At 42.2% G+C, this 138,200-nt stretch overlaps 2 protein-coding genes across 8 annotated transcripts; one reads left to right on the forward strand and one right to left on the reverse strand.

Annotated features, from left to right (window-relative positions):
* Positions 1-26,663: 26,663 nt before the first annotated feature.
* IDI1 (isopentenyl-diphosphate delta isomerase 1) lies at positions 26,664-31,138 on the reverse strand. Its single transcript, XM_058532336.1, has 5 exons — positions 31,083-31,138; positions 30,595-30,767; positions 29,919-30,011; positions 29,332-29,462; positions 26,664-28,311 (listed from the first exon to the last, which is right to left on the reverse strand). Exons 2-5 carry the CDS (start codon positions 30,734-30,736, stop codon positions 27,994-27,996), a joined length of 684 nt encoding a protein of 227 aa, XP_058388319.1. The 5' UTR covers positions 30,737-30,767; positions 31,083-31,138; the 3' UTR covers positions 26,664-27,993.
* A 6,842-nt stretch (positions 31,139-37,980) lies between these two features.
* Positions 37,981-109,491, forward strand: WDR37 (WD repeat domain 37). 7 transcript variants are annotated; one of them, XR_009216972.1, is made up of 15 exons: positions 38,615-38,680; positions 57,273-57,450; positions 61,456-61,552; positions 64,647-64,742; positions 65,096-65,160; positions 68,927-69,062; positions 70,666-70,737; positions 75,433-75,477; positions 77,355-77,431; positions 84,568-84,808; positions 86,135-86,276; positions 102,462-102,596; positions 103,075-103,189; positions 106,547-107,801; positions 108,869-109,491. XR_009216972.1 is itself a non-coding variant. In XM_058532341.1 (15 exons), exons 3-15 carry the CDS (start codon positions 57,313-57,315, stop codon positions 106,676-106,678), a joined length of 1,491 nt encoding a protein of 496 aa, XP_058388324.1. In that variant the 5' UTR covers positions 38,651-38,680; positions 39,722-39,810; positions 57,273-57,312; the 3' UTR covers positions 106,679-109,491. The 7 variants fall into 7 exon arrangements, 6 of the variants coding, with proteins under 6 accessions (XP_058388323.1, XP_058388321.1, XP_058388325.1 ...); XM_058532341.1 differs by adding an exon at positions 39,722-39,810 and having other exon boundaries at positions 38,651-38,680; positions 106,547-109,491; XM_058532340.1 differs by lacking the exon at positions 38,615-38,680 and adding an exon at positions 37,981-38,060 and having other exon boundaries at positions 106,547-109,491.
* The last annotated feature ends 28,709 nt before the right edge of the window (positions 109,492-138,200 follow it).

The raw sequence follows: 138,200 nt of genomic DNA on the forward strand, positions 1-138,200 counted from the left end.
AATCTGCTTTGCTGGAACTTTTTATAAAGAATCTCAGATTGAACTTTATAGGCCTCTCAAGGCCAGGCCAAGCCAAGGACTTGTCATCAGACTCTTCCTGCAATATCTACAGATTTGGATGAATTCCTCTCTTCTCGAGGTCCCCAAAATATCCTGAGGTTCTTGCACCTGCCAGGGAAATGACCTTCTTTACTCCCTGGTAAGGTTTCTGGGAACCCTGTAAGCAAGGCATCAGGCCAATATTTCCAAGTGGCTTTATGCCATAAAGTCCAATCTTTGCTTCCTAAATCTGTATGGCCATATCTGAGTTTATGTATGTTTCTTTCAAATATGACATTTCAGTCAAAGCCTTAGTAATATAACCAGTGTTTCCAATTGTGTCCTGCTGTAAGGAGAATGGATTCTTATTGAACTTATGCAAATAACTATATTGCCATCAATATAAGAATACTCACTCATCAAGAGTTTTCAAATCCTAGAGGGATCAGATAGGGAGAAAAAGATAAATGCTTCAATTTTGCTTACAAATTGCCATAAATCATAGTTCTTTAAGAGAAAAGAGAAAAAGATTTCCCCAAATCTTGGAAAACAAAACATTAAAAAATCAGCAATACTTCAAACAAAAAGTTATAAAAATCATAATTATCTTCATTAATTTATTTAGTCCCATGATATCAACTCTTGATCTGTTAGCAATTTCATGAGGCAATCAATCAGTTTCTCCATTACAGTTCTGTAATTTTTTTACCCAACTCAATTTCATAATCTGAAAGTTTATCAGAAACCTGCATTCTAGAGCAAGTGTCAGTCTTTTCCATGAATCTCTCTGAAGATGAAACATATTTGCAAAAATATCAGAATAAAACAACAGTTGTCTGCAAATGACAAAACACTCAAAAATGGCAATTTACAAAGACATTTGGCTATTTCTGTGACATACAACACTTTGATATAATAACCAGAATTATGACTGACAACCAGGACAGATCAGAACTTTTGGAATGTGATATATTTTTTTAAATACTTATATTAATAACATTTACCAGCACAATATAACCTAGCAAGGCTTATTATCATTTATTTGATAATGCTTCCCATGTAATTTAACATACCCAATAAGTCCAATTAGTTTATCATCTTTTTTATAGAAAGAGAGAACAAATTCTTTAAGAAGTCTCAGGGCTGATTGGAAATTCTCAAAGTTTTCTTTTTAAGTCATAAGAAAATTTTAATTTGGGGAGAAGTTTGTCAAAAATATCAAAAAGTTTTAAAACACTTGTTTAAATAGGAAATAATGTTTAGTTGTCCATTTAATCGAGGTGACAACAGAAGATGTCCAAGGCAAATAGACAATTAAAACAGTCAAAAAAAACCTTAATAGAGAGAGCTCAGTCTTTTTGAATATGGGAAATTATTTTAACAAAACATAGATTTTCTGTCTTTTAGGCAGACTTGTTCAAAGGAAAACCTTTTAAAACCTTTTTATAGAGTAGACCAAAAGTTCCAGAGAATTATCTTTTAAAGAGGGAAAGCCAAATTCTAATTTTGCACCAGGTTACTTTTGATATTGAAATTTATTTACTTAATTAAATTCATTTCAATCTTAGTCAACTTGACCATATGGAAAACTCCTCAGGGTTTTACTTCCACAAAGCTTCTGTCACTTACTTTTTATATTCAGAATTTGTTCCATGCCTTCTTTTCTTTGTTTCTTTCCTAGTACTTTAGGACAAATTTATCTTTCTTAACAAAGCAAACAAAAATATCTCTATTATTTATACCTTTTTTACTGAAAACATACATTTTACTTTTCTTGTATAAAGACTTTCTAGAAATATGTGTTTTCTCATAGAAAATTTTTCAGCATGCACAAAACATGTTTATCAATAAACCTAAACATCTTTTTTTTTTTTTTGCTTGAGGAAGATTAGTCCTAAACTAACATCTGTGCCAATCTTCCTCTACTTTATATGTGGGTCATGGCCACAGCATGGCTGATGAGTAGTGTAGGTCTGTGCCCAGGATCCGAACCTGTGAACACAGGCCACTGAAAAGGAGCATGCCAAACTTAACTACTAGGATATGGGGCTGGCCCCATCAGTTTGTTTTTTTTGAGATAAGAAATCAAAGGCAGACAAATCTATGTTTAGGAATCAGTGCTTCTAATGCTGTATCTTGTTTTGAAAATGACCTAGATACTCAATGAATTTTTATTATTTAACTTAATTTAGCAAAACTCTAAAGTTTCAAGTTACCAAAAAGGTTTTGGAAGCGGTTTTTAAGCATACATTCCATAAAACATAATTATTGTACCCAAAAACTCTTACCTATTTTTATTTATCTAAATTATTTATTCCCAAAAATTATGTTTAGATTACTCACAAAAACTTCATGTGACGTTAAAAGCAGTTAGCCATCATCTTAAGTTGTTTTAAGTACCTACACCATAATACATAATTATTGTTAAAAAGTTCCCCCAAAAAACTTTTATCCTTTTGACATCTATTTAGTTTACTTGTTCCCAGTAATTGTATTTAGATTGCCTACAAACACCTCATGAGACATCAGACAAAATCAGCTATTATTCTAAGTTATTATTTGTTGCTGACAAATTTTGTAACAGAGATAACATGTTTGCACCATATCCAATGTTGATAACTCTGAAAATATATTTATTTTAATCAAAACAACAAACTTAAAAAAAGCTTTTATTTACAAAAGATCATTTTGTATCTGTTAACTTGAAAGACATCTGGGCTAGCTTCTAGTACATTTAGAAATAATTTATATAAGCACTTACTTCAAGACAGCTAGAGCTCCTTTAGAAATTATATCATCTGGAGGCAGACAAATATATATAAAGAGAATTACATACAGATAGACACAAACAGAGATATTTAAAATTTTAGCCATGTCTCAGGCCCAAAACCTAAAAGAACAGTTAGATCCAAATTGCTCGCTGGCAGATGAACCTGCTCAGATGGCCAAAGATTTTCACTGAAGATTCTTTTTTGCTGTAAGTATCCTTTTTAAAGCTGTTTTTTAAATTATTTTGTCTTTTAGAAGTTTCTGCATATTAATCAAAGATTGCGTTTCATTGTTTCTGAGAGGTTTTGAATCCTCTCTTTTAAGGGTGACCCTTAAGGTGGACTTGAATCAGAGGTTTCCCAGAATGGCCATTACAATTCCAAATTATCTCAAAAATTTACTTATTTCCACTTGCTTAATTTTAGATCAGTAATTTCAGGAGAGTCGAAGTGGGGACGCTCAGCAAGAGAAGAGACAGGAGCAGCAGATTTGGCTTCTGCTGCTGGTATGTTTAATTATTTATTTTCTTTTAAAGAGGCAGTACAGTATTTATGATTTCATTTAGAAGCCTCAAAAGATTGAAATAGGCTTCCCATTGGTTGTTTAACTTTGTAGCTGGCTTTTTCCAATTGTATATGCAAATACATCAGTTTGGGTAAACTGAAATTGCCCCATTTGGGCCATTTTAAAGTGAAATCTCCTGTAGCATGTTTAATTAACATTGTCTGAAGGGTGGATTTACATGTTCTTACAATATTAGGCAGGTGAAACGTTCCCCAGTGAGACATAATGTTTATTCCCATAACATAATCTATAATACATAACATAATCTATAATACAATCAGGCAGAAAAGAGGCAATCATTTTACATAAAGCGCATTTAAATATAACAATTTTTTATAAAATTTTGTCCTAATTTTATTAATTCTTATACCTCTAATCATAGCTTTCATTAGGCTTCCATCAATAAGTCTTGGTCTTATAATATTGTGCAAGCATTCCCAGCCAGACATAACATCCATTCCCCCCAAGAAAAACCTTCAGGCAAAGTTGATATGACTTCTTCATATAACCTTGGCTCAAACATCTTAATCTTTATATTCTTATCAACATTAGCAGCCTAACTATTGCCCCAAACAATTGGTGGTCAGGTTTCTCATTGTGATTTTTTGCCTTCTGGCTTTTAAAACATTTTTCCAAACTGGGGTGAAAAGAACAAGCTTGTTTGAGGTGCTTTAATGTTGTGGAGCTAGTAGGCGGTTCTTTTAGCCCATCCAACCTTAGGCAGTGTTTTATTAAAACCTTTGTTTTAAGCTTCATTCATGTCCATTTTATTTATCCCATTTTTCTTTTTAATAACTAGCTAAAGGTTTACATCCTGCTGAGATGAGTCCTGTGACTCCTCCCTTTCTCATTCCTCTTTATTCCCCCCTCCTTTTTTTTTTTTTTCGAGGAAGATTAGCCCTGAGCTAACATCCATTGCCAATCCTCCTCTTTTTGCTGAGGAAGACCGGCCCTGAGCTAACATCTGTGCCCATCTTCCTCCACTTTATATGGGACACTTCCACAGCATGGCTTGAGAAGCAGTGAATACGTCTGCGCCTGGGATCTGAACCCGTGAACCCTGGGCCGCTGAAGTGGAGCACGCGAACTTAACCACTATGCCACTGGGCCAGCCCCTTTTAATATTTGTCTTATTTACCCCCACTGTCTTATTTGCCTTATTTAAAAAAAAAAAACCTTTAAAAATTTGCACCTTGTTGAAAAGAGTCCCTTTATTTTTTTCCTCAGCTTCTTTTCATTCTTTTGTTAACTTGTTTTCATTAGCATCTGTAAGACCATAAAAGGAAGCTGACACCCCAAATTTGATTGTTTCATCTTTTTCTTTTTCATAGGTTTATAACTGAAAACATTCCAATTTTGCAATGCATAACCCAGAGGACTGCCATTGGGAATCAAATCCGAGTTTCCCATTATGGCACCACTCACACACACACACACATTATACACACTCACACATATCCACAAAAGTATCAAAACAGATGGAGCCAAGAGTTAGTCCTTTCAACAAACTGGGGCTCCCCCTGAACAAACTCCAGTTACCTGGAACAAAACCCCTGAAAAAGAGGCAAACAAACTACACATTCACATACACACACACACACGTATCAAAAGAAATGGAGCTCAGAGTTAGTTCTCTCTGAGTGCGGTCTGTAGTCCTTTCAACAAAGTCAGAGCCCCCTGACCAAACTCCAGAAACCTGGAACAAAACTCCTGAAGCAGAGGCAAACAAACAAAAGGAAAAGTAACACTGAGTCAGTTTTAATGAGGTAACTCAACCAAAACAAATGGGGCCTAGAGTTTTCTCTCTGAGTGAGATCCCTAGGCCTTTCAACAAAATTGGAACCCCTGGAACAAACTCCAGTAACCTGGAACAAAACTCCTGAAACAGAAGCAAACAATGAAAGGAAAAGTAGGACTCGGTCAGTTTTAACAAGGAAATTCACTAAAAGGATGTCCGTTCCAAACCAGAAGCAAAACAAACAAACAAACAAACAAAAAATTTCCTTGCCACAAGAAAAATGTGCCTAGGGTCCACGGTGCTGGGTCAGACAGAAAATACCAGGGACAGTCCCTAGGGCAAATCACCTAGGCAGCTGCTAGACTGCTTCCCAGGACATCCCAGTCAGCCCGGCGCCACAGAACCATAGGCTAAGAGCTTCCTTGCTGACTTGCCAAATTGATACCAAACCCTAGCACAGGTTCCTTTATCCACCACACAGGAAGGCCAATAAAGAAAAAAACTGAAACACCAGGATTGTGGCAAGGAAAGAGGTTTACTATTATCGAAAGGCAGCCAGATGAGGAGACAGGAGTTAGAACTCAGATCCACCTCCTCGAAGGGAAAAACATAGGGGTTTTTATCTGGGGTTTTAGGGAGGGGAGAGGGAGCGTGTGGCCTTGCTGGTTAGCACCATTGCATCAGCCTTCTTTTGGGCTTGAAAACTGAATTTCTTTTCCCTTGACTGTCTGGACTTTTCTAGTTAGTTTTCACCTTCAGCCTGCATTTGGCCTTGTGAGGATGAATCTTGACGTCTGGACCTTGACCTCCTGGGAAAGATAGCTCACTCATATACTAAGAAGGAGCAGAAAGCCCTGATTAGTTTTAAACAACAATTGATTATGCTGGGTATGCACAGCTGCAGTTAGTCAAGCTTATCTCAAAGTATTTTTTCTCTTCTTCTAGCCCAGGGAAGATTTTTTAACCCCTTCATCTTCGGTTTCATTACTATTACTCTCTTATTATTTTCAGCAATATGCTCACCCTATTAGCAAAGAAGCTGCTTGTCCCGAGGAAAAACACTAGATGTGTGGACACGGGATAGTACAGAAGAACAGAGAAAATAATTGCTGAATATGTACAAAATTGGATCAGTATAAGAAACAATTTCCACAAGAAAAGGGATATGCACTAACCTCTCGTGGAAATCGTAGACTCCTGGGTCTCAGTTGTGTAACTGAAGACCCAAGTTGTGCTAGTCCTTTTATACCTTGGGGATGTGGAAGGGTACCAACAGGGATATTCTGACATCTCCGTGTTCTTAAGAACAAGAAACGACACCATGACGTTTCTCTCTGTCTTCTCTTTTCCTTCACCCTCTCTTTTTCTCTCTCTCTTAATTCAAAAACAAAAAAAATGTACATTTGATCTGTGGGTTGGCAGATTATTACTGAGATAAATAAGAGAAAATTTACATTTTAAACCTAGATCATTTTTGGTTTTGTTATAAACCAGGTCTTGAAGATGAGCTATGCTGATCATATTTAAATTCACAGCATCAGTGAGTAGGAAGATGTTTTGACCTGACTGCAGACCCCCACAAGAGTAGAAGAGGCACAGGGGCTGCATGGCTCTCCTGGCCCTCATCACCAGCACTAATTGTGTGGAGGGGGAAGGGGGTGAGGGACGCACTGTTACATGCTTATTTATGGAGAATACAATGTGTCGGCTGAACTCAAGGGATAAGTCTTGTGGAGATATCAATTCCTTCCAAGTGAGTTGCATGTTTGGTAAGCTTTTATTCATCATTGTAATATTTTACAAAAATACTAAATATATATTAATAATAATATTTACTGAAACAGAGAAAAGATTCCATTCATAACTGAAGCAAATGATATATTGTGCTTTGGAAATACATTTAAGCATAAACGTGCATGTACTACTAAAAGAAAATGTCATAATAAAACATGAAAAATGGGGCAAAATAAAATGTCTACAGGGGACAGGAATCAGTGTTCAAAGGTGGCAAGTATTCCAAAATTATTCTATAAATTTGATTCAATTACATTCTCAATCACGGCATTTTGAAAAATAAAATTTTATTTTCTCTTGAGGAGAATATCACACACACACACACACACACACACACACAAATGTGCAAAAATAGTCTAAACGTTTTGAAAGTAAGAGTAATAGACGTTGCTCAACCCAACATTGCAATGTGAAAACTATAATGATCAACTCAATGTGCTGCTGGAATCTGAGTGTTTGGAAATAATAATAGAACATAAAACACAGGCACAAAGTAGATCCAAAAACAGCCTTTACAATGTTACTTAATTCTTGCAGTAAAAATAAGAATTTGCAAAACATACCCATTCATTTAATGTTGGCCAAAAGGTTCTCGCAATAATTAAAAAGTACGTGGTGAGCCTTTACTGACCTGTGCGTGGGAGTATGGCCATGGGCTCTAAAATGATTTATGGTAACAGGTTCTGCAGAAAGTGTTGAAGAGAGTGATGCAACAGCCCTTTGGAGGAGAGGTCCCTTCGGACATCTGCTTGATCTTACTCCACACTTTCTTCTCAGAGGTTTTATTCACCCCTGAGCCTCCCGGGGCATCCCGCAATTTCACAGCTGGAAGATCTCACATTTCACAGCGCCACAATGTTGACAAACCATCTTCAGTTATTCAATGTCTCATTTCACAAATTGGGTGATCATAGAATATTATTTTGACACAACTACACTCATTTTAGTCTTTCAGTTTTTAAACCTGTGGTGAATTACGTTCTACTGTGTAACATTTTAATATATGCTTAAGGTGACATTTCAAAGACATATGGAAAAGAGAATTATTCAAGCATTGATGGACTAAATGGCTAGTTTTTTGGAAAGGAATAAAGTCATATCCTTACTTCTGATGTCATACTCAAAACATCCATGTGAAATTATGATTTCATTGAAAAAAATGAAACGATAAAAGTATTAGAAAAAATAGGTGAAGAGTTACACAATATTCCATGAGGAAAAGGCTTTCTAGGTGTCACACCAAGAGCAAAAAACTGGACACAAAAAACGGTAGATTGAAATACACTCAAATAATCCTTCTGTATGTCAGGAAAGTGGTGACCAAGAAAAAGAGAAATCATAAATGTTTTATCTTGATACCATATTACAGATAAAACTTACTATCTTTAAGCTGCCAAGAGTTCTTAACAACACAATTTAAAAGATGTGACTGCCATAGAAAATGATGTGGAAGCGTCAATAAATACTTCAAAAATGAAGAAACCTGTGGCGTGAAGAAAATAGCATTTGATTATCAAACCTACCCTTGAGGGATATTTGAGCTGTTTCTCTTTATTTGTCATTATGAAGGATGTTGATGAACGTGAACCAGAGTTTCTTCAGTTCTAATTTTAATTTGTAAGTAACACCTACCTTCATTTGATATTTCCCAACCTTGCACAGGCTCCCTTGGCCCCATCTAAGCTGAGGCCTATCGAATATCAGTTCTGGGAAAGAACAGTTCCTTCTGGGTAAAGAGACCAGGACATCTTGGCCTTACTCAGTCTAATTTGAGGAGCTTCAAGCCTTCCCTTAAGCATATTTTCATTTAGGAATGTTCCCATCTGAGTATCTCTTCTGCATCATAGCTCCTATTTCAACAGATATTTATCCTGTCTCTCAATCACCCTTTCAGCTTGGACAGGATGTTCACTTGGAGGGATGAGGGACACTTCAAAATGAGGACTATTCCTTTTTTGCCCCTTTTCTGAGGCTCCAGGGGCAAAATCATACCTAGTTGAAAAATCTTTGACAATATAAATTTTTGCTCTATTGAATTGTCTATTCAATATTTTGCCAATTTTCCTTGCTCTGAAGTTTCCTGTGATTGGAACTAATATAACTAGACCAGCCTTCTTTTGATTCGTGTCAGCATGGTATGTCTTTCTCCATCTCCTTATTTTGAATCTGTGTGCATCCTTATATTTAAAGTGGGTTTCCTGTAGACAACATAGAGTTGGCTCTTGTTTTTTCATGCCTCTGGCAATCTCTGTCTTTTAATTGGTTCATTCATACCACTGACAAAGAGATTGTTGATAAAATCGTATTGATTGTCCACCATATTCCTTACTGTTTTCTTTTCATTGCCTCTGTTCTTTGTTTTTGTTTTTGTCTTCCACTCTTTCTCTACCTTTTTGTGCTTATAATTGAGCGTTTCATATGATTCCATTTTCTCTCCTTTCTTAGCATATCAGTTATACTACTTTTTCAACTTTCTTCAGTGGTTGCCCTAGAGTTGGCAACATACATTTTCAACTAATCCAAGTCCACCTTCTAATAACACTGAGCGCTTCACAGGTAGTGCAAACACCTTATAAAAACAATGTATTCCTAAATCTTCCCTCTCATCCTTTATATCATTGCTGTCATTCATTTCATTTCCTCATAGGCCGTAATCATCAAATACATTGTTGCTATTATTATTTTGAACAAATTGTTCTATAGATCAATTAAGAATAAGAATTTTATTTTACCTTCAATTATTCCTTCTCCTATGATCTTCCTTCCTTCATGTAGACCGGAGTTTATGACCTCAAATTTTGTCCGAGGAAGTCTTCATTTCTCGTTCATTTTTGAAGGATACTTTCACAGAATAACAAATTTTAGATTGGTAGGGTTTTTCCCAGCTGTGTAAATATTTCACGCTACTCTCTTCTTGCTTGCATGGTTTGTGAAGAGAGGTCAGATGGATTCTTTTCTTTGTTCTTCTATAGTGAGGTATTTTTTTCCCTCTGGCTTCTTTCAGTGTTTTTTCTTTATCTTTGATTTTCTGGAGTTTGAAAAGGATATGCCCAACGTAGGGTTCTTTTTTTTGGATGGGTGGGTTGGTTGGGTTGGGGCATTTATCCTTCCTGGTATTCTCTGAGCTTCCTGGATCTGTGGTTTGGTGTCTGACATTAATGTGGGGAAATTCTCAAATATTTCTTCCATTCCTTTCTCTCTTTCTTCTCCTTCTGGTATTCCCATTACATGTATGTTACATCTCTTGTTCTTATTCCACAATTCTTGGATATTCTGGTTTTCTTTTTTAGTCTTTTTTCTCCTTGCTTTTCAGTTTTGGAGTTCTCTATTGTCATATGCTCAAGCTCAGAGTCTCTCCTCAGGTGTGTCCAGTGTACTAATGAGCCCATCAAAGGCATTCTTCATTTCCTTTACAGTGTTTTTGATCTCAGGCATTTCTTTTTGGTTCTGTCTTAGAACTTCCATCTGTCTGCTCACATGCCCATCTGTGGTTTCATGCTGTCTACTTTACCCGTTAGAGCCCTTAGCATATTAATCATTGTGTTCTTAAATCCCCAGTCTCATAATTCCAACATCTCTGCCATGTGTGGCTCTGAAGATTGCTCTGTCTCTTCTAACTGTGTTTTTTGCCTTTTAGTATGGCTTGTGATGTTTTGTTGACAGCCAGACACGATGTACCGGGTAAAAGGAACTCCAGTAAATAGGCCTTTAGTGACGTGGTGGTGAGGCGGACGGGAAGTGCTCTGTCATCCTCTGATTAGGTCTCAGGCTGTTACTGAGCCTGTGCCTCTGAACCGTGAAATGCACAAGTGCTTCTCCGTTTTCTTCACCTCTTGGCTGGCGCAGGATGGCTAGAGTGTGCTGGAGCTGGGTATTTCCCTTCTGCCACATGGAAGGCTAGAGAGAGCTAGAATTAGGTATTTCCCTTTCCCCAGGTCGGTTAGGCTCTGGTAAAACCCCAATAGGTTAGCCTCTGTTCTCTTGAGGTCAGGCCTTGTTAAGAAGAACAGAATGCTCTGGAATATTTCCAAATGGTTCCCTTCCCCTCTTCCTGCTGGAAGGGTGATTGGTTTTTCTCTCTGATATTTACTGTGGGATCCTGGTCGTGCTCCTGGAGTTAAAACTCACAATATTGTGGGCCCCCCTAATACTGGGTCCCCTGGAGTGTTTAACTCTCAGACTTGCCGACACAGAGCCTCCAGCAATTTCTCAATCACAGTTCAGGTTTTCCTACCCAGCACAGGTTTCCACGGAGATTTCTGGTCCAGCAAGTTGTGGCTCTCTCTGTCCATCTCTCTGCATCTCCAATTTTGAGGGCAACTGTCGGCTCTCTGCCCTCAATTCTGATGGATCTAAGAAGAGTTGTTGATTTCCAGTTTGTTCAGCTTTCCCCTTATTCTTAGGATGAAGTGACACTTTACAAGTCCCATATTGCCAGACTGGCCACCAGAACTTGAATGTCTTTTTCACATGTCTGCATTATTTTTGTGTTGTTGCTGTAATACATTTAGTGTCTTAAAACAACACAAATTTATTATCTTATGTTTATGGAGTTCAGAAGCCAAAATGGGTCCTAATGGGCTCAAATCAAGGTGCTGGCAGGGCTGCATTCCTTCTGGAGGCTCCAGGGAGAATCTGTTTCCTTGCCTTTTCCAGCTTCGGAGGCTGCCTGCATCCACTGGCTTGTGGCCCCTTCCTGCATCTTCAGAGCCGGCAGTATATCACCTTCAAGTCTGACCCTGACCCCTCTTCCACATCTTCTTCCTCTTTAAAGGCCCTTGTGATTACACTGGGATACCATCGGGGTAAACCAGGGTATTCTCCTTATTGTAAGGTCAGCTGACTCGGAACCTTGATTCCATCTGCAGGGTGACGGCCCCCTTGCCGTGTAATGTAACATCATCACAGGTTCTGAGGATGAGGGCATGGACATCTTTGGGGGCCATCACTCTGCCAACCACAGTGCCTGTGCAGGCCTTTTGCCCAGTTTTTAATTGGCTTGTCTTTTTCTTATTGAAAGGAAAGCGTTATTATATATTTTGGTTGTGAGGCCTTAGTTACATATATAAGTAATTTAAATATGTTCTCCAAGTCTGAAGTTTGACTTTTCCATTTCCTTTGATTTTTTGCTGAGGAAGATTGGCTCTGAGCTAACATCCATTGCCAATCTTCCTCTTTTTGCTGAAGAAGATTTGCCTTGACCTCACATCTGTTCCCAATCTTCCTCTATTTTGTATAGGACCCACCATCACACTATGGACAGTGATAGATGAGTGGTGTAGGTCCAAGTCTGTGAACTGAACCTGGGCCGCCAAAGCAGAGCACGCCAAACTTAACCACTAGGCCAGCAGGGCTGGCCCTGACTTTTCCATTTCTTACTGGTATCTTTTTATGAATAAATGTTCTCAAGTTCATGAAGTCCAATTTATCAACTTTGTGCTATATCTGCTTTATCTCTCCTCCTCACTTTACACACACACACACACGGACATGTGCACAAATACACACACATTTTACTGAACCATTTGAAGCTCAATGTCAGATATCATGACGCTTCTTCCCTAAACATGTCAGCATTTACCTCCTAAGAACAAGGACATCATACCACAGTTATTTCACTCAACAAATTTACTATTGACACAAATAGAGTAACTGATACACTGTTCATATACAACTTTCCTCAAACATCCCCCAAATGTCATGTACTGCTTTGCTTTTCCAATCCAGGATGTGATCAAGACAACACTCTGCATTTGGTCAACAGGTCTCTTTAGTCTCCTTTACTCTAGAACTGTGACTCTGCTTTTGTCTGTCTCCTGTATGACTCTGAAACTTCTGAAATTTCCAGGCCAATTGTCCTGTCGAAAGTGTCTCAGTCTGGAAATCTGTAATTGTTTCCTCCAGAGTAGATTCAGGTAAGATCAAGAGCCCACATGATGTGGGCTTGTCTTAGGGTTGGTGATGCCAATATTGATCACTTGAGTAAGGAGGTATCTACCAGATTTTTCCATTGCAAAGTAGCTTTTACCTTTGTTAATTAATAAGTTATCCGTAGAGTGATATTTTGAGAGTGTGGATGTATCCTTTTACCCAATAATGTTTTACTGAGTGGCTTTAGTTTCCATCGTGACCCTTGCATGAATGAATTATTACATTGGTATTAAAAAATGGTGTCTTTGAGGTCACTTATCCTGTCTTCTGCTGTGTCCAATTTGCTGTTAAACTCACTCAATGGGTTTTTAAGTTATCGTACTTTTTAGTTCAAGAATGTCCATTTGATTTTTTTAATATATTCTAATTCCTTTTGGAATTCTCTCTGTTCGTTTTGTCCATCATGTATTTTTTTTTCAGCTTTTAATCATAGTTGTTTTGAAGTCATTCTCTACATCTGCTTTAGTTTTAAAAAAATTTCTGGCTACTTTTTCCTGCTTTTTTGCATTTGCAGCAATTTTTTATTTTGTGCTGGACATTGTGGAGGCTCTGATTACGTTATCTATCTCTAAATTGCTTTGAATGTTATTTGAGGGAATTAAATTACCAGTGGGTCAGCTCCCTTCCGGCAAGGCTGGGCTTTACCATTCCAGTCTATTTCAGTTTTGCCCCTGCTCCTAGAGGACAGCATTTACTCCTGGGGCATGGCCCTTTGTCCTAAGTCCTGCCTGAGCTCCCTGCAGTCTCGCTGGGCAGCTGGATGCAATGGTCTTCAAGGTGGGGCGTGACCTTGCAAATCTCTGTGCAGCTTTCAGACTCCAGGAGCTGTTCTCTCCCAGACCAGCTATGTCTCACCGGGAGCCGGCACAGCTGGGAGCTGGCCAGGGCCCCAAGGGGAATTTCTCAGCAGATTTTTAGCTCTCCCCTGTGGCTCATTCCTCTCCAGCACTCTGTCCCTAAATCCTCATAGCTTTGGCAACTACGAGCTCTGTCCTCTGACTAGTGACATTATGTCTCTGCTGTGCTCTTTCCCCACCTGGGTCTGGAAATGTCCTCAGGGAGAAAGTGAGTGTGGGTGTGGACTCAGCGCTTTCTCCCATGATCGTAGTCCAGTTGGCTGCTTCCAATACTTGCAAGCAGTTTGTTTTATCTATTTTGTCCAGGTTATATACTTGTTTGCGGAAGAAAGGTAAGTCTTATGTGTACTTCAACATGGCCAGAATGAGACATGATTCTATAAGTTTTAAGGTCGTATTTTCATTTTCATTCAGTTTAAATGTTTTTTAACTTCTGTGATTTCTTCCTTAACCCATAATTATTTAACATATTGCTCTAGTTTTCAGACATTTGAGTATTTTCTAATTATCTTTTCTTTTATTAAGAGATTTTATTTTACAGAGCAGTTTTCAGTTCACAACAACATTGAAAGGAAGGTGCAGAGATTTCCATATACCCTTTCCCCCTCCGCCACTCACACAGCCTCTCCCACTACTAATACCCCCCACCAGATGGCACATTTGTTACAGTTGATGAACCTACATGGACACATCAACAGACCCTCACCTCTACGGTTTACATTAGGCTTCGTTCTTGGTGTTGTACAGTCTATGGTTTTAAGAAATGTTAATGTCTAGTTATCTTCTAGCTTATTGATTTCTAGCTTAGTTTCATTGTGGTTAGAAAATAAAATCTCAATGATTTCAATCTTTTGAACTCTGATTAAACTTTTTTATGGTCAAGCATGTCAATTTTCACTAATGTAACATGTACACTTGAAAAGGATGTGTTTTCTACAGTTGTTGGGTGCAGATGCAGTGTTCCATACATGTCAATGTAGTTAATTTTGTTCAATCTTTTAAACTCTTACTTTTCCTTCTGCTTGTTCTATCTGTTAAAGAAAGAGGTATGTTAAAGTCTCTATTCTTATTGTGGAATTTGTTTTTTAGTTCTGTAATTTTTCTGCTGTATTTCTTTTGAAGCCATATTATTAGCTGCTTTCAAATATAGAATTTTTATGTGATTCTGGTACATTGGCCCTTTTTGCATTTTGAAATCCATTATAGGGTTTTTATTGTTATTGTTGTTTGGCCTTAAAGTCTACTTAGTGTAGCAACACCAGCTATGCACAATGCTTTATAATACAATATAAATTTCAGGTGTACGTGATTATATATTTTGACTTCTTTATAGACTGCATCTTATTCACCACAAAAAGTCTAATTGCCATTCAGCACTATACACCTGTACCCGTTTACCTGTTTTGCCCTCCCTTCACCCCTCTTCCCCTCTGATAATCACCAATCTGTTCTCTGTGTCTATGTGTTTGTTTGTTGCTGTTGTTTTATCTTCCACGTATGCGTGAAATCATATGGTATTTGTTTTTCTCCATCTGACTTTTCCATCAGGTCCATCCATGCTGTTGCAAATAGCAGGATTTGTGGTTTTATGGCTGAGTAGTATTCCATTGTATATAGATACCAGATCTTCTTTATCCGTTCATCCATTGACGGGCACTCGGGTGGCTTCCAAGTCTTGGTTATTGTGAGTAATGCTGCAATGAACATATGGGTGCATATATCTTTTCGAATTAGTGTTCTCGTGTTCTTTGAATAAATACTCAGACGTGGAATAGCTGGATCATATGTTAGTTCTATTTTTAATTTTTTGAGGAACCTCCATGCTGTTTTCCATAGTGGCTGCACCAATTTACTTTCCCACCAGCAGTTATAAGGGTTCCTTTTTCTCCATATCCTTGCCAATACTTGTTATCTCTTGTCTTTTTAATGATAGCCATTCTGACAGGTGTGAGTACACGAGCTTTCTTTCGGTTAGTACTTACATAGCCAATCTTTTTCCATTGTATGTTCTTACACTTCAGGTCTATCTATTATAAATAGATAAATGAGTCATTCTTTCTTAAAAAAGAATAATCTGTGTTTAATTACAGTATTTAGTCCATTTTTTTGTAATGATATTTCGTTTATTTGTCCCACCTGGTTTATAATCCCTTTTCTCTCTTTTCATACCTTCTTTATATTAATCAATAATTTGCATTAAGCTAGTTCCATCTCTATTGGTATACATACTATCAATATTCTTTTAGTTATAGTGTAGTATAGTTTGTATAGTACAGTATAGTTAGATATAGTATAGTTTAGTATAGTGACTTTAGAAATTATGAATCAGTTCTTTTACCATGTCAAAGACAATGCCAAGAAGCTAAGATTTTAAGTCTGTTTACCTCCAACTTACCTTCTGTAATTGTTGCCAGGCATTTTGTTTCTACATATATTTTAAATCCCACAAATCATTATTATTACTATTTTGTATTTATTTACAATTGCTCACATGCTTACGTATTTTCATTATTATTTCTTGCCTTTGTTGAAGTTTCCCTCTGGGATTATTTTCTTTTTGAGTAAAGAAATACTGTAGTACTTCTGTCAGCACAGGTCTGCTGGTGACAAATTCTCCAGTTTTGATGCCCAGAAGTGTGTTTATTATACATTAATACTTGAAGTATGTTTTGGGTGGACACAATATCCTCAGTTGCAAATTATTTTTTTACCACTTCAAAGATGTTATTTCATTTTCCTTTTGGCTCTGTCACTTCTTTTAGACAGTAGCTGTCAGTCTTATTATTATCAGATCATTGATATACTTGAATTTAAAATCACTAATTAAATTAAAATTTGAATTTTTTATACTTTTAATTTGTCCTTGTATATATTTATCTCTCTCTTCTCTTGCCTTATTTCAAAATAGTTGTTTTTATCATACACTAGTCCCTCCACTAATTTGAAAGGAATACAATCTGTTTCTATACTTGTTACTCTAGAAATCATGATACATGTCCTTATGAAACTTGCATATAAGATTAGCCTCTTCCCAGATTTCACTTTTCTACATCCTAAATTATATATAACTACACTCCTTCAGGATTAGGAGGCCTTTAAGGGAAGTCATTTCTTAGATTAAATGAAATTACTCCTAGATTTAAAAACAATTTTTAAAAAATCAGCCCATATACATTAATATTGTCCCTCAATTTAAAAACAAATTAAAGTTGGAATCCAAGCTGGTGTTCTGGGTGTGGAATATGCCATCATCACTAAATTACAACTTACTGAAGGAGTTAGAGGAATTGTCCTTAACTTTGAAAAAAAAAAAAAGCATACATATTCTATTGGCTTGATAAAAATCCTGAATTTTATATACGTCTCTCACCGATGTCTTTGATGCTGTTCATAACTACAAAGTTAATCTCAAATAAAATTTAAGAAATGAAATATGGGAATGAGGATCTTGAGGTAAAATCCTGAACCTCTGAGGCCCTCCTTTTCTGATGACTAAAGTTTGCAATGACTGTACCTCAAATCAATGTGATAGTGGCTCAAGACAAGGATGACATGAAGGAAGCCACATTATAGAAAAGAAAGCCTATTGTAACATTGAACGACCTCTGACAAACTAACCCAGCTGGATATGAACCCTCCAGGAGATCTAACTGCTCTGTAGATTTTACAACCCCTGCTTGTGCATGTACCTCCCAGCTGCGATAAGATGATAACTTTGTTCTTTTGAGTTCCTTAGGAATGTGATGACCCCCAAACAGAGATTCTATATTGATAGCCATCGACAGTGAAAACTGAAAGATCTGGTGTGGCACTCTCAGTCTGTAACACCAGAAGGTCAACATTCCTAACCACCTCCCCTGTAACCCACCAGCCTATGTAACTGCTATAAGATCTTCTGCCCCCTTGAGATGTTTTTTTTTTCAGACATTAGTCAGCCATCTTCCCTCTTGCTAGCAAGCTGTAATAAAAAAGTCCTCTCTCTCCTACTACCTTGACTCTTGACTATTGGCATGTCTTGCAGAGGGCAAATGAACCCCCTTTTTGGGCAGTAACAATTTGGTGTCCCAGGTGGAACGTTATGTCCTGCTTGTGGCCAGCTGACCTTGGACGGGTGACCTGTTGGGTAAGTCCTTAGCAGCTGCGGAGGCTCTCTTGTCTCAGGGAACTGCCCTTCCTGCTTTCCCAGACTGATGCCAGCTGCCTCCTAATGCTGATTGTGCTAGGAAGAGAAACGGCTACCTCTGGTGGGTCAACAGGCTCAATCTGGAATAGGGTAAGTCACCTCGAGGACTCATGAACTCTCTTCCCCTCCATCTGGGGTCCTTCCATTTGCAGCAGGGCCGTCTGGGGTCCTTCCATTTATGGCAGGGCCATCTGGGGTCCAATAGGACCATCTGGGTGTGCACTCGGAGTGGGAACAGTTGTAGGACTTAATACCCTAAATCTGGGAACTAGTTCGCCGGTGTCTGGTTTTTCTGTGTCTGTCTCTGTGTCTGTGTTGGTAAATAGCTTAAAATTGGCTGCTTGGGGACTGAATTTCTTGGTTATCATAACAAACTCTCTTTAGAAATTACTTTGTTTGTTATGGCCACCCTGGGAAAAGCCCCTAAAATGGAGATAACTGTAAACAGCTGGCAAGAAAACTCTGGATAATTTAAAGTTACAGTAGCCATTTTGGGCTCCTTTTGAGCTTTTGAAGCAAGAAACAAAGAAATCTTTAAAGAGTCAAAGGCTCCACCCCTGGGAGCTCCCCTCTAGTTTCCAGGCCTGATCACCCTGGCAACCCCAAGCGAGTTGTCTCTTGGTGGTTCTGGTTTCTGGTTTAAACTGTCCTGCTGGGATCGTGTACCCCAGCACGAGAACTGTTGTTTCAGTGACCCTTGTCTTGATAACCCTTGGGAATAAGCCATGAGGGTGAGGCCTGATCACCTCTTTCCCTTCTGTGTCTGTTTCGTTCATCACCTCCTCTCTTGTCACCAAGTTGAAGTTAAGTTCAGGCTGGACCTGAGCAGAACCTGCACCTTCTGTAAAAATCGAGAACTTGAAAAACATTCTGACAGGAATTTAACTCTCAATCGTGGTGTTGGGACTCCTGGCCCCAAGCCTGCTCCAGGCCTTTGCCTCTTGCCTCCCTGGCTTGCTTTGTGCCAGCTCAGGGACTAAGTGCCCAGGCTGAATGGGACTTGACTAAATCTTATAGCTATACTGACACCTGCAGTTGGGCTCTGCACCCTTCTCTAGGCTCGCTGTCAGTGGGACATCGGCTTTCGGCCATGGGGAATGCCCCAAGCATCCCCAGAGACTCACCCCTCTTGTGCATTTTAACTAATTGGAAACACTTTCTATTGGATGAGTTATGCCCCAGAAACTCCATCTTGGAGAAAACTTGAGTGGTTTCTCTGTGCCTTTGTGATGTAGTTGGACAGGTAGATCAACCTATAATGTCATTTGAGTTACAACTCAATTTCTGAGAAATAAGAGCATTTGTCCTTAAAAAAAAATCCTTGTAAAACTAGAAAAGCAGCTGTAGAGGCAGTTCAAATTCCATCCAGTTCCTTTATCTCAGAAAGGGTTATCACCTCACCTCTCTGGGAAATGTTATCTAGCTCATTAGCAATTCCTAAGACTGAAGCAGAAAAAACAGAAAAACGCCAAAAAATGGCCATAAGAGCACCCTCACCAGAAATCTAGCATCTTGACTGTCTTGTCCACAAATATCAGTAAAAAAGTCTTAAAACAAAACATGGATTCATATCTAGGGAGCTTTGTATTACTGTACCTGATTCATAACAGTGATTTTTAAAACAATAGCTGTGGAGACTCTGTGTATGTGTGTCTATATGTATGTTACATACATGTGATATTTTACCTTTGGATGGTATGGCCAAAATTGAGAGCCCTGTTTAATTGGCTTAAAGTAAGCACTTACATAAATTCTAAATGTAATAGAAATTAACCCAAATGTCTTTAAGTTAACACGATATAAATTAATCTTTGGTAAATGAGAGCTGGTTTAAGTTTGTTGGTTTGATTGAAATAGGCATGTCCTCAGACTTGCTAGTATTTGGATATGATGCCAATATGCAGCCTGGGTTTACTAGTCAAATAAGCTCATGTTATCTGTTACAAATTCGTCAGCAAAAAAATAGCTTTAAATGGTAGCTAATTTTGTCTAATATCTCATAAAGTTTTTGTGGGTAATTGAAACACAATTGTTGGAAACAAATGATTTATATAGATGAAAATGGGTTAGCATTTTTGGGCACAATAATTATGTTTTGTGGTCTGTATACTTGAAAATACAGCTTCCAAATTTTTTTTGGTAACTTAAAACTTTAGAGTTTTACTAAATTAAGTTAAATGATAAAAATTTGTTGAGTATCTGGGTCATTTTCAAATAAGATAAAATACTGAAACATTATTGCTAAATATATCTAAGTTTTTCTACTTTTGCCTTCTAATTACAGAAAAACTAAAAGATGTTTTAGTCTATTGGTAAATGTCTTGTGTTTTGTTAAAAGATTGTACCATAAAGTAACATATTTTCAGAAATTATAAAAAGTGTTTATAAATTTGTCAAGCCAGAATACTAATGTAAAAGAAAGTTTATAATTGCTAACTTAGTTTTTACTTAAAAATTAAGATTTCTAAGGGTTAAAAACTCTAATATGTGATTAAGGCTACTAAAAATTAATAAGGAAAACATCTTTGTATTCAAGGAAAGTAAGATGTATGTTTTCAGTAAATAAGGTATAAATAATGGAAATATTTTTATTTGTTTTGTTAAGAAAGATAAGTTTGTCCTAAAGTACTAGCTGGGAAGGAAGGAAGGCAAGGGACAAATTCTGAATGTAAAAAGAAAATTATAGAAGGTTTGTGGAAGAGGAACCTTAAAAAAATAAAGAGTTTTATGCATGGTCAAGTTGGCTGTGATTAAAGTAAATCCAATTAAGTAAATGACTTTTAATGTCAAAAGTAAGCTGGTGCAAAATTAGAATTTGGTTCTTTCTCTCTTAAAGAGATAATTTTCCTAAATTTTAGTCTGCTTTTGGTAGAGAAATTATGAAAGCTTTTTGTGTTTTATCAAAAGAAATTTTCTGTATTGTTTTTATCAGGTCTTTAATCACAGGTGCTAAGGTTTTTCTTACAGCTATTTAATTTTCTGCATTTGCCTGAAAATCTTTAACTGTCACCATGGTTAAATGGATGCCTAAGCATTGTTTCATAGGGACCTATGATATTGTGTGGGTAAATGTTACTAATGTAAATGCTTTAAAAAATATATAACATTCCTAGAATTCTGATCTGTCCTGGTTATCAGTCATAATTCAAGTTATTATCTTGAAGTGTTGTATGTCATGGGAATTAACCAAATTTCTTTGTCAATTGCCACTTTGGGGTCTTGTTTATAGACAGTTATTGTTTTACTCTGATGCTTTTGCAAATGTTTTCGTCTTTAGAAAAATTCATGGAAAGGACTCTGACACTTACTCTAGAACATAGATTTCTGATAAACTCTCTGATTATAAAACTAAACTGGGTGAGAAATTACAGAACTCTAACAGAGAGACTGATGACCTCATGAAACTGCTAACAGATTAAGATCAAGAATTGGTTACACTGGACTGAATGAACTGATGAGAATGATTACAAATTTTATGACTTTTTTGAAATATTGCTGATTTTTTGATGTTTTGTTTTTTTCCAGATTTAAGAAACATTTTCCCTTTCCTCTCAAGCTAACTATGACTTATAGCAATTTGGTAAGTTATACCATTGTAAGCAGAATTGAAACATTTGTTTTTTTTCTCCCTACCTGATCCCTCCAGAATTTGTAAAAATCTTAGTGAGTGAGTATTGTTTTCATGGCATTATAGTTATTTGTGTAAGTTCAATAAGAATCTGTTCTCCTTATAACAGGACACAATTGGAAACATTGATTATATTACAAAAACTTTGAGTGGAATATCATATTTACGGAAAACATACAGACTCAGATATGACAAGACAGCTTTTGAGGAATAAAGGTTGACTTTCTGGAATAAAGCCACTTGGAAATATTTTCCTGATACCTTGTTTACAGAAGTTCCAAGCAATTTTACCAGGATGAGTAAGAAAGGTCACTTATCTGGCAGGTGCCTGGAACCTCAATATTTTGGGGAACCTCAAAAGAAGAGAGGAATCACCCAAATCTATATGTATTACAGGCAAGTCTGATGACAAAGTCCTTCGCTTGGCTTTCATGGCCTCGAGAGGCCTTCAAAGTTCAATCTGAGATTCCTTATAAAGAGTTCCTCCAAAGCAGATTTAAAAGAGCCTGTATGATCAGTTGCTAGTCTTGCTGCACTTACGTAAATAACCGAATCAACTTTTATTGAAACTAGACTTATTTTGCAAACCAGTTAATCTTAATGTGGCTATCTTTGGTAAAAATGAAGGTGATTTTAGAAAGAAAAATTATGTTTCAATAGAAACTGTAATACCTTTTTGTAGATACTGAATTCTGATTCTGTTAATTGTCTTTGAGGTTTTTGTTATATTTGTTAACTGGACTGGATCCTGAATTCTTCTAGTCTCCTGAAATGTCTGGCTACAAATCTCCAAACTAACGTTTTCAATTTTTTTTCCATCATTCTCATTTGGAATTACTGAGAACTAATCTGCCCTTTTTCCTGAAGCCTTACAAACTGAAGCTGGTGGATGTGATATAAACTTAAGAGAGATTCATATCTGTTGCTAGGTAAGCCACTCAGAAAGGATGCCTAAACACTCGATGACATCATCAGACACATTTTAAGCTGCAAAAGATGCTTTGGCACTGACATCTAGAAATCTTCTTGACTGACTGTTCCCTGGACCCAGAAACTGGTTTATAATTTGCACCCACTATTAACTTTGTTTTTCTTTTTGTCTTATTAAATACCTGGTTATTTGCTTACACAATATATGCCTAACTTGGGGAACCCACCTGCATCACTGTCTTACTAAGAGACTGGTTCAATGAGATGGAACATCCTATGCCCCTCATCAACAGGATGTCCCTCAAGATTGAGGGATTGAACAACAAAAAGGGGGAACTGATACCGGCTCAACACAAGGCTGACATGAGCGAAGCCATATTGTAGGAAAGAAACCCTATTGTAATTTTGAATGACCTCTGACTAAGTAACCCAGCTGGATATGCCCCCTCCAGGAGATCTAACTGCTCTGTAGATTTTACGAGCCCTGCTTGTGCATATACCTCCTAGCTGTGACAGAATGATAACTTTGTTCTTTTGAATTCCTTAGGAATGTGATGACCCCCGAACAGAGAGTCTATGCTGATAGCCATCATCAATGAAAACTGAAAGATCTGGTGTGGCAACTCCCAGCCTGTAACACCAGAGGGTCAACATTCCTAACCCCCTCCCCTGTAACCCACCAGCCTATATAACTGCTGTCATATCTTTTGCCCCCTTAAGATGTTTTTTTTCCTCAGACATTAGTCAGCCATCTACCCTCTTGCTTGCAAGCTGTAATAAAAAAAAATCTTTTCTCTCCTACTACCTTGCCTCTTGACTGTTGGCATGTCTTGTGGTGGGCAGATGAACCCCCTTTTTGGGTAATAACAAATGTGTGTGTGTGTGCGCACACATGTTTATGTGCATGTTTGTGTGCATGTGTGTGTGATTTAAATCTCTGCTCTCCACTTTATAAAAACAGCTGATTCCAGGACTGGAGCATGGAAAGTATAAGTGAGCCTGAAACATCTAACTGTGCCTGAAATCAAGGATGTGACCTAAAACTGAAGGAGAAAGAACAAAGGACATGGGGGTGGCTTGAATAGGCACCCTCTGGCCAATTTGGAACAGTTTGAGCATCAAAAGGAATAATGATGGGAATGAATTGTAACAATTTTTAAAAGTGTGCCTGAATTCATACTGATATTTAAATGAATAAATCAAAGTAGGGAAAAAGCTTTTCTTTAAAGAAGAATGTAAACTAATCAATGTAGAAAAAAGATAGGAAAATTTTTTAAATTACCATTTACAGTCACCATCATAATTACTGATTTAGTAAGAATCATCAATGAATGTTAAAATTCTTAGATAAAATATCATTAGGAAACAGGATTTTCACACAATTTCAAAATGTCACTCCACCGTTCCTTATTAATCACAAAGAAGAAAAAACATCTTTATCATAGAGAAACCTGGCGAATATATCCTAACCAAGGGATCTGACTTAAATCACCAATTTTGTCATTATATACCCCCAGATGTGATGGCATGAGGACACAATGTTACTTATGTAATGTTCTTGCCAAAAATGTTTTATCTGAATCTAATCATGGGAAACAATATGATAAATCAAAATTGGGAGCATTTTGTAAAATAACTGGTGTGGAATCTTAAAAAAGTCAGAGACATGAAAGACAAAAAGAGGCTGGGAACTATTGTAGATTAAGAAACTGGAGTTATGACCAATGCAGGTGTGATCCTTGACTGACTCCTGGATTAGAGGGGGTTGGGGGACGGGGGGCAGTAAGAGAAAATTTGTAAAAGTCATTATTGAGAAAATTGGGGAAATTTAAATATGAACTGTATTTTAGATGAAAGCATTGTTATGTGTTAAATTTCCTTTTTGTGATAATTATATTGTGGCAATGTAGAACGCCCTCTTAGGAAATATAAGCTAAAGTATAGAGGATGAACTGTCATTAAGTCTGCAATAGATTGTAAATATTTCAGCACATATGTGTGTGGAAAACTGTTCACAATCCATCAATCTATGTCAAAGGTATATGGGTGCTCAGTGTACTGTCCTTGCAATTTTTCTGTAGGTTTGAAAGTTTTCAAAATAAAAAGTTGGAAGAAATAACAAAATCCTGCCCTTATGGAACTCACATCCTGGTGGTACTCACGGTAAATAAATTACATGCTATATTAGGTGTTAAGAAATAGAAAAAGAAACCAGGAAAGGAGGGTGAAGTAGGGGAGAAATGGCTCACAGACTAGTCAAATTAGGCTTCAATGAAGTGGTTAATATTGAGGAGTCTTGAAAAAAGTGAGAGTGAGTCATGGATGTATCTAGAAAAAGAATTTTCTAGGAAGAAGGAACAGTTTAAGGACTTGGTGGGAGCATGCCTGGTGGGCTCAAGGAACAGCAAGGGAGACTCGGAGGCTGCAGAGAGCAAGCAATTGGGTAAATGAGATCAGAGGTGCTGAGCACATCTTTGGGGCCTGGTAGGCTACTGGAGGGTGTTTCTTCTGGTGCATTCGGAGCAGAGGAGTGAAATGATACAATCACTCCAGCTGCTGCGTTGAGAAGAGATATTGAGAGGAAAATGTGGAAGCAGGCCACCAGTCAGGAGGCAACCCAGGGATCATCTGGATTCCAAGTAGTAGGAAACGTGGAGAAGGACAGTGAAATTCTGGGCTTATTCAAAGGATTTACTGACTAATGGACATAAGGTGTGAGAGGGAAGGGAATAAGAGTGACTCCAAAGTGTTTAGCCTGAGCAACATGAAGAATGGAGTTGCCGTGAGCTGTGATGAGGAAGATATGGACAGGCCGGTAGGGGAACACGTCAGGACTTGGTTTTGAACCCAAGTATGGGTTCACCTATTTAAATATATGAGTAGAGTTGTCATATGGACAGCTGGCTATATGAATACAAAACAGAATTCTGTGGAGATTTAAATTTGGGAGTCTAAAGCATGTAGATGATAGATAAGTATGTAAATTGTAAAGCAGAAAGTTATTTGTCAGGATATTTAAATGTGCACAAATACACACTCAAGTTCACTCTGTAAAATGTGTGAGAGGGACAAGTACAGGTTTAGGGCTGAAAAAACACCAGGTTGAGTGAGGATGAGGTATGTCGAAATACTAAAATACACCCCCTCTGTCAAGAGAAGGGATCCAGGGTAACAGAAGATGAGTGTGATCATCCACAAACTTACACAGGAAGAGGGATCTTCAACCCTGGGAAGGATCTAACATACAGGGCCCACCCATCTGAAGGAATGGAACCATCAAGCAAGTGTCCACCAGGGAGCAGAGGGAAAGACAACTTCCACCTGAGAATTATCTGAGGCACACTCCAGTGACCTGCTAACATGCCTCTGAGCTTCAGAGAGCTACTTCACTTGTCCTTTCATCTATACCTCTCCTCATCGGCTAGGGCCAAGTAAGAAAATAATATGCTCTCCTTCCTCCCACAATCTCTTCCTTTGCTCTTGTTCTCTGCATCATCTAGATTTTAATAGAAGGCAACCCCTGGGCCTTAAGAGATGCCAATGGTTTGCCCGGCATCAAACAGTTATATACTTTGGAGACTATGAATTTTTTTTTTTTGGTGATGAAGACTAGCTCTGAGCTAACATCTGTTGCCAATCCTCTTTTTGCTGAGTAAGGTTGGCCCTGGGCTAACATCCACGCCCATCTTCCTCTACTTTATATGTGGGATGCCTGCAACAGCAAGGCCTGACAAGCAGTACACAGGGCCGCGCCCAGGATCCGAACCTGCAAAACCAGGGCCGCCAAAGCGAAGCCACCAGGCAGGCCCCCAAGAGATTATGAATTTTAAATAGTTTAAGATAAAAATTTTTTCAAGTCTCAATTGGCTTTAAAAAGATGGAGTCCTAAAGAGTTCATCATGTCAAACAACATTCATACTTACATGTTTTGGAGGGGCATTCTAGTAATATAAGAGTAATATCTAACACTTGCTGAGTACTTGCAAAGTGCCAGGTAGTGGTCTAAGGCTTCACTGTCCCATATGGCAACCACGAGCCACTGTAGCTACTGAGTAACTAGTTATGTGTGGCTTTCAGCCTAAGACTTTCTAGAAAAGAAAACTAATGAACTAGAAATAACATTATAAATGCATTTTGAAGTTATATGGGATTCATAATGTTTAAGCTACCATAGCCAGGTTAACTTATTATCGTATTAAAATTTTAACAAACTGGACAACACTATTAAAATGTGGTAATTTTTTTTTAATTTTTACTTTTCAATAAAATTAATACTTGCTACAGTCTTGCCAGAAATTATAAATTAATTGCTCAGGGTTAACAAGAAAGGGACTTTTCTATTGAATTTATAAAATATTTAGTTTGGAAGAAACAATTTTTATCTTTTTCTTCATTATTTATTATCATACAGCATTCAAGGCTAACATCGCTGTCTTAAGACATCAAATCTGAGAAATCTATCTATGGCAAGTTTTAAAAAGTGCATTAGTCAAGGTACAATTTAAATATTAATATACACATATTCCATAACTCAAATCTATTTAACATGAATTAGCCTTTCTGTTAATTTTTTCCCCCTACAATAGGGCCTGACTTTATAGAACAGAGGTTCTCAAATGGGGGTGACCGTGCCCTCCAGGAGACATTTGGCATCTGGTGTCATTGTAGCTGTCATGGGGGAGCTCTCTGGATGCTAATGGCATTCAGGCAGTAGAACCCAGGGATGCTGCTAAACATCCTGCAATGCACAGGATGAACCCCAACAACAAAGAATTATCCAGCCCAAATGGCAACAGTACCAAGGTTAAGAAACCCTGTTGTAGAGTATGACCCAGTCAACTCAATTTTCATTTTACAACTAGTCTGCCTGTCCACTGTAATTCTGAAAACAGACTTTGCTAATTCACAGACTGTTTAAAAGATTGAATCTACCAATATCATTACCAAAAGCAATGTCTGACTTTAAGTATCAAAATGATACTTCCAGAATGACTAAACCACAAAACCAACTTAGAATGATAGAAATCAGGATATATACCACTTAAGATCCCTTGAACCTGCTCTACTAGTTTAATCTGTCAATATGGAAAGGTAATATAGATTGTTTCAAAGTAGCTAAGCAGATAGTTTCCATTGCACATTTTTCTAGACTATGATAAAAATTTAATGATATATAAAGCAAAGCGCAAAGAGCCTGGAAAGAGCAGAGTGCTCCACAAGTGTTCTGAAAATGTTTATCACAACATATCAAAAACGAAGAGCTTCACTTATTTGTTCAAATTTGTCAGGCCCATAAATTTAGACAGGTTAAATTAAGTTTTTTTGCTCTCTCTTTTACATTAACCTCTCCTAAATGTCTTTTACAAATAGCAGTGCACACATACAGGTTATGTGATATAAAATTAAGAAGTTGGTTGTATTTTCCACACAAATACTAGTTGTAAAGTATCCATGTTTCAAACGAGAGTTCTCCTAATGGGGAACCAAAGTAAAAAAAATCTTTCTAAGTTTACTAAGTACAGAAATTTTTCAGTACTTCACTAATCATTTATCTCCACATTCACATTCTATGTATTTTATCATGGTCAACAAACTGATTCAAATGATTTAAGTTATCCCACCATTTAAAGAGAAAAGTCTCTGCAATAATTTTAAACCATGGAGTTATCCTAATTTCACCACTGGCTGCCTTTTCCAGAAGTTCTTCAAGTTCTTCCTTTGACACGTAACAATAACTTTTAATCTCATTGGGATCTGGATTCAAAGTTACATTCTTCCTCACAAACAAAATATAGTCAATTTCATGTTCTCCCCAGATACCATCAGATTGAGCCTTGTAGTGAATTCGTGTTAGATAATTAATCTCTTCTGGAGGAACCTAGGAGGAAAATAAAACAAAAACATCAACAACAAAATAAGTAATCTAAATTAACCCACCACATTTCAGTAACATCTTGAACAACAGAACTATAGTTTTAGAATTAGAACTTTTAAAATATTAATCTCCTATTGATGATACAGAGAAATCATTATTACATAGTTTCAAGTGTCTGAACTTTTTTTCCATAGGACCAAAAATAATTTGACTTTATTCATTTATATTTTTTAAAAAAGCAGTCACTCAAACTAGAAGTGTGACTTCATATCTTAATATTACATTTTGAGTAACATTAAGTAATTTGATTTAATATTACTATCTCCTTCATATTTTAATATTACTTTTTGGGAGAAAAAAATTTTACCACTTTAACAAGATGAGAGATACTTTATTCATTCGGGTCTTATTTAAAGGGGACAATACCAGGGGAGAAAAAAAAAAAGATTATTTCAATTTACCCAATCAGATTTGTAGTTAATATTCGTAAGGTATTCCACAAGAAAATATTCATCTTTGATCTGATCAATTATAAAAATAGTCTACTTTATATACTGGTTAACAGATCAATCTACTTTAGCACTGACCAAATTCTGACATGTAATATTAAGAAATAAAAGTTCAAATAATCTTTATTCAAGGTGCTGTCTGGGGCTAATAACTCGAGGTTACAAAGCAGAGACCTATAGCTGAATTTAAAACTTTATTAAAAACGTTTTAACGGGGCCAGCCTGTGGCGCAGAGGTTAAGTGCACTCGCTCTGCTGCTGGCAGCCCCGGATTCGGATCCCAGGCGCGCACCAGCCGCACCGCTTGTCAGGCCATGCTGTGGCGGGGTCCCATGTAAAGTGGAGGAAGATGGGCATGGATGTTAGCCCAGGGCCAGTCTACCTCAGCAAAAGAGAAGGATTGGTAGATGTTAGCACAGGGCTGATCTTCCTCACAAAAACAAACAAACAAAAAAGTTTTAATGTATGTTTAGATATCTAAACAAGATTTCAGTTTGTATGGTTGTGCAGGTTACCTCTTCCATGGGAATTCCTAACTCAGCCTTTAAACGCCTCTGTGCTGCTCGTCTTACTCCAATTGCATCATTTTCTTCACACTCTCTTGGATTACTTAATGGATGACTACAACAAGTATTGGTAAAACAACCTGGAACGTGTTAATATACACAGAGATTAATTTTTCTTCAAAGGAGGTCTAAAGATCAGGTTTTTTTTTTAAAGTTTTAAAAGTAACAGAAAAATAAACAAAATGATACTTGAGGATTTCTAAATCAATTACAATGGCCATCTGTAATTATCTTGTGAAAGACATGTGTAGATAAGTTCTTTATTAATGTCTTTCTAACCAAAGAGATCAAAATGTGTATGATACAGATTTTTAAAAAATTATAAATATATGTGCATATATACACACCTAGCAGTTCTTATCCTTTATTGCTGTTTTATTAGGTTGCACTCATTGTATAAGCTTCTTTTATGTAGAATATGAAATTATGGTATTCACAGGATTTCCCTTTTTGATCCTGGCTACCAGGAAGTTCCACGTGGCAGAGTCAAATTAACTACAGGTCCCAAGAAAATACTGTATATTAAGCACACTAACCTGGAAAGGTAATTTTAGCATCTGACCTCTGTTGTAGCAGGAGCTTATTTTCAGTGTTGAATAAGAAGACACTAAAAGCTCGATGCAATAATCCTGAAAGCAAAACATATACGATTAGTTTAGTTTTGACCGTTATTTGCCCGATTCTCTACTTGGGGTCCAGAATATTAGTAACTGGCTGCCATTTTTGTTTCTCTCCGTCATCGTCTACTGAGCGAGTCTGTGCATGGCTGTGATGGAGACGAGCTCGGGCACCCCAGCCAGAAGGTCCGCCACCAAGTGCAAGGAACGCTGCTGTCGGCCGGCTCTGCTACGCCGACCACCCCCTCGGGGATACCCCCTTGGGCCCGGTGAGCCTGCTCCTGAGGGGGCGGGGACCGCAGGTGTCTCCGTCCCTCAGGGAGTGACCGGCGCCACCCCCCAGATGAGTCCACCCCCTCTTGCACAAAGCCAGAACCCCCCGCCCCCCGGAGACGCCGAGCGAGACACGAAGCGGAGAGGAACAGCCCCCAAGCGGAGGCAGCAGCAGGGTGGACGGACTCGGACACCACTCCACCGACGGGAAGCCAGGAGACGGCAGGACTTGGGGAGAAGCCGCCTCTCCTCTGCTCTCCAGGGCGCTCTCCTCAGCCGCCGGAAGCGCCTCACTTGATAGCACGATCCTTGCAAACAATACCTGTCTTGATGTTTTCGTTCAGGTGACAGTTCTTTTTGGTCTCTGCCCCAATTTGGTGGTCATTTTCGTCAATGAGAATACACATCTCCGCCAGGAGCTGCACCTGCTGCCTGTCGAGCTGGTCGGTGTCTATCTCGGGCATCGCTGCGGCGCGTCCCGTCCGTCCTAGGACGCTGCGGGGGGCGGGGGGGCGTGAGGGACAGCGCCCGCGTCCCGGGGACGCACGGAGAGGAAGCCCGCCGGCCCCGCGCCGCCTCCCCTCGGGCTCAGGGCCGCTGCCCCTCAGCGCCCCCGCTGATTCTGCGGGCCAGACCCTGCGCTCGGACACTCACCCTGCTCCCGCAGCTGCCTCAGAGCCCGTCCTGCTCCGTCTCCCCACCTAACTGCTCGCCCACTCCCCAACCACCGTCTCTCCGTTCCCCATGACGCGGCCCGGCACCCATGCCCTCCGCCGTGGCGGCCCCACAGCACCACGCCAGGCTCCGTACCTCAGACGACGGCTATCCGCGCGCTCCCGCGCCGCCGCAGACTCGCTTACTTGAGCGCCGGCCGCCGCGCGCCTCCGCCCCTCACGCTGGCCCCGCCCCCAGGCCCCGCCCCCCGGCGCCGAGCGCCCAACCGCCCACGCCCGCGCCAGAGCGCGCCACATGCTCGTCGGCCAATCGCGCGCCTGCCCGCGCCTGACGTCACGGTCACGCGGTGGCGCCACACCCTGCGTTCGCAGGGCCGCCAACCCGGGCCCCAGGCCGCGGGGCCCCCAGAGGCCAAGACGCAGGTGCTCCTTGTGCGGCTGAGGGGAGGCTCGTCCACTGAGGCGACCTGAAGGAGGGCGCCTGAAGACGCGGGGGGTGGTGGGACGAGCGGCCGCCCGCCAGTCGCGCCCTCGCTCCTAGCCGCGTCAGCCAGTCGGCGCGTCCGAAGGGCTACGCAGAGGACGTGCGAGCGTCAGATGTCACTCGCTCTCTGAGGCGCTGGGGCGCGTCTGCGCCGCGGGGCCTGCGCGCTAAGCTAAGGTTGGGTGCTGAGCGTTAGAAATCCTCTCCCGTTAGGCCGCTGAGCGTTAGGATTTCGCTCCGGTTAAGATTTTCTGCTCGCTGACGACGGGCGTAGAAGGTGGAGTCGAACTCACGCGCACGGTACATCATTTGGGATCTTTGAAGAGTTTGTCTCCAGTGAGAAAGTTCTATACATTGTCAAGCAGTGACTTTGCCAAGAACAACGGTTTTGCAAAGCTGATTGAGTTAGGGGAGGTTTAAGGAACCATCTGTACTTGGATAGCATTTTTTAATTTTAAAAAATGTTATATTTTTGAAGTTATTAAAATAATTAAATTTGCCATCAGGTGGTATTTACTTTGTCAGATAAATTGAATAAGCAACGGTATATATTAGGAATATCTTAATTCAAAATATATGTGAAATTATTTTTGTGTTTAAATAACTATAAAATGTATATGTAGCTCAGATAAGGTTGGGGTATTTCCTCCTCTTCTGCCTGTTAATTAGCTAAGCAGAGCGTAGTGTAGCAGTTCTCAAACTTTTTGTCTTAGGGCACTTTTACAATCTTAAAATTCAGTGAGGACCTTAAAGAGCTTTTGCTTATTGTTGTTTGTATCTACCCCTATTTACTAATAAAAATTGAGAAGTATTTTATTAGGCTTTTCAGCTGATCATGGTTATTCTTTTTTGATACTACACCAAAACACCACAAGTGGTGGGTTTTTAAAGGTTATATGCTGTTTGGAATCTGAAACCACATCAATGAACATTTCATATTCTGTTATGTTAAAATTCATTGGTTTTGATTGCAACTTAAATGCATATTTTCCTGTATATGATTTTGTAATATCAGGCATTGATCTCTTGAAAAATACTGCTTCACTAAATTAAACAAATCTTCCATATGTTCACACATTTCATTATTAAGCATCAATCACATTTGTTAATATCACCCCTGATGTCATCAGAAAAGTTAAGTATTGATAAGCTGTCAAGCTCTTGGTGGCAGATACAAGTTTTTTAAAATTCAGATTTTTGCATGATTATTCAAATTCTATTATTGGCAACAAATACGGTCAGTTACTTTCTTTGTAGTGTCAGGCTCACTTAGTTTATTTTTGAGAAAATGTCTGCCAAATACCCGGGTTTGAATAACCTTAATTTGTCAGTCATTCGTTCCAGTGAATATAGTGTTCTATGAAAAAAGTTAGTTCAGCATGCAACTGAAACATTCTCACAAGTGCTTTTCCTCTACACAACCATCGTAATTCAGTATGTAGCAGAAGTGCTTAATGTGTACTTCCCGTGTTGTACACAGTATTAAAAAGATAAATACTGAAGAGTTAAGATTATTAAAATTAATATTTTTACTGCTTCATCAAGGACACTAAGTGAAACTGATGTTTTACTTTTTAATGCAAGTGCATGGTGGTGAAGAATACAGTGACTACTAGTACAATTTGGTGGCACTGCCTTGGTTAGTGACAAAGTACCAGCAGTTTTATCCTCCCATCCATCCTTCCTGCCCCCCAAGCTTGCTTTTGCACCATCAGTGCAAATATCAACACAGTGAAGGCAAATAACATTCTAGTATTATTATGAAAATGATTTTGATGTGACAGACTTCTTAAAAGATTCTCAGTGCGGGCCAGCCCCCTGGCTTATCCGTTAAGTGTGCGCCCTCTGCTACTGGTGGCCCCGGGTTTGGAACCCTGGGGGCACACCGATGCACCGCTTGCCCGGCCATGCTGAGGCGGTGTCCCACATACAGCAACTAGTAGGATGTGCAACTACGACATACAACTATCTACTGGAGCTTTGGGGAGAAAAAGGGGGAAAAAAAAGGAGAAGGATTGGCAATAGATGTTAGCTCAGGGCCGGTCCTCAGCAAAAAGAGGAGGATTGGCATGGATCTTAGCTCAGGGCTGATCTTCACAAAAACAAAAAAACAAAAAAAAAAAACATTCTCAGAAACCCCCAGGGATCTGAGGACCACACTTTGAGAACCACAGCCTTGGATCTACTACCTTAAAAAATTCTAGAAGACATAATAATACACAAGCACATTCCATTAGCGTTCAGAGATTGATATCATTGTACATCATGTAGTCTCTGGGAAAATTCCATTGTACACTCATGAGAGAATGAGAGTGAAAAAGACAACTAACATCGTAGTAGTACTATTAATTTTGACCTCATGGAGTCCCTGAAAGGGACTCAGGAACCCCAGGGGTCTCTGGCCAGTCTTTGAGAACTGCTGGTGTAGTGGAAAGCCCATTGAACTTAGAAGAGCTTAGTTCCTATCTGGACTTGGCTACTTGTTGCTGAGTAATGTTGAACTAGGATTAGTGCCCTCATTACTTTCATCTGTAATAGGAGAAAGGTTAGATGCTATTTAAGTTCCCTTCCAGTTTAAATTTGCCTGCGTTAGATACTGTGCTAGGAGCTTTTTACATATATTATTTCATTTTATCCTTACACTAATTCTACATAGTAAATGTTATCCTCATTTATATGAAGAAACTGAAGTTTAGAGATGACTTACTACATTTTTTTAATGTTATCATTTATAACATAATTAATTATGTGACCAATCCTCCTGGACTTACTAACATACCACAGTATTTGCGTTCCAACACTCTACTTTGAAGATTCCAAGTTATGCAAAATGTTGACATCAGATTGGGGACAATGATGTCCCTATCAGGAAATCTTTGTATAAAATCCTTATAGATATGGAGAAATGCAGAATTCAGAATGCACAACAGAAGGAGTCCGTCATGTATACTCAGGCGTATTTATGTGATTCAGATTCCCATAGTTGTTTGGTTTTAAGATGGTCTGCTTTTTAGCAAAGTTCACTCCAGAGCTATTTGAGTATTTGCTTTCCATACGGTTAATATTAACAAAAAGAGAAGAGTTGGGAGTTAGATCCAGCTCAGCCTCCTACTCTGTGACCTTGGGCTATTTACTAAATATATTGGAGCTCCTCTTCCCTAAAATATGCATAAAAATACTTCATTCGATGGCTGGGCACTATTATTTTGAATAATGTAAATGCCTGTGGGTTACAAGTTATGTGGTATTGATAAAGAAATAGTGGGGGCCAAAGGCCTGGGCATAGTGGTTAAGTTTGGCACACTCCACTTCGGTGGCCCGGGTTCCTCGGTTCATATCCTGGGTGAGGACCTACACCACTGAACTTGGTGGTGCTATGGTGGTGACCCAACTACAAAATAGAGGAATATTAGCACAGATGTTAGCTCAGGGCTAATCTCCCTCAGTCAAAAAAAAAAAAAAAGAGGAAGATCAGCAACAGATGTTAGCTCAGGGCGACACTTCCTCAGCAAAAAATAAACAAACAAAATGAAATAAAAGGATATCAATGACGTGTCATAGAGACCACTATCAAGCTATGCACAGTATTTTATTTTTCATTTCTATGTACTTTTAATCAACAGAGATACAGTTATCTAACATCATCTGGAACAGGCTTACAGTATATGTTTGGTTGATCATTAACTAGAGTTTCCCAACATTTTTTTCCCCAGATAATTACCTCACTTTGTAAGAGTCTAGGTGTCATGATAATGAGAACCATGCAGATTGGTTTCTTTATTCAAAATCATGAAAACTCCTTTTCAAGACCAGAACGAAATATATTTCTAAAAACAGTTGGAAGACTAAACAAACACTCATTGTGAGATGAGGATAGCTGTCCTTTTTCTTTTAGCACGTGGGCAGTACACAAAGCAACAAGCTCTACTCAGAGAGAGAAGGCCATCCTGGTGGTATAGTGGTTAAGTCTGCATGCTCCAATTCGGCGGCCCAGGGTTTGCGGGTTCAGATCCGGGTGCGGACCTACACACCGCCGATCAAGCCAGGCTGTGGCAGAGTCCCATATACGAAATAGAGGAAAATTGGCACAGATGTTAGTTTAGGGAAAATCTTCCTCAAGCAAGAAGAGGAAGACTGGCAACAGATGTTAGCTCAGGGACAATCTTCCTCACCAAAAAATTAGAGAGAGAAAAGATGGCAAGTAGGGACTGGGTGGGACCTAATACAGACTGTGATGTTTTTTGAGGTGAGAAAATCAGTACCTGTTCCAGTGACACGGATGAGGAAGAGGTGACTTGGGTCAGCAAGTCAGTGCTGGTGAAGCTTCAGTGTGTAGACCGGACCCTTTGGTCCATGAAACTATGAATTCACTTTCCTCCTCTCCTAGTGAGGGTGGGTATGAGGAGGAGGAAGAGATGGAGTAGTTGTTCAGGTGATTATATTCACATTCCAGCTGATCGTGTCTTTCTTAGTTCTCTTCTTGTACAAAGCTAGAGAAATTTGGTAGGTAAAATGAATTACAAAATGTGACCTCTGCCATTCTGGAGTTTATAGACTCACGAGGACAAGTAAATATTTATTACCCTTAGGAAACATTGTTTGAGTGCATACTATGTGCCAGGCACTTTTCTAGGTCATGAGAATGTAGCAGTGAAAATAGAAAAAGTTGCTGCTTTTTATAGAGTTTACGTTAGTAGGGGAAACAGTAAAGCAATAAACACACAAAGAATGTCAAGACGTGATAAGTATATGAAGAAAAATAAAGTACGGTTAAGGGATAGTGATAGACTATGCCATTTAAAAATAAGTGATAAGGAAGACATCTCTAAGGTGGTGATATCTGAGCAGAGAACTGAATGAAGTGCTAAATATGGAGTTTCTCAAGACAAAAGGATTATAATATATATACATCATATATAACACACTCATATATAAAACAAGTTGAGAATGATTATGAAGCAACATGTCAACCAGCTCATAACCCTGTAGGATAAATATCTAGGTGTTTTGAAGCACAGAAAAGATAATCAGTGATGGAGTACATAGTTGAATACCCAGCAAAGCTTATGTACCTACCAATCCATGGTCACAATTGAATCTTACTAAATTTGGCTTCATTTCCTTCCTGTTGGGGGTAAATCATGTGCATTTTGCATGGATGGACGTGCGACAATATAGGAACTTGTTTTACAGTAAGGAGACTCCCTACAGCTTCTGCAAGAGAGGGTGATTGGATACCAGGATTGCAATCACAACCTCTTACAATTTAGGCTAGATGTGTATGTGTGTTTTAATTAAGTGGAGAGTTATTTCAGGGTACAGTGTTATGGGTTGAATTGTGTCCCCCAAAATTCATGTGTTGAAGTTCTCATAGAACCTCAGGATGTGACCTTATTTGGAAATAGGGTTGTTGCAGAGGTAGTTAAGATGAAGTCATAGTGGAGTAGGATGGGCCCTTATTCCAATATGATCTTATAAAAAGAATGCCAGGTGATGAGGGACCCACACACAGGGAGAATGCCACGTGAAGACTGAAGTTATGGTTGCCACAAACCAAGGAATGCCAGATGGCTGGCAAACGACCAGAAGAGAGGCATGGAATAGCTTCTCCCTCACAGCTCTCAGAAGGAACCAACCCTGATGACACCTTGATAGTGGACTTCTAGCTTCCAGACCTGTGAGACGATAAATTTCTACTGTTTAAGCCACCGAGTTTATTACAGCAGCCCTGTCAAAGGAATACGCATGTAAAGAATGTGAGCTTTGATGTGCACCTGTGTTTTAATCTAATCTTTGCTCCACTGCATACTAGCTTTTTGACTTAGCATGTTGGTTGAAGATATTGTGGTTCATAAAGCTTTCTATCTGCCACATGCCCAGAATGCCCTGTGCATGGGAGGCGCTAAATAAACTTGCTACTGGAATGTCTGCCTCCAAAAATTTGAAATTCTTAGCTCATATTGCACAATTGTTTCTAGTGATAAGCTTCTATTATTATACTTAATGCAGAAATAACTTCATGTTTTATTCTACATACTTTTTGGTTATTTAAATCCCCAAATACGTTCGTTTCTCGGGAAACAATCAGCGCTTCTTGAATTCGAAAGCTGAGCTTTATTTTTCAAAGGAAGGAGCAAGAATGTTGACCCATATAGAAGAAAAATGCTTCCCTGCTTTTGATTTACTCTAGGAGAGCTTTAAACGCCCAGTGGAGTTGTCTGTAAAGCCGAGAATGGTCGTTCACAGGAGGACTCCAGCCTCGACGTCCTCTTTCCAACCTAGATCCAAGACAAGAAGGCCGCTGGAGTCCCACCTTTTGCAGTGAGCAGCTGATTTTGTTTTTTCTTTTTAGCCAATAGTGAGCAAATACTTCAGAAAGGAAAGTGGATGAGTCATCTTCTGCAGATAAGCTGAAATATTAATAGTTCTAGCTCCAGCGCTCCGGCGCAGAAGCCTCACTCCCAGACCCGCGGGAAGGCGGCTCGCGGCCCACACCGCTCGCAGGCGGCCAGGCCTGCAGGTCCTGACGGGCCCGCGGTCGGGCCGTGCGCGGGCTCGAGTCCAGGCGTCTCCCGCTTCCGGACCTGAGCCGGCGCGTCCTGGGACCGATGGAGGCCCGCGGGACCCGCCGTGAGTACCCTGCGGCCGCGCCTGCGGGTCCTGGGGGTCGCGGCGGCTTCCTCAGCACCGGGGGCCGGGGCTCCCTCCGAGCGCCCCACCCTCGGCGCCTCCCTGAACCACAGCTCGGCCCCCGCGGGTCCTCAGACAAGCGCCGAGCCCGCGGGGCGGGGCCGGGCAGTCACAGGGACTGAGGAGCGCTGTGGCGATTCCGCCGCGCCACGACCGACAAGGGCTCGCCGTGTGTCCCGGGCCCCGCCGGCGCGGACGAAGTGCAGCAGAGGCCGAGGCGGGGCTTCCGGCGGCCCGGGCGTTGCGCGGAGGCCGGGCAGGACTTCCGTTTATCACAGGAGCGGAGCGGGGGCCGCGGGCAGAACTTCCGGTGGCGCCGTCGTGGGCCGGAGGCCGGGACGGAATTCCCGGCAGCCTGCGGGCGAGGCGAGGCCGGGACTTCCGCCGGCGCCGGAAGTGCGGGGCGTCGGGCTGCCGGGTGGCGGGGCCGCATCAGGGCGGAGACTCGGTGATCTGCGTCTCTGCGTCCGTCCCGGGCGCCGTGTGGCTGGGGTCCGGCGGGCGGCAGCGCACGGCCCGGCTGGCGGTGTGCGGCGGCGGGCTCGGCGGCGGCGTGACAGGTGAGTGCGGGCAGCCATCTTCCGCCCGGGACGAGCAGCCCCGGTGGAGGCGGCAGCGGCCTCGCCCGGGGTCGGGGCGTGCTTGTGGGGGTGGCCGCCCCGCCCGCCCGGCCCCGATTCCCCTCCGACCCCTCGCCCTCTGACCCCGACCCCGCGACCCTGCGGTCTGCCGTCGGTGGAGGCCCGGGTCCGGGCGGCGAGGCGTGCAGCGTGCGCCGTTAGCCGTCCCGGGAGACCGCGGACCTGGCGGCCCGAGGCCGGGGCCCGCGCGAGGGGCCCGGTGACGAGCCTCTCCACGGCGCTCCTGCGCCCGCCCGGCCCGGGAGAGCGCCGGCCGTCGGGGAGTGTGGTTGACAGGGTCAGGCGGCGCCCCTCAGGCCCGGCATGCCGGCCTCGGGGTTGTGACCTCGCGCGCGTGCCCGCGGCTGATCCGCCGCCGGTAGACGGGCTGCCTTCGCCTCCTCTCGAGAGCTCTCCGCACGCGCCCTCGCTGTCTCGGTAGCGCCCGCTCCGCTGCCGGTCTCTCCAGGGCCCCGTGAAGGGTGGACGCGGTGTCTGAGGCAGCGGCTGCCGCCCCTGGCTTTGGGCCCCGCCTATCTGTTCTCACTGCCCAAGGACACGGTAGGGTCGTGGGCGCTGGCCGCTTTGGAGAACAGCGGTGCGACCTCGGGCGGGGAACTTTCCGCGTCTCCATTTCCCAGCCTCGTTTTGTTGTTGAGGAGGTTGTGATATGTGCCGCCCATTCTTGCCGAGTGCTGGGCGCTGGAGAGCTTTAGGAAGTGTGCTTCCTTCCTTTTGTCTCAGCCCCTTTAGTGCCTCTTTTTGGCTAGCTTGGTTAGACGGGTCACTTGATTTGCACTTGCCTGAGCTGACACCCTTAAGCACCCTTCCCCCGAGGTGCTACTGAGAGCTCCGTGAATTCTCCTGTCTTGGTCTTGCTGAGGACAGAATTTCGCGTTTATTAAATTTCTTCCTTGATTTGAGCTCATGCTTTTAACTCTTGAGATCTTTAGAAACTCTTGGTTGTTATTTTCCTACTAGTGACGCCCCCAGTTCAGTGTCCTTCACGGAATCGCTAAGCATGCATTCGATGCCCTCATCTGGATCTGTGACAGAACAGATTAAGCAGGGTAAGACTGATGACAGACTTTTGAGGTTGCCTCTCCGTTGAGAGGCAGCAGTTGAGTTTGGTGTTTAGCCCGCCAGGAATTCAGGTAACAGAGCTTTCCCAGTAGAATGTTGTGAAAAACTTGATTGAACTTCTTGTGGAAGTGTGTTTAAATGCTATATGCAAATTGTATCTTTTTACCAGTCGTTTACATGTGATTAACATTCATGAAATTAACTACTACTTAAGCAAGTATTTGTCTGTTGCTAAAAGCAAAATGTTTACCAGTTCCCCTGGACCTGAAACTGTGAGTGATGTTTTGTATGTAGGGTGATATGCCCGTGGCAGCATGTAAGTAGAGCACGTGAGTTGGACGGAAGTAGAATTGATATTAAATCCATTTCTTTGAATGATAGGATAGGAAAGTTGGATTTGTGGAGGGGACTATTTGTACTTTCTTGAAAATAAAATGTTTTTAAAAAAGCAGGACGTTTTATTCATATGAATCTTCTGTTTCATGTAGTGATCTGCCCTAGCATATTGGATTAGTATGACTTTTTTGAAGGAAAATAATCATCTTTTGGAATTTCAGCCTTCTGTTTTTAGTTTATATTTAAGTGAAAAGTGCATAGTGGTTAAAGCAGCTTATTTTTAGAGTGCAGAAGTTTTCTTTCTCTTTACAGTTCTAGGACCAATTTACTAAAGTGTTTAGCCTGTTAAATATTTGGGAACTATACCTTACAGGGGTGTTGTGAGTATTAGTGGCTCTATTTCACTGATCCGTTTCAGGGTCACAGCAACCCTTTGTAGTAGTTCTTCCACCTCAGGTAGACCTGCCCATCCATTAGGATCTCTCCGTTAGTTCTTTCTGTTTGCACTTCCTTCCTTGTCTAGGTTAGATTCCATGCTACATCGTTTCAGTATTCCTTTGACAGACACCTGCAACTTCCTTGCCCCTCTTTCCATGATATCAACCTGAAAAAACCCTAAACTTGTTATCAAACATTCACATAAGATTTTTACTAACCCTGACCCATGGCCTGAGGTGAAGGTGTAAAAGGAAGGAAATGTTGGTGGGACCAGTGAAGACTGCTGAGGAAAAGGTGGAAGATGTGAATGAAGAGACAAGAGTAAAATTTTAAAAAAGTTTCAGGAGAAAAAGTCGTGATAGATTAACACAAAACAAAGAAGAAATTTAGAAGAAGTTAGAACTAGGGGAACCTAAAGATTTAATTTTGAAAGATTGGTGGACTATAGCGGGAGAAATTAGAGAAAGAGGCAAAACTTGAATTAGCCAGATAATCTTTTAGTGTCGATAACATGGTGTATGGCAGAGGTATTATGAACCCATCTTTGAGGTATGACTTCATAGGGTTTAGAAAGTTACTAAAAGGTAAAATCACTGAGTGTGGAAAATCTCCATTTGATGCCAGGTTTGGAGGAACCAAAACCTCTTCCAGATTTATACAGTCGTGGGTCACTTAACGACGGGAATACGTTCTGAGAAGTGGCGTCCTCAGGCGTTTTCGTTGTGTGAACATCATAGAGTGTACTTACCCAAACCTAGATGGTATAGCCAACTACACATCTAGTCTATGTGGTGCTAATCTTACGAGACCACCATCATATATGTGGTCTGTCGTTGACAGACACGCCGATACGCAGCACGTGACTGTAATTCATAAGTGAAATGTGTATATTTGGTTGGAAATTGGGCAATGGGAAAAGGTTACGAGTGTATCGACGGTTTTGTGAAGTGTCAAACAAAAGCAGGCAAAGCCCAGACCAACACCATTTGGTTCATGGGGATGAGGGAGGTGTTAAAGGCTCAGTGAAAGGGAGCAGGTGAGGATTTTAAATTACTTGTGAAGAAAACTGTTTATTTCCTACTGAAGATATGGAGTCTGAAGTATACCCAGTGGTGTGATACTTAAGAGAGAAAATCAGTGATTCCAAAACCTACAACTTTGAGGTGATAGGAAGGTTGATATTGCAATTTTTGCACTTTATATAACCAACTTGTAGAATCTTTAGAATATATTAGCTTTCTGGTTTATACTTAGCAGAATGTTTCTACTGACAAAGTTTTTAAGAGAAGAAAGAGAAGCTCTTTACTGTTTTATTTGCTTGATTTAAATGTCTAAAGGTGAAGTCTCCTTATTTCTCTGAGGCGCTGTCAGGACAGCTGTCACAGAGTTTTGATGTTTTCTTTCCTTTACAAAACATACTTCATAACCTGCAAGGTAACTATGGTAAGTCGCTATGTTAACGACTTGGACAACTGAGATACTTTCTGAAGTTATTTAATATGTGTAAATCACTGAAAAAGAATTGTGTCTGCCTTTCTATATTTTTATGAAGACTATAATTACTTGGTAAGATTCCATTGCAGTTTGATTTCTTGGCCAATTTTTGTATATGGTACAGTTGAGTAGTGTCTAAATGTTTCCATTAAAAAAATTAGTGAAATGCTCTTCAGTGGGATCATATGAATTTTTTAACAATATAGATTTGTTATAGTCAGATTTGTCAAGTTTAATATCAGTATAATCTTTTTTTGTTTGTATAAAATTTTACCAATTACAGATTCTGCCATTGCAAGTTTTTCTTTATGCTTTTATTTCAGTCATCTCTAATTTCTATAGCTCAAAATTTTCAGATCTAAATTTCAACAAAAAGATTTGTTTTGTCATTTTTTCAGTCAGAAATAAATTTTCCATGTGTTATTTAAGGGACTGTCAGTTTTATTTTATGTTGCCTGTTTCTGCCAGTAACATTCATTATGAACTTTTCTTTTCCTTCTTGCAAAGAAGAATACTATGGTAAGGCATTGGATCTGGAGCCCCAGATTTATAAATACAGCCCAATTCTCTTTTCATCTCTGGACCTGTTTACCCCCTGCCTCCTTGTATTTTAGAAATTGAAAGGCATTGCAAACGTAATATGTTCAATATTTAGTTCTTGATTTCTTCTCCAAATCTGCTACCTCATCTCAATAATCTGACCTCTGTTTCACCTACCTCTTACCTCAGAAATGAGGGCTGTCCTTGAGACCTCTCTCTTCTTCCCCGCCTACCCCCGCAATCCATTCATCTACCCTCTGATCTTAACTATCATCATTTATTGCCTAGACTACTTCAATGATTTCCTAACTGGCTTCCCAATCCCCAGTCATTTGCTCTTTCCTTGTATTTTTCACATAGCAGCGAGTGATTTTTTTTTTAATTGATGTTTTAATAGTTTTTAACATTGTGAAATTTTGGGTTGTACATTTTTGCTTGTCTATCACCATATATATGTCTCCCTTCACCCCTTGTGCCCACCCCCCACCCCCATTGCCCCTGGTAACCACAATACAGTTTTCTCTGTCCATGTGTTGGTTTATATTCCACATATGAGTGAGATCGTACAGTGTTTGTCTTTCTCTACCTGGCTTACTTCACTTAACATAATACCCTCCAGGCCCATCCATGTTGTTGCAAATGGGATAATTTTGTCTTTTTTTATGGCTGAGTAGTATTCCATTGTATATATACACCACATTTTCTTGATCCATTCGTCAGTCGAGGGACACTTAGGTTGCTTCCACTTCTTGGCTATAGTGAATAATGCTGCAGTGAACATAGGGGTGCATAAACCTCTTTGGATTGTTGATTTCAGGTTCGTTGGATAGATTCCCAGTAGTGGGATGGCTGGATCATATCTCTAGGTATCTCTATTTTTAATTCTTTGAGGAATCTCTATACCATTTTCCATAGAGGCTGCACCAGTTTGCATTCCCACCAGCTATGTATGAGGGTTCCTGTTTGTCCACATCCTCTCCAACATTTGTTGTTTTTGTCTTGGTGATTATAGCCATTCTAACGGGCATGAGGTAATATCTTAGTGTTGTTTTGATTTACATTTCCCTGATGATTAATGATGTTGAATATCTTTTCATGTGCCTATTGGCCATCTGTATATCTTCTTTGGAAAAGTGTCTGTTCATTTCCTCTGCCCATTTTTTGATCGGGTTGTTTGTTTTGTTGTTGTTCAGTTGTGTGAGTTCTTTATATATTGTGGAGATCAACCCCTTGTCAGATGTATGTCTGCAAATATTCTCTCCCAGCTGGTGGGTTGTCTGTTCATCTTGATTCTGGTTTCCTTTGTCTTGTAGAAGCTCTTTAATCTGATAAAGTCCCACTTGTTTATTTTTTCTTTAGTTTCCCTAGTCTGGGTAGGCATGTCATCTGAAAAGATTCCTTTATGACCAATGTCAAATAGTGTGTTGCCTATATTTTCTTCTATGAGTTTTATAGTTTCAGGTCTCACCTTCAGGTCTTTGATCCATTTTGAGTTAATTTTTGTGAATGGCGATAGCAGATGGTCCACTTTCATTCTTTTGCATGTGGCTGTCCAGTTTTCCCAACACCATTTATTGAAGAGACTTTCCTTTCTCCATTGTATGTTCTTAGCTCCTTTGTCGAAAATTAGCTGTCCGTATACGTGTGGTTTTATTTCTGGGCTTTCAGTTCTGTTCCATTGATCTGTGTGTCTGTTTTTGTACCAGTACCATGCTGTTTTGATTACTATTGCTTTGTAGTATGTTTTGAAGTCAGGGATTGTGATGCTTCCTGCTTTGTTCTTTTTTCTTAGGATTGCTTTAGCTGTTCAGGGTCTTTTGTTGCCCCATGTGAATTTTAGTATTCTTTTTTCTATTTCCGTGAAGAATGTCATTGGGATTCTGATTGGGATTGCATTGAATCTGTAGATTGCTTTAGGTAATATAGACATCTTAACTATGTTTATTCTTCCAGTCCACGTGCATGGGATATCTTTCCATTTCTGTATGTCATCATTGATTTCTTTCAATGATGTCTTGTAGTTCTCATTGTATAGGTCTTTCGCCTCCTTGGTAAGATTTATTCCTAGGTATTTTATTCTTTTTTTTTTTTTTTTTTTTTTTTTTTGTGAGGAGATCAGCCCTGTGCTAACATCCGCCAATCCTCCTCTTTTTTTTGCTGAGGAAGACAGCCCTGGGCTAACATCTGTGCCCATCTTCCTCTACTTTATATGGGATGCCGCCACAGCATGGCTTGCCAAGCAGTGCGTCGGTGCGCGCCCGGAATCCGAACCAGCGAACCCCGGGCCGCCCCAGCGGAGCGCGCGCACTTAACCGCTTGCGCCACCAGGCCGGCCCCTATTTTATTCTTTTTGATGCAATTGTAAATGGTATTATCTTTTTGAGCTCTCTTTCTGTTAGTTCATTATTAGTATACAGAAATGCAACTAATTTTTGTAGATTGATTTTGTACCCTGCGACTTTGCTGTAGTTGTTGATTATTTCTAATAGTTTTCCAACTGATTCTTTAGGGTTTTCTGTATATAAAATCATGTCATCTGCAAATAGTGAGAGTTTCACTTCTTCATTACCTATTTGGATTCCTTTTTCTTGCCTAATTGCTCTGGCCAAAACCTCCAGTACTGTGTTGAACAGGAGTGGTGAGAGTGGGCAGCTCTGCCTCCTTCCTGTTCTCAGAGGAACGGCATTCAGTCTTTCCCCATTGAGTATGATGTTGGCTGTGGGTCTGTCATAAATAGCCTTTATTATGTTGAGGTACTTTCCTTCTATTCCCATTTTGTTGAGAATTTTTATCATAAATGGATGTTGTATCTTGTCAGATGCCTTCTCTGCGTCTATTGAGATGACCATGAGGTTTTTATTCTTTGTTTTGTTGATGTGATGTATCACGTTGATTGATTTGCGGATGTTGAACCATCCCTGCGTGCCTGGTATAAATCCTACTTGATCATGGTGTATGATCTTTTTAGTGTATTGCTGTATTCGGTTAGCCAATATTTTGTTGAGGATTTTTGCATCTATGTTCATCAGCGATATTGGCCTGTAATTTTCCTTCTTTGTATTGTCTTTATCTGGCTTTGGTATCAGGGTGATGTTTGCCTCGTAGAATGATTTAGGAAGTGTTCCGTCTTCTTCTATTTTTTGGAATAGTTTGAGAAGGATGGGTATTAAATCTTTGAATGTTTGGTAAAATTCACCAGAGAAGCTATCTGGTCCTGGACTTTTATTTTTTGGGAGGTTTTTGATTACTATTTCAGTCTCTTTACTTGTGATTGGTCTATTCAGATTCTCCATTTCTTCTTGGTTCAGTTTTGGGAGGTTGTATGAGTCTAAGAATTTATCCATTTCTTCTAGATTGTCCAATTTGTTGGCATATAATTTCTGATAGTATTCTCTTATGATCCTTTGTATTTCCGTGGTATCCATTGTAATTTCTCCTCTTTCATTTCTAATTTTATTTACTTGAGACTTTTCTCTTTTTTTCTTAGTAAGCCTGGGGCTTGTCGATTTTGTTTATCTTCTTTGAGAAGATAAACAGCTCTTTGTTTCATTAATCCTTTCTACTGTTTTTTTGGTCTCAATTTCATTTATTTCTGCTCTGATTTTTATTATTTCTCTCCTTCTGCTGACTTTGGGCTTTGTTTGTTCTTCTTTTTCTAGTTCTGTTAGGTGTAATTTAAGGTTGCTTATTTGGGCTTTTTCTTGTTTGTTAAGGTGGACTTGTATCCCTATGAGTTTCCCTCTCAGGACTGCTTTTGCTGCATCCTATGGTTTCGTATGGCATATTTTCATTTTCGTTTGTTTCCAGATAGTTTTTGATTTCTCCTTTAATTTCATCAGTGATCCGTTGGTTGTTCAGTAGCATGTTGCTTAATCTCCACATTTTTGTCACTTTCCCAGTTTTTTTTTTCATAGTTGATTTCCAATTTCATAGCATTATGGTCTGAAAAGATGCTTGTTCTGATTTCAATCTTCTTAAATTTATTGAGGCTTGCTTTGTTTCTCAACATATGGTCTGTCCTTGAGAATGTTCCATGCGTGCTTGAGAAGAATGTGTAGTCAGCTGTTTTTGGATGGAGTGCTCTGTATATGTCTACTAGGTCCATCTTGTCCAGTCTTTCATTAAAGTTTACTATTTCTTTATTGACTTTTTGTCTGGATGATCTATCCATTGATGTAAGTGGGGTATTAAGATCCCCTACTATTATTGTGTTGTTGTTAATGTCTCCTTTTAGGTTTGTTAATAGTTGTTTTATGTACATTGGTGCTCCTATGTTGGGTGCATATATATATTTATAAGTGATATACTTTCTTGGTGGAGTGTCCCTTTTATCATTATATATTTCTCTTCTTTGTCTCTCTTAACCTGTTTTGTCTTGAAGTCTACTTTGTCTGATATGAGTATGGCAACACCTGCTTTCGTTTGTTTGCGATTAGCTTGGAGTATTGTCTTCCATGTTTTCACTCTGAGCCTGTGCTTGTCTTTAGAGCTGAGATGTGTTTCCTGGAGGCAGCATATTGTTGGGTCTTGCTTTTTAATCCATCCTGCCACTCTGTATCTTTTGATTGGAGAGTTCAATCCATTTACATTTAGGGTAATTATTGATACATGAGGGCTTAATGTTGCTGTTTTGTCACTTATTTTCTGGTTCTTTTGCATTTCCTTTGTTTCTTGTCCCATTTGTTTCAGACTGCCAATTCAGTTTGGTTGTTCTGTCTTATGACTCTTCTAGTTTTCTCTTTGTTTATCATGTGATTTTGTTTTGATTATTTGTTTAGTGGTTACTTTGAAGTTTGTGTCAAAAATCTTGTGTATGAGATAGTCCATTATCTGATGGCCTCCTATTTCCTTGTCAATTTAATCACTTTCCTCTTCCCCTTCTAAGTCATTCTTGTTATACCTTATTCTATCTTGTGTTGTGGGTGTGCGTTTACAGTGATGAGGTTAGATTTGTTTTTGGTGAATTTCTTCCTTTGGTCTTTGATTTTGGTATTTAAGTGGTTGCTAACCTATTCCGGTAAAGATCTGTTCTTTTTCTGAGTTTGTCTACCTATTTTTCTCCTTGGTCCAAGCTTTGTATTCCCTTTTTCTTCTTTTTTTCAGGCCTGAGGGCCTTCTTGAGTATTTCTTGTAGTGGGGGTCTCGTGGCCATGAATTCCCTTAGCTTTTGTTAATCTGGGAGAGTTACTATTTCTCCATCATATTTGGAGGATATTTTTGCTGGATAGAGTCTTCTTGGCTGAAAGTTTTTGTCATTCAGTATTTGGAATGTATCATTCCAGTCTCTCCTAGCCTGTAAAGTTTCTGTTGAGAAATCCACTGAGAGCCTGATGGGAGTTCCTTTGTATGTTATTTTTTGTTTTTGTCTAGCTGCCCTTAATATTGTTTCTTTGTCATTGACTTTGGCCAGCCTTACCACTACATGTTCTGGAGTGGGCCTTTGCCTGTTGAGGTATTTAGGTAATCTCTTGGCTTCGCTTGCTGGTATTTCCTGCTCCTTCCCCAGATTTGGGAAATTCTCAGCTATTATTTCCTTGAATAGGCTCTCTGTTCTTCTTTCCCTCTCTTCTCCCTCAGGAATACCTATAATTCTTATGTTACATTTGCTAATAGAGTCAGATATTTCTCGGAGACTTTCTTCATTTCTTTTTAGTCTTAGTTCTTCCTCCTCTTCCATCTGGAGCATATCTGTATTCCTATCCTCTATAATGCTAATTCTTTCCTCCATATTGTCAGCTCTGTTCTTTAAAGATTCTAGATTCTCCTTTATCTCCTCCATTGTGTTCTTCATCTCCATCAGCACTGATTGGTTTTTCTTTATGATTTCAATCTCTTTTGTGAAGAAACTCCTAATCTCATTGAATTGTTTGTCTTTGTTGTCTCATATTTCGTTGAGTGTTTTTATGATAGCTATTTTGAAATCTCTGTCGTTTAGGTTATGGATTTCTGTGTCTTCAGGGTTGGTTTCTGGGTGCTTGTCATTTTCCTTCTGGCCTGGTGATTTCATGTATCTTTCCATTGTAGTTCCTGTATTGGCTTTGTTTTTCCTCATCCTGGAAATATCTGGTTGCAGTTTCCACCTGCTGCCACTCTGTGGGGGTAAAGGGCTGTGTAATCTGAGACCCCTGCGCTCTGCCGCAGCTATTGGCTGCGATCCACCGGTCGCTGGGTCTGGTCTGGTCGGCTGAGCTGCAGGGTCCGGTTTGTGGGGGGGGTGGGGGTGCTCTCTCTTTTGCCTGCTGGGTCCCTGGCGTGAGGGGCTTCTCGCTCGCCCCTCCTTATCCACACTCCTGGGGTGGTCAGATGTTGATGGTACCCCGTAGCAGTTCTCAGTCCTCTGTGTGGGAGGTTCCCACTGGCTGAGAAAGCCCAAAGAGCTACGGTTTCCCCGCAGAGGGCTGCCCCTGTCCCCTCTCTGGGAGCTGTGCAGACCGGGATCGCTGATCTGATGGGGAGGGAGAGGATTTCTCCTTAACTCTCCTTACTTCCTCTGGGGGCCCAGCACGTTCCACTCTCAGATGTGCCGCAGTGTGGATCTTTCCGATCTTGCTTTTCACTGTCTAGGATTCCGTTGTTGGTCTGTGACTGTTCCTTTTGTTGTATCTTATCAGGGGAAGAGTTTACGGAAAAGCTCACTCCGCCATGACACTGACGTCCCAGAGTGATTTTTAATGCAAGTGCCACTTATTTGCTTAAAAACATTTAACTGGCTTCCTATTTTATTTTAGGATAAAATCTAACCATAAAAGAACAGAATCTAAGCCTCTGTCTCCTGCTTATTGCACATCATTCTATTGTTCTATGTTGTAGCCACATTACCTATTTTTTTTTTTTGAAAGGTAAGTTGATTCCATTTTTTATTTTACTTATTTATTTATTTATTTTTTTGTGTGTGATGAAGACCAGTCCTGAGCTAACATCCGATGCCAATCCTCCTCTTTTTTGCTGAGGAAGACTGGCACTGGCTAACATTCGTGCCCATCTTGCTCTACTTTACATGGGACGCCGCCACAGCATGGCTTGACAAGTGGTGTGTCGGTGCGCGCTCGGGATCCAAACCGGCGAACCCCGGGCCACTGCAGTGGATCGTGCGCACTTAACCACTTGCGCCACTGGGCCAGCCCCCTACATTACCTATTTTTTAATGCCTTTGATAAACCAGTCTCATTTGGAGCTCAGGGCATTGGCACATCCTGTTTTTAGAATACCTACTCCCCCTCTCCATTTTCCGCATGGTTAGCTCTTACTAATTCTTCAGTCTCAGTTTAAATGCCAGTTTCTCAGAGTGCCTTCCCTAACTCTTTAGCTAATATCTGGTCTTCTCATAATATTTATGTATCTCTTTCATAGCACTCATCATAATTTATAATTTTTGTAATAAGTTATGAGATTGTGTGTTTGATGTCTGTTTTACAACTCAACTCTACCCTGAAGCTGGGGACCAAGTCTGTTTTCTCACTACTATGTTCCCAGTACCTAGCACATCTACGAACTTGGATACATTTGATGAATGACTTAATAAAATACATGCTGTTAATTATCCCTGGTTTAAAAAGGCCAAAATTAAGCCTTATGAAGGTGATTAACTTGACCAAGGTTACATAGCTAGTCAGTCGTAAATGGAGCATTCATTCTTATACATTCATCAAATATTTGAGGATGTATTTATGTCAGGCAATGTGGTAGGCCCTATAAAGACAGTAGTGAACCCAACTAGCTATGTCCCAGGCCTCATGGTGTGATGGTGTAGTGGGGGAAACATTGATTAAGTGAGTAAATCGCAAATAAGATCTAAGTACAAATGGGGTAAATATCATGAAGTGATCTAGTGGTGGTAAGGGAAGCCGTTTTGAGGAGGTAACATTTAAGCTGAGGCTTCAGGATGAAGAAGAGCCAAACTTTTGAAGAGTTGGGGGGACTCAGGTTTGTATGACACTAAAACTCATGTTCTTAACCATTATGCTTTTCTGTGGATTTTACTCTGAGTGGGTGTTTAATTTAATTGGATTATTTATATTTATTTTATTCCACTAAATATTTGAAGTGACCAAACTATTTAGTTCCATTCACTGATATGTTTAGGGAATCAGAAGGTTATTCAGGGTATAACCAAAATTTGTAAGTGAAATAAGGTGTGATGGATTAAAGATGGCCACAACTTCTTTCTCATTCTCCTCCCATCAAGAGTGAAGTCTTTTTGCCCTCAACTTGAATCTGGGTTGGCTTTGTGACTTGCTTTGACAAATTGAATATCCAAAAAAGTGAGGGAAGGGGAAACAAATGAGAATTTTAGAGATAGAAAGAATTATCTTGGGGCCAGCCCTTGGGCATATTGGTTAAGTTTGTGCACTCTGCTTTGTCAGCCCGGGGTTCGTGGGTTCAGATCCTGGGCACGGATTAACACACCGCTCATCAAGCCATCTTGTGGTGGTGATTCACATACAAAATAGAGGAAGATTGGCACAGATGTTGGTTTAGTGACAATCTTCCTCAGGAAAAAAAAAGAGAATGATCTTATTCCTATTTTTAATTGTCCTTTTCTTAGATTCGAGAATTTTGTCTATTTGCAGAACTTACAGAAAATAAATAATTTTAATAACTTAAATTAATGGATTTCAAAATTTTAAGCCTAAACACAGAAAACTAATTGATTAATTTGAATGTTTTTAGTGTGTTGTAAAGCAAGACCTACTTTCTTGTTGCCATTTTAAAATAAGGCCTGCACATACATAATTTGAGACATAAAAGATGATCTCTGGCTTTATACTTATGGAAAGATGGAGTGGATGTACTTTTCCTATTACTCTCACTAAGTACCCCTAAAACCAGTGGACATTATATGTAAAGGAAATAGAAGACTGAAAGATGGAGAGAAGAAAGTAGACTGATTGGGTGTATTGGGACCTGAGAAATGACAAAGAGCTGAGTTCCCTGGGTTTTCTTTTTGCTTCATATATCCCAGACTTGCACCTGGAGAAGCCAGCAACCCAGCAACACCAAAGAGCTCAGACAAAAAGCCCCAAGAAAATCCTGCTCTCTAGTCAAGAGACCAAGAAAAGGACAGCTCACCAGACCGAACACTTAGAAAACACTGCAGCTCCAACGCCCACCCTCACTGTCAAAGGCTGGATGAGGACTCGAGACTTTCACCTTTGACAAGCTGTATTGAGGCAACACTCTGCTGGGGTGGTACCAGAGAAGGGTGGATGAGGAGCTGGGATTTGTGTCTCTACTGAGTGCCAACAAAGAACACTGTCCCTCTTCTTGCTTCCTTTCAGAGGACACCTAGTAGAGATACAGGGATTTCACCACCACCGGTGGTAGTGAGGCCATGTAGGATGCAGTAAGAGGCACCCCTGGCCAGAGTGGTAGGAGTGGATGCCAAGGGAGAGGCTGACCTCACCCCACTCGGTTGTAGCGAGGAGTACCTCTGCCTAGGGTCAGCGAAGGCTGAGTGGGGAACCGTAACGTCCATCTCCACTTTCTATATCCACCTGGCAGAAACAAGGTAGCACCCTTCTTTGCCTGCTGTGGCAGTGTCAGCAGAGGCCTGCTGTAATAGAAGATTTAAATCAGATCTCAAGTCCGATAACATACTATCCCAAATATTGAGGCTTCAATTGAAAATCCCCTGTCACGTGAAGAACCGGGAAAATCTCAGCTTGAACGAGAAAAGACACATGACAGCAACACAGAGATGACACCGATGTTAGAATGATTTGACAGGGGTTTTAAAGCAGCCATTGTAAAACTGTTCCAATGAGCAATTACTAAGACTTGAAACAAATGAAATTTAGAAAATCTCAGGAAGAAAATACAGAATGTAAAAAAGAAACAAATGGAAATTTTAGAACTGAAAAATACAATAAGTGAAATAAACAACCCAGTGGTTGGGTCAACAGCAGAATGGAGAGGACAGAGAAAAGAATCCGTGAACTTGAAGATAGAATGATAGAAATTACTCAGTCTGAACAACAGAGAGAAAATAGTGGAAAAATATAAACAGAACTTCAGGGACCTGTGGGACTTCAACAAAAGACCTGTCATTCTTGTTATCAGAATCCCAGAAATAGAGGAGAAAGACAGTGGGGCTGAAAATATATTTGAAGAAATATTGCCTGAATATTTCCTAAATTTGGCAAACAGTAAACCTACAGATTCAAGAAGCTCAGTGAAACCCAGACAGAATGAATTCAAAGAAATCCATGCTAAGAGACATCACAGTCAAACTTCTGAAAACTAGAGACAGAAAAGCAGCGAGAGAGAAGTGTCACTATATCTATAGTGGAAAATAATTTGAATGACAGTGAACTTCTCATCGGAAACCATGGAGGCCAGAAGCAGTGGCACATTTTTTAAGTGCTGAAGGAAAAAATCCTGTCAGCTCAGAATTTTATATCAAGTGAAAACGTCCTTCACACGATTTGTCGCCAGCAGACTTACCCTAAAGTAATAGTTGGAGAAAGTTCTCCGGACAGAAAGGAAATGACATAAGGAATGTGGGCACATCAGGAAGGAAGAACAGACAATGGAAAGAGCAAACATATTGGTAAATTCGGTAGATGTTCCTCCTCTAAATTATGTTTGAAGGTTGAAGCACAACTGTCTGATGTGGTTCTCAGTGTATGTAGAGGAAATATTTAAGATGATTATGTTATAAATGGGAGAAGACAAAGGGACATAGAGGAAGTTAAGCTTTCTACACTTTACCATGAACTGGTAAAATGTTGATAATCAGTAGACTGGTAAGTTGTGAAAATATAATGTAATACCTAGAGCAACCACTAAAAAAAGTTATACAAAAGAGAAATTCAGAAACTATACTATAGATAAATCAAAATGAAATTCTAAACAATGTTCAAGTAACCCACAAGAAGGCAGAAAAAAGAAAACAGCACAAAATGAGAGAACAAACAGAGAATGGCTTATGTACCATGACCAAGTGGAGTTTATTCCATGGATGCAAGGTTGGATCAATATTTGAAAATCATCAGTGTAACTGAGCCTGTTAGCAGAATAAAAAAGAAAAGCTACACGATCATATTAAGTGGTACAGAAGAAACCTATGACAAAATTCAACACTCATTATTCATGAAACTCAGAAAACAAACAATAGAGGGGAACTTTCTCAACTAGATAAAGAATATTTAAAAGAACCTACAGCTAGCATAATACTTAAATGGTGTGAGACTGAATATTTTTACCTTGAGATCAGAACAAAGCGAAGATCTTTGCTGTCACTATTCCAATTCAACATAGCATTGGAATTTCTAGCCAGATCAATAAGAAAAGGAAATAAAAGCATACAGATCAGAAAGGAAGAAATGAAACTGTCCTTTTTTTAGATGAAATAGTAGTCTACATCGAAAATGCCATAGAATCTACAAAAAGTCTCCTAGAACTAATAAATGAGTTCAACAAGAATGTAGGCTACAAGCTCAATACACAAAAATCAATTGAATTTTTATATAGCAGCAATTAACATTTGGAAACAGAAATAAAAATATAATATTTAAAAGTGGTCAAAAAATAAAAATAAACTTCAGTGTGAATTTGAGAAGACATATGCAGAACTTTCATCTGGAAAACTACAGAACTGAGGAAAGAAATCAAAGATGATCTAAATAAACTGAAAGATAAATGGTGTTCATAGATTGGAAAACTTAACATAATAAAGATACCAGTTCTCTCTAAATTGATGAACAGTTTAAACACAGGTCCTATCAAAGTGCCATCCAGATTTTTGTAGATATGGAAAAGATTATTCTAAATTTATATGGGAAGGCAAAGGAACTAGAATACTAAGACAATTTAGAAGAAAATCGAAATGCTAGGAATTACTCATTGACTTCAAGACAGCACAGTAATCAAGACTGTGTTATTGGCAGAGGGGATAGATACGTAGATCAGTGGAACAGACTAGAGAGCCAAGAAATAATCCCACGTAAGTATAGCCAGTTGATTTTTGACCAAGATGTCAGACTTTCTCAATTCAACATGGTATGGATAGTCTTCAACATATGGTGCTGGAATAATTGGATACTATTAGCAAAAAAACTTTGATCTCAACTTCACACCTTGTAAAAATATTAACCCAAAATACAAAGTATAAAACTAAAATTTAAAGAAGAAAACAGGAGAAAATTTTTGGAATTAGGATTGATGAAAAGTTCTTGGACATGACTCTGTGATCCATAGAAGAAAAATAATTGATCAATTGGATTTCATAAAAATTTAAGTTTTGCTTTGTGAAAAACCCTGTTAGGATAAAAAGACAAGTTATAGACTGGGAGAAACTCTTTGCAGCCCATATATCTGACAAATAACTCATATGAAGAATGCATAAGAACACTCAAATCTCCACAGTAAAAGCCTAGACAGTCCTATTAGAAAATCGGCAAAGGACATGAAGAGACATTTTAGTGAAGAGGGTACACAGATGGCGAATAAGCACATGAAAAGATGTTCGGTATCTCTAGCCACCAGGGAAATGCAAATTAAGACCATGACAAGGTATTACGCACCTATCAGAACAACTAAAATTAAAAAGTCACAATGCCAAATGCTGGTGAGGATGTGGAGAACAGAATCTCTCATACCAGCATTGCTGATGGGAATGTAAGAGGTTAGCCACTGTGGAAAATAGTTTTACAGTTTCTTAAAAAAACTAAACACGGTTAAACGTAGAGTTACCATATGACCCAGCAATTCCCTACCCAGGTATGTACGAAAGAGAAAGGAAAACAAATTCACTCAAAAACTTGCATGCTAACGTTTATAGTGGCGTTATTCATAATAACCTAAAAGCGGAAACAACCAGTGTCTATCAGCTGATGATTGGATAAGTAAAATGTGGTCTATTCGTACAATGGAATCTTGGTAATAAAAGGGAATAAATTACCTATACATGTTGTAACATGGATGAACCTTGTAAACATGCTAAGTGAGAAAAGCCAGTCACGATAGACCAGGCTGTATTGTATGAATCCATTTATATGAAATAGCCAGAACAGGCAAATTTATATATAGATAAAGCAGATTAGTGGTTGTCTAGGACTGGCTGTGGAAAGTGTCTTACATGGTGTATGAATTATATCTCAATAAAGATTCTCTTTGAACTAAATGTACATTTACCCTATGCCCCAGTAGTCTCACTCTTGGGCATTCATCTAAAGAAATGGAAGCTTAGGTTCACGCAAAAACCTGTATATTATTGCCCATAGTAGCATTACTTGTAATAGTAAAAAACTGGAAGGAACCAAAATTTTTTGCAATAGATGAGTGATTAAACAAATTGTAGTGGGCTGGCCCCATGGCGTAGTGGTTAAGTTTGTGCGCTCTGCCTTGACAGCCCAGGATTTACAGTTTCAGATCCCACACCACTTGTCAGCCATGCTGAGGTGGCGAACCACATATAAAATAGAGGAAGATTGGCGCAGATGTTAGCTCAGGACAAGTCTTACTCACCAAAAAAAAAAAAAAAAAAAAGAGTAGTATATCTATACTGTGGAATACTACCCAGCAATCAAAAGGAAGTAACTGTTGATATCTGCATTAACTTACTTGGATCTCAGGAGCATTAAGCTCAAGATCTCAGAAGGGCACATACTCTGTGCTCTTATTTATATAACATTCTCAAATGACAGAACAAAAGTTGGGACATGGATGGCTGTAGGGGAGAGCTTAAGAAAAGGTTAGGAAGTTGTTGCCTTTCTTACAAAGTGAGGTGTGGGATGGAGAGGATCAAAAGTTACTGTCAGCAGTTGATGAAGAAAGATACATATATATATTACGTCAAATTACACGAACTAACAGATACATTGGGAGAGAGAGGGATCAATAAGAACAGAAAACAAGTAGGTAATGTCCAAAATGTAAATCTGCAGTTGAAGAAGGAAAATGTCGTGTAAGTATATTACTTAAAATTATATTAATTACAGTGATATTATATGAGGAGGAGGAATTGATAGTAGTAGGAAATGAGTAGATAATGTCCCAAATGGGTAAATTAAAATGTTTATATTACGTAGAGGTTTGAATGACTTCTGCATCTGTGCTGTCTAATGGCAGCCCTAAGCACATGTGAACGCTTGGAATGTGGCTAGTTCGGGTTGAGAAGTGCTGTGACTATGAAATACACACTGAGGTTCTAAGATGGAAGCATACAAATGGTGACATAGCCCATCAATGTTTTTTACGTTGACTAAAGTGGCATTTTTTTAGGCGTATTGAGTTAAATAAATCATTAAAAGTAATTTCACCTGTTTTTACTTCAGCTAATGTGGCTACTGGAAAATTTACTGTCACACGTGTCTCTTGGACAGCATTGCAATAGAATTGGTTCCCTCTGAGGAGGAGGCTGAGTCTGGGTGAAGTTGGTTAAGGGAGAGTAGTTCTTGAAGCCCTTCTTTGCTATTTGGTTTTTAAAACATGTTAATGAAATTTGATTAAAAAATTACCTCTTTAATAAAGGCTGTGGTCTCTACCTTAAAAACATATTAATTTGTCTCTTTCTAAATTATGTGGTAAATGTTAACCATAGTAAGGAAGTTTGGAATTAAAAGTAATAATTATCTTGTCCACTGTTTTTCCTTTATTTCAATATCAGAAATAAAGTACTTGTTTTCCTGCTTTTGTTTAGCTTATTGCAGGAGTGACCAGGACATCACCTTCTGGAAGTAATGCCCACAGAAAGCGGGAGTTGTTCAACTGCTCGCCAGGCAAAACAGAAACGCAAATCTCATAGCCTTTCTATACGAAGAACTAACAGCTCGGAGCAGGAGAGGACGGGCCTGCCAAGAGAAATGTTAGAAGGACAGGTAAGTCAGTGCTTGATCACTGTCTTCTTGTGAAGATGCTGACCGTGTGTGTGATGTTCCAGAAATGGCCAAATATGTACAAGTCTCCAAAGTAGAGAAAAAGTGTGGCTTACCAGAAAACAAAATAAACTCCCCTCCCCATAAACTGATTAAAACTGTCCAATACAACACAGAGATAGAATTCGATTCCCAGGCTAGTGTTTTTACACTACTTAATAAAAAAGTGGGTGTGTCAGATTTTATTCTTCGTATAGGTAAATTGACAGTGCAGTTTTTCATCTGATAGTTTCAAGAAGAGAATCAGATATAGTTTTAATGATCTCTTTCTGTTCTCTGGAGAGTTTTTAGAATGAGATCTTTTAGTAACTTTCCTTGGCTTTATCCTGTGTCTGCTGTGGTGAGTGTGTCACTTGCTGTTTATTACATTATATGTCTTTCTGATAATTTGATGTTCCCTTTGATTAAATGAACTAATATTTTATTGATCAAGGTAAGCTTTGCTATATTTTTTCTAGTTCCTTTATGATGATGAAAATGTGTTAGTTTTTTTAAAGAAGATTGTGAAGCCTAAATAAAAGTATTTGTTATAAGAAAATAAATTATAGGTATATCTAATACATTTGTATAAGTATGTGTATACATTAAAATGTATATATAGAAATATAAATACCTATAAATTTATAACCATTCCCTTACAGTTAGAACTAATTCATCTCCAAATACAGTCACATTCTGAGGTGCTAGGGGTTAGGACTTCAGCATATGAGTTGGACGGGACACAAGTTAGCCCAGAACGCTTAGGAAAGTGAATGCTTGAAAAAGAGCTGTGGGGTGGAACTTCTGTGATGATGGAATGTTCTAGATCTGTGTTATCAGATATGGGAGCTACAGGCTGCATGTGGCTAGTGTGAGGAATTTTTAGAATTTTAATTAACTTCATTAGTCAAATGTGGCTATTGACTACCATATTGGACAGTATAGGTAAAGCATCTAAGATACATTTTTTTAATTGTTAGATTTACTTACATTTCTAGCAATGAAAATTTCACAATCTCCTTTGCTGGCATCTTCTAGTTAACTCCTATATGATGAGGTAAATGAGTTCTCTTGGCCTTCTGAGAGTGGGTCATCCTTCATTGTGATGTAGAACAAGTAGGTATTTGCATCTCAGGCTAACCCTTCATGAAGATCATTCAGAATCCTGCAAGCTGAACAGCCTAGCTGCTGCACCATTCGTAGGGCCCTTCTCTTGGTGTCACCAGCATTCTCTGGACTGTACTCACTTGTTGACAAGTACAGTTTACTGGAGTGGCTGATGTAAGTTACCCTGCCTGGTTTAGCAGCAGGAGGACGGTAGTGGTGGCCATGGTGTTTGGTGCAAGCAGTTGGCATGGTAGGTTTAGGTGGAGGGATCTAAGAATACAGAGGGCCGATTACCAGTGGATTTGAGTTGAACAACAGGTCATCACTTTCTAGACAAGGTTACACTAATGCTTTCTTAGTTGTTGGGGTGCAGTATTAAAAAAAAGTGAAGATTAGTGTGAATGAGCCTTTATGGTAATTTTATATGTCTTAGGTTCATGAATCTAAAGCATTTTAGGAAGCAGTGCTTAGCGCAGGATGGAAGGTCTGTTCTTGCAGAGGACTGTTAATCTCTGTACCCATGAAGCACTTATTGTAGCCTGAAAAGATGCCTCCTGCATCCGTGTATGGGCTGATGTGATAAAAGGCAAATTCATTTAAAAGCTTTACTGAATCTTAGTAGCTTTTCTGTCATTAGTTTTCTCAAGTGATACCCAAAGTTCAACACCTCTCACTTCAGGGTCTGTGAAGTTGAATGGCACAGGACGGAGAACATAGATAAGGTTAAAGTAACTTTGCGGGGAGCTCTCTCTCTTGGCTTCACTGCCCTCTAGTGAAAAAGTTCTCATTTCACTGCACTTTTCATTTCTTGATTGTCTTTATTTTATCAAGTGAAGTTAACACTGACATCTCAGCTTTGTCTCCCATTACAGTTACATTTTATATTAAGATGCATTTACTGTTCAGGTAAATGTAATGTTTCAGTTGCTGACTAGTGAGGATCTTAATCATTATGGGTGTAGGTGAGTAGGAACTGAAACACGCAAGAGGAGATTTGGCCCTGGTAGGGGGAGTCAGAAAGGCTTCTCACAAGTGACCGTGTGAGGAGGGCTGACTAGCTTGGGGATGGGAAGAACATGGCAGGAGGGGGAAGAGGATATGCAAAGGCCACAGGCAGGGCCGTAGTGTGTTAGATATTAACTGTGATGGTTTATTTTACTTTTCATTGTTATTTTAAGTTTTCTTTTTTTTTCATGGTTTTCATTTGTATTTTAGAGGGATGTTGAGAGAGGCTGGATTACCAGTTCCACCAGATTCAGTTTTTAAACAAGTGGCTTCACATATATTTTTAAGTAGATTGTAAAATTTACTTGGAACATTCTGTGATTGTTTCAAAACATATTGCTAAAATGCTTATATCATTAGAGATCGTTTTGTCTGAACTTTATTTATTTATTTTTCCCCCCCAAACCCCAGTAGATAGTTGTATGTCATAGTTGCACATCCTTCTAGTTGATGTATGTGGGACTCGGCCTCAGCATGGCCGGAGAAGCAGTGCGTCAGTGCACGCCCAGGATCTGAACCCGGGCTGCCAGCAGCGGAGCGCGCCCACTTAACCGCTAAGCCACGGGGCCGGCCCAGAGATCATTTTGTCTAAAATTTGTCTTTCTTAGAAGTTAGTCTGAGAAGGAATTTAGTAAACATTGTCTATCTTTTTTATTTGCAACTCATTAAACATCAAAAAGTTTGTGCTTCATATAAATTGAAAAGTCACTTAGAGAGTTACACTGATAGCAGTTCAGTCTTGACACATTATTTTAGAAATATTTGTTAAGAATTTTGTTTGAAAAAACTCTAAGTTCTGGGAGGGACACACACAAATATTCCATAGGCCATGCTCTCAGGAGAGTAGAACATAGATTGGATTGGTCTCCTGCTGTTAGCAGTGTCTGGAAGGTAAGTGCTTTGAACACAGTTGGTGCCCAGGCCGCTCACCTCTTTGACCGTACCTAAAAATTCAGCAGATTTTGCTGCTTCCCACTGACTTCCTGTGAGGTTTAGACGGGACTGGGGACATGCAGAGTGTGTGCAAAGGCATGCAGGCCTGAAGAGCGTGGTACACCTGGAAACTTATGCATTTATGTTTTCCTTTAACTGATGCACGTTTTGCTATTACAGGTGAGATTTTTCATTTTTCCCTCTGCACAACAATCTTAGGTTTTACGTAGAGTTACAGGAAATATCCAGTTTATTTTGCTTGAAGCACAGTGGACATGAGAATTCTATAAAGGCACGTCTTCTATTAGTATATAGCTTATTAAAATTAATTTATAACACCTTATGATAGAACTTAAAGACTGTTTATAATACAATTTCATTTATAACTACCTTCCCTCTCTACAGATTAGGAAGTTTTTGAATAAGGTAGGCTTATTTCCTCCGTGTAAAAGGAAGAATTATGTTATTTTGAAGAAATGCTTGTTCTTGAATCCTATATTATCCTGGGTAACCATTTATACAGTTTAATTTTAGGTTCATCTATAGAAATTTGAAACTTTAAGTCCTTTAAGTGTTTTATGTACAGTCATGCATCACTTAGCAACGGGGATACGTTCTGAGAAATGCATCATTAGGCAGTTTCGTTGTGTGGACATCATAGAGTGTACTTATACAAACCTAGGTGGTATAGCCAGTTACACACCTAGGCTATATGGTGCTAATCTTATGGGACCACCGTCGTTTATGTGGTTCGTCATTGATTAAAATGTTATGCGGCACGTGACTTTAAGAAATAAAATATGTAAAGATATAAAATAAGAATTTAAGATAAGTGATAATTCACTTTGGAAAAAGTATATTGGAACTTGATATCAGAGTTTCTCATTCGTTCATTCATTTTAAACAAAATCTTCCTTTTTACAGGATTCTAAACTGCCTTCCTCAGTTCGCAGTACGCTTCTGGAACTGTTTGGACAAATAGAAAGGGAATTTGAAAACCTTTATATTGAAAACTTAGAACGTGAGTATCTCTTGTTTTAATAAACTTTTATAACTTTTCACTTATCTATAGAAATCTTTTGAGAGTCAGATTTGTAGGTAGACATTCACCACCGTATCCGTTTTCTGTTCTGCTGTAACAAATGTAGTGGCTTAGAATAACACGAATGTGTATCTTACAGCTCTGTAGTCGGAAGTCTGGCATGACCCTTACCAGACTGAAATCAAGGTGTTGGCAGAGCTGTGCTTCTTCTGGAGGTGTGAGGGGGAATCTGTCTCCTGCTCGTTTGGGTTGTGCAGATTTCAGTTCCTCGCAGTGTGAGGACAGAGGTCCCATCTTCTCGCTGGCTTTCTCAGTGTCTACAGCCTGCTGTGTTCCTTGGCTCGAAGCTATTCCTTCCTCTTCCATCTTCCAAGTCGTCAGAGGCGGGTGGAGTCCTACTAGCACATCTCTGACCCACTCCTAAGGACATGTGGGAAGGATGGGCTGTCTGTGTCATGTAGGGTGATCTTCCCATCGAAGTCCTACACCTCAGTCACACCTGCAGGGCCCCTTTGCCACAGAGGTGACATGTTCATAGGTTATCTTCGGGGCGGGCAGTATTTTGCCGACCACATTAGCGGATCCAAATTATGATTTCATGAAAAATAAATGCATCTTATAACTTTTTCTACACAAATTATACTGTAAATTGAGAAAACGTCATTTCATGTTTTTCTTTAAAATATACCATATTTTGAGAGTTTCCTGAAATGTGTGTATTATCTATTTGACTTACTAGTGAAAGGAAAATCAAAAGAATTTTTAATTAGTGTGGCTTTAGTTTTTCTTTTTAAATTTTGTTTTAGAAGCCATGCCTTCCTTTGCTTAAAGAATCAAGCAGCATAAAAAGAGAAGGTATCTACCATCACCCCGTCTGTTGACCATCTCACTCTCTAAAGGAAAACGTTTTCTGCAGTTTTTGCTTTTAGTTCTTCTTGTGATTATTTTTTAAACTTAAGTAATCGCCTTGTTTTTAGCTCTGTCACCTTCAGGCCTGTGTATTCCTCCTTCACTGTAAAATGTTAGGACATGAACCTGACCTTCTTTACCCCTCTCACCACTCCATTCCTTTCCAGTTTTTGTTATTTTTATAGGGTTTGTGTTTATAAAATTTATATTATGCAAGGGTAACCAACTTCATGCTAATTTGATTCCACAAATTGAATACTAATAAACAGTATTTGCATTATTAAAATGTTTTTCACTCTAGAACTAAGTGATGTGTTTAGATCAGTAGTGAAGAGAATGTAATCCTATGTCATTTTATTTATTTATTTATTTTTTTGATGAGGAAGATCAGCCCTGAGCTAACATCCATGCCAATCCTCCTCTTTTTGCTGGGGAAGACTGGCCCTGGGCTAACATCTGTGTCCATCTTCCTCCACTTTGTATGGGATGCCGCCACAGCATGGCCTGACAAGTGGTGCGTTGGTGCGTGCCCGGGATCCGAACCCCGGCTGCCAGTAGCGGAGCACGCGCGCTTAACCTCTACGCCACGGGCTGGCCCCCTATGTCATTTTCATATTGGATTTTCCTTATAAGTCCACACTGAAAATTTACAGAGGGAGAAATTATTCCAACGTTTTATAATATAAAAATTAGGTACCATGTACTGCATCTGACTTTTAAGTATCAGAGTTGTAACAACCCGTGTATTGTTGAGTTTCCATTGTGATCGAAGGCCTTATGTTTTATGAATTCATGTAGTTTGTTTAAGAAAAACTATGAGGGGCCGGCCCAGTGGCACAGTGGTTGAGTGCTTGAGTTCCCCTTTGGTGGCCCCGGGGTTCACGGGTTTGGATCCTGGGCACGGAGCTACTCACTACTCATCAAGCCATGCTGAGGTGGCATCCCATATAGAAGAGCTACAGCTCTACAACTGTGGTATGCAACTATGTACTGGGGCTTTGGGGAGAAGAAAGGAAAAAAAGAGTAAAATTGGCGACAGATGTTAGCGCAGGGCCAATCTTCCTCAAAAAAAAACAAAACAAAAACAAGAGTCCATAATAATTAAAAAAAAAAAAGAAAAGAAAAACTATGGGATTACAAATTACTAATGCTAGAGGTACTTGGAGTTTACGCTGTCAGGTGCCTAAATGTTTTCGGTGGCCTCCTACTGCCTGTGAGATATAGTCGAAGTTGCTTAGGTGGGATCTGTTAAGAGCATTTTGCCTTCACCCTTCTTTCTGACTAATCTCGTTCTGTGCTTTTGCTAAGACCCTTGACCTCATGGTAACCTGAACAGACCCTGTACAGTCGTGGGAGGTGGCGTGGCTCAGTGGCAGGCTCGTAGCCTTGGCAGCGGGTGGATCTGTGGCCATGCCGGGGTCCAGCTGCGTCACTGCAGTAGCTCGTGTCCTTGGACGAGTCCCTTCCCCTGTCCAGTTCTCTTTCCTCATCCCTACAGGACAGATAAGAGCAGGATAACAGCACTGGTCTCGTAGGTCTGCTCCAGAGGGCCTATTGTGGAAAAGAGTGCCCGCAGTGTCAGCCTTACTTACCCCTCAGCTGTGTCTGCTTGTCGTCTTCTTTATAAGTGATGTTCTTCCTTTTTCATTCTTCTCTTTTCCCTGTAATTCTGTACTTCCTATTCATTTTTCATAAATTTCTAATCTTTATTTTATATAATCCTCACTTGTTGCTCTATGGTGCCATGCAACAATGGTTATTTATTTATTTTTTTTTATGTTTTTCCCCCAATGTCAGAGTTGTCAGCTAGACTGTAAATATTTCATTGAGTTTTGGACAGTATCAGAATAATGTTCTTAAATGTATAGAATGAAGTACAAAGGAAGTGAACTGTGTGGAAATCTAGGAGCTCTGCTGAGACCCTGATAGCAGAGTGTCTTCTCAGTGTAGGAAGAGCATTGGAGTTTTTATTTTTGGAATGATGTCTTGAGTTTTTTGAGAACTTTATAAACTATGATCTTGTTTATTGGAATATTATTCATCTGTTTGTTTAGACAATACTAATATATTATATTTTTATGTGCTCAAGTTTTGAAAGTGGTGAGTATATTTAAACAAAAAAGTACATATTTTATTTTTTTGAAAACAATTTTTTTATTCCTAGTGCGTAGAGAAATCGAGACTCTTAATGAACGTTTGGCTGCTGAAGGACAAGCAGTCGATGGGGCAGAACTGAGTAAGGGCCAACTGAAAACAAAAGGTAAGGTGGAATGCTCATAAGGGTTGCCGCACGAATAATGTATGGAGGAAGTTGGGAATTGAATGAAGGACATGGATTCATTAAATTCACTGCTTTTTGTAGTCAGCAGTACTTGAAATACATAATTCAGATGTGGGTATAGAAGAAAGAAGGAAGCGCCAGGGAGCTGAGGTCCTTGTTCCAGCTCTGCCGTTGTCTCCATGTCAGCATGGACAGACAGACCCTCCAGAGTTTCACTGTCTTCCTGTGTGAAATGAAAGATCGAATTTGATCTCTCTAGTCTTTTCCAGCTCTGAAATTCTGTGGCTCTTCGGTTATATGATTGTATCTGATTGTTGACTCTGTCTCTGCAGCCAGTCACAGTACCAGCCAGCTTTCTCAGAAGCTGAAGACCACTTACAAGGCCTCCACCAGCAAGGTATGCAGGGCGCTGGCGCTCGGGCCAGTCATGTGGTGTTTAAGGTGTGCAGATGTGTACTTTAAGTTGCATATTTTCCAATTAGAAATGTGTAATAGAAAAAGGTAAACTTCTGGTGTTTAGGAAAATTTAACTTTTAATTTTTTTTTTTTTGTGAGGAAGATTGGCCCTGAGCTAACATCTGCCAATCCTCCTCTTTTTGCTGAGAAAGGCTGGCCCTGGGCTAACATCCATGCCCATCTTCCTCTACTTTATATGGGACGCCACCACAGCATGACTTGACAGGCGGTACATTGGTGCATGCCCAGGGTCCGAGCCCGTAAACCTCGGGCCGCCGCAGCGGAGCGCATGCACTTAACCGCTTGCGCCACCGGGCCGACCCCAAAAATTTAACTTTTAAAAGGAATATCATTGATACGTTAAATGACCACAGTGTATAGACACCTAGACGCTAACCTGCCCTAATAATGAGATTAATACCTTATGCATTAGTAAATATATTGTCTTTTTTGAGGGAAATACGCTTTGTATTGTTATTTGGCTTGATATAGAGACTCTGAATTTGGAGAAAGCTAAGCAATGGGTATAAACCAATGAAAATGATGTTCTGAGCTGTAGTTCCATATTAATTCAGCCTCTTCTATTCTCTAATTTTCTAAGTATGGCTAAGAAGTAAAGATCTGTCTCCAAGGCAAATACAGATATTCATGATATTTTGCTTTTTCTTCAAGTGGCAAGGATTTAATTATTTGGGAATTAATTTAGCTATAAGGGAGTGCTACTATGAAGTAATATTTTGAGGTAATTTTATATGAATCTCTACTTTGGGATATTTTGGATATGTAAAAGGCAAATTAATTACCTCATCTTAATGAATGCATTCCTTTTGCTAAGCCTGAGGGAAAAGTTGAAATTTGTGGTGCATCTGCTATGATGTCATAGTTATTGTTAGCTTTCTGTTTTTCTAGTTTGTTCCCTTAAGTTTAAAGTTATTTAGCATGGCATCCAAAGTGAGAGAGATTAATTGCAATTAACAGAGCAGATTCTCTTATTGCTATTTCTGCTTATTTGAAAGATTTTGGTAATTCTTTGTTATTAAAAAAAATCTGAATATTGCTAACATTTTCTTGTGTTTCCTTTGGTAACTCAATGTAAGTGGCTAATTAAAAATTTTTTTTGTTACATATTTTCTAGCTTACAGTTACTAGTTTTGAAGTTTTTAATAAATTAACATTAAACTTTTTCTTCAAAATATAGTGTGAGATTATGTTCTTCCTCATTTAACTTCTCATTATGTTATCTTGAATTATATTGTTTATTCCATTGGTTCCAGGTTATGTATACAATGTATGGTCTTAGAATTCCAAAAGTTTCTAAGCATTTCTGAAGTAGAAGATGAAAGGCTTATATAAAGTTATCCCTTACTATGAGTAGTAAAAAATAAGATTTGGGCAAAGGTAAGGATATGTACAATAACACTTTGCTTTAAAAAAAATATATTACAGATATTTAAAGCCCCATTCATTTTAGATACTAGAAATTCATCTGAATTTATAAGAAACATATGACTAATGATCCTTAAAGCATTGTGTGCACTAGGTGTACCCACCTTAAAGAATAATAATGAAAATATAAGACATTATCTGAAAGTTGAAGAAATGACCTGGTACTAGAATGTATTCTGATCTGTGCTGCAGCGTGGTAGTAGAGCTAAGCGTGAATACGACGAGGTGGTAGTAAGCTTGAATGCAACATTACTTCTCTCCTGACTCAGCCCAGAAAGGCAAGTAGCATGTGTGGTGAGATAGTGGGAAACCGAAGTGCGTTAAGCAAAGCAGAAGCAAACTGGAAGTGGGCTTCCCTTCCTGGAAGCTGATGACGTATCTCTAATGCCTTTTGGGAGGGAGGCGCGACAGTCTAACCAGCAAACCACTTTAAAGACACCTGTGAAAATGTTCATGCGTATTTTTGTGAGGATAAGTGTCTTTCACTGTGAAAAAAGCCCTTTCTGATTTTTTAAAGTACTTTAGATTGTATCTCAGGTAAAGTGATAATTAAGATGACAGGCCTAAGTGTCAATTTGTTGCTTCATTCTGCTGCTTTTCTGTCATGAATGTTCCCTCTGAGTAATTCAGTCTCTTGTTGGACCTCTTTGTAATTGTGACTAAGTCAACATTTTTAAGAACAAAAAGAGTTAGTAGGTAGTCAAAGCGTAATGGGCAATTGGAAGCAACACGTGCAATAATTTGTTACAGTATTCGTAAACTGCATATTATCTTCTCCCAAAATTCCGCCAGAAACGTGGTTGGCGTGAGTCTCGCCATGGTGACCCGCTGTTCTAACTGTTAGAATGGGCTAGGTGAGGAATGTGGCCCCAGTGGTTCATTTCTCATAATAATACTGTGTTAGTAATGGTGAGAGACTTGGAAGTGAAATTTACCACCACTTATTATGGGAGAAAGCTTTGTGTGTTCTTTAATTTCCCTCTCTCCTAAATGTTATGTTACTTAACGTTGGAGTGGCACTTTTTGCCAGCAAAAGCACTTTTCCATGTTGTGGAGGGACAGTTTTGCTAGGTTGAATAGGATATGAGCTTTCAAAAAGAAAGGTGATGATGGTGGGCAGGTCCTTTTGTAATTCCTTTTAACTTGAAACAAGTCAAATGGAGCCTGTTTATATTACTGTGAAGGAATCGGTCTCTTCATAAACATGTTGTTTTATTCTTTCACTGTATATCAGGAATAATTTGAATGTTCATACCCAAATGGATGTAACAGTGGATTGTATTTTAATGTGTTTATACTAAGAATGCACTTGGATACGTTTTCAGGGCTTTGCTAAATCAGTGTTTAAAACAGCTGTATAATACCACCAATTTTTCTTTTTTACTTGATTTTACGGTTTCAGTATTTTGTTTAATCTGTATTATTCTGATTTACTTACAAGCTGAAAAGCCATTCTTATATCTGAGAACAATTTAAAAACCCAACTCTGAAGAGTTCTTTGTGTTTAGTGTCTTCCTCATGCTCTTACTATTTTTCCTGTAAGAGAAAGTGAGAGTTGTTTGCTGTGTGTACCATACCAGACGATGCCTCACCATCATGTGCACCTGTGTGGTTCTCCTGTCTGTCCCCATGAGACTGTCCGCTGCCCGAGGCCAGGAGCTGCTGTCGCTCTGCTCTGTGTCCCCTCCTAGCACAGCGCTGGCACTGTGTGCACTCAATAAACAATGTTGGACAAACACAGAAGTGTCGTCTTTTGTTTCCTCCACACCTGGGGCTGTTTTCCTCCTGATAATACGTGGTTAGTATAAATTACCACAAACAGAAAAAAATGAAAGTCCCCCAATAATAAAAGTGATTAGTGCTAAGGGTTTGAGGTATACCTTCCTGACTTTTTCATGTCCTGCCACCTCTCTCTCTTTTTTTAAAAAAAGAATTTGGAAATTTTGTCAGATGATTAGGACTCAGGAAGAGTAACTTGAAGCTATAAATAGACCCTTCTTCCGTGGGAGGACACGCTTACATGAAGTGTGGGGGAACTTTGAGGGGTCTTCAAGGCCTTAGTAAGGTTTTCATTCCTCTTTGTGATATCCAGCTGGGTGAGTTCCAATGTTTGCGCTTATGTTGTGTTCCTTTAATATTTTAAAGTTTCTAGTCAATGATTTATGCATTTTCAAGACATCTTTTTCTTTACCTTTTTTAACTTAAAAACATTCACTTAGTAAGTTGTCTACAATTCTCATTCCTTTCCGTCACGATTTTAGATCGTCTCCAGCTTCAAGACCACCACGTCGAGGGCTGTGTGCCAGCTTGTGAAGGAGTACATCGGTCACAGGGATGGCATCTGGGATGTCAGTGTGGCGAGGACACAGCCTGTGGTGCTGGGGACTGCATCTGCTGGTGAGTCCAGAACTAGCCCTGCCGCTTGTCAGTATGACTGTGTGACAGCTGGTGCAGCTGTTGGTAGCAGAGTGATCCCCGGTAGCAGACAGACGTGTAGACGATCAGTCATGGAAACCAAAGCCCTTAGCCTTGACCCGCTTAGTTCTGACAGCCTCCGTTGGGCCTTGTGCAGTCCGTGAGTGTGGGGTCACATCTGAGTGAGTAAACGCTGGCTCTGTGGGATTCAGCTAGTTGTGTTAAGGAATCCTATTCGAATGGTAGAGGCAACATAAGGTGGAATGTCTTTTAAACACATTAGGTGCTTTTTTTTTTTTTTTTGTGAGGAAGATTAGCCCTGAGCTAACATCTGTTGCCAGTCCTCCTCTTTTTGCTGAGGAAGATTGGCCCTGAGCTAACATCTGTGCCCATCTTCCTCCATTTTGTGTGGGACGCTGCCACAGCATGGCTTGATGAGCAGTGCGTAAGTCTGTGCCTGGGATCTGAACCTGCGAACCCTGGGCTGCCAAAGCAGAGCTTGCGAACTTAACCACTGTGCCACCGGGCCGGCCCCACATTAGGTGCTTTTTTGGTTGGCTTTCTTGTTATTTGTAGTCTAATATGTATGTGCTTTGAAAATACGTATCCCATTTTTTTTCCCTGCTTGTAAGGTGCAGCCAAGGGCAGTGCTGTGTGATCTCTGAAATGGCCATGCTGTCCAGGATTTAGGCGGAAGTGGGCCTGCTCGAAGCCCTGCATTTGCCTGTGGGACTCACAGGGCGGGCGTTAGAGAGATGCCTTTTTTCTCATTAAAGATATTTTTTGAAAGCTGTGTAAGGTGCATTAATCTAATAACCCTACAGATAAAAATTGCTAAAATTAAAAATGGTGCTCACTTGTTTAAACTGACTTTTCCAGCTTGTGAGAAGTTAATTACTCACTAGATTCTGCCTTTTAAAGTGGAAACAGGCAATGTTAAACTACTTAGGATAATGAAGAGAGTTCTTTCCCTGTTTAAAACTATGTTCATACATGAGCACCCTGGATTGTTTTGGAAATTACAATTTAAAAAAAGAATAAAGGGGTCCTTTTCTGGTATTTCTGAAATCTCATTTGGATAGGCATTTATTTTTCAGATTTTCCTATTAAGTCTACTTTTATCTTTTTATTTTTATGCCCATAAGAGGAAAGGTCCAAAGGAATGTTTATTATCTCAAATAATTTGTAACTGGATTTGCATTTGTAACTGCTATTTGCAGTTGAATATTTATTTCATGGTGTTCTGAAAAGTCTTAATATTTGAACAAAAGAATGAAGCCATGATGTACGTGATGTTTGTATTCAAGTCTGAAGTGTGGTGCAGTGAGTGTGACAGTGAGCTCGGATCAAGTCCCTGGTTGTCCATTTGCCAGTTCCATGACCTTGGACAAGTCAATGCCTTCTCCCATCTTCTTGGAAACGTTTTGTTTGATCAGTTGAATTACAGCGTAGTATAATTCAGAGTTGCAGTAGGTATTAGTGGTAATGTAACTTCTAATTTTTGGAGTATTTATCTTCCTCTTGTATTAAAAAGACTGTATAATTAGTGACAGCTCAATCATTCTTGTTTGTTTCGGTTTTGCAGATCACACGGCTTTGCTGTGGAGCATAGAGACAGGGAGGTGCCTCGTCAAGTACACAGGCCACGTGGGTTCAGGTGAGTGTCAGGAGGTCGACGGTCCTCCCGATGGAGGTGTGCTGACTCGGCTGTCGGGACCGCTGGGTGTTCTCACAGACGGACAGGCAGACATGCCTCTGGCTGTGGGAGCTTCGTAAAGGGAAAGCTCAGCTCCCTGGACGGCGTACCAATAGGAGTTGTCTCTGTTTTATTTAGTGTTCCGCAGAAAGCCACACAGACGGTTTTGGAACTGAATCATTTCAGAGGCTGACTTTGAGTGCAGTGATCTGCAAAGGCATGACTTGGGCCCAGTGAAGGCTGTTGCTGGGCTTCTTGCCTGCAGTTAATGCAGCACCTCTTTCTGCCTTCTCTGTCGTACCTCTGCGTGTACCAGTGTTCCCACCAGATTTCACGTTTCCTGGCCCTTTGTGGTTCCTTCCACCTGGAATGCATCATCTCTAGTCTGTCGGGCTGCCTTCTAGCTCCTTCACCCCTTACTACACTTGTAGACAAACTCAGAGGTGGTGTCTGCCTCCCGCTTCTAGACTTAGGTTTGCCCCCACCTACAGACTTCATCCGAGCGTCCTCCTTTCGGCCTCAATGCAGGAAGTGTCTGTTGTCCTGTCAGGGCTGTGGACCCAGGCTCTTCCCTTTCTTGGGGCATTACTCCGGTGTCCCTGTTGTCTCCTCTGCCTCTGTCTGTCACCAGGGCGTTCCCCTCAGCGTGTGAGCAAGCTCATGCCTTCCCCACACTGAATATCCTCCCCCCTCGCCTCTCTTCCTCCCCAGCTCATACCCACTGTCTTCCCTCAGCCTGTGTCTGCTCGCTGCTGGGCGCCTGGGGTAGCTGGAGTAGGTGCTCAGCAGCATAACCAGACCTTGTTAAATGCATGCGTGCTGTGTTCTTGCTTTCTGCTTCCTCACTTCAGATTTACTCTTTAAAAACATAAAAAAATTAAGTATATGTATATAGTCTAAAAATTAAGAATGTATTATTATTATTCTGTATAAAAAATTAACAGCAGTTTCCTGCCTCATCTCTCCTCTGTATTTTCATTTCCCAAAAGTCAGCCAGGCAGCCACTTTGAACAGTTTTTTTTTTTTTTTTTTTTTTTTTTTTTTGTGAGGAGATCAGCCCTGTGCTAACATCCGCCAATCCTCCTCTTTTTTTGCTGAGGAAGACGGCCCTGGGCTAACATCTGTGCCCATCTTCCTCCACTTTATATGGGACGCCGCCACAGCATGGCTTGCCAAGCAGTGCGTCGGTGCGCGCCGGGGATCCGAACCAGCGAACCCCGGGCCGCTGCAGCGGAGCGCGCGCACCTAACCGCTTGCGCCACCGGGCCGGCCCCATGAACAGTTTTAAGTAGTCTGTTTTTTTCCTTTCATTTTTCTAATAGCACCTTATTATTTCTTAATTTTTGAATTTTATTTATTTTTTATTCTTTTTGGTGAAGAAGATTGGCCCTGAGCTAACATCTGTTGCCAATCTTCCTCTTTTTGCTTGAGGAATATTGTCCCTCAGCTAACATCTGTGCCTATCTTCCTCTATTTTTTGTATGTGGGTTGCCTCTACAACATGACTTGATGAGTGGTGTGTAGGTCCATACTCAGGATCCGAACCCACAAACCCCAGAGGGCTGAAGCGGAGCGCGTGAACTTAACCGCTATGCCACTGGGTTGACCCCTTAATTTTTGAGTTTTAGACAAAGAAGTGACTCTTAATTAAGGAAAATGAAGATTTACTCACTTGCCACATACATTCTTCTCTTCTTGTCATTGCCAAGTAGTTAGAGCATGATTTTTATTTAAATGGATATTCAGGTTTTACTCAGTTATGGCTACATCCACATTGTTCATGACTACCTGCATACACACTGTACTTGCAATCTCTTGTGTTTTCTCTGAAGAGAAGAGTTGCCTTGTTTTTCTGTCTGTATCCCTAGTTCATCCTTACACTCTGCTCTATGTGTGATGTTCCTTTTGTGTGATCAGACTCAGCAGGTCGTCTGCCCCTCCACCCCCTCTGGACGGGTTTGATACCCACTTCCTCAGCGCGGCTGCCCTTCGAGTCTCCCTTCTGTCTCCTCCTGGGGTTTCTCTCTGCCTCGATCCTCTGGTACCTCCTCTCTGTCCTGGGTCCCGTTCTTCCTCTCTCTTTAGGAAAGCCTGTCTTTCAGTAGCTTCCTTATAAAAGGTGTCTTAGAGGAAACTTTTTGAGACCTTAAATGTTTGAAAAGTATATTTTACCTTTACACTTGATTGATAATTTGGCTGAGTATAGTCTTCTATATAGGAAATAGTTTTCTTTCAAAAACTCAAAGGTTGTGCTCCTACTTTTTATAGCTTTCAGGGTTGATATTAAAAAGTTTAATGGTGTTTTGAACCTTGATCCTTCCGAGGTGATTGAATGTCTCTCTTGAAGCTTTTAGGAGTTTTTTTCTGTAGGCCTGCTTTTTTTTTTTTTAATTGTTCTGGACATTGGGTGGGACTTTGCAGTCTAGAAATGTATGTGATTGAGTTCTGGGAAATAGTCCTGTGTTTTGGAATTCCTATCAGAATGTTGGTACTCCCAGACTGTTTCTCTTATTTTATTATTTTTTCTCTTTCACTTTCTATCATATTTTTTCTTTATTTCTAGGAGATTTCTCTTTCACTTTCTATCATATTTTTTCTTTATTTCTAGGAGATTTCCTAAACTTTATCCCTCAGCCCATCCACTGAAAAAAACCCTTCATGCGGTCATGTTTTTAATTTCCTACAGTTTTTTCTTTCTCTGAAAGTTCCTTTTTATCATAACATTGTGCAAAATCTTTTCTTACCCCTCTAATTAGTCAAGGAATTGAGCCCGTCTTCGCTTGGGTGAGGAGAGGAAGTGGGGGGGGCGGGAGGGTGCCTTCTGGGCCTCTAGCCACTGCTACTGCTGACTGCAGTGCACTCCTGGTCAGCCCCGTGCTGGGCTCATTCTGGGCTGACTCGGTAAGCTGTTTATTGCAGCCTGACATAGACACTGAAAAGCACTCAAATCAGAAGTGTGCAGCTCAGATTTTTACAAAGTGGTAAAACCTGAGTGGCCGCCTCCCACTGCGGGTCCTGACTGGGATTGGTCTGTGCTGTGTTTCTCGTCGGTGCCTTGCTGTGTGGCGTTGTTGCTGTGTGGCTGTTGCTGTGTGGTGCTACGGTACTGGGATAGTCTGGTTTATTTGGATCTTTCCAGTTTTATTATTACAGATAATTATAAGTGTGCAGTTGCTATTTGAGTCTTTCGATATATATGCACGCACACAGTCGTTTCAGGGTATCTCAAGGTGGGATTGTCTGGGGTGCTCAGCACTAGCAGAGACCCCCAAACAGTTTCCACGTTGCCTGCTTACACTCCTTCGCCTTCCATTATGCCAGCAGTGTGGGGAGTCTGGTTGGTCCATGTTCTCTCCAACGATTGGTGTATGCTGGGTTGTAATTTTAGCTATTCTGGTGCATGTGGAGTGGAATCACCATTATTTTAAATGCCCTGTCTACCCTGAATACTTGAATTTCCTGTGAGATTGCTTATCTGGTCCATTTCTTCTTCTTGGTTTCCATTCATTTGATCTGTCTCCTAAAATGCCTGGTAACATTTCACCTTTTCTCTTTTCTATAGTTTCTATTTCTGTTTCCTTTTCTCCATGGTGAGTTTCTTCAGTCCCTCAGGCCGAGGTCGTGTTCCGTTCACCTCTGTGTGCCATCTTCTAGCACGTGCCTCAGCCTGGAGATTTCTCTCACTTTCTTTCTTCACGTGATCTTTTTCTGTCTAGTAGTTTTTATTTTATGAGCTGGCATTATGTATGAAGAATTTGTGTAGGCCTTGCATGGTGTCCCTTCATCTGGGAAGATTTATTGTCTCCAGAGCAGACGGGGTGTGGGTGCTGACCTGGCTTTAGCGAGGCTGGGTGACAGGAGGTGGACTTCAGGCATCAGGAGTGCTGATGTGTGGGCCGTCCTTCTTCCGAGGGTGCCGTCCTCGAGGGCTTGCCTTCACAGGCCCTCAGCTTCCATCTTGTCTCGCGTCCCCGCTCCTCCGCCCTTCGAGCCTGCCTTCTGAGTGCCCAGTGCAGCCTTGGGCAGTGCCTGGAGGCCCCCTTCTCCTGCTTACCTGTTCTGAGGGATCTGGGTCGTCAGGTCTTACTGCCTCCATGGCCTTAAACTCCCAGTTTGCTCCCACATCTGGAGAGGAGACCGGGAGGGTGTCATCACTGTCCTAACCTGATCCTGACCCTGCCTATGCTGCAGGGCCTACCTTCTTGAGTTCCTGGGGTCTCCTCCTGGAATGGAGCAGACTGAGTTTCTGAAAGCCGGGAAGGAGGGAGGGTGGGCTTATGGCTAGCCGGGTGGGTGATAACAGTGCCCCCCTCTGTCATCTGCCTCTGCCCGTTGTCATAATTATGTTTTCTTTTTTCATGCTGATTTATTTTTAAATCTAGATGACTTCCCTATCTGAAAAAAGAAATAGATTGTTAATATTCTTTGTGTGTCCTGTTTTAGCAATGTGATAGTTGATAGTTACTTTTTATTGTATCTCTGTTCTCTTTAACTTACACATATATTCATCGTTTAATTGAATGGGAGGATCTAATGAACTATTATAGTTCTTTTAATTTTTAAATTTAACTTTGCAATACATGCTGTAGGTATAATAAATATTGATGATATGTTTTTGTTATTCTAAATCTGCTTTTGTAATTTTTTATTTTGCAGTAAATTCTATAAAATTTCATCCGTCAGAGCAGTTGGCTCTCACTGGTATGTTGATTTTTTTCTTTATTGAACAAAGTTATTGATAATCTTGAAACAGCCATCGTTCTTTTCTTAGCCATAGCATCAGGATTATCCATGCCTTTTACAAAAGTTAGACAATTGTTAGTAGACATTTTATGAATTAAGTGAGAAATGAATAAAACAAAATACTTTGAGTAGTTTGGTTTTTTTAACTGGTAGTGGACTGTGAATTAGATGAACCTGACTTTACGGTGAGATTAAAATCGATTCCTCTTCCTTTAGAAGTCTTTTTGTGAAGCACTTCATTGTTGCCACTCTCCCTGCTCGCACAGTGAAGATTCTTGGTGGACTGTAACTCAGTTCTCTGAAGCCTGTCATTCCTGCCCAGTCCTAATCCTGTATGCACCTGAAATATGGAAAGGAGAGAAACAGTGGTCCCACATCACGGCCACCTGCAGAGCTAGTTTTTCTTCCTTTCTAGGTAGTTCTCCTAAGCTGTGGAAGCTTGGGTTTGTCATAATGTTATGTGGTGGTTTTAAACACACTCCCATTATTGTACTGAGACTTTTTCGTATGAAATTGTCTCTCACCTGTAGATCTCTGTCGTGTTTTGGGGACACCCAGGGTAATCTTGAAGGATAAGTGTTTGGATAGACCAGAGGTCAGCAAGCTTTTTCTTGCTGATCAGAAGTAAATATTTTCATCTTTGAAGGCCACTGGGTCTGTGTCACAACTACTCAGCTCTGTGTTAGCTCGGAAGCAGCAGAGACGGTGCACAGATGAGTGGCCGTGGAGGTGTGCAGTAAACCTCATTTAGAATGGGTGGCTGCCTGGATTTGGCCTGTGGGCCAGATTTTGTTGTCTGTGGCGGAATAGAGCCCAGAAGTAGGGCTAGTTGGGTGCTTTACATGTGACTGGAATCTGGTGGGAAGGCCGGTTTTAGAGTCATCAGCCTCGACCACCCTATCTAGTTGGTACCTTAATGAACATCGGGGGAGTAAAGGAGGCGAGGAGTTTAAATCTTATTAAATTGGCTGTTTGTTGTGTGATTGGGAAGAGAGAAGACGGAGGGAGACCGGTGACAACCAGAGGTTGGAGAGGAGGGGATGAAATCAAGAGACCTCTCAGAAAGGGGTTGACGGGAACTGAGACAGGTGAAGTAGTAGGACTGGGGAGAGGAGAGGTAGGTGGCGTTTGGCTCTGATGCTGATGTGAAGAGAGATTGCAAGTCAGGCAGGAAATTCATCTGACACCGTGTGCTGCCATCTGCACGTGGCCACTTTGGGGAAGCTCGGCAGCCACGCAGAAAAGGTGGTATTCAGATGGTGATCTTGTAAGGGTGAGTGACACGGCCGTGCCAGCACGTCTGTGGGCCTGTCTTTGCCCTTCAGCTGCCCTCTGTCTTTCTGCTCCCAAGTCCATGCATCGTCTTGCAGACTTGGCTGGTGAAAGTAAGGTCTGAGTACTAACAGATGCCTGGCAGATTGTGAGGTCCATCGATGTTGAGTAGATGGGAACGTGCGTTTGTGTATTACTCACTTTTCTGAAATACCTCAGAATCTATTTTAGTCACAAGTTATAGTATAATTAGATTTCTGTTTATTTAGGTTAGGTAGATGGAGAATAAAATCTATTTATAAATTTTCTCTGAACCTTCACAACTTTCTACCCTAAAACGAAAGAGGGAATATTTTTATAAGTAATCATCTTAATTTTGCACATTTACTCAGTTCTCAATAGCATTATGCAGTCTCAGAAATAGCTATTTGAGTAAAATACATTCATCTCACTAGTGATCACCAAGTTACAAAGTCTGACGATGCTTGGTCAGAGCCTAGCAAAAGGTGCATTTTATGCATGATGTGTACTTTGGGTAATTTTCCTCCTATTTCTCTCTTCAGCTTCTGGAGATCAGACTGCTCACATTTGGAGATATGCAGTTCAACTGCCGACACCTCAGCCCGTTGCCGACACTAGTGTAAGCAGCACATTTACTTACCCTGAAAACGTGACATGGGGTATGTTGGTAGGGTTCTGGATGTTTGCGAATTTTAGGATAAATTTATAATATCTTACAGACCAAATGTTTGTGTCTCCCCCAAATTCCCACACCGAAGCCCTAATCCAGTGTGGCTGTATTTGGAGATGGGCCTTTAAGGAAGTAATTCAGATTAAATAAGCTCATAAGGGTGGGACCCTGATCCCCTAGGATTAGTGCCCTTACAAGAAGAGGCCAGAGAGCTCTTGTGCACTTTCTTTCCCTTCACGCACCTAGGAAAGGCCATGTAAGGACATAATGAAAAGGTGGCCGTCTATAGGCCAGGAAGAGAGCCCTCACCCAAAACGGAATCTACCACATGTTGATCTCGGCCATGTGATCTTGGTGTTTTGTTCTGGCAGCCCCAGCAGACCAAGACAGTGTCTAAGAAGAAACACCTTTATTTGTATATGCCTATGTTCATTTTCACTTCCCTTTCCACCAATACTGAGCATTTACCATTAATTGTTTTAAATTTTATGATTAGGTTATATTTCATAATATTTTGTGTATTTGATTTTAGACAACTTGTCTATCTTTCATATAAGAAAAACCATGTAAGTCAGCATGTGTGACATCATTAGTGTCAACATAAAATATATATATACGCAATAAAAGAGGTTGCATATATATATTTTTTTTATTGAGGTTACAATGGTTTATAACATTGTGTAAATTTCAGGTGTATATTATTATATTTTGGCTTCTGTATAGACTGCATCATGTTCACCACCAATAGGCTAGTTTTTATCCATCACCATACACATGTGCCCCTTTATCCCTTTTACCCTCCCCCCACCCTCTTCCCCTCTGGTAACTACCAATCTGTTCCCCTTATCTATGTGTTTGTTTGTTTATCTTCCATTTATGAATGAAATCATACAGTATTTGTCTTTCTCTGACTTATTTTGCTTAGCATAGTACCCTCAAGGTCCATCCATGTTCAAATGGCATGATTTTGTGTTTTTTTATGGCTCAGTAGTACTCCATTGTATATATATATATACCACATCTCCTTTATCCATTTATCCGTTGATGGGTGCTTGGGTTGCTTCTAAGTCTTGGCTATGGTGAATGATGCTGCGATGAACATAGAGGTACACGTATCTTTTTGAGTTAGTTTTTTGTGTTCTTTGGATAAATACTCAGTAGTGGAATAGCTGGATGGTATGGTATTTCTATTCTTAATTTTTTGAGTGATCTTCCTACTGTTTTCCATAGTGCCTGTACCAGTTTGTACTCCCACCAGCTGTGTATGCGAGTTCCCTTCTCTCCACATCCTCTCCAACACTTATTGTTGCCTGTCTTGTTAATTATAGCCATTCTGACGGGAGTGAGGTGCTATCTCATCATTTTGATTTGCATTTCCCTAACAATTAGTGATGTTGAACATCTTTTCATCTGCCTGTTGGCCATCTGTATATCTTCTTTAGAAGAATGTTGGTTCATATCCTCTGCCCATTTTTTTGTTGGCTTGTTTGTTTTTTTGTTGTTGAGTTGCATGAGTTTTTTATATATTATGGAGGTTAACCCCTGGTCAGATATATGATTTGCACTTATTTTCTCCAGATGGTGGGTTGTCTTTTCATTTTGTTCATGGTTTCCTTTGCTGTGCAGAAGCTTTTTAGTCTGATGTAGTCCGACTTGTTTATTTTTTCTTTTGTTTTCCTTGTCTGAGGAGACATGATATTTTAAAAGATACTTCTAAGACCAATGTCAAAGAGCGTACTGCTTATGTTTTCTTCTAGGAGTTTTATGGTTTCAGGTCTTACATTCAAGTCTTTAATCCATTTTGAGTTAATTTTTGTGTATGGTGTAAGATAGTGGTCTACTTTTATTCTTTTGCATGTGGCTGTCCAGTTTTCCCAGCACCGTTTACTGTAGAAACTTTTCCATTGTGTGTTCTTGGTGAGGTTGCGCATTGAGAAGAAGAATGGATCGGTGGATTTAAACCATAAATCCTTCAATTACTGTTTGTCTTCTACTGTTGGATACAGGTGTGCCACTTCAGCCCAACACTCTGTGTTTGTAATCACGCAGAGATCTTAATTATCCTTTGGAGTGAAATGATCGTCTCTTTTCTGTTACAGGGCAGCTTTTTGCTGTCTAGCCTTCACAAATGGTCAGCCCCTTGCCTGCGCTGCTTACGCAGGTAGAAGTACTATGTCAGGCAGAGGAGCTACGTGATTTTACGTGGTCCAGCAAAAATGAGGTTTTGGTGTGCATTTTGGCTGTAATTCTGGGGAGTGTGATGGTAATCTTCTAGTTTTGCTATTTCTACCTTTGAATATTTCTTCACTTTTTCTTTTTTTTAAACATTGTTTTATTTGGAGAAGGATTAAGCAATTAATAAATTCCTGTGATGAGTAAAAATGAGTTTTCTTTAGTTAAGAAGTTTGAACAGTTCTTTTTTAATTGAGCGCGTTATGTATCTTAACACAGTTTTTCCCTTGTGGAATTACCAAAGTATTTCTTATGTGCTGTGCTTAACACGTACATTCTTCCAGAAACAGTGAGAGCTGATGGAAGACAGGGCAGAGAGATGAGGGTGAGGATTAATGCTCAGAAAGTTCAGAAAATGCGTTAACATTGTGTGGATTTTTTTTTTTCAAATAAAATTTAAAAAGCACCAGTTTTGTCAGAGGGAAGAGATTATGTACAGTACTTACATTGAAAAAACTTAACAGTTTACTGAGAATATTAAATTGACTTTATTTTCTTTATGATTTTGCTTGCATTGGATGCAGGGACTTTTCACGCTTGGTAGTTCCTGCCTCAGGGTTTGGGGGTAACCAGGGGAAGCCCAGTCTGAGTTAGAGGTGAGCCTGCATCATATCATAGTCAGTGACTGGAACGGCTTCAGCAGTTCTGCCAAGGAGGGGTTCTGTGTGGCCTTCCCGAGTGAAGAGGGGATGATGCTCCTCTGCAGTTACCACTCAGTGCCAGCGGTGCTCTCAGAGCCAGAGCCACTTGTTTTCTTCAGCTTTTGCTGGCCAGTTTTGACTCACATTTACCTAGCAGTTCTAGTCCCAGCTTTTGAAATAAACTCTAATCTGTTAAGATCTATTCATTTTGAATCAGTACAGCTTTTGGACAGACGTTTTCTGTTTTTAATTTGGACCAGCGAGTTTTGCTTGGCATCTGCCATGTTGATAAAGACATGCTTAGGTGTGGTGCAGTGTAAACAACTTTAGATTACCCAGTAAGTCACTGTGTCACACTAGTTGTATGGTATTGAGTCATTAGTTTAATTTAGTGGGGTTAATTTTTCCCATTTGAAAATGAAAATTGGAACGAGTTACCCATGGGACTGCTAGTGGCCCTTCCTACATCAGAACACTGTGATTCAGTGATTTGTTGGTTCTGTGGACTGTTAGTGCTCAGTCGATGCTTTGTATTAAGCTGGCAATTCTTGGACATTCTGTTGAAGTGTTGCCTACACTAAAATGATTAAATAGATTAATTATCTCTAAGACATTGGCAGAAACATACAAGAACAATTCTCACCCTTCCATCTCTGCCCTTTGCTGAATTAGGGTTAAAAGAGCTTATAATTATGCTTTAATATGACTTACTACATTTGCACTTTAAAATGTCTTTTAATTCTTGTGTAGTTGGGAAAGATGACTTTTGTAAACGTTCTGATTCTGACATTTCCAGCGTGAATCCTGATTACTAGGGCTTTTTAAAATGGGAGCTCCAGGCCACTCTTCTGTGTTCCTGGCACCTGAGTTCTCTCCACTGGACTGTTGCAAAACCCAGACTACACACATAGTCTCCCCTAAACCTCCTCCAGCTTCCCCTCTGAGGAAATCTCTCCTTGGCATGCCCACTTGTTCCTTCCTTCCCAGATACTTTGCGAATAGCCCATTAGGTTCACTGTTGTAGGTCTGGGGTGTAACTATGATCGAAACTGTCAGAAGGTTTGGGATTATCTTTGACATTTCTTCTTTCGCTCTCCTCCTCCTACATGTCTGCCTAATTCGGGAAATCTTAACTGATTCTGGTTCCTAAATAATTCTTGGGTCCACTTTCTTTTCTCTATCCCTGTGATATTCCTTCTGCAGCACCCACGCAGGGGTCTCTGCTGAGAGTCCCCTAGGAGGAGGGAGGACAGGAGCTGCAGCCCCATCTGGCACCCCTCTTCGGCACCTGCCCACAGAGTCACCCAGACTCCCTCACTCGCCCAGCGGGCAGCAAAGGTGCAGGAGGCTCCTCAGGAGCTGAGAAGCCCTGTGGCCTATGAGCCAGTGTCGCCCGAAGGAAAGCCCTGAGCTGCGGTGTCTGCACTGGGAATTTATAGTGAGCATGTTGCTCCTCCCCATCTAGATGCAGTTTGCCAATCAGGGATTCTTTCCCCTTGAGCAGGTTTTTAACTCAATGGAAACAGAGATCCCATCCTCAAACCAAAGGGGAGAGTTCTGTTACCGCCTAGCTGTCGTCTCTAGTCCAGATCACCTAGTCTCCTAACCAGTGTCCTTGTCGCAGGTCTGGCTGCTCACATCCAGTCTTTCCTCTATATGACATCAGGAGTGATCTTTCTAGACTCGAACCTGTAACCTCATGAGCCCTTTGCTGACCCTCCGGCTTCAGAGTGTATCACTTCCCCACGGCAGCCCAAACCAGATGCACTTGCTGCCCTGAATTTGCCACCTTCTCCCTCCCTGCAGGGCCCCTGCTCAGACTTTTTCCTAGATCGTCCTCCCCCTGCACCACCCCACACTTCTTACCCTGCAGATACCACGCAGTATCGCAGATCACCCGCATTATTCTCAGCATCCTGCACTTAACTTTGTAGTGTTTAGTGTAATTTGAAATAGATACAGTCATGTGCTGCATAATGATGTTTCAGTCAACAATGGACTGCATATACCCCAGTGGTCCCATAAGATTAGTAATATATGGCCCAGGTGTGTAGTAGGCTCTGCCATCTACATTTGTGTAAGTACACTCTATAATGTTCACATGACAATGAAATCGCCTAATGACTCATCTTTTAAAACGTATCCCTGTCATTAAGTGATGCACGACTGTACTGTATGTACATGTGGTGTGTATCCCTATACTGTGTGTGTATACATGTGATATATATCCCTATACTGCGTGTTTGTGTACGTGTGATGTATGTTCCTATACTGTGTGTGTGCGTGGCATGTATCCTTATACTATGTGTGTGTATATATGTGGCATATATCCCTATACTGTTTGTGTGTGTACACATGGCATATATCCCTATACTGTGTGTGTGTGCATGTGGCATATATCCCTACACTGTGTGTGTGTGCATGTGGCATATATCCCTATACTATGTGTATGTGGGCATGTGGCATATCTCTATACTGTGTGTGTGGCATATATCCCTACACTGTGTATGTGTGCATGTGACATATCTCTATACTGTGTTTGTGGCATATCCCTATACTGTGTGTGTGTGTGCATGTGGCATATATCCCTACACTGTGTGTGCGTATGGCATATCCCTATATTATGTGTGTGTGTATATATGGTGTATGTCCCCATACTATGTGTATACATGTAGTGTATATCCCTATACTACATGTGTATGCTTGTAGCATATCCCTATACTGTGTGTGTGGTGTATATCCCTACACTATGTGTGTGTGCACATGTGGCATTATCCCTATATTGCATGTGTGTGTATACACGTGGCATATATCCCTGTACTGTGTGTGTGTACATGTGGCGTATATCCCTGTACTACATGTGTATATGTGTGGCCTACCCCTGTACCATATGCCTGTACGTGTGGTGTATATCCCTATACTATGTGTGTATATGTGGTGTATATCCGTGCACTGTGTGTGTGTGTATATGTGGCATATATGCTTATACTGTATGTGTGTACATGTGGCATATATCCCTGTACTACATGTGTATACATGTGGCATATCCCTATACCATGTGTGTACATGTGATGTATATCCCTATACTATGTGTATATATGTGACATATATCCCTCTACTACACGTGTATACATGTGGCATACCCCTGTACCATATGCGTGTACACATGATGTATATCCCTATATTATGTGTGTATATGTGGCATATCCGTATACTGTGTGTGCATATGTGGTGTATATCCCCATACTATGTATGTACCTGTGACATATATCCCTATACTATGTGTGTGTGTGCCTGTGGCATCTCATTGTACTATGTGTGTGTATATGTGGTGTATATTCCTATACTCTGTGCGTTTATGCATGTCGTATATACCTATACTGTGTGTGTACATGTGGCATATATTCCCACGCTAGTTTATGTGTGTGCGTATCTGTGTCCGTGCACGCCCGATTCTGGGGACTGTCTTCCTTGCTAGCATGTAACCTCCGTGAGGCGGGGACGGGACGTTGACCCCAGTGCCCTTATCCCCTGGCTTGTACGTGGTATGTACGTGTCAGACAGAGATCGTCTCTCCATTTCATGCTATGTGACCGGCCTCTGGTCTGGCACTGTGTAAGCACCTGATAAATATTTGTTGAATGAATAGGTAAACATATTAAACATCTTAAAGACCTGAAGCCTAGGCTGACTATTGTTTTACTTTTATCCTTGGCTTTTGACAAAAGACTTCATTGATATTGTAGGAAAATGAAGTGATCTCTCATACCTATTATTTACAACAATAGAATTCTAAGTGTATCTTAAGATAAAGGGTTTTCTGAGAATTGAAATGTTTATTTTATTATTGTGTTAAAATATAGATTTTCAGTTATATTTGTTTAGTTTTATTACATTTTTACTAATAAGTGGTGAAAACTTAAAATGTTGAAAATCATTTATTTGCCATTTTGTTGGTTAGTGGAAGTGGACTGTAGCTCATTTGATGTCATAGTGGCCTTAATTTTTTCTTATATCTGGCCCTAGGTTTTAGCCAAGTAGATAATCACAAAGTTGATAAACATTCATTGAGCATCAGTTGTGTACCAGATACTGCGCTACTGTTGGTCATAAGGATGATCAAGTCCTAGAAAGACAAGTGACGACAGTCTGTGTAGCCGTGTCAGAAAGACTCAGATTCCCAGGGAACTTCTCCTCTGCTCTCGCCCTCAGCAGCAGATGTGTGGTGAAGACGAAGTGGAGTGCTCCGATAAAGACGAGCCCGATGCAGACGGAGATGTGTCCAGTGACTGTCCTACCATCCGGGTGCCACTTACATCTCTTAAGAGCCACCAGGGAGTGGTCATAGCCGCCGACTGGCTTGTTGGGGGAAAGCAGGCGGTGACGGCCTCCTGGGACAGAACGGCGAATCTGTACGACGTGGAGACGTCAGAGCTTGTTCACTCTCTGACAGGTACCTTCAGCGTTTGCGTCTTCCAGTCGTGTGCTTCCAGTTTATGTGCATGTGTTTATATCTTACCTTGCAGATTCCTTCTTGTCCAGAGTTATTTTTAGTTCTCTTGGCACACAGGTTGTGATTTTCAGAGATTCTTTCTAATTAATAGAACTGTTGTTAGCTAAATTTATTTCATCTTTAGGGGATTCAGTTGTAGCATATAGTATGTACTTATTTGAAGTATGGTTGGTATGTTAGTTTTCTGTTGCTTTGTAACAAATTTCCACAAACTTAGTGTCTTAAAATAACGTGAATTTATAGCTTGGTTTCCCTGGGTGAGGAGTTTCAGGCACATGCTTGCTGGCCCTCTGCTTAGGGTCTCGGGTGAAATGAAGGTATTGCCTGGGGCTGTGATCTCATCTGAGGTGTGGGGTACTCTTGCTTACTGTTGTTGAAGGAGTCGTTTCCTTGTGGTATATGACTGAGGTCCCCATTTTCTTGCTAGCTGTCAGCTGGGGACGGCTCGTAGAATCCAGAGGCTGCCCTCAGGTCCTTGTTGGCCCCCTCCAGAGGCATTTCACCACCTGGTTTGCTTTCTTCCAGGCCGGCAGCAGAGCATCTCTGCAGCTTTGAACCCTTCTCCTGGGCAGACCTGGACCCTTCCAGAGGGCCCACCTGGTTAGGTCTTGCCCACCCAGGGCACTGTCTTTTGATTAACTGAAAGCCACCTCATTTAGGGTCTTTAATTACATTCGCAGAATCTGTTTTGCTTATAATGTACTGTAATTTCCAGAGTGATATCACATTTGCAGGTTCTGCCCAAAGTCAAGGGAAGGTATTATACAGGGTGTCAACACCAAAGATGGGGGTCTCCAGGCCGTTTTAGAATTCTGCCCACCACAGGTGTTTTTGCAAATTCATCAGTGAGTGCATTTCCTCATTGAGGGTTAAGGATCATATTTTACTGAGGGCTCCACATATTATGTTATTAGAGATTATTCTGGAAGTGAAGAATTAAGAATTAATTTGTTCACACACACAGCCTGTTAAAAGAGATTTGCCTGACCTTCTAACTGTTACACTCAGGAGGTAGGCTACACTCAGTCCTCGTTGTCCTGCTCCCTTTAAATACATGAGTGAAAGGACTTCTAGCTCCTGAGAGAACTAGACCCACTCTAATTCCTTATTGTTATTACTTACAAATGATCCTTATGTTTACTTTTGTAGTGAATGCAGCAGTGGAACCCGTAAAGATTGTTTTTGATTCTTGTGTTTTTGAAAAGCTTCACTATGACTGTGTGTCTGCAGGTGGATGATCTTGCGTTTTTGTCGTCTTGGTTGTAGGGCATGACCAGGAGCTCACGCACTGTTGCACACACCCCACCCAGCGGCTCGTGGTGACCTCCTCCCGTGACACGACTTTCCGTCTTTGGGATTTCAGGGACCCTTCCATCCACTCCGTGAATGTTTTCCAGGGCCACACGGAGTGAGTTGCAGTCATTTAGCGATCTCTTTTTAACTATTCGTGAAAAAAATTTTGTGGATTGATATTAAAACTTAATTTTTATCTTAATTTTCAGTATTAATTTCCAACTCCACTATCTTTCAAAATGGCTACTCTTTCCCTAAACTTTTAGCTTCATTTTGGAGATTTCAAAGAATTAAGGAGATTAAGAGGAGTCACTGGTATCCTCTTAAGAAATTGGATGGGGACAGAATGGGGCAATTGGGGAGGGGGGATCAGAGAAGAATCAAGAAAAATACTGCGGAGTTGGTAATGCGGTTGTTGTCTGTGGGGAGGGTCAGACTGGAGCTGTTCGCAGCCACTCGAGTCCTCTCTCTGGGATCGTTTTAGTCTCGTTTTGGTATTGCAGTCCTCCCTCAGTATCCGTGGGGGATTGGTTCCAGGGACCCCCTCGGATACCAAAATCCGAGGATATGCAAGTCCCTGTAGTCGGCCTTCCTGTCTGCAGCTTCCACATCTGAGGATTCAATCAACTTTGGATCAAAAATCCAATAGATGTGGGGTTGGCCCGGTGGCATAGTGGTTAAGTTTGTGAGCTCCGCTTTGGCGGCCCGCGGTTAGCAGATTCAAATCCCAGGTGTGAACCTATGCACCGCTAATCAAGCCATGCTGTGGCAGCAGCCCACATATAAAATAGAAGAAGATGGGCACAGAAGTTAGCAAACATATAAAATAGTGGAAGATGGGCACAGATGTTAGATGGGCTCAGCGACAAAAGGAGGATTGGCAACAGATGTTAGCTCAGGGCTAACCTCACCAAAAAAAACCACCAAAAAAACAATAGATGGAGATATTTGATTCACAGTTTGTTGAATCCGCTGATGAGGAATCCCTGGACACAGGGGACCGACTGTACAAGTATTTGCAGGATCTGTTTGGGGAGAGGACACACAGACACACACTGACCCTAAACCTGCCTCTGCCCTCCCTGCCTGGGAAGCTCAGGCATAATCGAGTCTTAACAGAACTCTCTTTCTTTCTGCAAACTCATTCTTTTCCCAGTCTGGCCCTTCCCAGTAAAGTACCTGGTCATCTTTCCAGTTACTGGACCCGTAGACTTCTGCACTCCCCTGCTGTGCTCTCCCAGCCCACCAGTAGGACTCCTCTCCAGTCGTACCTCCTGAATATATCTTGTCACCTGCTCCCCGTGCCACCATTGTCGCTGCACGCTGCCCCTCCAGACCACCCCTGTCTCTTCTGGATGACAGTGTGTGTCCTGCTTGAGCTCCTGCAGGTCCAGAGAAGGTGTTGCATGTAGTCGTGCTCCCTAAACACTTTTTAATGCTTGCTCATTCGGCTGCTCTAAAATACGCATTTCTCTCATTCCGTCCTGTGATGCAGTAAACAAATCTGTTTTTTGTGTTTAACATTAGATATACTAAGTTTTGATTTTATGTTTAAAATTAATAAAATGTTCAAAAAGAAACTAGGACCAAGTTTTTTAAGAAGATTGAGATTGGTAAACAAGTTGGTATCTTGCATCTGAGGTGCACTGAAATGTTGGCAGTAAGAGGCAGCCAGCACGTTCTGAGATCTTCCTGTACGACTGGCTCTGTTGTTCTGAGAGCTTCCGTGTGGGAAATGATTCCATCCTGACGTGAGGGAGTGTTTCTTCTACCAGCTGGGGTAACCATAGCCCCGTCACAGAGAACTCTTGATTCTCAGTGGTTTGTAAGTGCAGAGTTGTCCCTGAGCACAGGGCAGTGGGGCCTGAAGGGCCCTCGTGCTCCCTGTGTCCCCACCCTCTTGTGGGTCTCGTCCTGTTTGTTCCACTCGAGGCCGTGGAGGGGACAACTTCTAACCAGGCTAGCCTGGACAACGCAGAGGGACGACAGAGCGCCCTGGGCAGGCGTGGAGCCGTGGGTGGGCCCAGAGCAGCTGTTCTTCGTCTGCTTTTAGGGCAAGTCGCTCTGGGCCCAGAGGATGGAAAGAACCTTCTGTGGTCACCGATGCTCAAGGCGAGCCAGGATCCCGACCTGCACAGCCTCACTCCAGAGCCTGTGCGTCTCTTCTCCCAAGTTTTTTGTTTTGAAAAGTTTCAGGCATACATAAAAGTTGAAAGAATAGTGCAGCGACTCTCCACTTACCCCTCTCCTAGACTCACCAGTTATTTTCATTTCAGCACATTTGTCTTTTGTCTCTTTATAAATACGTGTACACATGGAGTGTATGAATATATTATATACACATGTGCTTTCTTTGGCTGAGGCTTTGAAAGGAAGTTGCCCTTGTCATGACCTTTCACCCCTAAACTCTTTAGCATGTGTCTTTTGAGAATAAGAACATTCTCCTAAATAACTATGGTACTGTTATCCATCTAAGAAAATTTTTAATAATTCTGTAATTTTATCTGATATCCAGCTCATATTCAGATTTATCCCTGTTGTCCACAAAATGTCTTTGATACTTTTTTTAGATCTAGGATTTAATCAGGATTCCTTCAATACATTTAGATACTTTGGTCTCTTTTAGTCTAGGACAGACCTCCACCCATTTTGTTGTTTTTATTTTTTATAATGTTCAATTTTTTTGTAGAGAATCCAAGCCAGTCTCTTGTGGAATGTCCCACATTGTGTATTTTTCTCATGGTTTCCTTTTTGCCAAAAGTTTTTCACGGCCCCTGTTGTGTGCTTTGCGTCCTTATAGAGCAGATGTGCTGGCAGATGTCCATTACTGGGGATGCTGACCTGGATCACAGGTGGTGTCTCCGGACCTCCCCGTTGGGAGGTGTGTTTCCACTTTGGAATCAGTGAAGTGACACTTTGAGACATGTGAAGATCTTATTCCCCAGCAGCCTGTCATCCAGCGACAGGTCTGACATCATCGATGATCCTTGTCTGCATCAGTCATTACGTTGAGTGTTGCAGAAGGGTGAACTTGCTGATTCTGTCATTCTTTCTACGCTCGTCAGCTGGCACTTTATTCATTAGTATCATTGCGGATTAGTACAGATGCAAAGACTTTTCTCATTTTGATGGTTATAAGCCTTTGTTGTTATAATTATTTTTGATGCTTAAGTTTTTCTAGATTTGGCTGTGAGTGCACCGTCCCACAGACTTCTCTCTTTGGACATGACCCTCTCGTCTTTGAGTACTCACTGCCTTCTGGCACCGTAGGAGTCTGTCCCAGACTCACTCTGCACTTTCCCCACCCCAGCGTGCAAAGTGCCAGCAGTCTTCTCACCAAACTGGCTCACTGATCTATATCATGTGTGGAGAGCAGGGCAGTCTGTACTGGAGAAGTGCCTCTAAGAAGCAGAATGTAAATAGACCACTGCTGTGCTAACTCAAACTTCCTATGCAGCACGGTGGGAGGATGGAGAACCCAGGAGGACTGGGGGTCGTGTCTGGAAAGGGAGGCAGAGTGAGGAGAGAATCATCGCAGCTGCTTTTATGGAGTTCTTGGTGTGCGCCAGGCACAGTGATAATGCGGTCTGGCCTGTTTAATCCTCACAGTGAGTCCAGGTGGCCTCAGGCTTGTTGTGGGGAGGTAAACTGAGGCACAGGGAGATGAGGTCACTTCCTGAAGGTTGCCTGGGTTTTGGGTGGGGCTGGACTCTGAGGGTGATCCATAGTGGTCTTGGGATTATTTAAAGAACTTTTTAGTCACGTTCTGTTTTCAGTTACCTTATTTGATTTTGTATAGGATTTTATTTTTGTTTGGTACAAAAAGAGCCAAGAATTTTTTTGTATTACTGGGAGTTGATGGAAGCACATGTTTTAGCTGTAAGAGTGTTTTAGCAATAGCTTGTTCTCGTCTGCCTCCCTCTGCTTGTGAAATGTAGGAAACTCTGGTGTGGTGTTAAAACATCTGTTTAATTTGTGGTATATTTTTGCAGCTGGTGGATACATGAAATAGAGGTTGTTTTTTGGAGAGACAGACTTATGAGGAATTTAGCTGGTTACGAAGGAGTCTTATTTCTCATGTGGACCTGTGACGCCGTTTCTTAGGTTTGTTTTTTCTGATGGGACCAGGAGCGACTTGGAGTCGACATGGGGTTGTGTCCATCCTTGAGGGCCTCTCTCCTCCGGACCTCCTGAGACATGAGTCATGCTGTGTTCACTGTAACAGTGAGGACACGTGACCTTTCAATGAAAAGAGTATACGTGCAAGTCCATTCTTAGTCACAGTGTTGACATTTTTTCTTTGCTTACTTGAGTTAGGGTGAACTGGCATATTTTATTGATGTGTAGATAGATAAATAAGTTTCAGAAAGTTTTCTCTTGGGCACTAGTTTCCTGTGGTAGGTGCCAGAGAAGGGGAAGTTTCACCTCTTTTAAAGCCTTTGGGAATCATCGGGGATTGGCTGGGGCTGGCTTGTGTCAGAGGCTCCAGTCTCTGCCCCACTCCCACGGTATGGCTGCACCTGCACCGCGTGTGAGGAGCCTCCTGCCATGGCCGTGGAGAGGCCCCTGCCTGCCGAGACCGCACCCTGCGTGGTCAGCAGGTGGGGCTGCAGGCCATTCTGTCTGTACTCGACAGTCTTCCTGTGTTACATCAGCAGTAAGCCTCCAGAAATCACTGCAGTTTGGACAGTCAGGAAGTGAGACATTTTACAACGTTTCAGCTGAGGACTCTTCATAGTGAGTAATTCCTGCTTTTTGTTTCTGGCATGGGTTCTATGGATTTGAGCCCATTTGACAAGCCTACAGATTCCTTTTGCAAATGGATATAAGTGTGTATCTACGCAAAGGTGTGCATTTATTTTTTTATTTTATTTTTAATTTTTTGTTCATTGCAGTAACATTGGTTTATAACATTGTATAAATTTCAGGTGTAGATCATATACTTCTGTTTCTGCATGGATTACATCATGTTCTCATGTTCACCACCCAAATACTAATTACAATCCGTCACCACACACATGTGCCTAATTATCCCTTTTGCCCTCCTCCCCCCACTTCCCCTCTGGTAACCACCAATCCAGTCTCTGTCTCTATGTGTTTGTTTGTTCTTGTTATTATCTACTACTTAATGAGTGAGACCATATGGTATTTGACCTTCTCTCTCTGACTTATTTCACTTTGCATAATACCCTCAGTGTCCATCCATGTTGTCACAAATGGCTAGATTTCATCGTTTCTTATGGCTGAGTAGTATTCCATTGTGTATATATACCACATATTCTTTATCCGTTCGTCCCTTGATGGGCACTTAGGTTGCTTCCAAGTCTTGGCTATTGTGAACAATGCTGCAGTGAACACAGGGGTGCATGTATCTTTACGCATTGGTGTTTTCAAGTTCTATGGATAAATACCCAGCAGTGGAATAGCTGGATTGTATGGTAGTTCTGTCCTTAATTTTTTGAGGACTCTCCATACTGTTTTCCATAGTGGCTGCACCAGTTTGCACTCCCACCAGCAGTGGATGAGAGTTCCCTTCTCTCCCCATCCTCTCCAACACTTCTTGTTTCCTGTCTTGTTAATTATAGCCATTCTGATGAGCATGAGATGATATCTCATTGTAGTTTTGATTTGCGTTTCCCTGATAGTTAATAATGTTGAACATCTTTTCATGTGTCTGTTGGCCATCTGTATATCTTCTTCGGAGAAATGTCTGTTCAGGTCTTTTGCCCATTTTTTAATTGGGTTGTTAGTTTTTTTGTTGTTGAGATGCGTGAGTTCTTTATATATTTTGGAGATTAACCCCTTATCAGATGTATGGTTTGCAAATATCTTCTCCCAATTGTTAGATTGTCTTTTTGTTTTGTTGGTGGTTTCCTTTGCTGTGCAGAAGCTTTTTAGTTTGATGTCGTCCCATTTGTTTATTTTTTCTGTTGTTTCTCTTGCCTGGTCAGACATGGTGGTTGAAAAGGTGTGCATTTATTAGACCAAAGGCGTGAGCGTGATTCTCGGTAAGAGCGGAGGAGTGGCTGATCTTGAGTGTGTGTTCAGTTTAATCTCTCAGCTGTGATGTTCTGAGTGTGGCTTCTCCAGACAGACCCGGGACCTCCTGCCTCCCCTCAAGCTGGACCCTCTAATGGACCTGCGGCCCTCTGGATGTCTGGGAACCCTGCTGCTGTGCTCCCATCGGTGTCCACCCCCTGCTGGAGCTGCCGTCAGTGCCCCCAGGGTTAGCTGTCCTGTCTGCATTTCCAGACACTATCTTGCATAGTGTCTGCCACCCCGGGAAAGGAGCTCATTTCTGTGGTTGCAGTACTGTTTCCTGGTCTAGGAGGTGACCCTTCGTTTTCCAGGGTGATTTTCTTGAGTCTTCTTAAACCGATTCTTTTCTGAACATTAAAAGCAGAAGGCAGACATGCACTTCTTAAGAGCTTTGCTGCTCTTTACTTCCTGGTGTCGCCCTGAGAAGTCACGTGTGGGTGTGTTTCAGTGGATCGTTGCTAACCAGAGGCAGTGTTTCTTAAATAGACGTGACCACATATTTCATGTTAACATGATTCGAAACACACTTTGGAAAACATCTTAGGGCATATTTTCATTTACAGAAACTCAGTACAGATTCTTTAGTAAAGTATGTTAGAATCTAATGTCTTCTATAATGTGAGTGATTCACCTAAGTGTCTAGTTAATTTGAATTTCTGTATGATACGTTTTCTTAAGGCAAGATATAGCTATATAGGCTTTGAGATTTTAGGCCTAGTTTTATAATCCAATTTTTTTAGGAGCTGGGAGGGAGTATTTTTCTCTTTTCATTTTCTCTTACTCTTATCCCTGTATTTTTATGTGGATTCCATGCCTTTTTGAAAAAGTAGAGTTGGAGATATAACGCTTCAGATAAAAATCTATAGCCAAATAGCCAAATCTATAGCCTTGAAATTTGTGCTGCCATTATTTTTCCTGGACAGAGATAGAGCTCCTGAAGTAAGCTCTGTGAAGGCTTTTAGTGTAAATTTTTAGAAAAGACAAATACATCTGTTTATTCTTTGATGTATTACATTTATTTTCACTCTGTCTTATGAAATCTCTTCATTATAATAGGAATTTTACCATAGTAGGATTTACTTGGTATAACTGTGGGGCTGTTATTATTTGAGTAGCTGTTAGTGGCCTACGGTGTACCAATTTATATGAAAAGTAATTTTAGGTACTTTATATAATAAATTTTTCTCCTAATAGCAGGAATGAGAAATTGTAGTGTGTAGTGTTCTTGGAAATGACAGAAATGTTTAATTGGAAAATCTTGGAATGTCACAGGAATTTCCAACTGTTGGCAGTGTATTTTTGATGTATTTCTATCCTCATCATTAAGAGCTGGAGCTGAAATCCAGTGCTTTTTATCTGAAATCCAGTGCTTTTTATCTGAGGAAAGCTACATCCCTATATATTCGTGTGTTTTTCATCTGACAGGATAATTCAGTGAGCAAGCTGACTATTTTGAGAAGTCTTGTTGGGTAATTCCTTGCCCCTCCGTGTGTGCTGTACATTGCTGCACACCCCGTGGGGTTGGACTCAGCACACAGGTCATTGCAGCTGGACTCTCACTGCGTGGGCTGCGGATACAGGGACATTTCTGCAAGAGGGTCTTATTGTGATAAAACTTACTTTCAGGTTAAATCCACTACTATCCTTTGAAAGGGACTTGAGAGATGCCCATCCAGGTTGTCCTCTCAGGAAGGATCCCAGACTCCGCCCTCCAGCACCACTGCCTTCTTTGTGGAGCGCAGGACAGTCCTGTCTTAGTTCAGTTCAGTTTAGTTTCAATTGCTATAAAGAGGGGCTTAGAGCTGAGGCAGTCACTGGTTGTTAAACTTCCCCTGTGGGTGGCCGATGACCTCCGTGGGTACCTGGCTGACAGTATTTACAAGTATGAATAAACTCCGGCATTGAAAACTGAAGTTAGCTCAACAGGGAGAAAACATTGGAGAAAGCAAGGTTTTTTCTTACTTTTTTGCTGTAATTCTTTCCATGTGATTGTAACTTTATCCCCAAAATATGAACTTCAGTGCTTTCTTCTGAAGAAGACAAAACATCACATCTAACAAAACAAAATTTTAAAAAGTCAGTTTAAAAATTATAATTATTGTTTTAAAGTTATGACATTTTCTTGTATTTTTATTTGCCAACTACCCAGGCGAGATATTTAGTACTAAATACTAAATTCTAGATCATATACTTAACAAAGGTGAAAATAGCTTGGAATTTTGTGTCATGACGTTAAGTTTTCTTCTTGCTTTTAAAGAGAAAAAGGTGTTTTGACATCATGACATTTCTAACTGGTGGTGGTTGATTTGGTGTATTGAATTCTGCTTGGTCAGTGCCTCAGCTGTGCGCATGCCTGTGATGGGATGGCAGCAGTCTGTTGGCAGACCACCTCAGAGGCGGAGATTCTGGTCGGCTGAGCTTGGTTTGTGAATCCGTCCCTCTTGGTGATTGCTTTTAAGCCCTTGTCTGTGAGGAGGAGAAAGGTATTGTACTGCGTGGTTTCTTCTTGGGACTGGAGGACAGCTGCACAGGTGCTTCCAGGGGTGGGGGAAATTGCTGCTTGAGAAGGAAGACGAGCCGTAGCATGGAAGTGGCTTCAAAACCGTTTGCTCTGCCTCTGAGCCTGAAGCTCCCTCTCAGCTTTACAGCCCTTACCCGTATATGCCTGGACGTCTGGTTCTGTCTTCTTTTTAATTATATGGGTTGAAAATAATTTTGAGAAAGTCCCAAGACTTATGTAATGTCTGGCAACAGGTGGTTGATATCTAAGGTTATCATAAAGCCAAGAGTGAGTGTCACTAAGGACTCATAAACTCCCAGTATGGTGCCTATTTCAGCTTCCTCCCAGCTTTGTTAGCCCAATACACTGCACAGATTCTTAGAGAAACGAGATGCTGGCAGCAGTTGGCAGAAAGGTGATCTAACTGCGGTGGTTGTGTTAAGGTGTGTTTTTTGGAAATTTCTTTTGTATCAGTGAGTAGAGTTTGTCCTGTCATCGTGGAAATGAGCAAGGAGACATTAGTAACTACAGGTGCATTTGCACACTGGAGTACTTAGACACAGTTGTGGTTTTTCTCTGAGGTCATTTTGGGGGTATCATTGCATTTCACTGAGAGGTCCTGGAGGTCTTCCTGTGTCAGTACCTGCCTGTTGCCTTTCACCTTGGTTTCTAGCCTGTAGTTTGGATATACAGCGATCTAATTAACCAGTCCCCTGCTGATAGATTTTAAAGTTGTTTCCAATTCAGAGCATAGTTTGTGGAAGTAAGAGGAGATTTATTATTTCTCCATTTACCCTTTTAAAATTTCTCCTTTAAGACGGGCTGCTCAATAACTAATAAAAATAAGGACTTCAGGGAAAGCAGTGTTTAAATCACTCTCCTTGACAGCTGTGTTGTGAGCTCTTAGATTGCTTCACTTTTCACTGAGATGACCTAAAAGAGTCGTCAGGTTGTTAACACAGACTAAAAACTTCCTTCCTAACTGCATTGTTACAGACTCGTTAAGACAGACGTGAGATGTGTCTGGACCAGATTCCAGGTGTTGTCAGAAACCACTGAGTGACGCTCTGCAATGAGCAGAGTGGAGAAGGGAGCAGCTGCCAGAGGTAGAGCTTGGTTTTGGAAAGATGATGGTGGTCACGGTCTGTGTGCTTGGTCCCCCCGCCCCCTGCACACGCCGAGCCCAGGTGAGCCTTGGGCCACCCGATTGGCCTCAGTACTTGCTCTCACTCAGCCATGGCATTTGAGCTGCAGGGTTCTGACGCTGCTGACGGAGCAGAGGAACACTTCATTTCCTTGCCATCCTCCAGAGCGAGATGTTCCACACAGTGAGTTCTCCAGTCTCTCAAGGATTGACGCTTTTTTAAAAAAAAAGGCGTTGAGTGTGTATGTGTACAGAGAGGGAGCTATGGATGTCTTCAGCAACCTTGTATGTGCTATTTCTTCCCATACCCAGTGGCCCCTCACGCTGTGTTTTTGAGTTCTGTGTCTCTGCTCTGGGTATTGTTTGGTTTGTTTTGGCTTCCCTGTAAGTCAGTTGTTGCTTTTTGCTATTTTTGTGCTGGTGTCTCACATTGTTCTCTTTTTCTTTCAATCACCAGATCCTCCTCTCATTTATTGCTCCTAACGTTTTTTAACTGATATAATGATAAAAATTAACCCTGAATGAAAACCTGAGGGCCGTTCCTATAAAGTATAAGTACATGAGTGCGTGGACGTCAGAATTTTCTTCTATATTCTGAGAGGCCATGTTGCAAAATTAGTCAAGAGCATACATTTCAGGAATATATGTATAGGGCCCTGTGAAAGCGGATGGTTATAAGAATGGTCTGTGTGCTTAAGTAGCCTTGAACTTCTTGGGAAGACAAGACCAGGGCATGAAACAGGAGAAATCAAGAGAACACAAAGTTGAGTGCTGTTACTTAGTGCAGAGAACACAGAGCTGAGTGCTGTTACTTAGTGCAGGGATTACAGCTGAGTGCTATTACTTAGTGCAGGGAACACAGAGCTGAGTTAGTGCAGGGAACACAGACTGGGTGCTGTCACTCAGTGCAGAGAACACAGAGCTGAGTGCTGTTACTTAGTGCAGGGAATGCAGAGCTGAGTGCTGTTACTTAGTGCAGAGAATGCAGAGCTGAGTGCTGTTACTTAGTGCAGGGAACCACAGACTGGGTGCTTATACTTAGTCTAGAGAACACAGCCTGGGTGCTCTTAATTAGTCCAGAGAACACAGAGCTGAGTGCCGTTACTTAGTCCAGAGAACACAGACTGGGTACTGTTACTTAGTCTAGAGAACACATAAAGGAGTATATTCTGGCCAAAGCTTAATAAACATACGAAAGGAAAGTGTGCACCATTGAGCACCACCCATGTGCACTGCCCGTGAGCACCACGGGGCTCCAAGGGGTCGAGGCTCTTTGATCATCCTGTGCAGGGGGCATCACTTGGGGCCCCTTGAAAGTCAACCCTCAGACGACCAGACACGTAAAATGTGTGAATTCCACACATGCTAGAAAAAACCAGGACGCTGTCACTTCGGTGGCTCTCCTAAATGAATGAGGCAACGCAAGGTGTTGGAGGGCTGTGATGATAACTTATTCTTAACTTTTGAGAGTGAAATTTTACTTTCAGATGCCTTCCCTGCTTAGGTGGGGAACCCGTGGCTGCTTCCTGGTGCCCAGTGATCCCTCCCCTTTCAGTCTCTTTCACTGAGGAAATCAGACACCTGATTTAAAAACAGCTGTTCCTTAGCATAGTTCCTGAAGTACCAGCCACTTCTGTATCAGTGCGGGATTTAGTTAGCATTTATTTTATATACACGCATGTACATATGTGCACACACCTCATGTTTCCTGTAGCCTGTGTCACTTCTGATGGGTGCACTCACGCATACGTGTATGCATACCTGCTCACATGCCGTGTTCTCTGTAGCCAGTGTCACTTCTGATGGGCACGCTCTCACATAATACATATCTGCACACATATTATGTTCCATGTAGCCCGTGTCACTTTTGTTGGGTGTGCTCACACATATGTGTATACATATCTGCACACATGTCATGTTCTTTCTGTGTAGCCTGTGTCACTTCTGATGGGCACGGTCACACACATATATACATATCTGCACAGCTGTTGCGTTCCGTGTAGCCTGTTGCACTTCTGATGGGCATGCTCACACTCGCGTGGTTCTGAAGCATATTTGCTCACAATCTCGGGCTGGAAGGGCCCTTTGGCACCTGGAGTCCAGCCCACATTCCAGTGTGAGGAACATGTCAGGTCACTGCCTGCTTTTACCGGTGAAGAAACGCTGTGCTCCCAGGCCCTGTGACAGGTCACTGCAGACCTACGGCTAGGCTCACTGGCTCCATGAAACGTCTGGTGATTGTTTGTCTTCTCTTATGTGGTAAAGCAGCAGTGACCTTTCTTCAAGTTTGCAATTTTTGGCTAATGTAAAAATCTTGTAGTTTCTAATATATTTCTGACTTTAATTTTCCTAGTTATTCTGATGACTAGGGCTTATCTGTACCCAGTTTCCTTCAGAGCTTATGTTAAAAGGTTTTCTTTTGGAAGATTTAAAAAATAAATGAAACTTTTGAAATTCCTTAACTTGCCAGTTTTTGTACACGGAATCACAAAGCAGTGATATTGAAACATTGGCTGTTGTGGAATTGATGAGCGTGTAAGAGGCATAGTCTTGGACTCAGAAAATAAGGGAATGGAAAGTTAGGTTATTAAAACCTGAGGGAGATCATTCTTTACCTAATTTAAATGGAATTCATCCCTCTCAGGTTTCTTTAAAATTACTGATGTAATTACAGATATTCAAAACTTATTTGTGGTGACTGTTACATCGTTTAATAAGAATGAAGCAATGACCAGATTTCACAAAAAGGAAATTAGAGTCTTGACCCCCTGCAAGCGTGAAGTTCTTGTGTAAATCTTAATTTGAACTTCTCTGTACTCATTTTAGATCAGGTGATGTGGCACTGTCATCTTCGAATAATCTGTGGGAAAGGTCCTTGTTAATTCACTTAATAAAAATGCTAAGGGGCAGCATTTAACCAAGTTGACTAAAGTACTATTTTGATATGCTCTTAAAGCCCCTTGTGGAGCCCTTTTCTTTGGCCGGTAATAAACCTGGTTATTGCAGAAGCTTTGGCAAAAGTACAGTCAGCAGCACATTTCAGCTGTTAGAATTACACTGTGTGCCCTAAAACTGCACTGCATTTCCTTAAAGCCAGGACTGTTGCTGCCTGCTCTGCTAGAATGTGAGCGTCAGGGGGAGCGGTGTTACCCTCTCTGTTGCGTGCTCTCTCACACACAGCGGCGCCTGCACACGGGAGGTGCGCACTAGACCTTTGTGGAGCACCCAGTTCTGTGGTTCAGTCCTGTCCCTAATGCAGACTGCAGATCCCTCAGTTGTTCCCGAAGAGGCAGGGTCAGAGAGCAGCATAACCAGGTGACAGTATTTAGCCCTGCACGTGAGGGGAGTTAACCTCTTTTTTCCAGGGAACAGTTGAATTTTAAATCTTGAAAAAGAATCCTGTGTGATACAAGTTTGACTTCTCCTTTGAACATTTTTTTTTTTTTTTTGTGAGGAAGATTAGCCCTGAGCTAACATCTGATGCTAATCCTCCTCTTTTTGCTGAGGAAGATTGGCCCCGGGCTAACATTCGTGCCCATCTTCCTCTACTTTCTATGGGACGCCGCCACAGCATGGCTTGACAAGTGGTGCATCAGTGCGCGCCCAGGGTCTGAACCTGTGAACCCCGGGCTGCTGCACCGGGCCAACCCCCCTTTGAACGTTCTTTATCTTAGGGTCTACTTTTTGGGAAGTTAGCCATCAAGGAATATTCAGAAATGTGTTTCATTTGGAGATGAGTTTTCTGTTTCTCATTTAGATATCTGACATCTTAAAAATACAGGCTGGGGGCCGGCCCTGTGGCTTAGCGGTTAAGTGCGCGTGCTCTGCTACTGGCGGCCTGGGTTCGGATCCCGGGCGCGCACCGACGCACCGCTTGTCCGGCCATGCTGAGGCCGCATCCCACATACAGCAACTAGAGGGATGTGCAACTATAACATACAACTAGCTACTGGGGCTTTGGGGAAAAAAAAAAAGGGAAGAGGATTGGCAATAGATGTTAGCTCGGAGCTGGTCTTCCTCAGCAAAAAGAGGAGGATTAGCATGGATGTTAGCTCAGGGCTGGTCTTCCTCACAAAAAAATAAATAAATAAAAATACAGGCTGATGCAAGTGCTTTAAATTCTGAAAAGCACGATAGGAAACGCAAAGGGGGGATGTGCTCTCCAGACCCTCGACTGCCAGTCTGTTTGGGGCCCTGGAGACTGGTGCAGCTGTTAGAAGTTCAGTTTTTACACATCAGTTTGGCAAGTGGTGGTTGGGAAGGAATGTGGTGATCTGATCACTTTGTACACAAAGCGCGGTCACGGCACGTGTTATGTGGTGTGTGTGTGTCTTCTGTGCAGGCGTGTGAGTGAGTTCTGGCCTGGCTGGTGGAAAGTCCTGTGGTCTGTTTGTCATGTCAGCATCTCTTGGACCACAGAGGTGTTGACCTTGCACTTTTGTGTGAACGCTGCAGCGTCCCTGAGCAGTTGCCTGGCCAGAGTGAGGAAGCCCGCTGATACACCTTCCTGGGTACTCTTTCCAAAGGTGGGCTCATGTGTACCTGGAAAGATGAAGAGAGACAGCCTGTGCTCTTAGGAGAGGGATGCCTCGCTCTCCTGTCGTTCCTCCTTCCGGAGGGCTTGCTCTTCCGATCTGGTCTTCAGATGTCAAAGTATTACTTAGTTTGGTAGGAAGGTGCATCTTGAAAATAAGAAATGGGAGCTCTGCGGCCAGTTTCTGACATGGAGCCAGAAAAGCACACGGCTTCAGCGTTTCACGGGCCAGCATTTTCCACATCATATATTTTTTTTCTAGCCGTGAAATTCCAGCAGATTGTTATGCAAAACAGTTTTGTGTCTCTGTGTGACTGGGAAGACAGCTGTTAGTCCTAATGAGGAGTGCTAGCATTACAGTCTTTGTGTTGATTGAGACCCACGGAGGGAGCGAAATGTTCCAGATCGGGCAGTGGTGTGCGGCGAGAAGGTACTGCACTGTCAGCTGGAAGCACATGCTCAGCTGCTCTCGGTGACAAGATAAATGAGTTGGCTGGAGTTTGGCAGAGTCTGAGCTTTTCCAGTGAGCGGTTGTGGAGCACCCACTTCCCCGTGGGACCCGAGTCTGAGGGGCCTTTAGAGGGACTGCCTCTGCGCCAGCTCTTCCCTTTGATGCCCTGCAATACCTGTCAGGATTGTGATTTATTAAAAACCTAATGTCTTTCAGCATTTCATTAACATAGGGTTAGACAGTCTTTTGTGGAGACTTTTTTTCATTAATTTAGCAGAATGTTAACTGAAATTTAACTTGGCCAAAGCTCCTGAAGACGACAGTCCACAGAAAGTCATGAGCATTGTAAGCCTCTGCTCTCCAAAGCTCTGCCCAGGCTTGAGTTCTTCAAACCCTGTTGTGACCGCTGCACTGGGGAGTAGCAGCACCTCATTTCTAGTCAAGCCCTCGCACTGCTCTTTGTTTGTTAAACAGGGACTTCAGGCGGGCCATTGGGTTGGTGTTGTGGGTTTACCCTCATCTCCCCCTTGCTCCATGTCACACACGGCCTCGTGCGGGGTTTTATCTTCTCTGGGTCTCTCTCTGTGTTGTGGGACACTGTCTGATTTAGTGTACTGTCCCCCAGGTCCATCCATGTTGTCACAAATGGCAGGATTTCATTCTTTTTATGGCTAATATATTTTATTGTATATATATCCCACATCTTTATTCATTCATCCATTGACAGACACTTAGGTTGTCCCTATCTTGGCTATTGTAAATAATGCTGTGATGAACATGGGGGTACATGTATCTTTTCCAGTTAGCGTTTTTGTTTTCTTCGGGTAAATAGCCAGAAGTGGAGTCGCGGGATCATATGGTAATTCTATTTTTTATTTTTTGAGGAACCTCCATACTGTTTTCCATAGTGGCTGCACCAGTTTACATTCCCACCAGTAGTGCACAAGGCGTCCCTTTTCTCCACATTGTTACCAATACTTGTTATTTTCTGATTTTTGGTTTTTTGTGTCTTTTTTTGGATAATAGGCATTCTAATTGGTGGGAGGGTATGAGGTGATATCTCATTGTGGTTTCGATTTGCATTTCCCTAATAATTAGTAATGTTGAACATCTTTTCATGGGTTTGTTGGCCATTTGTAAATCTTCCTTGGAGAAAGGTCTATTCAAGTTCCTCATCCATTTTTTAATTGTTTTTTTGTTGTTGAGTTGTAGGAATAAGATCTTCTCTAGTGTTATGATTAAACTGATTGAAAGTTGCATTTGGGGTGAATTTTTTTTTAATTCTCTGCTATCAGGCACAAATATATAGAAATTTTGGCAGGTTCTGTTTGATCCATACCTTCTGGTAACTTGTCTTTGCTCCATTGCCTGGAGTAGGCAGAAGAGAGTAGGGGGGACTGTAGTTTTCTAATCTACTGAGGGGAAATCGGTGTGCTTGTCTTCACACTTACAGAGAGATGTGAGCGGAGTGGAAGGCAGCTGTCAGCTTCTACGCCTCCGACATCCTCTCCACTCACCTTGTCAGAGTCTCTGGCAGCAAGAGCGTGTGTTTATTACGCAGTGTGGAGAGGACTCGTGTTTGTATCCTGGAACTTCCTGATGAGGTTCTGACCCTGTGCCCTTTACTTGTAGCACTGTGACCTCTGCCGTGTTCACTGTGGGAGATAATGTCGTGTCAGGCAGTGACGACCGCACCGTGAAGGTCTGGGATTTAAAAAATATGAGATCTCCCATTGCGACAATTCGTACAGACTCTGCCATCAACAGGTGAAGAAAGCTGCTCATTACATAAACGTTTAGCATGACCTGAAAGGGTAGATTGTGATTTAATGTCTTGTTCCTGTAAATTTAGTGTTTAATTGATAGAGCCTTGGGAAAAGTGGTTTAGACTCCTGGGAAAATATTTTCTTATTGATCCTCTAATGCAAATTCCATATTCTGTAAATACTGAAGCTTAAGTATAAAATCAGGTTGCCATAGTGTGCTTTGTAAGAATAAGAATGAGCCATTTATGGCCATTCTCTAGGGCTTCTGTTTTAGTTACCAGGTGGTACATATAAATTAGGTGTTAGTGACTCAGTCTCTATATTCTAGTGCCATAGACAGATAATACCTCTGGTTTGCTAATGTGTTATGACTTGAAATGTGAATAGTATGAAATATCCTACTGCATCATAATCTGTAAACTTAACAACTTAAGCTATTGCTGTTTTATACATAACTTCCTTTTGTCTTTTCTTTGCAGGATCAATGTATGTGTTGGCCAAAAAATCATTGCCCTCCCACACGACAACCGACAAGTGAGATTGTTTGATATGTCGGGTGTGCGGCTAGCGCGGCTCCCCCGCAGCAGTCGGCAGGTAACCGTGCTGTAGACATGTGTGTTGCAGAGAGGCTTAGGAAGAACTTGGAATTCACGTCTTGGTCATCACTGTCTAATAGAAATACAGTGTAATCCACATCTGTGTTTTAAGTTTTCTAATAGCCACTTTAAAAAAAAGGGAGAAATTAATTTTAACGATATATATTATTTAACCATATGTATCTGAAATAATGTAATTTCAACATGTAATCAGTATAAAAATATTAGAAATTTTACTTTATTTTCTTACTAAGTCTTTGGATGCTAGATTTTCATTAGAAATACTGGATCTATATTTAGAGTTCATAAAATTTAAAGTTGAAAATGTTTCCCAATACCTGAACTGAGTATAAGTTTTAAAGTTTAAACGTACGTGAAACAAGCACTCAGTGCCTCAGTTGCCCTAGCACATTTCAGGAGCTCGTTGGCACAGGTGTAGTGGCTACCATATTGGAAAGCACAGTGTTAGATATTTGCAACTGAACTTATCCAAACTGCAAATATATTAAATGACAAGTATTTAATGTAGTCACGCAAGAGCCGGGGTCATGGATTGTGGGAGCTCAAGAAAGGGACCCCACCTCCACCCACAACCAGAAAACCCCTTTCCGTGGCGGGTCACCAGGACAACAGAAGGCACGTTAGATGCACTTTCTGGTGAGTTAGGGATTGCTCCTCATTCAGCTCAGGTGATGCAGTGCAGGGGAGTTGGGTCGATGTTTTCTGTGGTGTTTGGACTGCCTGTCGGTTACCTGAATGCATGATAAGATTGGGGCTCCATGGCACCAGCTCAGACCTGCTGAATCAGGATCTCTGAGAGGCTCCTGGGAACCTGCGTTGAGATGGGTTCCCTGGGTAAATCAGAGTTTGAGGGAGAGTCTCAGAGTCCATGACGGACTCCAGGCTTTGTGCTTAATTGAGCCCCCCGCACTATCGCTCTCTCCTTTGCTTCCTTTTGCCTTGTCTGCTTGTCACTGTGATAACCTGTGCCATGGATAAGCCAGTACGTCCCTTCTTTCTAGAGGACTCCGTCCCCGACCCTGCAGGCGGTGTGCGTGTGCTCCTCCAGCATTCTCCACCCTTGCTGCCTCACGACAGCTGCTCTGCTGACACTTTGGTAGATGCCCCGTCTCATCTCACGTGCAAAGCCTCACAGTGCGTGCGGGTTGTGAGCCGCAGGCCGGCTCTGCAGGAGATGTGGCTTCAGAAACTGCAGGCCCAGGGCTGTTTCGGAGGTAGATTGTGAAGTGGGGATTTGCTGCCAACATAGCAACACCTTTATCGGGCACCAATTTTCTGAAAGCCCCCTGTCCTTAGGACAAGGCTGTTTCTTCCCTCTTCTGGCTCATATGTGTACTGTTGGAAGTTACTGAGCTTTTTATTCTTAGAGTTCATATCACAGAAAAACTACTGGTGAAATTAGAATAACTAAGAAAACCCTCATAGCCCCTCACAAAGCTGTGAGTTGCGTGTCTGTCCAGGGAGTTTTTCCGTGTTGGGTAATTGCTGAGTGTCACTGATGCCTCATCCAAGCCACATCTCCTCTCTTTCAGATGTGCCTATGTGTGTCAGGTAAAGTTGCTGTGAGCTGTGCTTTTTGAAACACAAGTGAATGAGTGTGTATGACTTCATTACTTTGAGAATATTTTCCCTTAAGAAAATAGGGAGTTCTAAGCACTTCTCGGTGGTACTAATTCCCATGGAGGCAGTTTTGTTTTTAATTATCTATAAACATTCAGCCTTGTTGGAACTGTAGAATTCTGTTTACTTGGATTTGTTCCCTCCTAAAGTGGTACATGAAATAAATTTATTTTTAAGATTAATGAATAACATTTCACTTCATTCTGAACTTGTAATACGTCTTTAGATAAATAAATATGGTTTCCAAGTGTCACAGAACCACAGCTATAAATCCCTACTTTATATTGTCCTAGCTTCTTTCATCTTCTTTCCTGGATTTTAAAAAGAGAAAACCACACTTATTTGAACTTAGTAGCTAGAATGAAAGGGTTTTACTTTGGGGAAAGTATAAGTGACATTTCCAGGAAGTGTTTCAAGCAAGGCAAGCTCTGTCTTATGTGAAAAGGACCGACAGGGAGGAGGGTTCTGTGTGCGGCTCGTTTGTGAGACGTAGGTTTACAGAAAGTGCAGGAGCACAGAGCTTGTGATGTGTGTATTGTGACTCTGGGAGGGCGGTAGGTGTGTTCCTGGAGCCTTTCTCCGGTGGGTGCCCCCAGGACTTCACATCCTGAGCGCTCCAGGGGAGTCCCCATGAGATGAAGGGCCCACTCAGGCCTGGACTTGGCTTCCGGCTCCCTCTTGATTTGGTGTTCCTGGTTTGACCTATTTTCTGTAATGTGCCGTGTAGTCTTTTCCCTGATCTCAGTGGTTGTCAGCTTTAGCTCTTGTACAGAGGCTGGATTTTGCTGCTGTTTCATGGATGCGTCGTTCCTTCTTTTTTCTCAGGTTATTAACAAAGAAGTGTTAATCCTTGGTTGTGTGGGCGTCCATTGGCAGTACTTCTGTGTTGTGGCCTGTCCGAGTTCCCTCAGAGTGGGGACAGCACTCTTCATGTGGGAGTGTTTGCAGAGGGGACTTGTGTGTGTTTCTTTGACTCACTAAACTCCTGTATGGTCTTCTTAATCCTGCTTCTTGTGCTTCCTGTGTGATATTACAGTAGCAACAGCGTGTTAGAGCTGTCACATTCATTCAGAACATAAGAACACGTCCTGACACGTTGCTTACATCTCTACACATATGCACCAAATATATCACACTGTAAACTTTACACATATTTTGCAATACTTTTTTCCAACATTCTGACATTTAACTGAAATTCGTGAAGGTGGCAGGGATCTACTTGACAGGCCATTTATTTTATCCTTGTTTTATTTGGTACCAAATGTACTTTTCTGTCTCCTTTATTACCTGAGCCAATTATTTGTTAAAATGATATTTAAGGTCTTTGAGTGAATTTCATTTAATTTATTCCCCAATATCCTCTAGCCTCATTTATTCATAAGAAATTTCAAGTTGATCACTTATTTATTCTTTCTGTCTGACTGGAAACTTATTCATTTTCTAAACAAGGAATCTTACAGTGCTTTTGGTTGGGTGTCCCTAAATTCCTTACGTGTTCTGACCTCACTCATTTCATTCAGGCTTTTCCACCAGCACATCCTGAAAGCCCATTACCATGCTCAGTATTTTTGGCTCACTTTGACTAATTCTGTATGTTAATGTTTTTTTTCAATTTAGTCTCTTTGATTGGTGTGGTTGTTAATTTGGCCGAGGTTTTATAGCTCTAATGCTTTAGGAATAATCCGCTAATTCTGGTTTGTGTGATTGGTAATAGGGCCACAGAAGAATGGTGTGCTGCTCGGCATGGAGTGAGGACCACCCCGTGTGCAATCTGTTCACCTGCGGGTTTGACAGGCAAGCTATTGGCTGGAACATAAACATCCCTGCATTGTTACAAGAGAAATAAGGTCGCCGGCGCTCCTTGGTCTCATAGTTTGCCATGGACCTGAGACTGGGGCAGGATTTTTTCATATCGATCAGCCATTTTTGTGAGACTTGGACCCTGAAAAGGGTGATTTGTGTATGTTCTTTTCACATTGTACCCCGCTTGCATGAAATGTACAGAAAAATGTGTGGTCATATTTTTTGTTGTCATCTTGTGTGTGTGTTGGCGTCCTCTGGTCAGTAGAGATGAAGCCCCCTTCATGTAGCACGCTGCGTGTTGTGAGTTACTGGCATTTGACAGATGACAGGAGGGCATTACATTTGCGTGAGTTAAATGTGAACCTGTGTACTTACTGTGAGGTGTAAGTATCTGTTGCGTTGCTGGAATAATTATACATATCTACCTTGTACTGGGAAGATTGCAGAGCTGCATTTGCGTTGGCTAATGAATGGCAGGAATGATCAAAGATTTCATGTTTACTTCTGTATGAAGTTTTGGCATGTGCTATCTTGTAATTCAACTTCAACTCTATATTCTATTATAGTTCTGTAAAATTAACCTGGAGTCTAGAAGTTAAAGAAAATAGCATAGAATGTTGAGTTTCCAACATTCAGAGAGTTTCTTTTGAAAAGAAAAAGTTTCTGCTCTTTTTATAGAAAATCATTTCAATCTTCTGAGGTCTCGTACTAGCAAATTCTAAAAAATATAATGATCCCAATCACTGATTTCAGATATTAAGCAAAGTTTAAAGCACTTTAGTTTATAGCTATTGTTATAAACAGTTTTTAGACGTTTCAAATGACTTATCCATTGAATGTGACTTGACCTTTTTAAGAAGCCCCTGCTACCTGAAAACAAAACCTTATTTATTTTCAACACCTTTGGTTTGCATATTTCTAAATGGGTTCACTTCCTAGGTGGTAATTGAGAGCCAACAATGCAAATAAATGAGTACTACCTCAAAAATAAATGTTTTTGGAAAACTTGGGAGTTTCACTGTTGCCTAGCTAAAGCACTTTTGACTTATAGCTGGAATACGGAATTCAGTTCAGAAGGCAAGAAAGACAATCACAGCAAATGTATCCGGAAGATGCAAGGCTCTTTGGTTAGCTAACAAGGCGGTAGCCGAATCGATGGTTTGCAGGTAAGAAGACGCTCTTGCCACAGCACCCAGGGCACCTCCCACTGCCCGAGTGAGCCATTGCTCCCGCCTTCCTAGGAGCCGCTATTTTCTGATGTTTGTGAATTCATGTTTCTTGTTGAGTTAGGGTTTTGATAAAAGCATCTCAGTGTTCTTCCCCTCATGGTTTTAATCTTTCAGCATGACCGCTTGGAGACTAGCCCGTTGGAGAGGCACAAGAAGGTAACATTGAAAACCATCGTGGGTGACCCGCATTCTCTGTTTCCTGTGCTGGGGTGACACAGGGACTGGAGCTGGCAGCTGGTGGAGTGCCATTTGGTGAGGGGTAGTATAAGCAGAGTGTGCCGGCTGTCTTTCGGTGGAGTGTCCTGAGTGAAGGCGCCTCCTTAGTGGCTCCTTTTGCTCAGGTCCTGTAGTAGCAGATCATAGGAACTTCACCCTGAATCATTCACAATGATTCTGAAATGCTTCCTACTGCCTGGAAGGGAAGACAGGACCAGGAAAAACCAGTGATGACATAGTACAGAGTTGAGGTTGCTAACTAAAGGACAAACAGCAGATATTTTAGAGGAACTTTATTTTCACAGCTCAAGCATTTGTTGTATTTTTAAAGTCTGACAGTCCCCTGACCACACTGTTTGAAAACGAAGTCAGGCCTGTCACTGAGGGGGGATAGGACGTCAAGTGGCAGCCCCTGCTCTCCTGAGTGGTCTCAGGGTGAGGTGTTGGTTGCCACGTCCCCTCTACTGCACCACGCCCCCAAGGCGTGAGCACAGACGACTTTGGAATGATAAGCTGCACAGCCACGCTCTTGGGTTCCTTTTGTGTTGTAATTTGAATGTCTGGGTGTCTTAGAATCCTTGTTAGGAATATTGAAGAACATATACAGATAGCTAAATCAAACTTAAGAACCACATCTCTGCTAGATTAAAAACATTCGAAGCTTTTAAATCTGTACTTGTGATGGCCGTTTAGTTCTGTGCAGACTAGTGCCCTTCATGACTGGCAGCTGCTAAACTTTTCTGGCTAACTGGAGGAGCCGACCTCCTCACTCGTCTTGTCTCCACCAGGGTGGAAGGCCTCATGGTGCTCAGGTGAGTTCTCAGGAGCAGGACACGCCACTACTAACTACTGCATCGTCCTCTGACGTGGTTCCATCCAGCTGCTGCTGTGGCTATAGTGGTGGTGTTTTCAGAAGTCATGAAGAAGATTAGGGATAGTGAGTGTGTGTGCCCGTGTGATGTGCGTGTGTGTGGCTGAAATTGTCATGTGTTCAGCCACATGTGGTCTCATCTGAAATAGTGTTTGGAAATGGGAGTGGTTTTGTCCTATATGCTGACATGTCCAGAATTTCATTTAATAATGGAAGGAAAATGTGTGGTTACTGAAAAACGTGTATTGATGGAGAATTTCATAAGACATACGCTGTTGGACAAGGCAACGCTCTTTTTCTCAACCACTGCACATCAGTTTCTGTAGAGTCAAAAATTCTGTACATATTTTGGAATCTGAAGAATCCTATGTAAATCATTTGTTGCTTAAATCTGTGAAAAACAAGTTTCTTTGGGGGGAAAAATATGCATTTATAAGTGTTGTGTAGAAGCAAGTGTTTTTATTGTATTGATGTAATTGTTTTTAAGTGTTCAATGTCTTCATTGCAATATGAAATTCATTAAAAATCTATGTTCCGTAATTACTATTGTAAAAGTTTTATGTTATTAGGAGTCTCTTTTTTATTATTTTACTTTGTTTTTCTTTGTGAAACATTGTTGATGGCCACTAAACATCACAATGACGTAGAAATTGAACAAGTTAATGATAGTACTGCCCACCTGAAAAATTTTCATTTTCGACTTAAAAGATCAATTGTGTTATATTTTCTGTCTGTTATGCCAAAATTAAATGATACATAATTATGCTTCTCCATTCCTGCATCACCACCTGAAAAATTTCTGAAAGGTGTTGACAATTTGACGTAATACAGGCATTTGTCAAAGTTTCTCAGAGTTTTCATGACACTTGTGTTCTTATTACAGTTAAGCTTGTTTGAAAGTTAAAAAAATTGTAGTTACAGAAAGTAGGCCCCATTTTCTGTGGGAGAATGCAAGTCAGGATTGGTGGTGGCTGCTTATTCACCACATTCTTACCTACGTGGACGGAGCCTGGTGGTGGTTGAGGGCACCTCCGGGTGTTAAAGCTCTACCTGGGATTTTCCTGCCTGCCCGGTCACTGCCTGCGCTGCACAGGCGTTGGGGCTGCGTTCAGGCCCCAAAGGGCAGAGAGAGTCCCCACTGCTTGCTTAACTTCCTTCCCTTACTCTTCACAAACGTGGGATTATTGTCTAAGTTTCATAATTAATCTTCAGTTGCATTTAGAAGTTCGCATATTAGTATAAAGAATCAAGCAAGACTTGTATTGCTGTGGTTTCATTAAAATGCCACTGAGATGTGTCTCCCTTACTATCCATAGGTTTTCTGTTTTCCTTTAATAAATTAGAAGCTAAGGAAATTATTCCAAAAATTGAGAACATCTTAGGTGTTATGTGCAACGCATGATATATATAGTCCATATTATGGGGAAGAAGCTGAAAGTGAAATCAGTTAAGTGTTGTGTAATTTCAAATTAATTGTATTAAAACATCTTCAAGCAGCCTTTGGTCAAAATGAAAATAGATTAATCAGATCTTTGCAGCTTTAAGAGCTCTGTATGATCGACAGGTGATGCTCATTTATGATTGTGGGCTGCGGTAGAGTAACAAACTGCTTTAGACGGTGTGGTTGAGGAAGCGTCTCTCCAGAGATGTGGTTTAATCCGAAGCCTGAAGGTTGACGAAGGTATCAGGAAATGAAGGGGGAAAGAGGAGTGAGGGGAACGCACAGGCAAAGCGTCAGTGAGCATAGAGCGAGGGGAGGGCGCCAGGGTGAGGGGGGCTGTCTCATCAGCAGGTTTACTCCAGGTGTGCTGGCTGCCTTGGGACAGACCAAGGGGTCACGAGTCCTCCAGGGGGAGATGTGGCTGCAGGGAGGTGCTGGGGCAGCAGGGTGGAGAAAGAACATGGACTGAGATCTGATTTGGAAGTCAGACAGGCAGTTCTTGCTGGGAGGAAGGCTCTGCACACCACCGTTGAGGATGCAGTTATGGAAAATGCTGTTACTGCGAGCATGAAGCTTTGACTGCAGGCGTTCCTTAGTTACTCAGAGGATGTTTCACGCACAACGTAAAATGTATGAGAAGGACTGTTCCCTAAGAAAAATGGTAACGGGACGTGTTAGGAAATTTCAGTCATAATTTAGAGACATTAGGTTTAAGTTACCTTGACTTCATCTACTCCCTGCATTGCTGGGCATTTTGTCACCACCACTGACCACTTCCTCTCGCTCTGGGTGCTGTGTCGGCCCCTTGCCCTCGTGGGTGCTGTGCGAGCGGTCATTTTAGGCTCCACCTCCCCACACTGGGTCGTCAAGATCTTCCCTTGGGAGCTGAGTGCTCAGCAAAACTGTCAAGAGTGAGTGTGAAATAAAGATGGCTTGGGATAAACAAAAACAGTTTTCACCTGTTTGGAACTTCTACCTTCCCTGATGGAACTTCTTGAGGAGATGCTGTAAGAAGAAAGTCACAAAGAATGGGTTCAAAATGGGCCAACATGCCAGCAGACATCTATGTAAAATTATGTCTGATTAGAGTTAGTGGTTTAAATCCTATTTTTGTTTGGCTAGGGGACTGAAATATGATTAACTCTAGTCTTTTTTTTAAGGTTATTAAATATATCTAGTAAAATTTTGAAGGTAACCAAAAAGATCAAGAAACGATTAAACGTGGTTACTGTAAGGGGTTTGAGAAATGTGGTAAATAAGAACTGGGTGGAAGTGACTCTTTGGTGTATTTCTTTTTATAGTTTTTTAATTTTAGAACCATTGAAATAGATCACCCAGTATCTGAGAAGTTCCCATTTTATGCTAGCAACAAAAACATACAAGGTGTACCTTAGTGGGGAAAATCTGACAAAAATAGAAAGAGGCTTGAAACCATCCATGGGAATATTTTAAAACTTTAACAAAGACATTAAAAAAGACAAAATGAGAGACCATTATGTTCGTTAAAAGAAGTTGATATTGTAAAAATGTCAGTTCTCCCCATATTGGCAAGTAGATTTAGTGCAGTTCCAATCCAAGTAATCCTAGAGTTTCTTGAGAAATTTAACAATCTGATTCTTGAATTTAGTTGAAAGAGCAAAGGCCAGGGTTAGTAAGATGCCCAAGAAGAGAAAAGAGGAGAAAAAGAAGAGAAAGAAAGATTTACCTTAAGCCTGGCAGGGCTGTAGTAAATCGGGTGTGGTACAGGGATGGACACATTGACCTGTGGAGAAGATTCATGCACGTGTGAAAATCTAAAATACTTCAGCTCATATAATCACAGATCAGTGGGGAGAAAGTGGCCTATTTAATTAATGGTTCTAGGACTACTGGTTATCCATATGGAAAAAAAACCCGATGAATTTGAATCCCTACCTCACACCAAAAGAAAATCCATTCCAGCTTTATATGTTAAAGGAAAAACAGTAACATTTTTAAAAATTAGAATATTTTTATGGCTTTGGGTTTATTAAACAACTATCCAAAAATGTGTTAACCATACTAGAAAAGATTGATATATTCAACCATATTAAAATTAAAAGATATGTGCATTATAGGACCCCTTAGAAAGGGTCGAAGTGATGAACCACAAGTTGTAGTTGCAACATATTATCCACAAAGGATTGCTATCCAGGATAGTAAACAAAACAAAATTCTACATGTCTACAGGAGAATCGAGGATTGGGCAGCAGATGTGAATAGGTGTGTCACAAAAGAGAAAACTTGAATAGCCAGTAAATAAATATAGAAATCAAGAAAATGAAAATTAAGGCCAAAATGAAATAGCATTTTACAACCATTAGATTGGGAAAAACTCTGTCAAGCATATAGGCTGTTGGAACTTTTATATGCTTTGGTTTGAATATAAAATAATACAGCAAATTGGAACACACTATCTTGTGGGTCTGGATGTGTGTGTGCCTCCCTGCTCCAGCAATTACTAGGCGTACGTTTAGAACACGATTTATTAAAGTGTGTTGTCTGGAGATCTTGTGTGTCTGTTAAAATGAAGACTCCTGAGTCCAATCCAGAGCTACTGACTCAGAATCTCTCAGGATAGGACACAAGAATCTGCATTAAAGAAGCTCCTCTGTCTGATTATGCTGTCCTGCTTGAGAGCCACTGTCCTGAGGAACCTTTTGCACATGTGTGCCAGGGGACGTGTGCAAGGTTGTAGCACCAGGAAACAACCCAACCACACATCGACAGGGACTAGTAAATAAATCGTGGTCTGTCTACACAAGGAGATATTACGTGACTGAGAATGAATGAACCCTACGCAGCTATGCAATTGTTGATCTTAGGAATATAGTGTGGAATGAACAAATAAGCCACTGGAGACTATGCACAGTGTGAAACCATTTTCATAAAGCACTAAGCAAGCCCACCCGTACTTATATAATTATGGGCATACATTTTGGGACTTGGGAATGAAGACCCCCAAATTCAGCATGGTGGTCTCTGGGCCAGGAGTGGAGGGTGGGCTGGGAGGCAGAGGGAGGGATCAGTAAGATCCCAGAATTGGCAAAGTCCATTTCCTAATTTGGAGGGTGGATAAAGTCTGCGTTCCAATTTTCGTATTTCATAAACATGTTTACAAATATTCCTTTAATGTATCCAATATTATATAATTAAAAGAGTCATATAAAGAAGTCTAAACAGAAAGTACATGCTATTCCAGAGATGGATAAACTAAATGCTGATAACACGGGGGAATTTATAGTAATATTTTTTTGCTGTGTCAATTTCAGGCTTATCCTTGCATAACCATATTTTATTCACTTCAGATATTAGTTCTTTTTCTGCTTATAAACATGTAGTTTTATTATTCTAAACATGTTCAATTTTCAGTCAGTGTGTACATTCCATAGGAGGAAACTCAAAGCCAATTTTGTTCCAAGATAATGTTCTTTAAAAAAATAGTCACTAAGGAAATTGTAAAAAGGCAGTGTGTTTCACTGTGTCAAAATTGGGTTGTTTTCAAATACATTTTGGAAATCCTAGTTTTAAAATGGGAAATGTAATAAGGATTTCATTTACCAGGTGTGATCGTAAAACAATAAAAGTAGTTTTCTTATGTTGATCATAAACTGGGACTGAAGATAATTTCAAATTCAGGAGACAGTCCAAAAATTGTGTTGAGCAATGGCCACATATCAGAATAAGAGTTTTTATTCTCTCAGTCTGTGTTTTGGGGAAAACAGCATTTGTTTGTCTAGGTGGGTAAGTTCTGGGGTCTTTGCTAAAAATATAATCATTTTCCAATGCATATGCATTAGAAATGTCTTTTAGCTCTGATTTGAATCTCAATAAATAATATAAAATATCCTACTGTTAAAATTTATTTTTTATTTTTCAGTGATAAAGTTAATTATATATATTCTATCACCAATTCCTTTCTAGTGTTATATGAAGGTAATTTTATTTTTTCTCTTTTTAAAAACAGCTTTATTGTGATATAATTGACATAAATATACTGAACATATATAAAGTGTAAAATTTGATAAGTTTTGACATATTCACCGATGAAATCACCACAATCAAGATAGCCTTTGCATTCCCTCCCTGCTGCCTCTCCATACCTCGCATCCCCGGTAACCACTGGTGTACCTTCTGTCACTAAAGATTAATTTGCATTTTCTAGAATTTTATATAAATGCAGTTATACAATATGCACTTATTTTTGTCGTCTTTCACTCAGAAAAATTGTCAGGGTTAATTTATGTTTTTGCATGTATCAACAATTCGTTTTTCTTTTATTGCTGAGCAGTATTTCATTGTATGGTTATATCACATTTGTGTATCTTTTTCCCTGTTGATGGAGATTTAGATTGTTTCCAGTTTTTGGCTATTATAGAGAAAGCTGGTATGAACATTTGTGTATAAGTCTTTGTATTCACATACTTTCATTTCTCTTGGGTACATACCTGGGAGTAGAATGGCTAGACCATATGGTTGGAATATTTTTCACTTTTTAAGAAACTGCTGTGCAGTTTTCCAAAGTGGTTGTACTGGAGACTTCTGGTTTCTGCTCTTCACATAAAGAGCTTAGAAGTTGTCTCTTCTTCCCCCGTAACAAGAAAAAAGATGAGCAAACTGAAATCAATGGCTTTTCTTAGATCCCTTAGAGAATTGAGATCAGAGGGCAAGCTGCTACCCTGAAAGATGGAGACAGATGGGTGGATCGAGAGAGTCAGAGCTTATGAGAGACAGAAGCTTCTGGACCGTGAGTAGTCGGGCGCTTAAATGGACACTTAAAGAATTGCTGGAGCCTGAGCGTGGACTTGCTTGCGAGTTAAAACCTGTAGAGGCCCAGGCTAAGGGGGGCCACCACACTTCCGTGGCTTTTGTTTCCAAGAGCACCAAATTCCCATCCTGAATACCAGAGGAAAGTCCTCTCATGTTTGGTCACGGGGAGGGGAAGAGTAGCCACTCTGAATTAAGCCCAGAGCTGTCTCTACTGCAAACACCTCCTCACCAAGGGAAAAGCTTCACCAGAGCCGTCTCTGACTTGGGGGAGGGGAATGACTCAGCCTCAGCCCCCTCTAGCTTTCCTGTCTGACTTAAGGGGAAAAATAACTGAGAATCATTTGTGAAGGTCACAGCCCAGGGGCACAGGCTCACGGAAAGACTGAGACCTGATCACAGGACTACAGGACACTTCCTGCGCCCTCACCTGACCACCACATCGACAGGCTCCTGTAAAAGAGCAATAGACTTAGATACGGCTGAGATGTTGGAATTATCACCTCGGGATTTTAAAACAACTATGATTAACGTGCTAAGGGCTCTAATGGAAAAAATGCACAATGTTCAAGAACTGATGGGTAATGTAAGCAGAGAGATGGAAACTCTAAGAAAGAAAAAAAAATACTAGAAATAAAAAATATCATGACAGAAATGAAGAATGCCTTTGATGAGCCTTTCGGTAGACTGGACATGGCCAAGGAACGAATCTCTCAAGATGGCTTCAAGATAAGTCAATAGAAACTTCCCAAACTGAGATGCAAAGAGAAAAAAGAATGAAAAAAGCAGAGCAGAATATCCAAGGATTGTGGGACAATTACAGAAAGGTGTAACACACATGGGAATACTAGGTGAAGAGAGAAAGGAGCAGGAGAGAGATTTGAAATGATAATAGTTGAGAATTTTCCAAAATTACTGACATTAACCAAACCACAAATCACGGAAGCTCAGGGAACACCAAGTGGATAATGTTAAGAAGTCAACACTTGGGCATATCGTATTCAAACTGCAGAACACTAAAGACAGGGAAAATCTTGAAAGGAGCCGGAGAAAATACACCTCACCTGCAGAGGAACAATGATAAGAATTACATAAGACTTTCCCTCAGAAACCATGCAAGCCGGAAGAGATCGGAGTGAAATATTTAGTCTTGAAAGGCCACCAATCTGGAATTTCATGTCTGGAGAAATTATCCTGCGAAAGTGAAGAAGAAAGAAAGACTTTCTCAGACAAATAAAAACTGAGGGGATAGTACATTTATCTTGTATCTTGAAGGTTTTCTAAATTCACCTGTTAGTTGTAATAGGTTTTTAAATAGACTCTGTCAGATTTTCTGCATAGGCGATCACGTCATTTGCTGGTTATCTCCTAGTCCTGTCTTATTGCACTGGCTAGAACCTCTAGTTCAGTGCTGCATAGAAGCCGCGACAGTGGACTCCCTTGTCTTGCTCCTGATGAAGAGGGGAGAGCTTTCAGTGTCTCACCATTAATGGTGACCTGAGCGCTGGCTTTCACAGATGTTCTTTATCAAGTAGATGAAGTTCCCGTCTGCTGATTGTGCTGAAGAGTTTTTACCAGGAATGGATGTAGGATTTTCTCCAAGTGCTTTTTTTTGGTGTTTATTGAGATAATCATATAATTTTCCTTTTGTAGTTTATTAATATGATGATTTAAATTAATGGATTTATGAATGTCAAACTCAACCTTGCATTTTGTCAGAATGTACTATTCTTTTCTATATTGCTGGGTTTGGTTTGCTATTATTTTGTTAAGCATTTTTGTGTCTATGTTTATGAGAGATATTGGTCCGTAGTTTTCCCGTCTCTATCTGGTTTTATTATTAGTGTAATGCAGGCCTTATAGAATGAGTTTGGAAGCCACCTTCTTTTTCAGTTTTCTGGAGGAGTTTGTGTAGAATTGCTATTATTTCTCCCTTAAATGTTTGGTAGAGTTCACTAGTGAAGTCATGTGGGCCTGGAGTTTTCTTTGTGGGAAGGATTTTAACTATAAATTAAATCTGTTTAACAGATGTAAGATTGTTCAGGTTATCTATTTCTACCTGAGTAAGCTCTGGTAGTTTTTGTTTTTCAAGAATGTGTTCACGTCGCCTGAGCTATTGAGTTTATTGGCATAAAGTTGCTCATATTATTCCCTTGTCATCCTTTAATGTCTGTGGAATCTAGAGCAATAATGTCGACACTCCCTCCAAACCTCCCTCATAATATGGGTAACATTTTACTGTAATTATATATGTTTTTTTACCCTCGTGTAGACTGTAAGACCCCTTAGGAACTGGAGCATTCGGCCTAGCGCATGGTCGCCCTCGAGATGCTCGCTGGGCGGATGCTCGCTGGGCGGGTAGGTAATGAAGGGCTGTTAAGAACGTGAAACTGGATTTGACAGAGCGTCTGTACCTGCAGTGTCCTGGCCTCACGCATCTAACGCATCTAATGAGCTCATCTAGAAGATCCCGAGCACCACCCCCTGCCCTTCTCTCCTCCACCCGCCATCCTGGGAGACCCCTGCTCATGCCCCACCCCGTACAGGCGCACACACGTCTGCGATTTCCCTCTGCGGCTCTCCCCTCCGCGTTCTAACCTGAGTGGGCATTCACCCGACTCTGGTTGTTTTCTGTTTACTGTGTTAGGGGCTGTTTCATCTCCTCAGTAGATTTCTCTAAGCCTTGAAAAGCAATTTTTAATAAACGAAGACAGCAACTAACATTTTCCAGCTTCTAGGTAGTCAGTAGCATCTCTTAAATCAATTTAACTTTAAATGTGGAAGCACCGAATTCCCGTGGAGTGTCTGAGCCACGTTTCTGTGTAGCCTCAGAAAACCGACACCGTCCTGCCCTCCTGGCCTCATAACCAGCTGTAAAGACGGTTGCCGAGGGAGGCTGAAGGCAGGCGTGGGTTACTATGGCAGTTATCAGTGTTGTCAAATATCATAGGTGGAAGTTGCTTCACTCAGCAGTGTCCATTTTTAATCTGCACATTAGTCCCCTCTGCAAATCAGTGCCTGGCCGGGAGAGCTGATCTATTGTTCGACTGAGTGGCTGGCAGTCTCTTTGTGGAGGGAGGAGAGACAAGGACCAGGAGTATCTCCCACAGTCTCTGTGGCTTGGAAACCACTGATCCTGACTGACGGAGGAGACATTTTCCTCGTCTGTGTGCCGCGTCAGCTGGGTGTCGAGCTGCGGGGCAGAGCTGCAGGGGCCACCAGGGGCGACTCAGTGGCTGTCTTTGTCCCCAAGCTCCTTCCGGTGCTTCTCCTGATCCACCCTTGGGTACCTGGTGCCTCCTGAGCGCCCCTCCATCACACGTGCATGCCCACACGTGTGCAGGCACGCCCTCGCACGCACGGTGGAGCCTCCCCTTGGCTCCCTCTGCTTCAGCTGCAGATGTCTGTACCCTTGCTCCTTTCTTTTTTGTTGTTTTCTGGGTTTTTTCCCCAGCTTTATTCAGGTACACTTCACAGATAAAACCGGTATATATTTAAGGCAGCCTTAGTTCCATCTTCAGCTTTGACTCTGCTTGGCCGTGTAATGTGACGAATTCACAGGATCTGAGGATGAGGACATTTTGGGAGGCATTATTCTGCCTATCTTAGCTGGTATAAATTTCAGGTTACTCCTTAAATAATTTCCTTTTCATGACCCCAACATGAATGAAATTAATTACATAATGTTTTAAAATGTCAGTGTGGTTCTTAGCTCTTCCGTGTGTTTATCGTGTGTAACATCTGTCAGGCTTCGTAGTAAGCTTCTTGTTTTACACTGTTAATCTTTAACCATTCTCTAAAAATGTATTTACTGGCTTGTATTATCTCTCTTTTTCTCTGCAAATTAGACAAAAGTTTAACAGGAGCAAATGGTTCTCTGGGTCTCAATTTCCATATCTGTAAAATGAGATTTTTGACTTCTTGTCTGATTGTGATCATCAGAGTCATAAAATATGCTGTTTGTTCTAAGGAAAATCGCAATATAAATGGGGAGGTAGGATATCTCTCCAAATGTTGAAAACTTTGGCAAGATTGCTTATGATATTATTCAACTTTCTCTTTACTGAAATACCAGTTTTCAAGGGAGTGTAGTTCATATGATGATAAAGAATTCACATGAAAATATTAGTCTAAATAAAGGACCCACGCTTTCTAGGAAATGCCTTGGCGGTTGAGGACGTGAGTTCACTTGCGGTGAAATAGACGGAGAGGGGGCTCGTGGAGCAGTGGCGGTGGCCGGGCTCCTTTCACAGCGTGTTCACACATTTGCTGCGATACTCAGTCGTTCGATACTCAGTCGTTCGGGGAGGACGGAACAGCTTGTTTGATTGTTTGCATGTTTCATGGTTTCTCGTTCTCCCTGAGGCGTTGTATTGGATTCCTGGTCTCACCCCCACACTGTGACGTTTGGGCACCAGACATACTGCCTGTAGGTAAAAGAGCCCAAGGAAGGAGAAGCGAAAGGCTCTTTACTTGTCGTTTAAAACACTGCAAACAAACAAGATGTCTTCTGGGCCTTGAAACGCCCCTTTATCTGGTTTTATGACTAGGTAAATGTTGGCTCTCCTCTCGGTGTCTTTCTGCTTCATTATCCCAGATCGAATGCTCCTTATCACTCAGCAGCTCTGCCTGGTCCCAGCAGGTGCGTGCCCTCCTTCCCTCGAGGGCACCACAGTCACTCTCCTTGCAATTCTCTCTCTCTTTTTTTTTATTTGTGAGGAAGATCGGCCCTGAGCTAACATCCAATGCCAATCCCCTCTTTTTGCTGAGGAAGACTGGCCCTGGGCTGACATCCGTGCCCGTCTTCCTCTACTTTATATGGGACGCCGCCACAGCATGGCCTGACAAGCGGTGAGTAGGTCCACGCCCGGGATCCGAACCCATGAACCCCCGGCCGCCGCAGTGAGAGTGAGAACTTAACTGCTGCGCCACCGGGCCACCTCCTCCTTGCAATTCTCTTTACGCGGCTCAGCTTCCCCGTCACTGTGGGCACTCTGTCCCCTACGTGATGAAGACACAAGGTGCTTGTCCCGTGGCTTCTGTGCGCTCCCATCATGTGTCTGTGCTTGTGTGGGGTCCCCAGCTCCTCCCCGTTGGTGAGGGAGTGGCGTTTCCTTCAGAGCTCGCCGGGGATGGGGCCAGCGGCCTTGCGGGAGCGGCTACCCCCTGCATGTCCGCTTACCGAGTTGCCGGTGAGCGATGAGTGTGTGATTTATTGTCCGCAGTCTGTGAGGGGGTATAATTGGCCTGTCAGGGCAGTGGTGGTGTTTGCTTTGAAATACGCCGATCAGCAGCCTACCTGAACACGCTGGGAATGTGCCCGGACTTCACATGCACTGATGTGAAGAAAACCCCTCAGGCTCACCCGGGCCTCCTGCATTAACCTTCCACATAGTATGTAGAAGCACGGAAGGAATTCATCAGAACAGTGGCTTGGTTTTTGTTTCCAGCCCTGAAAAGCACTTTTATTCTGTATCTGATGGTTTTCTTGGGTAAACATGACACCGTTTTTATGGTGTGGTGTGTAACGAGTGCTGTTCCAGGCAGGGTCATGGAGAAGGGGCTCCTTCCACGAGACGCTGATTTACCATGCTTTAATGTCGCACGTGTGTCATTAGCTGCTTTCTGTGTGGGGGGTGGGTCTCATCCTGCAAGGAGCAGAACAGCATTGTCTGTATACAGACTGGCTGCCCATATGCGATGCCTTCTGGAGACAAAATCCCCTTCTGTTATCTGTCAATACACATATCGAAGTGAACAGCACGGTGCCTTAAGCAGAGATCCTAAGAGATTATCCTTCCCTTGACTGTTTTTTCCCTCTTCTCACTTTTCTCGTAAGGATGGGAGCACAGGTGAATGCCAGAGGGAAGACAGTGAAGGGCAGCTGTGTCTTCATGATGCTGCCCACTCATGGGTGATCTCGAGTGGAAGAAACTGGGGCAGTGGGTTGACTTGACTTTTGAGGCCTGAGAGTGTGTGCAAAGAAAATGTGTATGTGAGAGAGAGACAGAGAGAGACAGAGAGAGTGAGATGGAGACAAATGGAGGGGGAAAAGAGACAGAGAGGGGGTGGGATCTGAATCTGAGGATGGTTGGGAGCAGAGGTATGCTGAGGGAGAGAAGGCATCGAAGGCTCTGTCAGGAGTGGAGTGCCTTGTACAGGCACAAAGACAGGAATGAAAAGAGACACTATAAGCAGAGGACAGACATTTATTTGTCATTTGATAATTGACTTTTTAATCTCTCACAGCTCCTGGCACGTTTTTTTGGAGACTGTTTAGCATTTAGTAGGTACACAATATTTTTTCAATTGAGAGCTTGTGCAGGTAATCATGAAAAAAAGGTGATTGGAATTTGGGAAGAGAATTGATGAGAACCACATAGAGTTCTTGGGGCTTCCTGGGCATTTGAAAGGAGGACACTGCCATTATTTCTGGGGAAGAATCATGTCCTGGACACCTCAGGTGGATTGTAGGCGAGAAGCCCTTGTGGCCAGGAGACTGGATGGGATGCTCTTCAGGTCACCTAGGAATTCGGCATAGCTTGGGGACACGTTGAATCGGGGAGAGGAGAGACAGAAAAGAATCAGTGATGCAGAATAAAGGTCCAAGGAGAGGGAAGCAGTTTGGGAAGAAATTGAACAGCAGCTGTTTTGCGAAGAAAGAAAGATGATGATTTCGGTTTCCCAAATTTCATATTTCAAGTGTGTGTGTGGCATTGCTGATGACGCGCCCTACGGTCTCCAGTGGGAGCAGAGCCACCCAGTCCTGACAGCGTTTGTTTAATGCCCTGAGCCCTCCGCAGCTCAGAGGGTCTGTTCCTTGTAACTTTTCTCAAGAGTAAAAGCAGTCACGTGGACTCTTAGGACTCAAATGTGCTCCTTTGTTGGTGCTTCACCAAGGAAAGAGGGTCTTGGAGTTGCTTTGACTATCATTAAAATAAAAATTTCTGTCATAATCCATCAAAAAATGTGGTAATAGATTGAAAAATTCCAAGTCAATAATGTTTAAAAAGTAAAATAGTTTTTATAAAAAAATCAATCTGTTAACCAGAATAAACCTAGGGAGAAACTCCATTCTCTATAGTGGCAAGCAGTTGTCCAAAACCCTTTTTGTTTGGGCTCAAAACACACATTTGCATCTTATGGAAGTTGGAGCAGTGAGCATCAGGCAGCTGCTCCCCCTCTGCTGACACCAGGACTCATCCAGCCTGCCAGGCACAGGCACAGAGAGGCGCCTCCTGCAGCCACACTGCCACGTTCTCCCCTGATCATCCCCGAAAGGCCGCTTCTAAACATCCAGCTGCCCGCACAGCAGCAGCAGGACCCAGGACAAAGCTGCTGTTGAGACCAGGGCCGTGCCCCGGAGGCCCAGGGCTGTTTATAACCAACGGGCATGCGGATCCCGTGCCGTTTCACCTGACCTCGGTGCCTTCTCCATGCCCTCGGATGTCCCTGCCTCTTCCCTGAGCCCCCTCTGCTCGTCCTCCCCAAGGGTGGTCAGGGGCCGCCTGTCCTAACGGGAATGAAGCACAGAGAGGCTGCCGTCTCCGCGCCGTGTGACTCTCATCCCTGCGGGGAGGGGGAAATCGGGCACTGAGAGGTGGTGGCTCCTGTTTAGATGGAGGAATAGTTTACCTCTGGTAACTCACACAAATACCAAGTGTGCAGCTGAACGACTCCTGACACACGCCGACGCCTGAACCGTGTTCCAGGTGAGGATGTTTCCAGAAGTTGCTTCCACCTGCACTGACATCCCGCCGGCTGGCGCCTGGCACATGGCCGCGCCTGGCTCTGAGGGGGCGCCTGCGGCTTCTTCCCCTGGTTTGGCTGCTTCTTGCTCTTCTCCATCCCTGGCTGTTTGCTCTTGGGTGCAGGGCCTTCATAAGTCATCTGCACTCAGGTCCTTGATTGGGGTCTGTACTGGGAGACCCCAGGCCAGGCCAGACCGTGGGATCGCCCCGCACCCCACTTCAGCGTGTCAGCACAGAGGGGCTCTCTCCAGGATGCAGCACGGAGGGCCCTTTGCCTCACTTTTCGGTGTCTGGGGTCACCTTTCCAGAAGGCCTTGTCTGTTTGGGCCACTTGCTTCCAGAAACAGTTAAATCCAGTCAGAGAGCTGGGAGCAGTCGGGCTGTCCTGCGTCCAACCTCGGCTTCCGGGATGGAGAGTCTGGTGTTCCCAAATGGGAAGTCGGGGAGTCAGCCAGCGCGCTGTTGGGCTATTGGAGCTGCCTGAGTGAAGCGAGTTTATTTTAGTTGGTTGGCTTGTGCCAAATAAAAAATGGAAATGAGAAAAAGCTTCAGTGCCTTTGAGGTAGAACAGAAAATTCAGAGAGCTTCCCTGTGCTTGTGGCAGAGGAAGCAGCGTGAAGATTTGCAGCTGTAGACACGTCGCCTGGGCTTTGGTGGCACCGTGATCTCTGTGACTTACGTTAGGAGACACAGTGTCTTCACTTGAGGCAAATATTTCAGAGACAGTTGGACTCACAGTCCAGAGCCCCGTTTTGCGGCCTGGTGGTGTCACCACAGTGAATTCTTGGGGGTGGAGGGGAAGAGCTGGGGGTCTCCCTTCGCTTGTTTTCCCCTGAGGAGTTTGGGGTTGTATGGGGGGATATATGCCGGGAGGTGCAGCAGGCCGAGTGTTTCTCAGGCAGTCCAGGCACCGGGCAGACAGGATAGTGTGACAGAAAATATATGCGGTGTAGACGGAGACTCGCTCTCTCTGGGCTCTGAGATCACGGCTGATGGTGGAGCCTCACATCTGAGGGACGCGGTGGGAGCAAACCCCAGCACCGAGACAGCGCCTGTGATGCACCTCGGTTTGTATCGTGCTGACTGCTTGGAGTGGGCCCGTGTTCATTTTTCCTTTTTTCTAACAATTTTCAGAGTCTTGACAGGAAAGGGAGAGTGTGTAGGGCTGAAGAGGCCAGGGGTTTGCTCTGCTTGTGTGCAGTCTTTCAGTCCCTTGCATATCGGTGACGTTTTGTTCCAGAGTGATTTTCCTTCTGATTTTTCTAAAAGGAAAACAGCTCGCAACTCGGAGGACTGCTATTTCTCTCATACCACCCGTGGAAGCTGTGCGGTGTCGTCCCCTGCGACCGTGTGTCCAGTGTCTGGTTCTGTTAACATGCTGGTTCCTGTTTATAAGTTTAAAAAGACCTAACAAGTATGACGCAGCTCCATTTGGGAAAACCTGCCACCTGTGGAGGAGGCCTTGATAGATTAAGGACAATGGTAGCATTGAAACCTGGAAATGACGTGCTTGATAATGTAAGTTTTCCATATTAGTGTTACTTTTTCCACAGACTCTGTGCTGTGGTGTCACCTGGGGTTTCTAGACCCCAGTGACAGGAACTGACCCTGATTAGTGGAAAACGGTCATGCTGTGAGGACGTCAGGGTCCCTAGTCGCTGCGTCTTGGCAGATGGGAGAGAGCTAGCGCATGTTCCTACGCCCGATAGCACTCAGCAGAAAGAGGTTGGTCAGGGTGTTTCCTCGTGTCCTCAGCTCAAGATTGGGCTTCAGGAGCGAGTGTGGGTAGGTCAGGGTTAACTCACATGCCCGCCTCCCCTCCCAGTGTGTCAGGGAGGGGAAGGATCTGTCTAGACCTTCTGGCTTCTGTGATGAGAAATGGTCCCACTACATCAATAAATGACAGGGGACAGGTCCTCCTTGAGGAAATCAGGCTGCCATCAGGAAGGGGGCTTGGAGCTGAGGGGCTTTGGGTGACAAAGGGACATTCCAGACACCTGGACATGATCTGACTGAGTTATCTGAGGGACGTGCGTCCTGGCAGCGTGTGTGTGTGTGCGCGCGTGCGTGTGTGTTGTGTTAATAGCTGTGGCAGTTCTGAGTTGATGCACTGGCGCTTTCTCACCCAGTCACCCTCCTAACAGACAGGATGGCAGCCAGAGGGGAAGCCTGGCTGGTTGGTTGACGTGGGTTTTCAGGTCATGACCTGGTTCACAAACTACTCTCCTAGTCTAATAAACTGACCACTGGGCAAGTTCCACGCTCTGCTGTCATGAGCCCGTGACAATGTCACCCATATGCACGATCCTTCCAAGACCTTCCCTGGAGCTACATGTGGCTGTGCTGATGGACATGGAATTTCACAGTGACTAATGGGGATTTGGATCATTGTTAACGCTGCTTCTCCTGGGTGACCAGGCTTGCGAGGGTGATGTGTTCTTTATGTATAAGTGACATTCGTGGGTCTGGTGGGCCTTGTGTTCAGGTCAGAGAAGCATCTTGTTTGGGGTCCCTCAGCTGGCGAGTGGACTGGTCCAGTTTCCAGTTCAGATCTGCTCTCTAGAGCCTGCTCCCATGTCAGGACACACCGCCTCCCCTACCACCTACGGCACTGCCCAGGACACTAGGTTAAGGTCTGGAGTGACCACCTCGGTAATTCAGGCTTCCTGAGACGAGCCTCTGCCCACAACCCACCCGGGCCTTCGTGGTCCCCAGGGTCCGTTCTCCAGCCGGGGACTGACAGGTGTCCACTCTTGCGGAGGGCCAGCAGCTCGGGAGCAGGGCCTCCGTGCTCCCTGGAAGGTGGCGAATCAGCTGCCTTGGAGCTCTGGTCGCAAAGGAACCAATGCCGAGGCTTTAAACTGGAGAAGAATGGAGATCTCAACCAGCCCCGCAGGTAAACCCCACGAAGTCAGAAGTGGGCACACGGCTGCACCAGCAGTAACAGCGTGGTGAGAGGCAAGGTCGTGTCCTGGGACGTCCTTGGATGTTTCCTCCATTCAATTATCTTTTCAGATGAAAGGCTTAAAGAGATCCTTGAGTATGAGAGAAAAAATATTTTCAAGGAAAATGACTTTCCTCTTAGAGAAAGCAGCGTGTTCTCTGTTATTGCATCATGTTAGAGTAGGAAGCATGATGACTCCCTTGGCTTACTTACATTGGCATTGATATTTTGAAAATATCAAAAATTTTCCTAGTTATGAATGTAAAAGGTATTAATTATAGAAACACCGTTCACAAGCCCCTCACTCCGAGGGAACTGTGATAGCAATCGAGTGTCTTCACATGAAGTTGGAAAGACAATTGTATATGCTTACCCTGCTGTCCACTCAACGTGCGGCATGCGCATGGTCCTATCGTGAAGGGTCCTGATGAGATGCGAGGTGGTGCCTATCTTGGATGTGCATCCTGGTTTTCCATGGATTTTGTATTCTTGAGTGCCTCCTGTGTGCCCATGTCTGCAGCCCCAGAATCGTTCTGTCATCTCCCTCTGTGAGAGGCTCTCTCCCCAGTGCCTGCCTTTGCTCTTTTCTTAGGCATCCCTCCAAGTCATTGGGGCTTTGAAAATACAAACAGGTTTCACTTTATGCCCCGGACAATTTCATAAAATAAGGTGTGCATTTGCCACTGTAGAAGATGAAACGGTGTCTTAAAGGTATCCACATATCCTAAGAGCAAATGGTGTGAAAACTTTGTTAAAGAAAGTTCTTCCGGTAATGAGAACATCCACCCCATTACTACACTAATGACGGAGTTGGCTGGACTAGGGTGTAGTTAACCTTGGGCTTTTAGATAGTTGATGAGTTGGAATCTCCCTTGTTGCATCTTCTTGTATGGGGGCACACATATGTGCAGAATTCTCTCGATCTTGGGGTTTGGGGGCCCTGTAGCCTATCGCACCAGATTGAGGCCATGTCTGTGTCTGTGTCTGTGGATCCAGTAGGTACTCGATGGCCACAGTGCAGTGGCTGTGCTGATAATCAATCTGATGGCCAGACAGACCGTATCTCTTTATGATGAACTAGGAGGGGCACAGGCCATACTATCAGGCTTGTTTTTCTTTTTTTTCACCCCAAGAGGGAGTAAAGGTAATTGGAAAAACAAACCAACCTTTTCACTCAAGGAGCACACTATATAATTTGGTCATATAGACCAAGGGTATGTCCAATGATTGAAAATTATGCGTTGAGTGAATCGAGTCCCTGTGATAAAGGCCTCCCCCCTTGCAGAGAAATCACTGTCTGCAGGTGAGGCAAGCACGTATAAAATTATAGCCAGTGGTGTTGCGATGTGTTTTGATTCTCCTGAAGTAAGAGCTTCTCTTTAATCCACATCACTGTGGATAAAGAGTTATTGAGCACTAATAATAATAGCTATCAATAGCTAATAATAGCTATCACTCATGACTCACGTATCCGAACATTTTACACACTTTATTTCTGGGATTGTAAACACCCTCACTATCGCTGCTGCTATTCTTATTTGACAGACAAGGAAAACACATCAGAGGCTTTCGGTGGGTAGGCAAGCGATGGAACCAGCTTGCAAACCCGGGGCGGTTTTTCTCGGCTGTCTGCGTATGCATTCCTCCCACACAAGGTAAAGGGTGCTGTGTGCTCCATCCGTGTGGCCAAGTCGAATACTCAGTTTTTATTAAACTGAGAAGAGTTGTCATCAGATGTGGCCAGAAAAGTGTGGTGCACTTTAATGGTAGCTTTAAATGCTTTCACCTGCAGCATGTCGCCAGTGTCCTGCGGGCTGAGGGGTCAGTGAGCGGGGTCAGGTCTGCAGAGTCCGTGGTGCACATGTGTTCGGTGTCAGCACCTCCGAGGCCTGGCGGGCGGGCACCGAAGCGTTTCTGTGCGAGTTTGCTCAGCCCCTCTGGTGTAACTCCCTTCGGTCCAGAGACGGCCCTGGGGGGTGGGCTGGTCTGAAGTAGGTGTTGTGGATGGGACTGATGATACTGGGGAGGACTTTATTCAGTCATTTATCCAAAGGATAAAATTTAATTTATTTCTCAGTGATTTATTCTTTTTGTTGCCATCGTAAATGGGATCGTTTTCTTAATTTCCTTTTCGGATAGATCATTGTTGGTGTAAAGAAATGCAACTGATTTTTGTGTGTGGATTTTGTATTCTGCAACTTGACTGAATTTGTTTATTAGTTCCAACAGTTATTTTGGTGGAGTCTTGAGGGTTTTCTATATATGATTGTGTCATCTGCAAATGGACATTTTTACTCTTCCTTCCAGATTTGGATGACTTTTATTTCTTTGTCTTGCCCGATTGCTCTGCTAGGATTTCCGGCACTGTGTTGAGTAGGAGTGGAGGGAGTGGGCACCTTGTCTCATTCCTGATCTTAGAGGAAAAGCTTTTAGTTTTCCCCCGGTGAGTATGTGAAGTGAAATAAGCTCGACAGACAGGGAAAAACGCTGCATGATCTCCCTTCTCGGTGGAATCTAGGAGTCATACGTAGGAGTGGAGAGTGGAGGGTGGTCAGCAGGGCGGGGAGGTGGGGTTCGTAGGACGCATTGCAGTGGTGGAGGATGAGGAAGTCTAGAGACCCAGGGGCAGCTTGATGACTGTACATGATAATACTGGATTGAATCTGGAAATTTGGTAAGAGAGTAGTTTCAGGTGCTCTTATCACAAAAAAAGAAAAAAAAATGGTAACTGTGAGCAGCTTGATACGGTCATTTTACTCTGTAAATGTAACTCAAGTCACCGTGTTGTCCTCCCTACGTATGTATAGTTCTTATTAAAAAATATGGAATTGGAGAGCTTACTCTTTGCTGGGCAATCTGAACGTGCTCTTCTGCCTTGGGAAGGCCGGGCGGCAGAGAGCCTGAGAGCCTCGGCATGGGGGTGTCAGGAGTCTGTCTCGGGATACAGCGGCTGAAGTGCTGGGCAGCCCCTGGACCCCGGGCCAGTCCCCTCTGGGAGCCTGCTGGTCGCCCCAGCTGCCAGTCTCCTGTCCTTCCTCCAAACTCCCCGTTGGAGCTGGGCAGACACCGCCCTGCAGGCCTGGCCTTCGGGAGGCCTGGCTTGACCATGGGAGCGAGTGATGCCCCTAAAGGAATGCGGGGCACTTCCCAGCCCCTCCACCTCTGAGAGACGACAGACCAGACGTGATCCCTGCTCTGAGCAGCTCCGGGAGACTAACAAACGGCTGGCCGGTTGGAGCCACTGTTATTCGGCTAACACAGAAACATGATAAACCTCGCTAAATGTGCTTCTCTGAGGAAGTCTTGCCCCTGTGTCAAATCTTGTCTCTACTTAGACCTGAACTTGGGCTGCGATCTTGCAGCAGCTCTCCCTGGGAGTCTGGCCAAGTGGGCCGTGGATCACACCGCCGACACGCTGCCAATGGCCGGAATGCTCCTCTCATTGGCTCTCCGAGCCGAGTGGTGGACGAGCAGCACCGGAAACACGGCCTTCAGCTCAAAGTGGCTCCCAGTGTACGTTTCTGTTTTGTGGTGTTGCATCTGCAGGAATTTATTGGCTTGGGAAAGAAATCATCACCTCCACGGTGCTTGATTTAAAACCATATGCTGTCTCCATGAGACATGTAGCTTCCAGAGAGAGCAGCACAGTTTGGATTTTGCTGTTTCATCCCAGGGTGTCGGCGGGGGGCCTCACGGAGGGCCTGAGGAGAAGCCTGAGGATGGCTACTTGGACACGCCACCCTCGCCAGCGCCCAGCCCCTCCCTCCCGTGCTCCTGCGTCCCTGCGCCCAGGGGCCGAGGTCCCTGTTCCTGAACCAGTCTCCCCAAAAGTTCCTGGGTCCTCTCACTCCCTTGTCATCACATGCACCGGGTGACGTTGACGGAGCACCGATGTGTCCAAGTTTGGGCTCAGCGATTTAGATACGGTCCCAGTGATGCTCACAAACCCTGAGAGGCAGGTTCTGTCATCGCCTGTTTATGGGGGGGAAGCTGGCTGGGAAAGGCCGAGAACCACCATGACCACACGGCTTGTGCAAGAGCCACGTTACTCGTGGTGTAAAACTGCTTCCCAGAGTGTGCCTTCTCTCTCTCTCTCTAACTTAGGTTCATGCTCTCTTTGGGTGTCAGCTGTGTCGTACGAAAATAAATTTAATCTAACATAACACCTACTGCTAGCTAGTGGTTGTGTAGCTCATTACAATTTATAATGCAATTTCACAGACAGCAGTTCATCTGATCCTTCCATTAACCCCATTTTAAAGATGAGGAAATGGAGACTCAGAGAGAGGTTAACTGCTTTGGCCAAAATCTTGTCATTGGTAAGTGGCAGAACTAGGATGTGGACGCGCATCGTGTTCTGCATTACCGCGCCCAGTGGACGGGCGTTAACCGAGGCCTCACCTCACTGGGCGCGCGTCCTGGGCAGACACTCTGCTCACACACTAAGTGCCGGAATCCAGATGCCGTGGCGTCTACTCCTGATCCTGCGTCCGGGAGACCGGCCTCGGGGGTGTTACCGTCGTCCTAATTACAGGACGTGCAAACAAGCTTAGGGAGGTTCAGGACTTTTCTAAAGGGCAGAGTTAGCAAGCGGCGAAGTGAGGACCTGATTCCAAACCCCGTTCCCCTCACGGCCGCCCAGAGCATCGCCATGTGGCCGGGCGGTGTGGGAGACGCACAGAGGCACCCAGGTCTTCACTTATAATTAGGATAGAAGTCCTAAACACATGAAAAGACAGGCACTCGGGGGCCGTGCTCGGCCTGGCGGATGTTTGTGCTGCATGGAACAGCCTTGCAGGTGAACTGCAGTGGAGGAAAGCTCACGCAGGAGGGAGTAAGCGGTTCCTGAGTAAGCGGCTCCTGGCAGGATGGGTGGGGTTTGGCAGATGGAGGTGAGGGTCAGGGAGGGTCCTAGGGGAAGAGGAGAGCACACTGGGGGTGGTAATCGAGGAGAATTCAATAAGGGGACTATTCACCGCGTGAGAAGGGGTTTGGGGAACTGACAAAGGAGGGCGCGGTAGTCCAGGCACGGATCTGGGCCCTGTTAGCACACTCAAGGCCAAGTGGACGGGAGAGTGCAGCTGCCAAAGGAAGAGCCGGAGGGAGAGTTGCAGAGAGCAGGCAAGGAGGAGCTGGATCCACTCCTGCCCTGGGCTCTCTCTTCAGTGCCTCTCGCCTGCTGAATTCAGCACACACACCATACGTGTACACACACACGCATGCACACATCACACACATGCATGCATACCACAGTACACACACACCATATGCATGCACACACACCACACATGTACACACACATGCAGGCACACACCATGTGCGCACACATGTGTACACCACACACACGCATGCATACCACAGTACACTCGCACACCATATGCATGTACACATACCACACACACCACACATGTACACACACATGCAGGCACACACCATGTGGACACACTCTGAGATGTGTACACCACACACGTGCATGCATACCACACAGTACACTCACATGCATGAGCACATCATGTACATGCACACACACACCACACGCAATGCACACACCACATGTGCATGCCACATACATGCACACACCACATACAAACATGCACGCACATCACACATATACACATGCATGCGTGCACCACACACATGCACTCATACACACCTATGCACACATGCACACACTTCAGAATTCCAACTCAAGAAACACTGAAGAGCAGCACAGAATAAGAAGGGTTTTTCTCATGACCACAGAAGAGGGGATGTCACAACACACATCAGACAAGGAAACCATAAACCCTCCTCCCCCAAGTTCTGCTCCCTCCCCTCTCTGACCACATCCTCTCTCTCCTTCAGGGTGACTCACTGGTCTGCCCTGCCCCTCAGCCTGTCCCTCTCGGGTCCCTCTTTCTTCTCCTATGAGGGGCCCTGCACCCCCACTCCTCACTCCTCAGACCCACTGGATCTTCTTGTAAGAAAGAAGGGAGGGTGATTACTACTTAATTTTCTTTCACAGGGACAGCAATAATGATCATTTTCTTTTCTTTTCGTTTTTCTTCTTCTTTCTAAACTGCTTATTATGGAAATTTCCAGACACACACAAAAGCAGGAGAGGATAATGAGCCCCGTTCCCACAGCTGGTTTCAGAAAGTCCGTCTCCTGAACCATCTCTTGTGCTCTCTGTCCCTCTCCCATTCTTTTGATGCAATACCTGATGTCCTAGCAGCATTTGATTCTTAGAATGTGAGTCTGATGGAGACTGGGACTGCGGCTACTAAATCTACTCAAGAATGCTGTAGCCTTTAAGGGATCAATCCTGTTTTTAAACAGTCAGAATATTTAGAAGTGGGAAAGATTGAACTGGGGTCCAGTGTGCCCCTCTTTGGGTGCTCTTCTGTAGGAAGATTCTTGAATTACAGGAGTCCTCGCATCCCACCCATGAGGAGAGGTTCTTGGCTATTCCATGAGGTCTCAGGGCCTTGTTTTTAGACGCACAGCAAAGCCCAGCACCAGCCCTCTGATCTGTCCTCCGGGTGACAGCCCTCAGAGCTTCCTTTTCCTTCTTCCTATATAAAGAACTGCTAACACGGAGAACCCCTCCCACAGGACCTGGACGCGCCCCTCCAGGCGGGGAAGCGGCGCCTCCTCCTGCCTCCAGAGCCTCTGATTCCCGCACTGGAGCCGTGCTGCCGCAGCACAGCGACCTTCACCGTCGTCCCCACAGCAGCCGGCACAGGGCCTTGTAGGAAGGAGGTGCTCCAGAGACATTTGGTGAGACTTCTGCCAAGACACACAGAAATGCCCGTTTTTTGGCTTCGTGAGATTGCATGAGGAGTTGAACAAAGAACAAGTCACCTGTGAAAAGTTCCATTGTCGTTGGTCGAGTGAGGAGAAAGAGCCTCCAGGGAGGGCCATCTGGCGGCTAATTTCCACCTTCAGAGAGTCCAGGCCCCAGTGGTCCACACCTCCGCTCTCTGGCCCCCTCCCACACCCGCGGGAGCCCCGGGGTCATTTTCTGCCAGGCCTGTCGGAGAATTTCTGAAACCCAGCCTGGCACTTGGCTTTATTTTGAAAACTCAGCTGCCGAGCGAGGCGGGGGTTTTGTGTGTGGTGCCCAGGAATGGGAGGGCCGAGCAACTCCAGGGCCGAGCTGGGGCCGCCGCCTCCCCAGGCCCCGAAGAGGGGCAGGTGCGCAGAAAGCAGCCCCGTGGCTCTGGGCTGGTTCTGGGGACGGAGCGATTGTCCCGGGGCCATGCACAAGGGCTCGCACACACCAGCATCCTTTCGGGGGCTCTCGGCTTAATACCACCTCGGGCGGGATGCAGAATTATGTCCCAAAGGGCAAAGTCACGTTGCTCAGATACTCAGCTCAGGTCAGAGTGCAGCACACGGAACTCCGCGTGAGACCAGCTCCCGGGTGATCATGAACGCCTGAGGGGTCCGAGTCTGAGTAGGTACCTGTTGATTCATTTAATAAGAAGAAACTGCAGGGTGGGCTGATGAGGCAGCTTCCCAGGCCTTCGAGTTGGAGTGTGAACCCCCGTGTTGGGATCCGGACCGGCGGCCGTGAGCAGCCCTCGCGTCACAGGACTTATAGTGAGTGTGTGATGACTGCCCTTATCTTGATACCCTAATAAAATAATATTAAAAGAACAAAAAGCTCCCAGAAATATTATTTCTCTGAAAAAAACTTAAACTACTTTTAAACTGAAATACACCATATCTATAAAATGGTGCCTTAAACTCTGTGTGTGACTTCAAGACAGATTATAAAGCAGAATTTAGAGGGAGAGGTGCTTCTGGAGTTACGAGGTAGAAGGTTGCCTGCAGGTCTGCCCGTCTTATTTCCTTCCTCCTAAAGGTGACTGCTGTCTTTTCGTTTGAACGTCCTGTAAATGAACTGTGCTGTGTGTCCTTCCTCAAGTTATGCTTACAGCTCGCCCTCGGGGACACACGCCTTCTCTCCACATGTGTCCAGGCTGCAGTGGAGGACACTGGGTTGCCTGGTTGTCTCTATCGCTGTGTGCAAAACAGGCCTGCTCAGGGGCTCATAGCCACCTTTGCTGTTGTCCCCCTGGTTCCGGGGGAACTGGCTCAGCTGGGGTCTCACTTGGGTTCTCCTACACAGTGGCCCCATAGCAGCCGGGCCTGAGGCCATCTGAGGGCCTACCGACTTGACCATAAGGATGCCTCCCTTGAGGCCAGCAAGGGGTCGGCGGTGGGCAGGGGCGAGCCTGTGGCTGTCCTCTGTGGACGAGGATGTCTGTGCTCTCACAGTGTGATGCCTGAACATGGGAAGGACCTCCGAGATGGAGCCTCCAGGAGACTCAGAGGAAGCTGCCGGCTTCATAGGCCCTAACCTGGTGGTCTCATACCACACACCACGTCCATTATGTTCTGTTACTCACAGGCCCAGCCCTGTCACAGGGAGGGGACAGCCTCAGGGCGGGAACACCCGAGGCTCGGCTCACCAGGGAGCTGGGAAGCTCAGGGCTGGCTTTAAGGATGGGTGACCACAGTGGTCTGAGAAGGCCCCACACCTAGAAGGCCCCCACTTGGTTAATGCTCTGCTGAAGTTCTTAGTATTTTCTCAATAAGGGGCCCTGCATTTTGATTTTGCACTGAGAAATTTAGGGAGCTGGTCCTGCTGATTATGCGGAACTATTTTTGAAGTGGTTGACCAGTTTTTTTTTTTTTTTTTTTTTTTGTGAGGAGAACCAGCCCTGAGCTAACATCCGATGACAATCCTCCTCTTTTTGCTGAAGAAGACTGGCCCTGGGCTAACATCCGTGCCCATCTTCCTCCACTTTCTATGGGACGCTGCTGCAGCATGGCTTGACAAGTGGTGCGTCAGTGCGTGCCGGGGATCTGAACCTGCGAACCCCGGGCCGCCGCACTGGAGCGCTCACACTTAACCACTGCACCACCGCGCTGGCCCTTGTGTTTTCTTTTTTGAGGAAGATCAGCCCTGAGCTAAGATCTGTTGCCAATCCTCCTCTTTTTGCTGAGGAAGACTGGCCCTGGGCTAATATCCATGCCTCTTCCTCTACTTTATATGGGACGCCGCCACAGCATGGCTTGACAAGCGGTGCACCAATCCGCGCCTGGGATCTGAACCCCTGAACCCCTGGCTGCCCTAGCAGAGTCTGCAAACTTAACCTCTGTGCCACTGGGCCGGCCCCTTAGTGGAGAATGATATTTAGAAACCAAGATCTGGCTGCTTGGGGTGTCATTGCTTCTAGCCCTCTCCAAGGACAGAGCAAGGAAGCGTGTGGATACTAATGTATGTGTGAACACGTCTGTAGCGTTTTCGTCTGTCATCTATCTCCGTCTATTAAACTGAAGGTGATTTGTACTGATGTTTCTGGCTCTGAGCCATTCCTACAGGGTACTTCCAGCCTCCTCCAGTTGCTCATTTGCAACTTCTTTTTCTGACATCGGGAGACCTGGCTCCCATGTCTGCCATTTATTTACTTATTTGTTCAGCTCTAGGATCGATGTAAAATACATTGAGGATTGGTAACTCCCACTCCTGTGAAAAACAAGTTTACAGACGAGAGGTCAGTGTTTACATGAGGTTCTTTTGTCTTCAGTTTCCAGTCAAAATACCAAAGTTGCTTTGGTCGGCTTCTATTTTTTATCCACTCCAAGTATGAAGTTATGTCATTTCTTTGTAATCCAGTTAGATTTTTTTGTCATATTCCATTCTAGGATTTTCTTTTAAATTTGTATAAAGTTCGCTCTTCACGATATGTGGTTCTGTGGGTTTTGACAAATGCGTAGAGTCATGTATGTGCCACCCCTGTGCCGTATAGAACAGCTCCGTCACCCCGAAAATTCCCGTGCATACACCCTGTGCCATCAACCACCCCTCTCCATCCTCTGGCAACCACTGTTCTGCTTTCTGTCCTCGTATTTTGCCTTTTCCAGAATGTCAGCTGAATGGAGTTAACCAAAATGTAACCTTACGCGTCTGACATCTTGCACTTAGGAAACTGCATTTAAGATTTGCCCATGTTGTTTTGTGTGTCAGTAGCTTATTCCTGTTTATCTCTGATAAACAGGCACTGTTCCAAGTGCTTAATCCTCCCAACCGCCCCGTGAGGTAGGGTTTCCTATTCTTTTATCTCCATTTTGCAAATGAGAGAGCTGAGACGGAGAGAGGTGAGCTGATTTGTACAATATCTCATGCACAGTTCGTGCATCCATTCACCTGTGGAAGGACGGCTTGCTCGTTTCCAGATTTTGGCAATTTTGAATAAAGATATTGTAAATATTTGAGACGTGGTTTTGTGTTTTCAGTTCACATAGGTGGATACGTAGGCATGGGGGTGCTGGGTAATATGATACCTCTGCGTGTTCAGCTTTGTTATGAAACCGCCAGACTGTCTTCCCAGGTGGCTGCCCCATTTTGCACTCCCACCAGCAATGAATGATTCCTGTTTTCTCTGGGGTCCTCTCCAGCATCTGGTGTTATCATTTCCTTTTTTTTTTTTTTTTTTTTTGTGAGGAGATCAGCCCTGTGCTAACATCCGCCAATCCTCCTCTTTTTTTGCTGAGGAAGACGGCCCTGGGCTAACATCTGTGCCCATCTTCCTCCACTTTATATGGGACGCCGTCACAGCATGGCTTGCCAAGCAGTGCGTCGGTGCGCGCCCGGGATCCGAACCGGCGAACCCCGGGCCGCCGCAGCGGAGCGCGCACACTTAACCGCTTGCGCCACCGGGCCGGCCCCATCATTTCCTTTTTTTTAAAGCTCTCTCGCTATTGCAGCTTACTTACTTTTTTTTTTTTTTTGTGAGGAACATCAGCCCTGAGCTAACATCCATGCTAATCTTCCTCTTTTTGCTGAGGAAGACTGGCTCTGAGCTAACATCTATTGCCAATCCTCCTCTTTTTTTTCCCCAAAGCCCCAGTAGATAGTTGTATGTCACAGTTGCACATCCTTCTAGCTGTTGTATGTGGGACGCGGCCTCAGCATGGCCGGAGAAGCGGTGCGTTGGTGCGCTCCCGGGATCCGAACCCGGGTCGCCAATAGTGGAGCGCGAGCACTTAACCGCTAAGCCACGGGACTGGCCCTGGTGATATCACTTCTAATGTTGTATTTTAGTCATTCTAGTAGGTGTGTAGTGGCACCCCATTGTGGCTTTAATTTGGCATTTACCCGGTGACAGGTGACGTTGATCATCATTTCCTATGCCCATTTGCTGTCCATATATCTTCTTTGGTAAAGTGTCTATTCAGATCTTTTGCCCATTTAACAAATTAAGTTGTTTTCATATTGTTGAGTTTTAATAATTTTTTATATATTCTGAGTGTAAGTAATTTATTAGATATGTGATTTGTAAATATATTGTTCCAGTTTGTGGGTTGTTTTTACTTGTAACAGTGTCTTTCAAAGAGTAAAAGTTTCGAATTTTGCGAAAGTCCAATTTATAATATTGTTCTTCTGTGGATCGTGTTTTTGGTGTTATATCTAAAAACTCGTCATCAAACCGTTAAGTCATGCATCTTTTCTCCTAGAAGTTTTATAGTTTTACATTGTATATTTAGGTCTTTGAGTTGATTTTTGCATAATGTGTGAGGTATGTGTTGAGATTTTTTTTTTTCCCAAATGGATGTCTGACTATTCTAGCACAATTTGATGAAAAGATTCCTATGCGCTTTTGTAAAAAATCAGTCGATATGTTTGTCTGGATCTCTTTTTGTTCCATTGATCTATGTGTCTGTCTTCCACCAACATCACACCATCTTGATTACCAGGGCTTTGTAGTATGTCTTGAAATTGGGTAATATGAATCCTTTGACTTTATCCTTTTTAGAATTGATTTGGATGTTCTAGTTCCTTGGCTTTCTCATATATATTTTAGAATCAGCTTGTCTAAATCTGCAAAAAAATCTTGTTGGGATTTTGATTGGGATTGTGTTGAATCTATAGATCAAATTGAGGAGAGTTGATTTGAACAATATTGAGTCTTCCAATCCCTGAAGTTGATATATCTCTCCATTTATTTACATCTTATACATTCTCCTTCTAATTCTAATAGTTTTTCTATAAATTCTTTTGAACTTTCTATATACAAATTCTTACCATCTGTGGATAAGGACAGCTTAGTTTCTTATTTTTCACTCTTATACATTTTTTTTCTCTTTTTTGAAGCTTCATTGTCTAATGTCATATAAGGTACATAGTTCTGATGAGTATACATTTGGGCTCTTGAAGAATTATATTTCTAGTGAATCATTTTTTTTTTTTTGTGTGAGGAAGATTAGCCCTGAGCTAACATCCATGCCAATCCTCCTCTTTTTGCTGAGGAAGACTGGCCCTGAGCTAACATCT

This window comes from Diceros bicornis, chromosome 36 (genome assembly GCF_020826845.1).
Source record: "Diceros bicornis minor isolate mBicDic1 chromosome 36, mDicBic1.mat.cur, whole genome shotgun sequence".
NCBI classification, from domain to species: Eukaryota; Metazoa; Chordata; class Mammalia; order Perissodactyla; family Rhinocerotidae; genus Diceros; species Diceros bicornis.

Coding starts and splice junctions, on each gene's coding strand:
- IDI1 (XM_058532336.1), bottom strand. CDS start 30,736: ATGCCCGAGATAGACACCGACCAGCTCGACAGGCAGCAGGTGCAGCTC. Junction 30,012..30,594: donor GAACGAAAACATCAAGACAG/GTATTGTTTGCA, acceptor TTTTGCTTTCAG/GATTATTGCATCGAGCTTTT. Junction 28,312..29,331: donor TAGGAATTCCCATGGAAGAG/GTAACCTGCACA, acceptor TTTTCCTCCTAG/GTTCCTCCAGAAGAGATTAA.
- WDR37 (XM_058532340.1), top strand. CDS start 57,313: ATGCCCACAGAAAGCGGGAGTTGTTCAACTGCTCGCCAGGCAAAACAG. Junction 65,161..68,926: donor ACAAGGCCTCCACCAGCAAG/GTATGCAGGGCG, acceptor TCACGATTTTAG/ATCGTCTCCAGCTTCAAGAC. Junction 102,597..103,074: donor ACAGACTCTGCCATCAACAG/GTGAAGAAAGCT, acceptor TTTTCTTTGCAG/GATCAATGTATGTGTTGGCC.